The 123,280-nt window shown below is 36.2% G+C and overlaps 6 protein-coding genes across 11 annotated transcripts; 3 read left to right on the top strand and 3 right to left on the bottom strand.

Annotated features, from left to right (window-relative positions):
• Positions 1-2,019: 2,019 nt before the first annotated feature.
• Positions 2,020-2,460, top strand: LOC145610725 (uncharacterized). Its single transcript, XM_081666028.1, has one exon. The coding sequence runs from the start codon at positions 2,020-2,022 to the stop codon at positions 2,458-2,460; it is 441 nt and encodes a 146-aa protein (XP_081522154.1).
• Positions 2,461-4,069: 1,609 nt separating this feature from the next.
• LOC145611722 (nuclear intron maturase 1, mitochondrial-like) lies at positions 4,070-24,132 on the bottom strand. Of its 3 annotated transcripts, none has more exons than XM_081667077.1 (5): positions 21,918-24,132; positions 21,538-21,747; positions 18,985-19,094; positions 18,845-18,897; positions 4,070-4,425 (listed from the first exon to the last, which is right to left on the bottom strand). In XM_081667077.1, the coding sequence occupies exon 1, from the start codon at positions 23,993-23,995 to the stop codon at positions 22,079-22,081; it is 1,917 nt and encodes a 638-aa protein (XP_081523203.1). In that variant the 5' UTR covers positions 23,996-24,132; the 3' UTR covers positions 4,070-4,425; positions 18,845-18,897; positions 18,985-19,094; positions 21,538-21,747; positions 21,918-22,078. The 3 variants fall into 3 exon arrangements, with proteins under 3 accessions (XP_081523203.1, XP_081523204.1, XP_081523205.1); XM_081667078.1 differs by having other exon boundaries at positions 21,538-21,698; XM_081667079.1 differs by lacking the exons at positions 4,070-4,425; positions 18,845-18,897; positions 18,985-19,094 and adding an exon at positions 19,140-19,292.
• A 17,963-nt stretch (positions 24,133-42,095) lies between these two features.
• On the top strand, positions 42,096-51,536 carry LOC145610364 (mannosyl-oligosaccharide 1,2-alpha-mannosidase MNS3-like). 4 transcript variants are annotated; one of them, XM_081665705.1, is made up of 7 exons: positions 42,096-42,501; positions 46,961-47,892; positions 49,478-49,739; positions 50,198-50,395; positions 50,550-50,698; positions 50,780-50,916; positions 51,032-51,536. In XM_081665705.1, exons 1-7 carry the CDS (start codon positions 42,424-42,426, stop codon positions 51,043-51,045), a joined length of 1,770 nt encoding a protein of 589 aa, XP_081521831.1. In that variant the 5' UTR covers positions 42,096-42,423; the 3' UTR covers positions 51,046-51,536. The 4 variants fall into 4 exon arrangements, 3 of the variants coding, with proteins under 3 accessions (XP_081521831.1, XP_081521830.1, XP_081521829.1); XR_014106274.1 differs by having other exon boundaries at positions 42,097-42,501; positions 50,780-51,094; positions 51,201-51,536; XM_081665704.1 differs by adding an exon at positions 44,054-44,239 and having other exon boundaries at positions 42,097-42,501; positions 50,780-51,536.
• A 3,502-nt stretch (positions 51,537-55,038) lies between these two features.
• Positions 55,039-59,626, bottom strand: LOC145610032 (potassium channel KAT3-like). The gene is made up of 11 exons (XM_081665275.1): positions 58,755-59,626; positions 58,454-58,669; positions 58,214-58,369; positions 58,038-58,095; positions 57,608-57,925; positions 56,937-57,176; positions 56,724-56,822; positions 56,593-56,625; positions 56,326-56,511; positions 55,555-56,224; positions 55,039-55,401 (listed from the first exon to the last, which is right to left on the bottom strand). The coding sequence occupies exons 1-11, from the start codon at positions 58,931-58,933 to the stop codon at positions 55,295-55,297; spliced, it is 2,262 nt and encodes a 753-aa protein (XP_081521401.1). The 5' UTR covers positions 58,934-59,626; the 3' UTR covers positions 55,039-55,294.
• Positions 59,627-81,147: 21,521 nt separating this feature from the next.
• Positions 81,148-83,496, top strand: LOC145610724 (uncharacterized). Its single transcript, XM_081666026.1, has 3 exons — positions 81,148-81,435; positions 81,535-81,689; positions 83,295-83,496. The coding sequence occupies exons 1-3, from the start codon at positions 81,148-81,150 to the stop codon at positions 83,494-83,496; spliced, it is 645 nt and encodes a 214-aa protein (XP_081522152.1).
• A 28,911-nt stretch (positions 83,497-112,407) lies between these two features.
• LOC145610723 (uncharacterized) lies at positions 112,408-113,772 on the bottom strand. The gene has a single exon (XM_081666025.1). It carries the CDS (start codon positions 113,479-113,481, stop codon positions 112,408-112,410), a length of 1,074 nt encoding a protein of 357 aa, XP_081522151.1. The 5' UTR covers positions 113,482-113,772.
• Positions 113,773-123,280: the final 9,508 nt, after the last annotated feature.

Genomic DNA, 123,280 nt, shown 5'->3' with positions numbered 1-123,280 from the left:
GCATAATAATACTCCCTTCCCTCCAACTATACCACCACCAAAATAAATTCTTAGCCTATAAATACAATAACTTTCAAGAGTCAACAAACTGCTACCGACATTTAAACATGACATTTACACATTTATATCTATCTATCTATATATATTAAAATTCAATGGAAAAACAAGAACCTGCCATGTTTAAATAATACTAGGCAAATGATAGTGTCATGTTACATTACTCGTATTAAAGATTACTATTATTCATTAAATAAAAATTACCAATTGTTAGCATTAATGTTTGAACTCATGACCTCATGTTCATTATACTTTAATTTCAAACAATGCTAATGTCACGTCTTATGTCTACAATATTTAGTTAAAACAAGGTAATCATATTCATAGATAAAAAATTTAATGCTTAATATCATACGTGTATATTTAACAACAATCTATAATAATAAACGTTAATCTCAATTCTTTTATTTGCTCATATGTAAAACTTATAGTTTTTTTTTTGACAAGAAGAGAAAGGATTTCATTAATGAAAGATAGCCAAACGGCACTTACAAACAATTCCGAGGAAATCTAAAATTTCAATACAAATACAATTCACCTTAGAACTAGTTGCATCGCAGATTTGATCAACGATCGCCTTTATAAAAATCTTCATCTGAAGCAATACAATCTGTGAGTTAGCACTAATTCGGCTTGAGATCCACATATGAATAGTTGTTTGGGTGAAAAAACTCATATGGCCTTCTAGACACTTTTGGAGATTGTGAAACCCTAAATCTTCAAACTTTGACAGACGAACAAACAAATAAATTAAACCTAATAGTAGATCAAACTTCATCATAAAGATGTGATCTTTTATTGAAAGCAATTAGAAAGTTTTTTTGGGGCTTACCACCGGTAAAAATACCGATGGAAGCCCCCTACAAAAATTTACAATTGAGATCAGAAGAAAAGAGATGGAAGAGAAAGAGAGAGAAGGAGAAGATTGAAGGAAAACCTTCAAAAAAAGAAGAAAAATCTAGCAATGGAGCCTAGAAAAACCCTCCCAAGGGAAAAACCCTAGAGGGAACAAAAAAACCCTCCCAAGGAGAAAACCTAGAGGGAACTTGTTATATGTAAAACTTATAGTTGTTTTAAATGTGTAACCCAAAATATTTATTGTACTTTTAAAGCTAATATACTTTTTTTTTTTCCCTATAATAATTAAAGAACAAAGTAAACCAATAGTTTCGAATATTAGATATAGATAATATATTTGTTGGCAATGATGTTATTCAAAATTCTTTGAGTATTCTTAATAATGTAGAGATATAGGTCCTATTAATCATACTCATATTGGATATAGGTTAATGCTGTATTTATCTAATTAACTTTTTCTTTATCCAATCTGAATGTATCATTTATATTATCTTATTTTATCTATAAATTAACCTTTAATTTTATTTTTTAAATTGTACTTATCTTACCTTATCATAACTTATTCAATCAGAAATAAATTAAAGTATGGCGATAATTAAGGAGAAGTAGTAACCTTAGTACCTATAAATAAAACTCCACTATCTGTCAACACATCTTATAAAAAGCTCTAATTCATTTCTTTAATAAACAATTAAAACAAATCATATATTAATAAAAGAAAAAAAAAATTACCTAAATACCACGTTATATTCTCATACATAAATCAATAAATGTGAGGATATATATTTTTATTTTCTCTTTTAAATAGATATGTTCATGCATTGACATGTACATACTAGTGGGATTATACAATAGGAGTAAGGCCAAAATAATTCATTTCAGTAATAATGAAGAAATGTCGTAGAGAATCAGTAAAAATAATTGCAATTTAGCAAAATTAATTTCGGTTCATTAAAACAATTTTAATTTAGCAAGGTGAAGTAAACGGGGCATAACAATAATAATATCAAGTCACCTATATAAACCCAATAAACCCCATCTTCTTCCATCCTCCAAAACTTCCAACCCAGAAAACAAATCCCAGTTCAAAAAAATTCCTCAAAAATGTCATCCCAATTCATCGAAAAACACCGTGAAAACGCCGAAATATACACCGGTTCAGACCTCTGCAAGCAAAAATCAAAAGAGCTACTACTCGAAATCAACATGCCTAATGGTCTATTACCATTAGATGACATTGAAGAATTTGGCTTTAATCGATCAACCGGGTTCGTGTGGATGACCCAGAAAAAACCGATTCAACACCGGTTCACCAAGATTGGTAAGCAAGTATCGTATGATACTCATGTCTCTGCTTTTGTTGAGAATCGTAAGATGATGAAAGTTCATGGTGTTAAAGCTAAGGAGATCTTGATTTGGATTGCTCTTAATGAGATCGGTATTGATGATCCTAGTTCTGGTAATATTAACTTTGGTACTTATACTGGTATTTCTCGTACTTACCCGATTTCGGCTTTCGAGGTTGAAGAGGATGAGAAGAAATGAAGTGTATCATGTTCGTGTAGCTCATCTTGTAGCGAGATGGGATATGGTACGGTACTAACGGTATATGTCGTGAATGTTTTAACTTTGACGGAACTTGATTTATTTATGTTAATGTATTATTTGCGGCTTGTTTAACATATGAAAAATCGGGCCATTGCTTTGAAATCAATGTATTAGATGATTAGTAGATGTGTTTGTCTACTATTCCACGGAAATATAGGTGTAAGCTATAATGCATGCTTCCATGTCTATGAAATGGTTGAAATCTGTGATTGAATAATATGAATTATGTTCCATTATTATTTAATTAGTTATTATTGATGGAGTACCTCATCTTTTGTTCCTTGTTTTATAAGTCAAAAGAGATTCAATTTTCTTCCTCTAGGTGCAAAATTGGTAAAACTCTAACCTCGAAAGTCGAATCTTAGAGATTTGGGGTTTGAATCCTACCAAGTGAAGATACTTAGGGTACGGTTTTTCTCATTCATGCCGAATCACTAAATAGATAAACTACCCTTCAAAAAAAAAAAAAAATAAAATAAAAAATAAAGAGAAACTAACGCATATTCATATATATAGTACAAAATATTATTTAATTTTAAGGTCATTTATATATGATTAAAACCCTAAATTTTTAGCCCTAAAGTATTAAATTTTATGAATTTATGTAGTGTTTGATATGAAGAGATTCATACTTTTTATTTTTTTTTATTTACTATCTAATACTACCTCCGTTTCTTTTTAGTTGACACGTATTCCTTTTTAGGAAGTTCCTTTTTAGTTGACACGTTTCCTTTTTGGGTAAATTTTTTGTCTTGCATTTACAAGCTACCCCACTTGCTTTTTTTTATTCTCTATCACTCTCTCTCATCTCCTCAACATATGTGCCTAAATCAAACGCGTCAACTAAATAGAAACGGAGGAATTATGAATTTTCATATAATTTATGTATAAAATTTCTATAAATTAGCCCTATGCTATTGATTTAATAATTTTAGTCAAGGGTTTCCATGTAGCTATTCAATTAAAGGTGTGCTTGCCAGCTTCAGGCGCCGCCAACCCTGGTCAGAGCCTCGAACAAGGAGTATAGATCAAGTATTTGGGCTCACAGTAGAGTCGCCTACCCCAGTCTCCGGCGAGCCTCAAACAAGGAGCATAGAATGAGTATTTGGGCTCACAGTAGATAAGAAGACGAGTGGAAGATAGTTGCATAATAATTATGCTTTACATCAATAAAATTTTATGCTCTGCTAAGAATCACCAGTGGAAGATAATTGCGTAATGATTATGCTTTACATCAATACAAAACAGCCAAATTAACACAGACGGCAACTGACCACCCCATCTCAAAAAAACCTCACTCCCAAAGGCAGTAAAGACCTTGACACTCAAAATATTTGGTTTGTGCTGCATCTTTGGACCGCATCACTAGCCGGGGCAGCATTAGGGACTTTCACAATCGCTAGAGTTTTTTTGTTTTTTTTTTTGACAATGAGTACTAATAAAGAAAAACTGAAAACAAAGACAACCAACAAACTAGACTAAGCAAGAACACTTGCGAGCAAACTTTAAACCTGAGCATTTGATAGCTTAATTGGTGCAGACAATGCAGTTCAAACCAAAACCATAGCACTAATAGCCCATATATGCTGCAGTTTATGCTAAACACTGGAGCATTTGTGAGCAATGAAGCGCAGCATTTGAGATTATAATTTTTCTTTTAATAATATAGCTTTATAATGCTATAAACTGCAATATTTCTATTTTTTACGAGCCTAGTTATACATGGATACACAAATGTACCAACTAATGCAACAACAAACTTTAACGGTATAGCAAAAATACAACGACAAAACTACCAACTGCCACATCAGGAAAAAGCCAGCAATATACCATACTCTCATCCCTAGCTACCATAACTTTACAGTCGCTGCCCAGCAAAAACACTGATACAAGGCTGAAAACCTGAAAATACAAAATGTTGGACATACACTGATCGTTTCCGTCCAATAAATAAACTACAAGCTGATTTATATCTATTTAGGCAGGATTTTATCCGCAAATTCAAGGTAAAAGTAAAAGCAAAATTTAGGTTATTCATACTCATTGTTGATTCCTGATTATAGTCACAAGGACAAATACTTAACCATAAACTCTGTATGGATTAATTAGTTAGTTTTGTCAAACTTAAAAGAAAAATAGCTTACCGTTGCATAGAATGCACAATAACCTCTGCTATTCTTACATGTATTGTAGAGTAAGCAAAACAATCAAAAGAAAATTAAACTAGATCAATCAGGGATGAACAATCATCGCTATAGCTATGATGTTATCCCATCTAGTATGTATACGTACCACAGACCCACATACACTTAGAATAGCGGGAGCCAACATTTACAAGGCAAAAAATTGGCATTGATATGCATACTGAAATCAGAAGGAAAAAAAAAAAAAAAAGAGTGCCTTGCAAATTTTCTTAGCATTCTAAGTACTTGAGTTTGTGAGTGAAATGACTCTACACAGACCTTTGTTACAGAAGAGTGGATCCTTAAACAGGTCCCCTAATTTTGTTTACATACAGGTGCAAATCAATTATCCAAATAATCATATGTGAACGAAGCTTGTCTTCTTCTCATAAGTCGGATTAGAAAACAAAGGTAGAACAAAGCTTGTCTTCTTTCAGTGATTCTACTCTTTTTGTTCATGAGTATTCATAACTACCTTCTTGTTCTACTATGCGAACACAACTCCAATATTCTCCCCATTTATTATGAGGGGAAGGACAAATAATGCACGACACCATTGAACAATCAAATAAAATATAAGACATGGGCACTCCTAAATAGATTTTAAGAAAAGAATGCCAAAGTCGAAAACTTGTTCATCAGATAATCAAAAGTAGAAAGCATGATAATATGCATTGTTAAGATATAAAGATAATAATCCCATAGCTACAACAACAGTACTCCCTCCGTCCCTTAATACAAAACCTCATTTCCTTTTTGGGTAAACCAAATTACAATGCCTCTTTCTATTTAAAGGCTGTATTTTTTGACACTATTACCCTCTTTTTATGAGTTATCTTTTTTCATTTACTTTTTTGTACTTTTAACATCAATCTCCAACACTTTCTCTATCTCTTCAATTATTCCCTACTATTTCTTTCTCTCTATATCTCTCTAACCCCACATGCACATATGTACTTTTAATCACTAGCTGTAAAAAATTTATAACTTTCTTAGTTCTCGTGCAAAAACCAAAAGAGGCTTTGTATTAAGAGACGGAGAGAGTAATCTTTTTAAGAAGACTCGTATATATTAGTTGACTTTTCTGAAACTGGAGTCAATCAAATTATATAAAAATGTAATGACTTTAACTAAAATAATTAACTCAACAATGATCTAGCAAGAGAATTGGCTAAATATACTTGATACGGGACAACCAATCTTACCGCTAACTATACAATTGATTCACATTATGTCATGCAATTAGCACTGTATAGTAGTACAAACTGAATGAAATTTAAATCATAACTAAGGCCAAGAAACTCAAAAGAATCAAGTTTAAGTCCACACACGGTTCGATATCACAAGCACAGAAAGAAGACACATGAATGAAAGGAAAACAACTAAAACAAAACAATAAGGAAAGCAATACATTACTTTTTGTGGTACGTAAACTCCCGCTCCTAGTGAATGATAATAACCATACAACAATCATAGGAAAGCAACTAAAATTACACTATGAAAGCAACTAAAGATAGAAATCCCTTCCCCAACTTAAACTAAATGAAACACAATGTCCTCAGTGTGAAATTACATAATGACAAAAGGAGAGGGAAGAAAAATTTTCTCACTGATTAGGAGCTCAATCGGGAGCAGCATCGTGGTACATGAGGGTCCTCACGAGATGCGGTAGTCGGAGCGTGGCAGATTCATCTCCTCTAACTAAGTGGAGCAAGATCTTACTATAGGACCCTCGATGATTTTTTCGAATTTCAGGAATGTCTCCTTTCAAAAGGAGGTGATAGAAGACAAAATAGCTTATAATGCCTCTTCTATAGTCAAAGATAAGTAGTGGTTGGAGAAGTGGTTCTAGAGTCTCATCGACATTAGTAACATGTGGTGCTTAAGTGCGAGTGATATGTGGTAAAGGTTGAGATCCTAAATGACTTGCATCCATATAGTTTGGTGCAAATGTCCATGAATCATCACAATTTAAATGAGCCTCTGAACGAGAGAGGTAAAATTAGGGTGTTTTTCATTGATCTTTTGAATCCCCCTTTAGACAGCAAACATAACGAAACTCACTCCCTTTTTCTCCAGCATAATCCATTCAAAGCATCTTGTCGCATCTATATCCAACGACTTATGTTTCGAAACCATACTCTTATCATTAATCAATAGTCCAAAATACTTGGTAATGCAAGCGATAAACCCCGATTTCACTAGACTCATCACGAACAATAAGAAAGAAGCGAATCAAGAAAATTTCATAATTGATATGATCGTGCTTCTTTAAATCATCACTCAATAGGAACCATAAGTGTGGAAGATCTTTAGTGCACACTAGACTAATGTCTTTCTTAGGATAGAAAGCACCATTAATTATACGGTGAAGCATCCTCATAGTTGGATTAATAATCGACGATGACTTGCTATGACTAGGTTGCCAATCTTTCCTATTAGTAATTTCAAGCCCAAATTTAGCACCATCAAATAGATCCTCTTTCTTAATCAGTCCATCCGGAAAAGTGTCCGAGTAAATCACTCCATTTTGTTTCCAACAAAAACATCACTCAACCACCGACATTTGTCATGCCACTTCATCAAGTTTATATGTCGTGTACAATTTCGGATAAGATTTCAAATTCTCATGGACTTCAAGAGAAGCTAAAAATTCAAAAGGCTTTATATGTGTACTCGAAGCTTGAGAATTTCTCCCGTGAACAAGAAAATAAGGCCCGTACAATGTTCCCATGTAAACCCAACTTTACAGCATCTTACTTTGAATAGAACAATGTAGGCTTTACGGGATGGGTACGAATGTTGGCTAGTCGGTGTTCATGGGCGGGATTAGGGAAAGAGAGTTGGATTTCGAATTGTGCTAGCTCTAGGAATGGGAATCATATTTGGGAATTGTGACAGTTAAGGGGGTTTGGTGGGAGTATCTTCTTGGAGATTGGCTTATATTGTGGTATTGGTTTAGTGGCATTTCGCATAGGATTAGTTCTCCTACAGCAATTACGATTGAAAATAACAAAAAGAACAATTGCAAAACTTCACCGATTATGGTCGCAAACCAGAACATCATAAGAAAATTAATCAAACCGATTCTAACAATGCACAACAAAAATCATCCAAGATGCAATCAAGAACAAATGTTTTAGAAGAACAACCAAGCAAAGGCATAACAAGTCTTAGAAAAATCACAATTCACGAATAGGGTGAAAGGTGTTGAAGTAATTTGATCACAAAACCTCTATTCAAGGCAAATTTTTACAAAATACATCTGAGTCAACCAATCAAATCCATCTGACTACTAATCATCCCTAACAGTCGTTAACCAAAGCAAACCACAAGTGTATATGGAATTCATGACTAGTGCTTACACACTCTTCACTCATTCTTGTGGAGGATATAAAATAGACCCAATTTCTCTATATCCAACCCCTTATGTGAACAATGTCCTCCCAAACACACACTTGTGTGTTAAAAAAAACAAGTACTCAACCTAATAGTCAACTCGGAATATGCCTAATCATTCTTTGCATTGATAAACAACAAATTTCACATTCATATAACTCTATGCACAAAGGTCAAAAGGTCTTCAAAGTTTGTAATGTAAGGCTAGGGTTAAAGGTAGGATAAATTTCGGAAAATGTGAGGGTTAAGCTATGCTTTAGGAAGCCAAAATCCTAATAAATAATACCAAAGTCAAAAAAATAAATACTACCAAAACATCACCAACACAACTAAACTCTACCAAAAGTCACCAAAACAAAATGATTCCCACCAATTTTTTGTAGCTCACGTATTATCACTCAAAAAAATTTACATACAATGAACACTAGAGTGACATAAATTTTTAAATTTAATTCAAAACCAACTTGAATTTTTTATTGTAGATAAATAATTCTGAGCGATAATATGTGAGCTACAAAAAATTGGTGAAATTTTTTTTTTTTTTTTTGATGAATTTTGGTACAGTTTAGTTGTGTTGGATATGTTTTGGTCAGTACCTATTTTTTGACCTTGGTATTATTTATTAGGATTTTGGCTTCCTAAAGCATAGCTTAACCCTCACATTTTCCCAAATTTATCCTACCTTTAACCCTAGCCTTACATTACAAACTTTGAAGACTTTTCGACCTTTGTGCATAGAGTTATATGAATGTGAAATTAGTTGTTTATCAATGCAAATAATTATTTGACATATTCCAAGTCAACTAGTAGGTTGAGTGCTTGTTTTTTTAAACACACGAGTGTTGTGAGTTTGAGAGCGCATTGTTCACATGGGTTGGATAAAGAGAAATTGGGTCTATTTTATATCCTCCACAAGAATGAGTGAAGAGTGTGTGAGCAGTAGTCATGAATTCCATATACACTTGTGGTTTGCTTTGTTTAACGATTGTTAGGGATGATTAGTAGTCGATGGATTTGATTGGTTGACTCAGATGTATTTTGTAAAAATTTGCCTTGAATAGAGGTTTTGTGATCGAATAACTTCAATACCTTTCACCCTATTCGTGAATTGTGATTTTTCTAAGACTTGTTATGCCTTTGCTTGGTTGTTCTTTAAAAATATTTGTTCTTGATTACATCTTGGATGATTTTTGTTGTGCATTGTTGGAATCGGTTTGATTAATTTTCTTGTGATGTTCTGGTTTACAACCATAATCGGTAAAGTTTTGCAATTGCTCTTGTTGTTATTTTCAATCATGAATACTAGCAGAAAAACTAATCCTAAGCGAAATGCCACTAAACCAATACCACAATATAAGCCAATCTCCAAGAAGATACTCCCACCAAACCCCCTTAACTGTCACAATTCCCAAATATGATTCCCATTCCTATACTTAGCACAATTCGAAATCCAACTCTCTTTCCCTAATCCCGCCCATGAACGCCGACTAGCCAACATTCTTACCCATCCCGTAAAGCCAACATTGTTCTATTCAAAGAAAGATGCTAGAAAGTTGGGTTTACATGGGAGTATTGTATGGGCCTTATCTTCTTGTTCATGGGAAAAATTCCTAAGCTTCGAGTACACAAATGAAGACTTGTGAATTTTGGCTTCTTTTGAAGTCCATGGGAATTTGAAATCTTATTCGAAATTGTATATGACATATCAACTTGATAGAGTGGCACGACAAATGTCGGCGGTTGAGTGATGTTTTTAATCGAAAACAAAAAGGTGTGATTCAACCGCCGGACAATTTGGACACTTTTCTAGATGGACTGATTAAGAAAGAAGATCCATTTGATGTTGTTGAATTTTGGCTTGAAATTACTAATATGGAAGATTGGTAACCTAGTCATAGCAAGTCATCGTCCATTATTAATATAACCATAAGGATGTTTCGCCTTTTAATTAAGGGTGCTTTCTATTCTAAGAAAGACATGAGTCAAGTGTGCACTCAAGATCTCCGACACTAATGGTTCCTATCGAGTGATGATCTAGAGAAGCACAGGCATATCGATTATGGAAGTTTCTTGATACGCTCTATTCTTAATGTTCATGATGAGTCTAGTGAAATCCATTATAGGTAGTTTATCGCTTTCATTATCAAGTCCTTTATACTATTGACTAATGATAAGACTCTAGTTTCGAAACATAAGTCGTTGGATAATGGATTAAGTTGGAGAAAAAGGGGAGTGAGACTCGTTATGTTTGGTGTTTAAAGGTGGATTCGAAAGGACAAAGAAACACACGCTAATTTTACCTCTCTTGTGTCGAGGCTCATTTAAACTATATGTATGCTAATCATGGACATTTGCAATAAACTATATGTATGCTAATCATATAGGATCTCAACCTTTTACCACAGATCATCGACACCCAAGCACCACATGTTACTAATGTCGACGAGAGAGACTCTGGAACCACTTCTCCAACCACTACTACTGTTTCTTTGACTATAAAGGAGGCATTACAAGCTATTTTATCTTCTTTCACCTCCTTTCAAAAGGAGACATCCTAGAAATGTAGGGTCCTATAGTAAGAGCCTACGCCACTTAGTTAGAGGAAATGAATCCGACTACTGCATCTCGTGAGGGCCCTCATGTTACTACCGTGATGCTTCTCCTGCTTCAGCTCCTAATCAGTGAGCAAATTTTCTTCCCTTTTCTTTTGTCTTTATGTAATTTCACGGTGAGGACAGTATGTTTCATTCAGTTTAACTTGGGGGAGGGATGTCTATCTTTAACTGCTTTCATAGTGTAGTTTTAGTTGCTTTCCTACGATTGTTGTATGGTTAATATCATTCACTAGGAGCGGGAGTTTACGTACCACAAAAAATAATGTATTGCTTTCCTAGTTTAGTTATTTTGTTTTAGTCATTTTTCTTTCATTCATGTGTCATCTTTCTATGCTTGTGATATCGAAACGTGTGCGGACTTAAACTTTATTATTTTGAGTATCTTGACCTTATGATTTCAAAATTAATCGGTTTGTGCTATACAATGCTAACTGCTTGACATTATGTGAATCAATTGAATGGTTAGCTATAAGATTGGTTGTCTCGTATCAAGTATAGCTAGCCAATCCTCTTGCTAGATCACCCTACTTTGTATTTGTGTGACTAATATAATCAGTTATTTGAGTAACTATGGTTTGAGATCTATTAGTAATTAGATTATCACTTATGCATGTTGCTATGAAAAAAGTCATTTTCTCTAGGTAGCTTTCAAATGATATTTAGATACATTAGTTCTCTTCTTGCTGTTTGCCGACTAATTGATATCTAGCCACATTACAAGCCTCTGTAGCCCCATTGGTTACCATTCCCAAGTCTAGCTTGGGGGACTCATTGATAATGTGTCAGGTTTCAATATATGTGAACCATAGTCAACTGAGTTTGTTGGGGTTGTATCCAAAGTTACGAAGTGTTGCTATGAAAAAAAAAATTGAAAGTCGAAAAAAAAAAGAGAAAAAACAGCTTGTTTATAAATTCATTGAAAAAAAAAAGGAAAAAAAAAAGCTAATAAACTAAAAAAAGGGGAAAAAAAAAAGAAAAAAAAAAAGGAGAAGAAATTCATGAATAGTGTGTAGTTGTTTTTGATCTTTACTTCCATAGTATTTTTTAAGACCATTTGCAAGGTAAAGTGGAATAGCAAAGACCATTTCGATCTTTTGCATTTAGTTATGTTCGTATTTATGCTTCCCAAGTTAGCTTTTCGTTCACATCTTCCTAAATATTATCCTACCTTTTCACCTTAAGCCCATTACATCTTCGTATTTTGAAATAGTTTACAATAAGTGGCAAAAAACTAATAGAACATGTCCTAACAACAGACACTATGCACTTTTGGTATAACTATTGATTCATCAATAAAAACTGAACTCTGCATGTTAACCCATATAATCTTGAGCAAACAATGAAATTGGCAGGCAGATTGAAGAAAAAAATCGGGTTAGGGCGGAGTGGGAGGTTCAAGATTTGGGTTAGTACTAAATTCTCCTAACAAACTAAGTGGGAATAGTAAAGGAGTGGGTTTGGGCTTAATTTAGATTTATGGAGTGCCAAGCAAGGTTGGCCCATCAATTGTTGAGCCCATGGCGTTCTGTTAAAAACTCTAAATTCTGGACGATCTTGCTCTAGTACATTAAGTAGAAGAATGGAGAAACAAGACGCTTAACAGAATTGGAGCTTAGAGTACGAAGAGCAAAAGGATTATGTTCCCAATGTGATGAGCGCTGGGGAGTGTGCCATTGCCATTGGTGTACGCACAAGGAACTGGCAGCGGAAGATGATCAAAGCGGTGACGAGGACGGTGGATTTATGGCAGATGGGACAGCAGTGAGAAGTTTCTTATGTTCAATGGTGGATGGATCTACCACAAAAATGATGAAATATATCATCTCTATGACGGCAGTGGAAAAAGCGGCATTTCTTGTGTGACTTAAGGGAATGGAGCTATTGTCAAAGGAAGTGGAGTGTGTGTAGGGCTAAATGTAAATATTGATGGTGGTGTGATGATTGTGGAAGATTTCTTTCCTCTACAAACGCCGATCTAGTTTTGGGAATTCAATGGTAGGAGAAGTAGGGAATGGTAGCCACCAACTCGAAGACTCGAGAAATGAAATTCACCTTTGGCGGATAGACTTTGGAGGCGATATGGGTAGACAAACAGGGCGTGCCACAACGCTCCTCTAAGTTCCACCTTTAGGACAAGGTGAGTTTTCAGGGCGGGGTGATGTGATATACTCACATGGGGTACTCAAACCACCACTAAGAGGGTGCGTGAGGAGGATGAAAGGCAAACAGAAGTGTGTCCAAAGGGAAGGGAGCAGGCAGCAGTCACCAAATGCCACCAGTGCAAAAGCAGACAAAATGAATTTAATAACCCACCATGGCATTAAGCAACTGAACAAGGGGACAAGCTAATTCTCTAATGAAGAAGACAAATCTAATTAATTCTAGGTTATTGTATGCAACGAACTAGCGTGGTGTTGATAAATAAAATGGACGGAAGGTTGATTTGGATAAATAAAGCTCGAAGCTTTCGTACAATCGTTAATGGCTTTAGGCCATTACTCTCCAAGACTCTCTAAACTTAATACTTTCTGCCTGCCTTCTCTATCCTAAACTACTACTATTTATACTACTACTGCAAAGCATAAGATGGCAACAATGCCTTAATTATTACTAGTACTACTCTTGTCTTCTTCCTACTTTTGCACACTACAAACAAATGGCCTAAGGAGGCCTGTCTGCCCTGCTGCTCCTCTGCCCTCTGTCTCTCCCTGCTTGCTGTTGTTGCTTGTCTCTGTTGTTGTTGTTGGTCTGCCCCTGCTGCTTGCTGTAGGTAGGTGTCACGGGTGGTGGTGGGAGTGGGTTCATTGCAATACTCCCCCCCAAAACAGCCACCTTGTCCTCAAGGTGGAAAGCTGAATTTTGCGCTTGGAATGTGTTTGAACGAGCAAGTGTATGATCACCCGTAATCTCAATCAACTTCCCTTCCACAGTAAAACGCATTTCTTGTAGCTTCCAGTTGGTCGTCACCGGGCCTAATTTTTCCAGCCACTGTACACCTAGAATGATGTCGGAACTCCCCAAGGGAAGAGGCAAAAAATCCTCTTCTATCACCAACTCGTCATTGAGCTTCACTCGTACTCCACAACATTGTCCTCTCCCCTCTATGATTTCACCGTTCCCAAGTAAAACTCCAAAATTATCATCACCAGTAATTGCTATCCCAAGCCTTTCGACCAATTGAAGCGAAATCAAGTTGTTAGTGGCGCCGGAATCAAACATTATCACCACTGACTTCCCTTGAACCTCTCCTGTAACTTTCATTACATTCGGGTGGTTCAACCCTACCATCGAATTGAAGGAACCATTGACCGGAACGTACTCTGCCATACCCGCTGGAATCTCCATTGCTGTAAACTCTCCTTCGCCATCCTCGTAATCCTCTTCTACCAATAAAACACTCAGCCCTTTCGCGGTGCAAACGTGGGTAGGTCCGGTCCAACGACCGTCGCATTTGAAGCATAATCCCTTATCTTTCTTGTCTTGCAATTCCTTCTCCGTTAGCCGTCGTACCTCGCCATTGAATCGGGAGTGGCCGGAGTTGGTCCGTGCTTGGGCAGAGTAGGGTGGGTTGTTTGCGGAGGCGATGGATGACTGGGGTGTTTGATAGGGATTTGGATAGGTTCGGTGTGGGTTGTGAGATTGGGTTTGATAATTAATTGAGGGAGTAGAGCTGTAGGGGTTATAAGGTTGGCTATTTATGGGGTTATAAGGTTGGCTATTTTGGGTATTTGATTGGGCCGGCCCAGTTTCTAGGATAGTAGTAGAGGGATTTCTATTAAAATAGGAGTAGGGCTCAGGTCTAGAAGTTACCCCACCCGTCTTTCTTCCCCCTACGACCCGGTTGCGTTCTTCGACCCGAACCGCTAAGTTCATGGCATCTTCCAAGGTAAATGGATTTAGAACTCGGATCTCCGTCATAATCTCCTCCTTCAACCCCTTGATGAACTGACCTTTCATCACGCTCTCTGGAACGTCGGTAAGCGGCGATGCTCTCTCTATGAACGCCTTCCGGTACTCCACCACGGTGGTGGTTTGCTTCACCGAAAGCCACTGCTCGTGGAGGGTTCCAGCATCGACGGGTCTGAATTGAGTGAGAATACGCAGCTTCATATCCTCCCAATTAACCACCGGCCGGCGGCGGAATTCCCACTGGTGCCACCTCAGTGCGTCACCCTCCATCGCCACCACTGCCGCTTGTAGCTTCTCCTCCTCCGAAAGCCTATAAAATTGGAAATATTGTTCTCCTCGTAAGATCCACCCATCCGGGTCGGATCCGTCAAACGTGGGTAAGTCGAGTTTTCTAAATTTCCAGCGGTTGGCTTGGTGGTTGTTGTGGGGTTGGTAGTCGGTGTACCCATTGTGGTGTGGGTTGTGATGCGGCTGGAAACCTGCTCCGGGTTCCCAATTCCCGAAACGGAGCCCGTTGAAGTCCCCTGCTCCAACCGGCGGTTCGTTGAAGCTACCTGCACCCAGCGGCGGTGCATTAAAGCCACCAGCACTGAACGGCGGCGGCTGCGGCTGCTCACTGAAGATCGCCGTGTTCCACGGCTGCTCAACCTCTTCCTCCCCTGTCGCTGGTGGCCCCGGTTGCTTACTAAGAGCCTCGATGGCCCTTCGAATGTCTTCCATCATTCTGTCCTGTCTGCTTGTTGTCATGGAAATTTGTTGGGTTACCTCGTTTCGAAAACGATCCAGTCTTCCTTCTAAACCTTGTCTGACTTTATCAATGGTCTCTTCCTGCTTCTTTAACAGAGTTTGCTGGAGTGAGTTTTCTCCCTCTCCTAGCTTCTCGAAAATTTCTTCCACTCGTTCCTCTAACGCGGCTACTCGTTCAACGGAGACTGTCGGGGCTGTCGGAGCCATGGTTGCTCTGATACCAAGTGTAATGGACTGAGTTCGGTCACCCAGTGATTTCAGATTTTAAACAGCAAATTAATAAAGGTGAAAGCTTTAAATTGATTAATAATAGTAAAAGGGTTACAAACGATAATTTAATAGCTTAAGGCTATCAATCTTCAAAAGTGAGTTTAGCTCACAACTCTCCAAAATGGCTTTAGGCCATAACTCTCTAAAGGGTTCATACCAAATTTCTGCCTATCTATTTCCTTCCCTTCCCTCTTTATTTATATTAAGGACTATTAACCCTAATAAACTCATGAAACTAGAATACCTATACTACCCCTCCAAGTTAGTCTATTACAATACCGGCCCCCTAAAGTTCCACCTTGTCCTCAAGGTGGTTTATGATCGGCACTTGAATGCCGGCCTTGGCAAGTAAGATCACTATTCCAGCTCTTGAATAGGCCAAGGATAAGAGTGGACTGCATTGAGGATCGTTGTTCCTTGTTGGACAAGAGCCGTAACATAGCAGGAAAATGTAGCAACATGCCACGGGAAGAAATTGAATTTTGGGTAGAGTAAGTGGTGCATGCCTTGAAACAGTAATTGTGCAAGTAGGGGAGAATTAAAGTGTAGCTTGGTAGGAAATGAAAAATGATAGGCTTAAAATGTGGGAATAGTTCATAAAAGTGCTGATTGATAAAGGATTGCAAAGTAGAGATGGGCCATATTATCATGGGCTTAAGTAAAGGCCTTAATTCATATAGTGAGCTATTGTTAAACTCATTAGGGTATTTGAAGAACACTGCCACATAATTTGAATTGGCTGAGTAGATATCACGTGTTCTCCCTACACCAGCAGGGTCAGCACTTTCATCACCCCTTGCCATGTCATCAACACTCACATTTACGATTTTACCCTTACTAGAGTCTTCTACTGATGGCTTCCTCTCCAAGCTAGCACGTGAATCAACAAGGCCTCTTCCATTAATTTCTCTTTCTGGATATTTCTGAAACCCTCTAAGCAGCTGCCACCCTTCATAATCTCCACCATCAGTTCCACCGCCGACACAAGCACGTGGTACTATTCCGACCAAGACACCACTGCCGATAAAGCCATCACAAAAGTCACCGCCCCTTCTTGCCACCCTCCATGGTGGCGACTCGATTTTTCCGGCATTCTCGCCTCCACCCCCGCAGCTTCTGCCATCACTCCTGCACCTTCCATCACCCTTTTCTCCGGCGAACCAACAACCTGGACCACCACCAGATCCACACGCACCAGGCCCTCCTTTCACAAAGCCACCTCTATCCCTGTTGAGGCCACCGCTTGTGGTGGTCTTACAACCACGTTCACCTTTTCCGGCCATACGTCCTGGACCACCACCGGCCCAACTACCATCGGCTCCACCTTTCTCAAAAACTGATCCTAACCAGCCACCACAAAAGATACTAGCCTTGTCCCCTCGTATAGTATCGAGAACACCCCCAATGACACAAGTTTCGCCACCAATTTCGCTATCGGAGCCGCAGCTACCAGCACCACCACACCCGAAAAATCTGGTTGGTTTCCCTGCGACACTACCAAGACCACCTTTTAGTCCATAATCCTCAAATGGGTTGAGCGCACCCTCTACAAAACCTTCAGGCCCACCAACAACACCACCTCCGCCGGTATAACCACTACCGAAATCTCCCTGCCTTCCACTTTTCCTTGCAACAACTCCGACTCCGTTAACCGACTCGTCGTTCAGGTCTAAGACCTTATCTACGCAATTCAACTCACCGCCAAGGTTTTCCGAACTACCAACGGTTACACCCCCTACAAAAATTCCCTTATCATCCTCTAATCTAGAATGTACCTGCTCCTCCACTTCATTATCTGGGTTTTCAGTTTCACCTTCCAATTTTGCTTGAGAATCTCCTTCCTTCCTATTCATTAGAGAAGAAGCTTTGTTAGCGATTTTATCCAAATTTCTTTGAACATTTTCGATGATTCTCTTCGTGCTTTCCTCTATCTCCTTTGAGAATATCTGAAGTGACACCTTCGTTTCCACTTCGAGTAATTGTGGCAGAACTGGAGTTGGTTGCTTAAGCCAGGGCGTAGATGACGAGCCGAAACGACTCGCCAACACTTTCTTCAGAACCCACCATTCCCGTATTGGTAGCCACCTGTGCTCACATTCAAACCACTCCAACGCTTCGCCGCTAAGCCCTATAATGGCAGCCTTCAATTTCACCTCCTCGTCAAACTGGAAAATTTGGAAAGTGTCTTCTAGTTGAAGTACCCAATTATCCAGATTCCTACCATTAAACTCAGAAAGTTGAAGCTCACGTCGGACTCTTCGTTCGTCATTCAGATCTGAAATTCCACGCTCTCTCTTCCTGGAAATGTATGTGAATCCCTCCTGGATCCAATTTCGCATAAGTTCTGATGCCCCTCTTTCAGCAACAACAAACACCATTTTTTTTTTTTTTTTGTAGTGGTGGTTTCCGGCACCGGACAGCCAGGAACACCGCTCTGATACCAAGTGTAACGAACTAGCGTGGTGTTGATAAATAAAATGGACGGAAGGTTGATTTGGATAAATAAAGCTCGAAGCTTTCGTACAATCGTTAATGGCTTTAGGCCACTACTCTCCAAGACTCTCTAAACTTAATACTTTCTGCCTGCCTTCTCTATCCTAAACTACTACTATTTATACTACTACTGCAAAGCATAAGATGGCAACAATGCCTTAATTATTACTAGTACTACTCTTGTCTTCTTCCTACTTTTGCACACTACAAACAAATGGCCTAAGGAGGCCTGTCTGCCCTGCTGCTCCTCTGCCCTCTGTCTCTCCCTGCTTGCTGTTGTTGCTTGTCTCTGTTGTTGTTGTTGGTCTGCCCCTGCTGCTTGCTGTAGGTAGGTGTCACGGGTGGTGGTGGGAGTGGGTTCATTGCATTGTAATTGCTTGAGTATATATAGCCAATAGAGCAGTAGAAGCATGTTATGTGAATTTGAATGAAGTTTAGTTGAGACTGAAAACCTAAAGTTATCACTTTTGTATCCAAATTTCTGCCATTATTGATCAAAGACTTAAGGTTTTATCTTTAAAATTTCTTGTTCAATAAAACTTATAATCTGAAAATCCTAGTCTTTTACACACTATAAAACACATTAAAGTTCCTTTAATTAAAAGGAGACTGCCCTAAACAATGACAAAAATCTGAAATCATTAAGTAGATCTTGTTGTCTTACAACCAACTTTAAATAAAAGAGAAGGGTGACATGACAAATACCTCGATTATCTTCCCGAATTGAGAAAACTCTTCATTTAGCAACTTTTTCAACTCTGAAAAAACACAATACAGAAGAATTAAAAGCATAAGCAAGCTGAAGAGTAGAGAAAAGTGAAGAGATTAAGGTAAAACTGAAATACCATTGAGTTTGATTCTTTTCGTTGAGTTTGTTGATGTAGATAGTTTGTAGGAAGAACACCACTTCCAGTGTTTGTGACTTCTGTCGTGGCCATACCACTTTGAGCTTGTTCTGTTAATGTGATTACATTCATGAGACAATATTATAGCCTCTACGCAGACTAACATAGAAATGAATTTGGGAAGACAGAGAGTTAACATCCCTTATCTCTTGATTAGGAAAAGGTAGCTCAGGAAAGAAGGGATCGAATTTAAGAGAGCAGGAAGCCAAGAAGGTGAAAGAGGAGCAAAGGCGGTAACTAGGGTTTTCCTGAGAAAGAGAGGAAGCAAATTCTCTATTTCAGTTAATTCAAATGTTGCGGTCATAGGAAAATTGGAGCATTTTACTCAAATGCTAAGAATTTTTTCATTCAGAGCATTTGAGAAACTTTTTTTTTAGTCTGTATTATTAAAGGAAATTTTGTCAGAAACCACCCGTTAAAAACACTTTTTTGTCAAAAACCACCCGAAAAAAATTTTGTTGTCTGGAACCACCCAATTTTAAAAATTAGTTGTCAAACGCCACTAGAGTCTATTTTCCGGCATTGACTCAGACTTCCGGCGTTGACCCTTCCCCAATTCCCCCCTTCTAGGCTTCTATTTCCCCTGTCTTTCTTCTCTCCTCTTCTCCTTCGTATCTGCTGGTCTCCTTCTTTTCTCTTCTCCTTCCATTTCTCTTTCCTCTTCTTCATTATCTGCTGCTCTTCTCCTTCTTCTTTCTCTCTTTTCTTTCCTCTTCTCCTTCTCTTTTTCTCTTCTCTTTCCTCTTCTCCCTCCCTTTCTCTTTTCTCTATTCTATGTCGCTGGCAAAGGGGTTGGGTCACAACGCCAATTCGGTCCTCTTTTTCGCCGGCGTCGCGTGGAGGTACGGTGGTCGACACGAAATTGATGGTTATTCAGGTCAAATTCGACCATGAAAACTCTAGTTTTCATGGTCGAATTTGACCATATTAAACCAAATTCGAGGTGACATTCAAAGCCAAATTCGATTATAGTTATGTTTTCTTGTTTTTAATTTTTCTTTAAAAAAAATTTTTGTTAAGTTTTGGGTTGTGGTTGTGGTTTTGGGCGGTTGTGGTGGGTGGTTTTTGGTGGGTAGTTGGTCGGAATAGGTAGGGTTAGGGTGGTAGTTCTGGGTTTTGTTTGTGTGGGTTTAGGTGATACATCTGGGTTAGGGTGGATGGGTTCGGATTGGGTTAGGGTTAGGTTGGTTAAGGTGATGGTTCTGGTTAGGTGGGTTAAGGTGGTGGTTCTGGTGGGTGGGTTCGGGTTAGGTGGGTTAAGGTGGTGGGTTGGTTAGGGTTAGGAGGGTAAAGGTGGTGGGTAGGTTCGGGAGGGGTGGGTTAAGGTGGCGAGTTAGGGTTAGGTGAGTCTGGTGGGTGGTTTAAGGTGGTGCGATTGGTGGGTTAAGGCAAATGAATTGGTTAAGTGTAGTGGCGGTGGGAGAGCGGTGGTGCGGGGCTTTTTTTTATTTTCTTGGTTGGAGTCAACGCCGGAATTCTGAGTCAATGCCGGAAAATAGACTCTAGTGGCGTTTGACAACTAATTTTTAAAATTGGGTGGTTCCAGACAACAAAAAAAATTTTGGGTGGTTTTTGACAAAAAAGTGTTTTTAACGGGTGGTTTCTGACAAAATTTCCATTATTAAATGCTACATTCTTTTACCCAAATAAAATCGAAAAAAAAAAAATTAAATAAAAATCTGCAGCATTTTTCATGTAGCAAATGAGATTGCCTCTAACTCCCTACACTAATGGTATTCTTCTAAAATATAAATTGAAGGATATACAAAACGCCCTCCACCCTCTCATGCTGTACACTCTAAACTCTAAGGGCATCAAGAAAAGTTGAAAGGTGGTAAGGATAAGAACTTAATACAGAGAGAAGGGAGTGGTTGACTTATCAAAAAGGAATAGAACGAAGTACAAAATCAGATTAAAAAATGGAATGTTGTGGTTCATTTTAAAAAAAAAAAGCATGGAATGTTGTGGTTCATTTAAAAAATAAAAAATAAATAAATAAATAAAGTGCATTATGAATCTAGCAATAAATTGAAGAGATTGAGGGGTGAATTTGATATATTATCAAGCTCACCCTAAACCCAAACAGTTTATTCTATAATACCCAATCAAATACCACTAAAGAAGCTTCCCTTCAACCCTAATACTTCTTTGAAACCTAAATTCATTTTCAAACCCGACATTAAGATAGGTGAAATTTCTGGCATGTATACTTTATAAATTTGAATAAGAGGCTTAGATTGTTGCAATTGAGTCATAGTCATTATGCCATTGGAGTCCATATCCACCTCTATCCACACAATAGTTAATGGAAACTAACTCAAGGGAATTCCCAAACCCCTTCTCCACTAAAGAGACTATCTCATTCCTTTCCAATAGACAGGTGAGACTTGCTCAGTGCAAGATAGTGAATTTTGACAGGTCATGAAAGTAGAAAAAGACCACGTGACACAAGCGGCATTATAAGCTGAGATAGTAAAAATCAAGTATATTTACCATAAGTTCTGATAGAAGCTGCTGCACTGAATCTGATAGTTAAAGTTGTATTGAATTATGTCTTAGTCCCAACAGTGGAACACTAAGCATCCTTCACCAGCTCTAACAGTAATATCTCTCAGAAATCCAGGTTCTCATAGCTGTTTGATTGGTGAAAATAGCTATATTGAAAACAAACACCGTGTTATTAAGAACAGGTGTATAGCTTCACTGCACCATCACCAGCAAAATTAGATTAGACATTGATCTTTTAAGTTCAATACATAAATAAGGAACAGGTGAATCAAACCATGTTATTGACATGAAGCACAGAATCCTTGGTAAGTTGGTATATGTAATGACAAAGGATGAGATGAATCAAATCTTTTTTCTCATCTCACCTCAATCGTAACCCAAAACTGTTTCAGCAATCTTCTTATTTGCAGCCTCCCCTTCTTTAATTATACTAATATGCACGTGCTTCAAGTTTACAAGTGTGGTAGTACAATCATAAAGGGAACACAGAAATTGATTCCATATTGCCAATAGACCATTTTTACCCTTAAGGGTGCTTTTCTGATGCAATGTCAAACCGACGTGCACCAAGAGTCTTAAAGTCCCAAACAATTTCAGATATCTCATTTTGGGGTAGACTTAGACCTTGAGTCTTGATTGACTTAAGCAGTTCTGAAAAGAATTTAGGATCTTGTAATTTGATGTATTCAAGCAACATTTGTTCATGCTCAGGAACCCAAACACGAGGGAATGGAGTATAATCACAGCTGGGGATCAAAGACATGTGAGAAAACTGCACACCTTCAATGGCATCAACAAGACCCAACTTCAAAAGATCTGAGTAATCAGATGCCACATTGTTTCCTTTGCCTCTTAAAGGATGACTGAGGCTTCGGGAAGCTATCTTGTATACCTTGGCACGAGATTTGAGCTTATACCTGGCAGCATATAGCTTGGCTAAAGAGCTGCGGATCACATAAGCACAAAAGCCAACAACTTTTTTACGGTTGTCAGCATATCTATACCAATCAGCCATGGTTTCAAGGAACTTATTCATCTGAGAATTTGTATGAGCTTGGCTGGAATAAAGCATTGGAGTACAGGGCAATGGCTCTGGATCCTTATCACCCTTCAACAGTTCAAGGCGCCTGAATCGTCGAATACATTGTGGCAAGCTAGCAGTAACCGAAAGCAATGTTCCTACACACTTTCTACTAACAGTTTTACCACCTGTACCTGTGTAATGCAATGTTGGGTATACTACACGATGACAAATGACATGGTCAAGAAACAAAATTCCCCTACTTACATGCTCAATCTCCACCTTCGAATAGTCCAAATTTATCCCTAGTTTCCTGCTGCAGAATTCAATTAACTCCTCCCTTATCTTTACAGCATCCTCCCGGGATCCTCGAATGCCTATCAAAAAATGACCACCATATCTTATGTAATCCATTTTTCTTGTTTTTTCCTTCCCACCCGATGGAACAAACTCAGGCCAAGCAGGGTTATGACAACTATCAGTCTTTGAATCCTTCCATATCGAGTCAAGCATAGACGGCCTAAAAAACTCAACTATCTTCTCCTCCATCATATGATCAAGCTCATTTAAACAAACATTGGCAAGCAAAGGACTAAGAATTCCACAATGCCCATAATTCGGCACCTTAGAAGCCTCCTCTGGTGCAAAATTATAGAATGTTCTAAGCCAATAAGGATCCGGTTTTGGCTCATTCGGATTCAAAACCTTCCTACTTTTTTTATCACTCTTTTTCTTCCTCTTCCCCATCCCTCTCTTCCACTTCCGGCCATCATCAGACCCGAAACAACGTTTCGAAATCCCTCTAAAGGCAGAATTAATCAAACCCAACACTCTTTTATCCTTCACAACTTCATCCACACAACTCATCACTAAACCCTTATCAACATTCTCTAAAACCTCACTCAAATCACCTCTCAAATACCAAAGATACCCAGCAAAATTACTCCTAATAGTCCTAATCACAGTATGAGCATTACGCCCGAGGCGAAAACCGTGTGATTTTGACGAAAATCTAGACTCAAATACAGGTTCAAGAATCAACAACAAAGCCTCCTGAACAACACGGTCTTGAAACGGTGGGTTACTAGAACCCAACAGCTTCTTCAACGTTGATTTAGAGGTAAATTCAGTGATGGGTTTTTCAATTGGACTACGAATATACAATTCAGTCTTCATATTCCATTGAAACTGACCTTTAACAACAGCATTACGAAGCGATAGCAGATGATGCAATGTCTGCGAGTGAATGGCGCTGGAAGTAGGAAATGAGCCAGTGAAATGCGCAACAGAGCGCTGGTATGCTAAAACCCAGATATCAAATTTGGAAAGAAAGCCTGTAAGATTGGAGAAAGGCTTTGATTTTGGAGTTGAGAAGGATTTTACCCAGATTTCTGAGCAAATTTGAATTGGGTCTTCTTTCATTAGAGCATATGGGTCTTGCTGATTTTGTTGGGGTTGTGAAGGATGATGATTTTGATAGTGTGGGTTTGGAGAAAGAGAGGAGAGAGAGTGCAGGGATGAGAAGCGTACCAGTAGAGGATTGCTCGGAAGGTGTTTGATGAAAGTCCTCAACGACATGATCGTAGAGGACAAAAGTATAGGACGTTGGAGAAAATTCAAAAGTTTATAATCCCTTCGAGGCTGGCTCAACCCAGCAAGGTGCTGGACCAACACAGGGGTAAGGCGGTCATTTTAACATTAAATGAAAGTATTGTGGTTGTACTGACACCGTTCATACGTATATCTATACAACTGTAAGAGAATTATCTACCCGTTTCATTATGTATATTCTGTTGTTCATCTTCCCCAATTTTATTTGATTTCCCGCTTTATTCTCTCTCTCAATACTTCCTCTTCTAAGCCACCATTGATGGCCTTCCTCTACCACCAAATTCTTGCCCGTTCCCCCTCTCATCAACCTGCTACCCCTCTTTCTTCCCTTTTTCGTTTTTCTTCTTTCCAACCACTCCCCGTTTTCTGGGTTTTCGATCACGGGTGGGATTTTTGAAAATTTCATTATACACCCAGGTGTACCATGAACATTGTACACCCGGTCAAAATACATGAGTATAAAAACGCAGAAAAAACATTGTATACAATTACATAGTACACGAGCAAAAAAATAAAAAATCAAAAATCAAAACGATTCTCCTCTTGATTTTAAAGATTGATTTGTTATTTTTATTTCTTGATTCATTATTTACATTCCATATTATTTTTTATAAACAAAATTTCATTTTTTTCGTTAGGAGAAATAAATTGGGTTTATAGAGTGAAAGACTATGGTAAATTTTGAATTTCAAAGTGATTTGATGTTATTTCGGAGTTGATTTTATCGTTTTGATGAATCATTTAATTGAAAAATCGATGTAATTGACAAATTTGTTGTTGAGAGAAAAGGTATTTTTTAAATATTTTTTGTTATCAATTTTTATATTTTGGTGTTATTTTCTAAGGTTGAAGATGATGTTCTTCCTATTTTGATGAATGTTCTTTTATCATTTTTTTTAATTGCAATGAAGTATGCTTCTTAAGTCTGATCAATATGTTCTTTGAGTCTAAACAATATGTTCTTATCAATACAAACAATGTTTTTTAAGGTAATATATATTAATCATGTTCTTTGGTTATAATAATACAAATTATGTTTTTTGGGTACAATAATACAAATCATGTTCTTTTTACATACATGACATGTTCTTATATTTTGAATTTTGAATTTTGGAAATTTAAGAAAGAAAATTTGAACTATATTTGTGTAAAATAAATTTTAGATAGAGAAATTTATGATACCTGAATATTTTCTGATTCAAATGTAATACTTATTTTGAAATTATTTCACATTAAATTATTGGTAAAACTCAATTCATAATTATGTTTTACTTTTTTGATAAAAAGTATCTCATAATATACCATGTTCTTTATATTTCAGTGATATGTTCTTTTATAAATTCATCATGTACTTTATAATTATTTGTTATGTTCTTTCCACTTTAAACTGGGTGTACCATGCTCATGGTACACCTGGGTGTACAAACCACCTGGGTTTTAGGGTTGTGTGAATGGCCTAAGGTGGTTGGAAATCAAGGATGGGTGGGTTTTGAAGGTGGGTTTCGGAGGTTGTGTGGGTAGCCTGGGGCTGCCAGAAACCGAAGGTGGGTGGTTTTGTTTTGGGTTTTGAAAGTGGTTTTCCAGGGGGTTTTCTAGGTTATGTTGTTGGCTTGGGGTTGCCAAAAATCAATGGTGGGTAGTGGAAGTGGTTATGATCGGAGGGGTAGTGGCTAGCTAGCTACCTACAATATATGTAGAACAATAACACCAAGATGCCCGACAATATAAATGTTTACATGACAAATGACAATAGCTGATCTCTATTATCATAAGACAAATAGAAGTTAAATATGACAATAACGTATTGAAATATGACAATTTATATGTTTACATGACAATAAAATTTAATTATGCCTACCCTTTCCCTATGTCCTAAACCTTATACCCAATAGTCTGTGTCATCAATCCAAACCTCCCAAAATAGACAACGATCCAATAGTCCATGTCGTCAATCTAAACGTCCCGGAATACCCCAATCACAAACAACCAATTAATATGATAAAGGAACCACTATGTCATCAATCCAAACCTTCCAAAATGAACCAATCACAGTCATTCCGCGACATAAAGAACCAATTACCTTTATTTTTGATAAGCTAGATGGATTCAACTATTCAGCTGATAGAGCCCAAAATACTAAGTATTGGGACAACTCAGGAAATTAAGAGACATGGCAGGATTATGATACAACTAATTATTGAGAAAATGCATAATCAAATATTTTTAAAAAGTTTTCTAACAATAATAATTTACAACTAAATAAATGTAACGACAGTAAACTAATATGACAATGGCAGTAATTTACATTCAATTAACAACAATTATACTAGAATTTCTAACAACTTTTGAAGTGAATTGTTACATGGACTTTTCTTTTAATTAATATTCAAATAGGATTGTTAAATGGTTTGTTACTCAATTAGGATTGGTAATTGGATTTGACTTTGTTATCCTAATGGAATGCTTAGAATCAACTACATTTAACAAAGTCTAATAAGTTCAAGTCAACGCAATTCCTAACAAGTTCAGTTCAGTTCAGTTCAATTGAGTTCAACTCAAATTAAATCCTAATGAATTGTTTATGGAATTGTTTATGAGAGAAGGAAATTAGGAAACTATAACTAAACTAAAAGCTGATTGGACCTAAGCTGAATTAGACTTAAGCTGAAGAGAAGAGCCCCTTAATCCTAATTAAATCCTTTAAAGAAGCCTTTAATCCTAATTGAATCCTTTGAAGGCCCCTTTATCCAAATTGAATCCTTTGAAATTCAAATGTGGATTAACAATCCTTAACAATCCTGATTATAGTTTAACACTATTAACAATGTAATTGAAACTCAAATTGAATCCTTTGAAATTCAATTCAAAACTATAACATTCCTCATTATAGTCAAACAATGTATTTAAAAGTTAAATCTTATATACAATCCTTATTGGAATTGAACTCAATTACTAATTGAAGGCGTCGTTCGAAGTGCGCCTACGTAAAAGCATGTTGTGAATATGCTTGGCACTCATAGGAAGTGGAAATTGACATACGATTAGAGACAACGATTAGGGACAAAGCAAAGTAGGGAGCCGCCAACAAGTTTGTAAGGAACTTGTATACCGTTCACGGATCATTATAAGGCAACCACGAAAAGGGACAACGATAGGCAACAACGATTGACCCGTGAAGGTTACACCCCATTCATAATCAATGACATTACTAACTCCATATGGTTCGGAACCACGAAAGGAGGATCGGGGATGATGGTACGAAGTGAGTCATGGAGTCACATTCGCCCGTATTGGCCTCTACTCGATTCTTGTTGTGAAAAGTATTCATGTGATCTCAGGGGCATACAAAAAAATTATTCAATTTGCTCCAAACTATAATTAAGCTAAATTGGTTGAATATTAATGCACACATTATTCTAAATTTAGTGGTCACTTGATTAAATAACAAGATTAAAGGAACCTAAACCGGTTGTCCAAATTATCTTTTTAGTCGTGATTTTTAATTACTTATTCCCTTTAACATGCAATATGGTGATCATAATAACAATAGAATAAACATTAATATTGAAAGCAATTTAACAATAAATCCAACAATAAAAAATCGTTAGAAAAATAATAGAAATAAAAGAAGCATAATTCCTTACTTTGATTTTGTTTGCTTGCAACTATAAAAACAATAAACGCGTTAGTAACTTTAAGGAAAATTAATAAAACAATGATTAGAATGAAATTAAATAGAGTTGATTTGGGGCCAAACCCTCAAACAATTCTACCTTTCACGCCGTGGTTTAAGGATAGAAGCTCGGGTAAAGTACGGACTCCTAGAAGTACATAAGGAAGGTATTTTGAGAGAAAAGGGTAGGCTAGTGTTTAGGCTAGAGCATAGAAGAGAGAATGAGAGAGTTCATTGATGCCCCGTACATCAGAAATAAGGGGGTATTTATAGAAAAAATGTGCTGAGGGAACACACGGAATCCTAAAAATATAAAAACCCTAAAAAATTGCACCACGACATGGCAGAGGGCATCGTGTCATGGGGAATCCCACCGTCAGACGGGGTAAATTCCCGTGACACGGTGGACAGTTGTGTGACGCGGGAAGTATTTAGGGTACGGGGAATAAAACGCGTGAAGGGTTACGCGAAAAGGACTCAGAATTGCCCCATGTCACAGCAGAGGCATCGTGTCTCGGGGAAACCCACCGTGGCGCGGCATTGGTTCCCGTGACACGGTGGACAACTGCCGTGACGCGGGAGCCTGTAGTCCGTTTTTCCGTGTACATTCATTTTTACCCTAATTTCGTTCAGCATTTTTAAGTGCCGATTGATAATTTTGGGTCATTTCTTATTTATTATTATTAATTGGGCCAAAATAATAAAGGAAAATAAAATAAAAAGGTTTGGGCAAAAATAAAAAGAAGCTATGCTTTGACTAAACATCAAGATTGATCCATGGATTATTTTATGAACTGAATTTGATTGAACATGAATTTTAAGCACTCCCGAGATTAAAAACTGAACCCGGCCAATAATGGCGGTGAAAGGTTGTTTATCATCGGGTTTGGTTTTGGGGAGACATTTTTAGGTGTCTACACTAATCCTAATATAAAGTGAAATGCATTTAACAACCTTAAATGAGACTAAACTTATCCTAATTATAGTTAAAACTATTCTTTCATTAAAAATATGATAAATAAATGCCAACCACACTTTATGTTCTCAATGTCAATATCAGACATTAAGAAATAAAGGTACGACATTAACACCAAATTCAATGACAATACAATTCTACCCCGTTGCTAATACCCCAATACACAATACCCCCAAACCCTCTGTTAACCTTAAACCCTAAACCCTCTGTTAACCCTAAACCCCAAACCTCATTACATTATGACAGTGTGTATGTCAACATTACAAAATATATGTTAATATGACAATATAAAATAAATTAGATAACTATGTCTACAATATAACATATTGCAATATGACAGTGTATATGTCAACATGACAATACATGATAAATGTCATGTTATCATAAATGTTTTGTCATCATCAGACAAACCCTCTGTTAACCCTCTATCATGTTATCATAAATGTCATGTTATCAACCTCATTTGCATAATAACGGACCAATCGCTGTAACGGTCTTAGATTGCGCGTCAACGATGTATAAATATGGGGCATACAAATTCATACGTACAAAATACACACCAATACAAGATAGGGGCCCACCAATAGCATTTAATATTGATAAAATTGGTGTGCTAGTCTAGCACTTTGCTGGGCTAAGCGTCACCCTACTTGCTTAATAGTTTTTTTAAAAGTAGTTTTTTTTTTTTTTTTGAGAAAAACAGGAAGGGGGGAAGCTTTATTAAAACAAAACCAATTACAACAAATCAATCTCCGCGAAGGCCAACACACCTTGCGAGAAATTGTTCACAAAAGTCTCACTAACCCCACCATTAGGCACAATTCTAGTAACTATGTGAGCTACCCCATTTCCATTAGTTTTTAAAAGTAGTTAGTAAAACCCTAAGTTAGTAGTAGCTTAGAGCAAGATTAGCTCTAAGCCTCTAACTCTAAGTCTTAAAACTTGGCATGATATCAAGGAGAGATGCTGATAAAGTATATAAAATATTCTAACCAAGAATATTTTATATACTATATCAATAGCTTAAGCTTTTGGTTGAGTTGGTCCTTTAACAAATGCTACCCATAACCTAATTTATGTGGGGTAAACATAAACTCCCAATAAAAAAGGTGTCATGTCACTGCTAGCCAAAATAAAGAGGGGGAAAATTGGGGGCGGGGGAGGGGGGTGGGAAATATTTAGCTTTAGGCGCCTAAAGTCACTGTTGGGCAGGAGAAAAGGATTAGCGCCAAACTCCATTTAATGCTCATAATTCCAGCAACATCTATTTTATTGGAAAATTTGTCAAAAAAATCTTTTAAATGTTTCATTCAGCAAGAAAAAAACCTTTTAAAAGGATCTTTGTTAAAAAAAAAAAAAAAATCCACCATGATCACTTTTTTTTTGTTTAATGAAACCTCTCTTCTTTTTTCCGACATTGACTCGATTTTTCAGGCGTTGACCCTTTATTTTACCTATTTGCAGCCTATTGTTGGGTAATTAAACTTCGGGCAAGCCTCCCCAAATCACTCCAATGAAAAATTAGGATAAATCTCCCCCAAATCAAATCAATTAAAAAGTAAACTAGGGTTCTTAATCTATTTCTTCCACAATTGTAGTGCTTACTTCACCATTGTAGTACTCAATCTAGCGTTCTTCTCTCTTCTCTAATACTTCTCTTCTTGTGCGTTGTTTTCAGCTCTCCAATTGTTGTGTTGTTGTTGCTAATTTTGCAAGTACAATGGTGAAGAATTATTGCAGATGTGACTTTACATAGTGAAGAATTAAGTGAGTTCTTCGCCCCAATATTTTCACTACCTGTAGCAACATTAATGGCTTGCACCAAAGGACAGAGAGAGAGAAACCCAAATTGATGTGATTGCAGAGAAAAGCTATTTTAGGGTTTTTTGGAATCCCTTGGGATACTGGTCACGATCTGCCTAGCAACGAGACTCGGACACCTGCAAAAACATGAATCTCCGGTGATCGGAGATTCGCCTCCGACGATCAAGTTAGTGACCGGAAACAAAATAAATATAGAGAGAGAAAGTAGAGAGAAGTTAGAGCTTTAAGTGCTCTTTTTGAGGGTATGTCACAATCCACCCCTCCCATCATCAATGATTGGGGTATTTATAGGGGTCGGGATTTGTACCCCTAAGGGTAAGTGACCTAGAATTTAGGGCCCTTGATTGGCTGCGCAATTAGTGAAGGACATGTGTCCTTTAGGGGCGCCGTTTTGTGGCGTTCCTAGTATTTTGGGCCTCTTGATGTAAGGAAGCCTTTAAGACATATTTGATTTCAGGTGCTCTCTTGTTCATGGTACGTGTCATCTTCCTGTGGTGACATGTGTCGCCCTTTAATTGGGCCACGTGTCATCATGGGATTGGACCACGTACTTGAGGTATTTTTACCCTAAACATTTGCCCCTCAAAGGGGGTGGCTTGTCCCAACTGGGCCGCCTCTTCTGATTTTCACTCGTTTGAGTACCTTGGGTGCACTTGAAGTATTTCAGATTATTAGCAAGAGCCAGACAGGATCGTCTGTCTCCCTTATTGGGATGAGCGCCTCGTCCGAATGGCCTGATGCCTTTTAGGCTTTTAAAGAGTATCAGCCGGATCATCAGTTGGATAGGATTGGCCGAGTGGCCTCGAATTTGGGCTGGGTGCCTTAGTTGATTCGTCTGACATCTTCAGGGAATTTTAGCCTGATTGGTCGGACGAGATGGGCCGAATGGCCTTTGGTTGGCAACCAGCTGTTATCCATTTCTCTAGGAAATGATTCAATTTCCGAGATAACTTTTGAATTTGACGGGCACTTATGACGCCCATTAGAATTCCGTCATAAATGCTCGGTTGTCAACGCGAATTCCGTCTAAAAAGGAAAAACGGAGGAAAACCGTTCGATTTCTAGGTTTAATTCATTTCGAAAGATAACCGTTTCTCATTCCTTAGGCGGGAATGAATTTTTTTACCATTTTACCCCTCAAATTTTGCCTATAAATAGAAGACTTTAACTTCACTTCTTTTTTACTTTGCATTTTCTCTTTCTAGAGAGAAGTCAGAGCTTCTAGAGAGAGAAAACTACTTCTTCCCGGAACCTTCAAGAGCACTACCGCGTGTTCGAGTTTTCCGTTAAAGACTTTGAGTTTTTTGGCCATCCTTCATCCAAGATCTTCAAAATTTCTCCAACTTCCTACTCGTACAAAGGTAACTGAATACTCTCCTCTTCCTTCTTGATTTTTATTTTCTTTTTTCATTTCTTTTTTGAACACACTGGCTCAACACTCGACCTCATCCGTCTCTCCTCATGAGGACGTCTGTTTGCCTGGGACTGAGGAGTCTAGAGTGGATGGGGACGAGTCTTCGTCTTTGTGGAGTGGTTCCATTTCTAGTGCGTACCATCTCACCCCCACCTATCCTTTTTTGTCCTTACAGGCAAACATGGCGCGTACGAGGCAAACCTACGACAAATATGCTGCCCGTAATTTGGACGACATCTTGATTGAACCCTTAGCTTCTTATGATCCGAATAACACGGATCTGGAGAACACCAACACAAACACCACCATTAATACCTCGGCCACTGTGAGTAGTAGTGAATGCTCGGTGGTCGAGGTGACCACTTCTTTTGAGGAGCGCCAAAACCAGCGCGACACCTCTACTTCTAGGCGGAGTCCGAATACATTCCGTACTCTTTTCGCCAGCTCGGTCCTAGGACATGACGAGCTTCCAAATTCTTAACCTTCCCCTTCTTCTCGAGCAAGGGCGGCTCAATTTGTCTAAAATCAGCCACAGTCTTCTACTACAGCTGCTATTCAATTTGGCCTTAGTCGGCCATAGTCTTACACGGGCGCTGGCTCTTCTGTGGCCGCCGGACGTACTCTTGCTCACCCCTTTTCTCAAGCCCTAAGATCGGCAAGACCTAGGACCGGCATAATAATTTCCGAGCCTAGTGATTGCCCCCGCCCCGCTCCATTTGGAAATCGCAGTCCTAGGGTCAGTAAGGATGACAAGGGAAAGGCCCCTTAGTACTTGAAGAGCCAGTGATGGCCGAGCCAAGGCAGGGCTCGGTCAGAGGCAGCTCTGTCGAAGAAGATGAGCTTGACAGAGTTCTGTCCAGCGATTTTGGTGCAGTTAGGGAACCTGCACCTCAACCGGCCGAACAGGGAAATGAAAACCCTGACGCCGAGGCCAAGACTGAAGAAGAGAATGATTTCAGCAGCCCTTACAGCTTCATGATCGGGGACGTCGCGTTAGCATACCTCAACAATAGGTTCGGGGGATGGGAAGCATTCCTCATGCTGGGAAAAGGTTTTATAATAACTCCGCTTTGCTCTTCACCCATTCGTCAGGGAGCTGTTGGACGAATATCAGATAGCTTTGATCCAACTATCGCCGAACAGCTGGGTCAACATTTTCGGATACTTGGTGACCTGTCTTCGGATGGGCTTTTATTGCCCTTGATGTTTTGATGATAACACAAGTCAAATGAATGGGCTAATTCTTTGATAAGTCTTGTAGTTTGTTTATGTCAACTTGCAGGAATAATTCGAGGCAAAGGAACAAGAGCTAAAAGTTTAAGAGACTGGTGGCAATGTTCCTGTGTGGGAACTAAAGCTTCGGAGCGGAAGCTAAGGAAAGAAGACTCGGAGCAGAAACCTCTTAGAGAAAATAAAGTCTAAAATAATATTTTAGGTTTTATGTAAGTGTGAATAATTAGGAGTTGATGATAAGTGGAATGCGTTTTAAAAAGATAGAATTTCTTTGATTACTAAAAAATAGGGAATATGGTTATGAGAATTGTCTTTTTCTGATTTTATCCTTAACTAATATCTTTTGATTTCAGAAAAATATCTTTGAAAAACCGACTTTCTAAACTTGCGCAATTAAGTATTGAATCAGTCTTCACCACTTGCATACAAATTGCTTTAAGAGGTTCAACGTGCCCTGGTTTTTAGGACATGTTTGAAGCTCTGGAAGTGGTGGAAAGAAGTGGTGTTGATATGCAGCAGTAGTGGCGTAAGTGGTGGGAGTTGTGGCATTTTCATCAAGCAATGTTTTCCTATAAATATCGAAGTTATTCTTGGGATAACTTCACCTTGCTCAATCATATCTTTCTATCTTTCTTGTTTTCTAAAAAGAGTCAAGAGTCGCATTCTACTTATGTGTTAACTTTCTTAATTACTTTGGCTAGAGTTTTATTCATTTGAGTTGTAATTGGGAATTGGGAGTTTGAGTGAACTCTAAGAGAAGTCAGTAGAGAAAGAAAGAGAATAGAATAGAGAAGAGAAGAGTGGCAAGTAGTGGGACTTGCTGCTGGGAACTTCAAGTTCGTAGAGGAACTTGATGATTGATCCTTTAGCTTGTAATAGGTTGATTACCCTATTATAGTGAAGAATCTTTCCTAAAATCCCAAGTGGTCGTGGGTTTTCCTCTTGTTAGGGCCAAGAGGTACTGTTTTCCACGTAAAATCTCTCTATCTTACTTTAAAGTTCCTATAGCTCAGTTTCTTTAAATTCTGCAAAAAGTTAGCCTAATTTCCTTTAACTACAATTCACCCCCTCTTGTAGTATTCTTCTAAAGTAAGAATTGGTATTAGAGCCTAATCCTCTTGAAATCAGGATACCCTGAAGAGGAGAATCTTGGCACAAGATGAACACTCACGAGAAGCTTGAAGAAGGGTACTCTACTCAACGACCTCCTATGTTCAACGGGAAATTCTATACATACTGGAAGAACCAAATGGAGATCTTCATCAAAGCAGAAAATTATCAAATCGGGAGAGTCATCGAGGTAGGAGACTTCGAAGTAACCAAAACTAATGCTCAACACGAGGTAATTCCTAAACTAATGTCTGAATATGAGAAGGAAGACTTTGATAAAATGGAAGTCAATGCCATGGCTGTTAAACTGCTTCATTACGGACTTGGACCACATGAACACAATCGTGTTATGGGGTGCAAGAACGCTAAGGAAATTTGGGATCTACTTCAAGTTACCCATGAGGGAACTAACGAAGTGAAACGTTCTAAAATTGATCTGCTTATGTCTAAGTATGAACGTTTCAAGATGCAACCCAAAGTATCTACCCATGAAATGCTTACTAGATTCACTAACATTATTAATGAACTAGTTTCTCTTGGTAGAAAAATTCCTACTGATGAGCAGGTTAGAAAGGTGCTAAGAAGTCTACCTCAGGATGAGCGTTGGAGAGCTAAGGTAATTACTCTCCAGGAAACAAAGGACTTCACAACGTTCAACATTGAACATCTCGCTGGTTTCCTCACGATTTATGAGCTCCATCTAGGAACTAGTAACAGTGAAGGTAATAAGAACAGAGGGCTGGCATTAAAAGCTAACCAGGAGGAATCTGAAGTTGATGAAGAAGAGGCTGCAATGCTGGTCGGGCGATTCAAGCGGATGTTCAACAAGAACGATTGGAACTCCAGAAACTTTTAGAAGAAATCCTCCAACTCCAAACCAGACTATGGATGTCACAAATGTGGATCAACGGATCACTTCATCAGAGATTGTCCTCAATGGGACATTGAGAAAGGAAAAGGGTAGGTCAAGGAATAGGGAAAAGAAAAATACAAGACTCCTTTCTCAAAGACTGATGTTAAGAAAGCAATGATAGCTGCTTGGGGAGATTCTAAGAGTGAAGATGATGAAGATTAACCAGAAGAGGAAGTTATAAACCTCTGCTTGATGGTCAAATCAGATGACAGGTGTGTATACATCAAGGTTCTTGAAAAGGCGGTAAGTGAAAGTAACTTTGACAATACTCGACTTAGATCTTTATCCAAAGATGCTTTAATTGATTTAATTGTTGAAATGGAAGTCAATCTAAGTGATGAATGCATAGAATGAATGTCAAAAGGTTTTTCAAATCTGGAAGAATCATGATGAGTGTCATTTATGGCACTCATTTGATCTCTTTTAGGATGATTTATTCCATTTTGTAGCTCTTTTCCTTAGTTTTTCTTAGTTTTGTTCTTTATTTCATTAGTTTGTGCTTTTCATAGTTAGTTTCCTTGTTTTGTGCATTTCTTTATTTATTTGTTCTTTTTCCCTTTTATTTGTTTGTTTTCGTTTGTTTTCAGGTTATGATCGTGTTTCCAAAGATTCCAGAGCCTTCCTCTTACATTTCTCATCAAGTTGGATGCCTCGCGTTCGCTTTTGGAGCTTCAAGTTTGAAGGAACGCAAGGAGCAAGTCAAGAGATCGGTGCACGCATGCGGTGGGGACATCATCTTTGCTATAAACCCACCAAAATATCCATTTCAAGACTGCCTACCTTAGTGTCCATCATCATCACCAAGAAGAGCGCACAAGGTTGAGCTAGGACGAAGAAGGGGATGTGTGAGCTGCTGCCAGGTGCGGGCGCGCCCAAGGTAGGTGCGGCCGCGCACCTACCTGGGTTCCCTGTTTCGTACCCTTTTTCGTGTGCCCGCACCTCCCGGGGTCTCTTTTTGGACGATCTAACCAACTCTTCTTTTGTATCTTTCTTATATATAGTATTTCCTTCTATTTTTAGAGAGAGAATCATTTTGGATAATCATTAGAGAACTTTTGAGATCATATTTTACAGATAGAAACTCTAGGTTTTTAGAGAGAGAATTTCATGGTTGATTGTTGATGATTCAAGATTAATGGAAGGAAGTATAGTAATCGAGGATTGAGAAAAGAAAGCAGCAGAAGGTAATATCATAAACTGGAAAAAGCATTTAAAAATCATAAAGAAAAAGGAAATTATAGTTATATTTGTATTGGTGCCGTGCAAGTATACATAAGTCCTTTACAAGATTTTGGTAAAAAAGCTTTGTGTGTGATGTTAGACATAAAGAGTTTTATGAGCAGATTATTAGTGGCATCAGGTGTAGTTTAAGTCAAGGAACTGTAAGCTATATATGTGAGTCAAGATATTATTTGAGCTTAGAAGATTCATATGCTCCAAAGTTTCTAGCAATCACGTTATTAACTCTTGGGGTAAACATGCATAAAGGGACTCGACCTATACAACTAAGATGGAAGGTAGTCTATAAGTTAGTAAATACTATAGATTCATCTTTCAAGAAACAAATAGTAGACGCTCAGAAATATGAGCAAGGAGGAGGTCCTAAAAAGAAAATTAGCCCTATAAAGGTAGATCCTAATGAAATAGAAATTGAAAAGACATGGGAAGAATTCTTCATGAATCCAGTAGTAAAAAATAGGTCAAGTAAGATGTTAATAGATGAATCAGGATTACTCCATATTGGAATAACTACGAATCCAAAATGTAGTGAAGTATGAGTCTTAGAACAGCAAGTCTAAGTAGACGAAATTCAACTATAATAAGGATGAAAAAACAAATTAATGAGAAACTCGAAGAAGATGAAGAAAAAATATTAGCTTTAATTAAAAAGTTAAATGAAAAATACGAAGCTAAAAAAGCCTTAAAGCAACCAGCAAGACATAGTAAAGATATTGGTTCATGTTCTAATTTAGAAGTGCATGAAGATCCGAATAATTCTAATATTGAAAAAAGAAAGGTAATCGGATATAAAACCAAAACTGTGAGTGAACCAGTATATGAAGATGAAGTCAATATGCAAATGGAAGCCTATAATGAAATATCTAGTACTAATCCTAATAGCATTTATATCCCAATTGATATATACATTAAATATTATAATAAATATAAATTATGTGCATATGTTGATAGTGGTTGTTCTACATGTTTTGGAAAAAGGTCATTATTCCCAGAATTCTTGTGGAAAAAGCTAAAAATCCTATACAAGTTAGAATTGCTAATAATAGTGTCATGATGCATACGGAAATAATTGAAGAATTACCAATAGAAATTGGAGGAGTTCAATGTGTTATTCCTATTTTATGGGCTATTGATCAACCTAGTCATGATATGATAATAGGAAATAAATTTCAAAGGTTATACTCTCCATGCACTCAAACCATTGATCAAATAATCTTTACTATTAATGGTCATTCTGTTCCTATACAAAAAATAACAAAGGCCTATACTCATCAGACTATAGAATTTGCGCGCTGCCAGCGTGGTGATAGGTTACACCTACACAACAAGAGGTTGCACTTAGAATTTCTGAGTGTGATTTATCATTAATAGATCAGAAAATAAGCAGCAAGAAAAATTGTGTGAAAAACTATATTCAACAAACCCATTAGAACATTGGGAAAAGGATAAGGCATTTGCTAAGATAACTCTAACAAATCCTAATAAGATTATTAGAGTAAGACAAATGGTTTATACCTACCAAGATATATTGGAATTTGATGAACAAATATAATAATTGCTAAATCAGAAGTTAATTAGGAATAGCAAAAGTCCTCATAATAGTCCAGCGTTCATGGTTAGAAATCATGCAAAAGAAAAGAGAGGTAAAGCTAGAATGGTCATTAATTATAAACAACTAAATGACAATAATGTCTTTGATGGATATTACATTCCTAATAACACTGTGTTATTTAATAGAATACAAGGAGCCACATGGTTTTCTAAAATGGATTGTAAGAGTGGATATTGTCAAATTAAAATGGAAGAAAGTATTCCATTAACTGCATTTAGTGCCCCTCAAGGGCATTATGAATGGTAAGTAATGCCTTTTGGATTAAAAAATTCTCCACAGATATTTAAAAGAAGAATGGATAATATTTTTAGAGAACTTAATCACTGTTGTTTGATATACATAGATGATATTTTAATATTCTCAAAATATTTAGAACAACATATGAATGATCTTAAGGCGGTAACCCAAAAATGTGCTGAGCATGGTATAATCCTTGGAAAGGATAAATGCATTTATGCTAAACAAGAAATTGAGTTTCTAGGATTAGAGATTAAAGCAGGACAAATAATATTGCAAAAAATAATCTGGAAAAGATTGAAAAATTCCCCGATAAGATTGAAGATAGAAAACAACTAGGAAGATTTCTAGGGTGTTTAACTTATGCTTCTGATTTCATAGAAAATCTTACTCTATTAAGAAAACCATTACAACAAAAACTCAAGAAAGAAATAACTTGGAACTGGATGGAAAGTGATTCCAAAATTGTTCAAGATCTGAAAAATGTGTGTAAAAACCTTCCTGTATTAACACTACCTACTAATGGAGATAATTTAATCCTTGAAACAGATGCTAGTAATGAGCACTGGAGTCCTGTGTTAAAAATCAAAGAAGGAGAAAGACTTTGTAAATATAGCAGTGAAAGTTTTAATAAAGATGAGTTAAATTAACTTACCATGCAAAAGGAAATCTTTGCAGTTATTAGAGGGATCGAGAAGTTCTTAATCTTCTTAGCCCCTAAACAGTTCTTAATAAGAACAGATTGCAAAGACATACTTGGTTTTTTAAAAAAGAATATGTCAAATATGCAAGCACAAGGGAGACTCCTGCGTTGGCAATTATGGCTTAACCAATTCTCTTTTAATGTTGAACATGTACAGGGATCAAAGAATTCTTTGGCAGATAGCTTGACCAGAGAATTAGCCAATGGCGAAGAAGTACAAGACATCAGAAAAACCTCCTGCCCATCAACTAGAAAAGATGAAGGTAGAGAGAAAAACTCTTATTGAAGAAACAGATAAAGCAATGGAACGAGTTTCACCCTCCACTTGGGCCTTGATGGAGGCCATGATTGTTTCATCAAAAAAGAGATCTCGAGATGGTTTGATTAAGAGCTGTCATGTAGCAGTTCGAAGGTTCTTAATGTACGAAGTAATGGTCATCATCCTTCGATTCATTCCAGATATTCAGGATATAATATTAAACAAAATTAAAAGATAACGATTTCAAATTCTGGTACAATTTAGGTGTATCAAGGTCATACAAGTTGTATGATGTTTATGATCTATGGAGGAAGTAGAATAATGTTCAACACTAATTCCAGAGTGGGTACTGTGTCAATTCATCCACATTCTTTGGAATGGAGGGCACCATATGTGGCGGAGCACTACAAAGCTTGGGATTATGGAATGGTTCATAGCATTTTACCATTTCCTGATAATAATACTACTTTCTATGAGAAACTCACAAAATTCAAGAAGTATGTATTTAGGAGAGTTTATGATGCAACAAAATACAAAGGAAGAGTTGAACAAGTCCAAGTATAAAGTGTAAACATTGAAATGGTTGAAGGAAAAGTTAGCTCTCCACATTTCCTGATCATGTTTGAAGATGTCCATCGCAAAGTCAAAGATCCAATTTGTATCAAGCAGAGACGAGTAAAGGATCCTACGGAGGCCAAAGCCTATGGATTTTTCTATATTACTCAGTATCTTAACCAATTTATAGCAATAAAGGAAGAGCCACCAGTCATAATACATGTGGGAAATACTACAATAGTAGCACCAAAATCGTTAAGAAATTATTTAGAAGAAGGAGTGTTACATGGTGAATCAGTGTATGATTATCTTGAACAAGTTGAAGCTGGGAGATATTTATCCTTGGATGGAAAAAAGCACTAATTCGAAATCTTTGTCACATGGGATGAATCCTATGCCGCCAAATGTGTGATGGATCTCAGAATAAAAGAAGACAACCAAATGTATGTCCATTATGAAGAAAGTAAGGACAACAAAGGTGGTCTACAAATATGATGGAGTCCTGAGCCCACACCAGCAATAATGTATTCTACTTTTACTATTGAAGCACGTTTTATTTGTTCTAGAAAATCTTTAGGAAAGTAGTGAACGATATTCACTTGCTGAGTCGTAGTTTTTTGTAAGCCATAGAAAGTATCGGTGACCTTTGTGAGCCTTCCCCTATATAAAGGGCATCAGGCAAAGAAGTAAAGGCAGGCTTGAAGTGAGTTGGCTAGAGCATTTCTGAACAAGAAAATTCCCTAGAGAAATAAAATCCTCACCTTAAGAGACATATTGGTTTTCCATCTCTCTTAAAGTAGAGGAAAACTCTATTTCTTGTCATGTCTATTTAGACTTTTTATTTTTACTTCTGTAAGAAATGAGTGTTGTAATCTTTTCAAATTAAATAGAATTTTTCTTTCAAAAGGGGACGTTATCCTCTCAAAACTTATGTTACAGATGAGTTGGTTTTATGTACCATCACAAATACAATATAGATTGTTTGAGTAGAGAATATGATCTAAGGTAGGAAACGAATTAGACATGTGTTGTGCTTGATCTAAGGAAAACAGGGTTGGGGTTAGCTACCTTGGTAAAGCCGGAAGCTCAGAACACCGGAGGTTCCATTGTCGACTAAGTTCATTTATTGGTCAAAACTCTCTGAGTAAAACATTTTATATTGCGAAGCATGGTGGACTATTAAATATAAAAGCTAATCTATTTAACGTATAAGTAGTAAAGTAGTGATAACTAGTACCAATAAAAGTCATATAAGAAATTATCAAATCGAATTATAGTAATAATCTGTGTATTATTAAAAACTGTTATTTTAAATCAAGGTTATGTTATTAGTTTATCAAATATTGTTATTCATTTATTAAGTATTGTTATTTACCTTAAGTTAAAAAAAAAAGCTGACGTCACTTGGTATTGGGCGAGGTGACCTATACCGGGTAGCGGTCCATCATTCCTCGTTGGGTTATGGGGGTAACCATGGGTTAGAGGGATTTTTTTTAAAAAATGTTTAAATGCTTAACCAAGGGTTAATTGTGAGTTAAAGGTCTAAATTGACGTCATAATTGGCTTAAAGTGGAGCCTGATAGTAAAATAATTTTTTTACAAAATACTAATATTAGTAAGTCACAAGTTTTTTAATACACAATAGTAATTTTCAAAATAGTATTAGTACGCGTTAGTAATTGACAAACTTTTCTTATACTCCCTCCGTCCCCAAATGATAGTCCCTTATGGGCAAAAATCACGAGAATTAAGAAACTTAAATAAAAGTAGTAAAATTACATTGAAAAGATAAATTTACATTGGGTATGTAAAGTAGTAGAGAGAGAAAGTAATAAAAGTACATTGAAAATCAAAATTTACATGGGAAAGTTAAATTTGCACAAATATTGTTGTAATTGGAGGAAATTTTGATAAAAAATTGATATTAATGGTATTTGAAAAAAACAAATGGGACTATCAATTTGGGACTAAAAATAGGCCATAAGGGACTATAATTTGGGGACAGAGGGAGTATAAATTAACATTGATAATTTGTTAATTTATTTACAAAAATGCCACTAATTAAACGATTTTTGTTTATAACGAACATGTACTCGAAATGGAGTTTCTCAGCAGTCAGCACGAGGAAATTGAATCAATAGACGTGTTGACTCTATGTAATCACTCACCTCCCCCGTATAACTTCACATCAGCTCCGTACGACAACACTGATGACTCTCTTCACAATATTCTGAATTGAATCTAACCAACACCCAATTCAGACACCAATTTCGTCACCCAAAATTCAATCCAATTTCCTCAAGATCATTAGAACATTACACCCATAAATAAAATTAAATCTTTAGGATAAAAAATTGTCGTAAATTATGATCCAGAAAACAAATCTGTAACTTGAGTATTACCCATTTACACTACACCCAAATCAAAGCTGTTTTTCGATTTCAAACTTTGAAGGGGAAATTCAATTTCCCCTTGTTCTTGTTCAACGAGCATGTCGAAATCTTTGCCTTACTCCATGAAAGATGTTGAATATGATAATGCTAAGTTTCGGCAACGCTCTTTCACTAAGGTTTGATTTTTTTTAATCCCCTTGATTTTCTCATTGATTGATTTTTTGTTGTTTCAATTGCACTTAATTTTTCTCTGATGTGATCTTCGTCTTATATAGCAAATTTATCATATGGGTGTGTTTTAAATTGATTACATAGATAATTAGTATGCAATTACTCAAATTATTGTTGCTCAAGTCTGGATTTAATAGTCGGATTGATAGTGTAATTTGGACTAGCAATGTGATTTTGTATTCCGGATTTTGGGAATTTGAGTGGTTGATTGAGGAAAGAAGCCCATGAAACAGATAGGGGTAGACCAGTAGTGGAGAAATTGGTGTTGTGAGGGTAAACTCCGGTCTGGATTTAATAGTCGTGTTGATAGTGTAATTTGGACTCGCAATGTAATTAAGTAGTTCGGATTTTGGGAATTTGAGTGTTTGATTGAGGAATAAAGGCCCATGAAACATGAAACAAATAGGGATGGGATAGTGGTGCAATTGGCGTTTCCGAATCTGATTTAATAGTTGTGTTGATAGTGTTATTTAGACTACAAAAGTAATTACATAGTTCGGATTGTGGGAATTTGAGTATTTAATTGAGGAATAAAGGCCCCTGAAACAATTAGGGATGGTGGAGCAATTGGTGTTTGTGGTTTGGATTTAATAGTCGTGTTGATAGTGTAATTAGGACTAGCAATGTGATTACTTTATTTGATAGTCACATGATCTTGGGTGATTCCTGGTTTATTGTTGATGTCTAAGAATGTATAAGTTTCACTGTGTTTGGGTTTAGTTGTCATATTACTGGTTCAAATTATACTATCAACTCAAGTATTAGTTCTAGATAGAGGAATTATTATTGTATCCCCTAAATTTCGGCCTTTCGGGTTTAAAAGGTTTGTTTGAGAGAGTAGCAATTTGGTGCACTCTGTTTCTAGAATGTTTGATACAAATGGGTTTCCTAATAGTTTGATTATATTTGCCAGAGGATTGACAGTGAAGATGGTTAAATAAATTAAGATATAGGGATGTGACGTATCTTTGGAATACATGTTGCTTCTCCATATTTCTCTTCATGTATTCTTCAAGAAGACTTCCTACATCTCATTGATTCATGCACTCTTGGGATGTGAGGAAACACAGTTATGTTTTGGATAATTGGGAAAATATCTCTGTGAGGGTTAAATGTGTTTTTTCATGTATAAACTATGATGCAACTGACTAACTTTCTACAGTTCTAATGGATTTTAATTCACTTGAAGTTCAGTGCCAAAGATGGGGGTGTACTTTTTGTGTTGTGCTTGTGTGGGAAGTGCAATTATAAAAGCATAAGGGTCTTTGAGCTTAATATTTTATTTATGGATGAATTTGTTAAATGGGTATGGATGATGATATTTAATCAGCAAGCTTTATTTTTATTATTTATTTGATGGTTTAACAAGAGCTTGCCTAAAACATCCTTCGTTGCTGAGAAAGAAGTTGTGCCTGTAATATCTAACTTCAACTCTGACCAAGTGTACTGCACTTGCTGAGGTTGGCTTTATGACATAACCCTTACTCTATTATGAAGGTTTGATCAGTGACTCTGACCAAGGATATTGGAATGCATTCACCCCTGTAACAGACATTTAGGGTATGAATCGGATGTGAACTCTTCAGTAAAGATCAACTCATCTAATTGTAGCTGAGGGATCATCGATCAAGCTCTCAGCTTCTAAGTTCTAACTGATTATTTGGGTTAACAACATTTTCTAAGGTTAGCCTTTAACTGTTGTTATTGACTAATGATTTACTGCACCTCACCCTGCAAAATTACTGTTGATGTATCACAGAAAGTTTTCCCACTTCTGAATATACTATACCCTGCCTCTACGGTAAGAGAAATTCTCTCTAATGCCTCTAGCAAACTGGGGCATATTATAGGGTAAAATTTATGCCAGTTTACCTTTCTAAGAGGCTATTGTACGAGAAATTCTCTCTACTGTCTCTAGCAAAATTACTGTTGATATGATGTATCACCGAAAGTTTTCCCACTTCTGAATATACTATACCCTGCCTCTACGGTACGAGAAATTCTCTCTAATGCCTCTAGCAAACTGGAGCATATTATAGGGTAAAATTTATGCTACTTTACCTTTGTAAGAGGTTATTGCACTGATAATTGAGACATGATATAGCTCACTAGGATACATGTGAAATTTGTGAGAGAATGTCAGTTAGAGCTATGTGTAAAACTGTAAATGAATTGTACTTCAGTAATTATGATGAAATGAGTTTCCCAACCAAACAAATCGCTTTAACTTTGCAATTGAATTGGAATATATACTGAAATTACTGCTGGTAGTAAAATTTGCTACTGAGGATTCAACTTCATTCACGAATTTTTGTCAGGCTTAGGTACTCCGAATTCTTATCTATGATACGATAGTAAAAAGAATCAATCAATCAATCAATCAATCAATCAAAGCCTTAATCCCAAAAGTGGGGTCGGCTAACATAAACCAAATTTGATTATTCCGTGTAGTCATCAACATAAATCTTTCTCCTCCATCCCTTACGATCCAAAACTTCATCCTCACGTAAATCCATGCACTTCATATCCTTCCTCACTCCTTCCAACCAAGTCATCTTTGGTCTCCCTCTTCCTCGTTTAATCCCTCCATGGTCCCACTCTTCCACTCTTCGCACCGGTGCACCCTCGGGTCTCCGTCTTACATGTCCAAACCAACGCAGACGATTTTCCCTTAATTTATCTACAATGCCCGCCACACCTACTTTCTTGCGAATAACCTCATTTCTGATTCTATCTCTTAAAGTGTTTCCACACATCCACCTTAACATGCGCATTTCCGTAACCTCCATCTTTTTAATATGCTCTTTCTTAGAAGCCCAACATTCTGTACCATAGAGCAACACTGGTCTTATGGCAGTCCTGTAGAATTTTCCCTTCAACTTTAAGGGAATGCTGCGGTCGCATAGCACTCCCGTGGCCGCTCTCCATTTAAGCCACCCTGACTTAATCCTGTGGGTCACGTCTTGATCAATGTCACCATTCTTCTGGATGATCGACCCTAGGTACTTAAAACATTCACTCATGGTCAAATCCTTTCCATCCAAACTCACCACTTCATTGCTTGTCCCCCTCTGAGTGCCAAAACGACATACCAAATATTCAGTCTTACTCCGACTTAGCTTAAACCCTCTAGATTCCAACCTTTGCCTCCATTGCTCCAACTTGACATTAACCCCATCCTTAGTCTCATCCACCAAAACGATATCATCTGCGAACAGCATACACCATGGAACCTCATCTTGAATTGGTCTAGTTAATTCGTCTAGAACCGTTGCAAAAAGAAAAGGGCTTAATGCAGACCCTTGATGCAATCCGATTGTAATAGGGAAATCTTTTGTCAACCCTCCGCATGTCCTCACATTTGTTGACACATCCCGATACATATCCTTAACTAGGTCTACATACCTTCGTGGGATACCTTTCTTCAACATTGCCCACCAAAGTATCTCTCTTGGCACCTTGTCATATGCCTTCTCTAAATCAATAAAGACCATATGAAGATCTTTCTTCTTTACCCTATAAAACTCCATCATTTGTCTTATCAATACGATAGTAAAAAGAAAAATATATAAATCCTATCCTAGAAATACATATTTTCTTTTGAGGAAAATGAATCTTTGGGATTTGTTTATGATGGAGTAGATAGGACTCAAAACAATATACAAGTTTAGATATCAACTTTTCATCCTATATGAGACTCGCAATGGATTATCTCCTTGACTCTTGAGGTGTTTGGTATGTATGAATTTATCCCTTGCTAGTGAAAAGTAGTATAGAGACGTCATCTACTCATTTCTGCTTTAGAACCTGAATTCTTGGATATCTAGAATGGTCATTAAAGCCAAGAAGTGCCTCAGCCAACAATTTACTGTTTCAACTAGTCTTTCACAATTTCACTACAAATATTCCGTCAACTACTGTTTTACACGATGTAGCGCATGCTCCCTCTTTTGCATATCTTCAATACTGTCAGATAGTTAATAAGTAGCTCTTGCATTTCCAGTCTAATAGTTGTTGACTGAGCTGTTGTCCTTTGTATGTGATTTTAAAAAAGAGTGTACAGTGTAGAGTGGGAAAAAGGTCTCTAATAAATTGAAGAATGGATCATGCTGTTCCAATGGTTTTGGTTCTTTTGTAGTTGGTTTGTTGATTCAATACGTTGGCACATGCTTTTCTTTAAGGAAAAATATTGATAAATTTTGCAACCATCATATTTATTTGAAACTGATAAGCACATTCTGGCTAGTAGAAGTCATTAAGACTCTAATTTGTGTAATGCTTCTCTGCAACATATACTAATATACATTTGCTTGTTCACATACTGGTACATCAGAGAAAATGTGGTTACTAAAGCTATGATTCTGCTGTACATTTACTTTGACTAATGGAATTGTCATTTCATAGGTTTTTAACCAGACAATGCTGACCAAGGATGTTAAACGTAAATGTCTGGGATGCAGCACTGGGAAGTTTCTGGTGATAATTATGCTTTTTGGCCTAGCTTATCTCATTTTAAGACAACCAACACATGCTGTTTCTTCCCATGGGATAAAGGATAAAGCCAATGTCACAGTGAACACTAGTACCCGACTGAGGGAAATATTTAGAAAACCACCAAGGCTACCCCCTCGATTAACACCTGATGAGATGCATACTAATAATAAATCTATCCATCAGCTAGATGATAACACATCAAAATGGATGGGAAAACAGCAGCAAGTTAAAGGGGCTTTTATTCATGCATGGTCTGGTTACAAAAAGTATGCAATGGGTTTTGATGAACTTATGCCATTAAGTAAGAGGGGAATAGATGGTTTAGGAGGTCTCGGTGCAACAGTGGTGGATGCTCTGGATACAGCCATGATAATGGGTGTAGAGGATATTGTTAATGAAGCTGGATCTTGGATTGAAACTCACCTTGCAGAAAGGATCAGTCAGAAAGGCCAGGTTAATTTGTTTGAAACTACAATACGTGTTTTAGGTGGTCTTCTAAGTGCTTATCATTTAAGTGGTGGAGCTAATGTATCATCTCCATCTGTGGGGCCAAAACCAAGTGCATATCTCAAAACTGCAACAATCTTAGCTGATCGGTTGCTTACTGCTTTTACCTCTAGCCCAACTCCCATTCCCTTCAGTGATGTTATACTGCGTGACAACACGGCACATGCTGCCCCTGATGGATTAAGTAGTACATCAGAAGCTTCTACACTACAACTTGAATTCAATTATCTCAGTGATGTACTGGGTGACCAAAAGTATAGCTTGGAAGCAATGAAGGTATTGGAGCACATGAAGACTCTACCAAAGGTAGAAGGGCTAGTTCCTATTTATATAAGGTATTGAATTCAGATTGAATACAATCTTCATCAGTTAAAAGATGGTTTGAGTTTTTAGCTCTAATTGCATATGCCTTTGTTTCAATTCAATGTTTTATGGATCTTGTTTATGCATTTATGCCACTCACTATGTTTATGTGCTATTTAGTACTATCAGTCTATCATGCTAGCTAGACAATGCTTAATTTTGGCCCTGGGTAAACCTTTTTATCATGTTGAAGCCCAACGCCTCACAGTTCAGTTAAATCCCTAATGCATTCCCTCGTGGCTTGTGAAAATTACATATGAAACTAATAGAAAATTCTGTAAATATCTAATGGCTAGAGATAAAATTTTACAGACTTTTCTATTAATTTCATGTGTAATTTTCACAGATTGGTGGAAAGTAAATTGCGATCATTGACTGGTGAAAAGTGTATAGATTGAGAAGACATGCTTCTTCTCACTAGGAAAATTTATAATTCCGATGCTTACCTTTTCTTTGTACTTTGAAGTTGGATAATACCATTTTGTCCTTATAAAAAGCTACAGAACATTTGTGTTAGGTTTCAAAATTTTTAATGTGTGAAAAATAACACAATTGAAATAAGAGATAAGAAAACAACACTAATAAGATACATGGATTTCATCTTGCTTTAAATTGAGAAATGCTTATAAGACCATGTGAAGTTTAGGCGGGTAAGGAGTAAAGAAAAGTCAACAGATAGCAAATATGTCCCATCAACCTGATTTGTTGGTATGATCAATGGTTGATGTTACCATACATCTTTAGTGTGTCTAGAATGGTGTATTCAGAAGAGAGGTTATGGAACATGATTATGCTGCACACAGAAAAAAATTGACCCCCTTGTCTGGTTGCAGTAATAAGAAGTGGTAATAGTGATGAATTTGTTTGTAATTTTGTAAGAAATATCCATCCTTCATATATTTCCATTGCTACCCTATCCCACTTCTAGAAGTAGAAATTGGTGGTAATGAAAGTGTACGCCTGTACGGGGAAAAAAAAAAAAGGGAGTAGATAAACATCACCATAAACATTGGAATGAGGATCTCCTTACAAAATTACATTATACATCCATTACCAATGATACCATTAATTGCTGCTTGTGAAATTAATTGAGAGGCATTAGTCTCAATGGTTTGTGTTGCTTGACTTACTGGTCATTTTGATCTTCTTACAAACTCTGAATCATGTTGTAGTTTTTGGGTTTGTATATTGATGATTGTCTGCATGTTTGGTTTTGTCACTTTACTTCATCTTTATGTACAGCTTAATAATCATTGTTGTTTTGCACCTTATGTTTTTTCTGAAGCTCTCTAATTTTGCATTGGGTCATTCTATATCTGCGGCCATATTGTATTAACAAAATGCTGCTAATAGGCATTCTAATGCTTTTATTTACATAGAACTAAGAAGGCTCATGCATGTCTTTAGATAAGACTATTTTTAGTTACAATTTGGATTCTTTGTCTTCCTGTCTCGTTCCAGGAAGTAAAGATAGCTGTGTTGATTTGGCTCAGTCTTTTTTACTTTATTATGATTTATACAAACTCTTTTGTTTTGCTTAAACTTTTCTGTTTGCAGTCCTCAAACGGGTCAATTTTGTGGAGAAAATATTAGACTGGGATCACGTGGTGACAGCTACTATGAGTATCTATTGAAAGTTTGGCTGCAACAGGGAGCAAGTCAAAGCAGAAATTTAACATATTTACATGATATGTATGAAGAGGCTATGAAGGGTGTTAGACACCTCCTTGTCCGAAAATCAATCCCAAATGGGCTGGTTTTCGTTGGGGAGTTACCTTATGGAGCCAGTGGTTCTTTCAGTCCTAAGATGGATCATCTGGTATGCCTTAGATTTAATATTGTTTGTGAATAAAATGAGTGTGTATATTGCCTACTGAAGCTTTTTAATCTGCTAAAGCTTTTTTTTTTTTTTTTTTTTTTTTTCTTTTTTTGCTCACTCAAACTCAAGCTTGTATGATTTGTTAAATTAAATTATTTATTATTGAGGCAATAATTCTAAGTTATCCTATTTTTTGTAATTTTTTAAATATAATTTCACATCTTTTATTTATAATAAAACTTCATATATAGCCCATATTGACTCTTTCCTCTTTCCTATTTTGTTTTATTTAAATTTCCTCTTCTTTTTTTGCTGGCTCTTTGGAAAACCACGTATATAATACAAGTAGTCTTTTTTATTTTTTTTTTTTACTAATTTAGTGATAAGGTTTAGGTCTTCTATATTGGCTGCTAATTACTTGAATGTATTTAATTTTGTATCATTATTTCTGCCTTTAGGTGTGTTTTCTTCCTGGCACTCTTGCTCTTGGTGCCACCAAAGGCATGACTAAGTCAAAAGCTATGAAAGACAACTTGCTAAGCTCTGAGGACCTGGAAAATTTAAGGCTTGCTGAAGACCTTATTAAGACTTGTGTTGAAACGTATTTCGTAACTTCCACTGGTCTTGCTCCAGAAATTGCTTATTTTCATGTGGAGGTCAGTGCTTTCATGTTACTTTGTCGAAAGTATTAAACTTTTTTCTTTGCAGCAGTTTTGATTGCTTTACTTTGCACCTTTTTATCTACCTTGTTATACATATGTGGCTGCTGTCTGATGGAGATTTACGACCCATTTTTTTCAATTGAAGCAGGATTACTTTGAAGAAGGGTTTGATGGTGGAAACAAGAGCTCAAAATTTCTGAATGACATTATTATCAAGCCTGCTGACCGTCACAATCTGTTACGTCCTGAAACAGTGGAATCCTTGTTTGTCTTGTACCGCATAACAGAAGATCCAAAGTTCGTCAAATTTTGAATACCTTGTTTATTAGAGATTTATTGGTTTTTTTACTTTATTTTAAAGCACTTTCTACTCTGTAGGTACCGTGAATGGGGATGGCAGATATTTGAGGCGTTTGAGAAATATACAAAGGTTGATTCTGGCGGGTATACTTCTCTTGATGATGTGACTTCACTTCCTCCTCATAAAAGAGACAAGATGGAAACCTTTTTCTTGGGTGAGACACTGAAATATCTATACTTACTGTTCGGAGACAGCAATCTTGTTCCACTAGACAAATATGTTTTTAACACAGAGGCACATCCTATTCCTATTAATGCTTCTGTCAAAAGGCAGTGATGCATGAGGAGTTTATGTGGTGGATAAAGAAGCATTTGACCTTGCTGTGAAATACGGTATGCATGGATCTAGCGCTTACAATTGGCTTATTGTTCATTCTTGCAAATTCTCAAATACTTCTTTTTGCTTACTACTGAACAACCTATTGATGGTAATTTCAAGTGAAACCTTGTGAGCTTGTCTATCCCATGCAATGGAGGGCAGATTTGCACTGGTAGCTGCTGATTAAGGGCTCCATAGGGTAAATCGGTAAAGCTTCTTTGAATTGCGGGTTTTATGACTGTTCACCTTCCAACATTACTTTGCTGTAAATTACATGCACGGAAAAATTAGGTTATACGCATAGTGGGTCTTCCCCCTTAATTCACAAACAAATTGGACTCACATAATTTTGCTGTCCCAAGTGACATATTTGTATTAGACACCGTCCATTTTATACATGTGATCTATAGAGTTGCAATTTATCTGGAATTCTATGCTGTGGTTCAGCAATGAAATTTTTTTTTTTTTTTTTTCCCTCCCACTTTCACTTTCTCACTTTTCTTTGTTTAGTGTCTTCTATTTATCTCTTTACCTTATTCCATTTTTCGCGACAGTTTTTGTGACAATTCATGTAAGCTGACCCCTGAGCCTAAATCAGTTTGGGACTGAGCTCTATTGTTTTAGTAGTTCTGCAATTAATTTGCTTTCAACTGCTTGAATTATTGATAATTTGATGCACCATCTTTGAAAGAAATCTTTATTCGCATGCTGCTTTGATGCACCATTAAGCTGCAATTGCATCATCCAGTCAATTTAGAGTATTGCACGTAGAAAAAGAAGCCATAAGCCCTTAAAATGTTTTGCAGGATTATCAAATTAATTTGAAATTTGTTATATAGTTTCCGATTTTGAAGGAGATAGGTTGGATCAGCAAGGCTGCATGTTAAGAATTTTCTAATCTGTAGGCGGTTTTGATTCATGCACAGTACACTTATCGTTGGTTTTGTTTGTTGGAACATAACTAGCATTAGAGCAAGTCTTGAATAAAAATTAATTATGGAAATTAACATTACCTAAATGCTGCTTGGTATGTGCAATTATCTCAATTCTCAACTATTCGGGTTGCCCGTGTTCGGTGAAAAGTTAAAAGCTAAGACTGATTGTGTTAGTTGATTTTAACTAGCTGATTGTGTTAACTAATTTGACTAGCTGATTGTGTTAATTGATTTGACTAACTGAGTGTATTAGTTAATTGTATAAAAGTGTGATAAATGGATGTTTTCTTAAATCTATTTGAGTATGCAAAATGACCAATAAGGAATTGACATATCTTATTGTGGTAGGGTTTTAGGTTAAATGATATAATTAACATTTCACCTTAAAATACTTGAATAAGCTAATGAAAAAGCTCATCCAAGTAGCATTTTAAAAGTGAGCTTATTTGGTGAAATAAGCTCTTTAATCAGCTCACCACCAAGCACCACAATTAGATTATTGTGGTGGTCAGTCAATTAATATTGGTAAAAAAAAAAAAAAAAAAAAAAAAACTAATTTATCAAACAACTTCATTGCCATGTTTGGTAAAAAGTTGAAAGCTGAAGTTAATTGTGTTAGTTGATTTTGACAGAATAATCTGATTTAATAAATTGATTGTATTAACTGATTATATAAAAGTGTTGGGTAAATAGTTGATTGCTTAAAGTTATTTGAGTATGTGAAATGACTAATAAACTAATTTGCGAGGTAGGTAGCTAGAGATATTGTTTTAGATTAATGAGGGTATAAGTGTAGTTACATCTTAAGATATTGAATAAGCAAAAAGCTCCTAAAAGGGGTTATTTAAAAAAGAGCTTATTTAGTGTAATAAGCTTTTTGAATCAGCTCACCACCAAACACCTCAATTAGCTTATTGTAGTAATTAATCAACTAACATTGGATAAATAAGCTAATTTTTCCCTAATAAGTTTTTTTTTTTTTTTTTTTTTTTCCAAACGCCTTTAGACTATCTTTTGTATAGTGTGCAGTACTTATAATATCCGTAGTTTTCTTAGGTTCTCACCTATAACGACCCAACCCATAATCACCTCTATTCGAGTAGTCGTACGTAAAAAGAAACGAGAGTTGAACCACTAATTCAAAGCGAACGAGTATTCTATAGCAAGGACCACTCGTGTAAGCCGAAACAAAGGCAAAATGGTCCCGAAAAGGGCAGGGCAAGACACTAAGGCAGCCCCTCCCGCACATCCCACCGGTCCATATATAAACTGGCCGATACACAAAAACAGCTGATGACTAACGACTACACAAAAAGGGCGCTCCCTAAATTGATCATTTGTTTGTTGGGGACCCAATTGACACTACTCTCCCCCTCCTTTTCCTTCATGTTTGCTCACTTTTTGCAATTTGAGCGCAATTTCTCAACTACTAGCACGTTGTTTTGTATATCTCTCGCTTTCTTCTACATTTACTTATTTTGTATTTTTCTATAAACCAACAAAGTTTGTAAATATCTTTTCCCTTGTTTTTATTAAAGTGGTTTGTAACGCATTTGCATCTCATTTGATTGAAACAGTGACAATGCCATTTTTATTCCAGCATGTTTGAATTTTCGAAATTGTGTTTGCTTCCTTACATTTTTGTCAAATTTTGATACTTGATATTTCTGGTACTAAATATTGTGTTCTAATTATGCAAGGTACTTGGTCATGGTTCGTGACATCTAGGATTAAATCTCGTTTACATCATTTGTCTTCGTGTTTGTTTTTTTACTAAATTAATTATGTGGAAATAGGTACTCCATAATCGTTATGATGGCTAACCGTTTTAGAAAGGATGGACTATGAACTTATAATGTTATTTGGTTTTGAATTTTTGTAGCATGAGAATTGACATTTGAAGTTTTCAGTTTTCTTGTTACACTTTTAATTACTTTTGTTACAAGTTTGCTTACTATTTGAACTTAGGGTATGGCTTGGATCGCGGATATGTAGGAAAGAAAAAAATGAAAAAATAAATACAAATTATTAAATTGGACCATTTGATATCATAAGACCACTTTATCGGTGGGTTGGGGCGTTAAGCCAAGGAAGAGAGAATTCTAGGTAGAGTCACATGCTTGACTAAGAACAAAGGTGGTCTAGTACGACAATCATACGCAAGTGTTTCTCTAAATATAGAAGTGGATGAGGTGGTTGTCGAAGAAATGAAGTATTGATTGTGCTAGGAGGGAGTCCTTAGTTGGAGAAGTATATGCTTTATTTCTAATGATGTTAGTTCCATACATTGCTTACTTTTGTATGTAGAATTAATGGTTACTGAGGATTTGCTAATAATGGTAAATGGTTTGGAACACTGATTGATAACTTTTTCAATGTTGTTCAAAATGATTATAAATGGAAATATGTATGTAATGTATGCTGTATCTCTGTTATCCAGCAGTGACTTGGTAACTATTATGATTGATATGTCAGGACCTTGAGGAGGAGATATGTTTACTGATATAATTCGAAATGATAAATGCATATAATCATCTAGCCTGTTGATTGTTACAATCTTTTTTAATGCATCACAATCTTTGGCTATATTATGCTGTTAGGTTACTAGGTATAGGTTTATAATCTTAGATGTTTGAGATGTAAGCAATAGTTGAATGTCATAACTTAGCTTGTTTATCCCTCCTGGCAAGCAAAGGATGGAGTGTAAAAATTCGATATACTTATTGCAAGACCAGCTATCCGCCTTTCTTGTCTTTGTGTCTTTCATTTTGATAGAGCCTCAAAGGTGCATCCTGATCCCATTGTGATTTGGAGACTAATGCACAAGGGTACTCAGTGACTCTCGTGAGATTATATATATGTTTCAAATTTCTGTTGCATCGTTTTATCACAGTCATGGAATAAACCAAACTGAATTTCTTGCTTTGAATGACAAATTGCTGTGGAAAGTTTAAGTCTACTTCAGTTAGTCTCAATGTTATGTCAAACGAAAAATTGTTGTACAATACAGTTAGAGAGCTATGAGGAAGAAGAGGTTTTTGGACCTCGTATATAATCTACTGTTGAATTCAACACTCGAATGAGGGCTTCCCCTTTCAATTTCAGTAAGTTAAGGAACTTAATTGATTTACAAGTTTTCTATCCAATTATCCCATCTGTTCTATGATACACTTTTCATTCCTCAAAATTTATTTTGGGAGGTTAGAAGAGTTCCATTTATTTGCAACTTGCATTTTAATTATGGAGCTAAATTGCTTTGAACTCTTTGGAACCTCGATGTTATTGCAGAAAAAATAGATGATCTCCATCTCTAATGACACCAATATCTTCTACTTCTGCATTATCAGTGCTGGTAATTCTTGTATAGCATCCGCCGAACTTCTGGCCTGCAGTGCACAGGTGTTTGACATCAGAAAGATACACAATAGATGAAGCAGCTAAGAAACGATAGGTTTTGCTTTTGAGTATACAAGTGAAGTCTGATCCATCATATTCAACTGTATCTTTGTAAAGTAAAGGTTTTTAAAAAAGGAGTTTACCTGCAATACTGAACAGCTCTTCAATGGTATCAGGCAGAACAATCAATTTGCCGAACTGCTTCTCCACACGGTCACTTTGTGACTGCACGTGAATAATAACTCTAATATTATTGTTTAAGTTTGAAATTGCTACTCCAGAATAGCTTGATCTAGACATCTCTGCTACTGCTTGGCTACAATAGTTCTTGCTGCCTTCTCGGTTCTCATGGCTGTTCTGGAACCCTGGTGATTGTATTTCACCGGCCTCTACACTAATCCTGTCACTTGATTCTCTTTTTCTATGAAGTATTTGTTCATTATATAAGTTTTCACTTCCTTGTTGCACTGAGAAATTTGATGCTTCCCACTTTGTGTCAGCACCTTCATCGACCAGAATCTTAACTGCACCAAGTTCTTCATCCTGAACAGCTGAACAAAACTTTGGTGGATCGTTTTGGATTTCTGATTGAATGGCCATGCCACATGTGGTTGGACTGTGGTATTCTTTAGCGCCCTCCTTGTATGTGGCCTTCCATCCTTCATTAGTCAAGGAACTTTCATGGAATCGGGCTTCACATCCAATTGTAGAGCACGTCTTACATCTGTGTGGACCATGAAACCATCCACCACAAAGATATTCCTCAACTACTGGCTGCATTAAACAACCTAGGCTTTCTAGAGACTTGAGTTTCTGCAAATAGATTAAGAGAATGATATTAGCACTCTGTTACGAAAACCAAGCCCAACCTGTTACCCTTTAGCTTTGCACACTTTTTGTGATAGAAAAATTACCAGATATAGATTGCTCATAATGATGTGTCCGTCTTCCTTGTGTGTGTGAAAAGAATTTGTAATCGAAGTTCTATTTATCCTTAATATCTGAGACAACTCTGTGGTCCGAACTGTGAAGGGTTGTGGTCTGTCACACAGGACCCCTATATCTCCAAATATATCTCCTGCAAGTACCTTTTGAATAACCTGCATATTCTTTTCACTGTCAGACATCATGAAAATTGATTTTCCTTTATGCTGTCACTGTTAAATCGAAAGCACAAGTACCTGTTCATGCCCATTAATGTGAGCTACCATGTCCTGTGAAAAAAAAAAAAACCCCCAAAACAGTTCCTTAGTATAGCAGCTCATTTGCGAATGCCTGTCTGTTTAAAGTGTTCGAGACAAATAGACTTTACCAGTGCACCAGATACAAGGATATACATGTCTGTTGGCGCTTCATTTTGTAAAATGACCTCTTCTCTTGGTGGGAAATATTCAGCCTCTATGTCTGAAACCTGTATACAAGGACTTCATAAGAATATATCATCATTTGGAAGAAATACTGTAGCGACTTTTTTTTTAGCTCTTACTGCTAGTTTTGAAGTTCGACGAGCTAGAAGACGTCTTACCAATTGTAAAAAAAAGTTTTGTGATACTCCACGAAAAAGCTGGACTTTCTGAAGAATGGGAAAAAAAAGATGTTGTGCAATGTTCGATCGAAGAGCTTTGGGAAGATCATTCAGGATCTCATGCTGTTTTAAACTGTCTGTTTTGAACTTCAGACAAATATGTGACAGCATTTGGTCCTGAATTCGTGGAGGAAGCTGATTGCGTGTTGCGAATTCTGAACAAGCCCTGACTGTATCCCTCTGTAGATTCAGTTAAAACGAGCATTAAATTAATGTTTTCTCTCTTTCCCTTAATTTTTTTTTTGTATACTTTCTCCATCTCATTGTCGTTGTCTGAAACATCTATCTTTCTGGTCCCTTTTCATTATTTTATTTGGTTTTTCTAGACTAATTAGTGCGTTCTGTTATCCAAGATGTTTGGAGTCTAGAAAACTTAATATTAATATTTTCTTATCAATAAGACAGTTGGAGTATTTTTGTTTTCTTTTACTCAAGGAAGATATGCAGTTATTAAATTAGTTTTGATACGTTGCAGGCTTGAAGCTACAATTCAGTTATGACTTATGTGAATGGTATGAATTGTTTTTTCGGTTTTTATCTAGCAGTATTATTGGAGCTTATTCTGCAATATTATTAAAGCTGGCAGGAGATGCAAAATTTTAGCTACTTACAAAAGTTCGTGTGTGGCTGGTCCAGTGAACAACAAGGTTTGTCATGTTTCCGATAAGATAAGAAGTGAGTCCGAGGTTGAACAGCATGTAGAAGATGTCGAATATCATCTCAATTGTGTTTTCAGCATGTAGGTCACCGTAACCAGTTGTAGTTAGTGTCACAATAGACCAGTAAATCGAGGAAATATATCTTTTCCCTATGCTCTGTGATTTAAAATCGGGGTTTACTGCACCAATCCATGTTTTCTTCGGATCAGGATATCTGTCTGCTATCAGATAATAGAAGCATCCAGCACAGTGAACAGCAAACAGAGTTACCTGCAGGAATAAAATCATAGCCATGAGAATTTTTCGACTCAATGATTGAACTCGAATACTCAATTATTGTAGTTGACTACGAAAAAGGTAAGTGAAGTTCATGATTGCTTACCGAGACAAGTTTAGTGCAGCGGGTCCAAAAGTAGTTGAATCTAATATCTTTCTCAAGCCTGAGGTCCAATAATAGAAAAAAAGTTATAATTTTGGTGAGTATCTTTTGTCAACTCTGAAATGCGATGCAGAACACAGATAGATAAAAAATGGTTCATTCCGAGTTTTGTTTTGGACCTTGCAAACAGTGAGCTGACTCTTCGAAGCCTCCAGAGTCTGAGCATGTTAAGTGCTTCAAACCCCAGTCCACCATTGTGGTTCGTAAAGATGAGGCTAAATGTCTGAAGAGGCGCTGTTGAGCAGACATCGAATATAAACCAGGTTGATAGGTACCTGTACGAAGACTTAAGAAAAAATTTAGTACAAATTTCTGCTGCTAAAATGATAAAACTGACAGCAGGAGTTTCTGTTTCTGACCTGACTGCGATTTTCTTATGATCATCAATAAGTAGGTAAGACCTACGATCAAGGTATGCAACGAAGAAGGTAAGAACAATATCAATGGCAAAAAAGGCATTGACAATGTGGTCAATGATGAAGATTGTATCCCGTTTATATGTAAGGAACGCGAATTCAAAAGGGCAGATCCATGCCGAGTACACAACCAGGACAACTAGCAGCATCTCCCATGCCCTGAAAATATTAAAAAGTAAGCAATGAGAAACTGCATATATACCATGGAATATGTTCTCATTTTTGCAGGATGTGGCTATCTTACCTATAGCGAGGATCAAAAGGTGAAACGATATGTTTCTTAAGTTTTATGGCTTGGTTCATTCGAGCACCAAGAGATGGCAGGATATCACTAGAGAACACGTTACCATAGCTACTACCTTCGATCCTCAGCTCATCTGTGTAGAAGCGGTTGAAAAATGATTTTGTGCAGGAAAAGGACATGCTTAAGTGCTAAAAGATTTTTGTGGTGCTCAATAGCAGATAAGCTGTAGTAAAAGAGCATCCAAAAGTTATTATTGTGCAGGGTTCTAAGCTGTGTTTGGAAGGTTTTATATAGTGAGGTAAGAATCTATTATTCCTATTCCTTGAATCTTTTTGTATTTGTCAGACGACTGTATGATGGCAAGTAAGTAGCGCGTAGCTGCCATGTACTTGGACAGATGAAGAAATTTAGTGAACGCGAACTTTCTTTTCATGTCTCAACAGAAATAGCAAGCAAGTATACGTACATATGGACCAGGAAGAGATCTTGTGTATGTAGAAGAAAGATCATGGGTGGGGTTATAGAGAGATATAGAGCAATTAATGTGGCAGAGATAAGTCTCTTTTGTGTTTTAGTTTTTGCTGGTATAATTTGATTGGGTCCATGGGTACGAGAAATAGGAAAAGCACTTAGAAAAATACTAGCTTACAGGGTAAAAAACCAACAGGTTTCTGATGTACACTGGAAGCAATGTTACAGACTTACAGTTAACGTCGATGGTAATGGTAATGGTAATGTTAACGAGTACAACGAGTATTGGCGGTGCAGGATGGCAGTGCATCAGTAAATTCTGTAGTATATGAATATGATATGTAAAAATTCTTGAAAAGGGGAACTGTGAAAACTTGTAATAGGCAATTCTGAGTTGACAGATTCTGAGTTAATTGTATTTTGATGTTGTTTTGACTTCAAAATTCCAATTCATAGTTTAAAGATAGAGGGAAGCCAAATTCTTAAGATGACCCACATCCACCCCACCCCAATCCCCACCCCAAAACACACAAAAAACAAGTGAAGAAAGGAAGGGGACCATATTATCCCAGTGGATTCTTGATTATTTGCATAATGTGAAGTAGCCACATGGTCCAATAAACAAGCTTTTAATATATATGTTTTTTAGTCTTTTTGTTTTTGTTAATATGTTTTAGGTTAGTGATTAAATGGATAAGGGCATGTCCAAATTATTGTATTGATGATTGGATTGTATTAAAATTGAACGGAGTTAAATTCTGCTGATTGAACGATATTCTTGTCTTTGATAGTCTTGGTTTGGTTATAGCCGAGAATACAGAATAACAATGAACTTCATTTAGAACATGTATGTATTGTCTCTACTAGACTACTAGTTCAACTAATTTACATACTTTGAAACAAAATTATTTTAATAATTAAATAAGTCTCAGAAAAAGTCGAAGATTTTTTTCCTATGTCTTTATCTCTTTTTTATCTCAAATACCGAAAATGTAACCTATTTTTTACGTGAAAAAATTACATGATCTCATTTTGTTAAATGATCAATGTTGAGCTCATATAAAGAGAAATTGATTTTGAAGTGTCGATATGTAACTTGGATCTTCTTACACCCAATGCTAAAAATTTCATATTGAAAGGGGGATGGTGTGGATGAGATTTAAATTGTGTCATTCATGTGAAAGGACCAATTCAATATTTAATAATTATAATATTAATAATTATAATTACTATTTAATAATATTAAAAATAGTAATAGTAATAGTAATTATATAATGATAATAATAGTATTAATAATACTTATAATTAATTATTAATTATAATAATAAGAATAATTGATTTTTTAGAATAAAAATTAATATTAAAGATAATAACTAATATTAAAAGATAATACTAATTATTAATTTTTATTAATAATAATATAAATTATATTTATTAATTTTTAATAATAAAAATATTAATTAAATAATATTTAATAATAATTATAATTAATATAATAATAATAAAATTTAATGATTATAATAATAATGCAATAATATTAATAATAGTAACAATAGTAGTAGTAGTAGTAGTAGTAGTAGTAATAATAATAATAATAATTAATATTTAATAATAATAATAAATAATTACTATTACTATTATAGTAGTAGTAGTAGTAGTAGTAGTAGTAATAATAATAGTTATAATAATAATAATAATAGTAATAATAATAGTTATAATAATAAACATAGTTATAATAATAATGAAATCTGCTCTGCTCTGCTGAAATCTGCTCAGCCCACAAGCTCAAAAGAACAGGGCCTAAGTTGGTGACTAGAGTTCCACGATTGATTTTGTACTCTATTGCATACCCCTAAGAGCATCAACACTCGTGGTATAATTTTATACCACGGTGTAAATATATATTCATCCAAAAGTTGTAAATTTTTACTACCTTGGTGGCATAAAACTATACCATCAAATGGTACTCCTTCCGTTTTTAAATACTTGCTCCACTTTCCTTTTCCGACCGTTTTTAAATACTTGCTCCATTTCCTTTTTTGTAAAGCTTTTACAATATTTAGTTCCATTCTCACACTTAGTGGACCTAACATAATACTCTCTCTCCTCCTATTCTTTCACTACTTTTGCTTTTTATAATTGTTTATTTTCTCAACTACCCCACTACTTTCATATTTTATTACTTTCTCCAATTTCTCCAAAAACTCCGCGCATAGAGAAATAGAGCAAGTATTTAAAAACGAAGGGAGTATATATCATCCATGGTAAACTTTTGCTAACGTTCCACGTGAAACATGAACCAACCAGATCACGGCATGTGGCCTAGTTGTCATACATCTTTTTTTTTTTCAATTGAAAATTATTAAGTCAAAAATTATGAAAAATTACCATTGTTCATAATTTTTCAATACATACACATAGACCCCCATATTGATATAGTTTTATATATTTTTGAAATTCTCTTTTTTCTACCTAAATTGCTTATTTTTATTTAATTAACTTTATAAATAGTAATTAGTTATATTCAACATAAAACAAAATATAATTATAATTTAATTAAGTGTATAATCATACATATAGGAGAGGGAAAATGTGTTGATAAACTTTTTTAATACCATGAGAGGGGTGATTTTTGGAAAGTATATAGTATTGTGGTATAGATAATGTGGAGGAGTGAGAAAGTGGTAGAGAGAGGGGTGGTATAAATTTTTATACCACGAGTGATGATGGTCTAAATGAAGGGGTCTTAATCTTCTAGACTCCTACCATGTGCAATGTTAAATGAGAATTTAGTCCAATAGGTTTGGAAGCTCTCTCCATTATTAGATTTAGATATCTTAATAATGAAAGCGGTCTTATGTAATGTACAGGACAGCTCAACGTTAGGCGAGGATCCAGTCCAATAGAGGTGGAAGGTCTCCCATTATGGCCTTAATTGCCTCTAAATCCCACGAGGTTTAGTTTTGTGGTCCACTGTTGGAAAAGTTTGCACCAACTTGCTCCTAACTTCCTAAGTCCCATCTTACTAGGCTTTTAATATTACAGTAAATGAAATTAGACTTTTTTTTATGGATTCAAACTTGAACTAGACTGAACCGAACTAATTAAATTGAATTAAGCCTATATCTTAGGTATTTTGGTAAATTAGGGTATAGGGGATTAGGGTCCACCTAAATTGCCAATAAAACATTCTAGGAGGATGGATGTTTAATAATCGAGGACAAACGATGTATGCTCTAAAATAAATGTTGTATATTAATGTTTTAATTTTATATACTTTCTCCATTTTTCTAAGCTATACTCACTTTTTACTTTCATCAGTACTTTATACTTGTATTATTTTGTTTAAGTTTTTCATAGCAGTTTTTTAATTTATTATTTATATCATCTATAAGACCACAATCACACTGAGGCCCAATTCAATTTAATAAATCTTTTACCACCTCTATGTTTTTTAACAATCCCTTTTTTTTCTTTTTTTTTTTTTACATTTTTTGGTTTGCGTAGTTATAGTAACTAAATCAGCAACATTAAAATATTACAATATGGTCAATATCACAACTGTGGTATATATATATATATATATATATATATATATATATATATATATATATATATATATATATATATATATATAGGGGAGGGCTCTTGTGAGAACACCTCCCTTATGTGAGAACACTCTCTTATGTGAGAATAAATCTGGGTCGTTGATTAGATCTAATCCAACCGCAAAAAACATGCCATTAGTAATGGCAATTTCGTAATTTCGTTTGCTGAACCCTCCTCCTTCCTCTTTCATGTTGTTCTTTCTCTCTCTAAAAATTTCAGCAGCTTTTTCTCTCTCTCCCTCTACATACTCCTATTTCATATACCTCTTTGGTTGTCTCTCTCTCTCCTCCATTGAAGGAGCTTTTAAGCTTTCTTTCCTCCATTGAAGGAGCTTCGCTCTAAGCTATCTCTCCTCCATTGAAGCCACTTCTAATTAAGGTAATCATCATAAATCAATTTCACAATCTAGGGTTTAAATCAATATGTATAATTTCAAATTTGGGTCTACTTTTCAATTATTTAATTTTTTAACATTATCTTTTTAGTTTGATGTGTTCAATTCTTCATTCGATTTATGAGTTATAGATAATTTCCAGGCATTAATGGATGTTCAGGAAATTATTTAATTAATTTCACATTTTTATATTTTTGATGTTCTAAATATTTGGTTTCGTGTTCTGAAATTAGTGGATTTGTGTTTGTTTATGTAAATTAGGTTTTGATAAATTTGATTCTATCTTTATAATTAATTATACTCAAATGGAAACATTTTATTGTTTGATAAATCTCTTTTCGGTGAATATTCTCGATGTGCTTTGTGTGAATTTCCTGAGCAAGACTCTCGGCATGATTGACAACCGATATTTGGAATATAAAAATTCTTTTTGGCACAAATACAACAACAAACCAAAAAATTTGGTAATATCTATCTGTCTCATTTACTTGTGCTTAGAATCAGATATTCTAAACATTTATTTCAATGTTCTAATTCTTATATCACATGTACTAAAATTATACTCATATGTTCTAAATCAGTTGCTTTAAAAAAAATTCATGTTCCAAATAGTACTTATGCTCTTAACATGTTTACTTATACATTCTTAATATTTACCAGTTTTTTTGGAATTGTACTCCGTATGTCATTTTCTAATACTTTTTTTAATGTTTAATTTTTAGTTGAGGGCTTTTGCCGTGTTCTTGTCAACCAAGAGATCAAAATGCGATCAAGAGGTTTCTAGTTTCAAAACTAGGACATTAAAAAAATGAGTTAAAGAACCAATGGTAACAATGATAATTGCGGCGTGTTTTTTCTTAAACACATGGAAACATATCATGGTGAGAAAGATATACCAAGTGGGATAGTGGATCAAAATTGAATGATGTAATTTGTTTTATAGTATTACGCATGTTCATATGTTCTAAATTTTTATACATATGTTCTAAATTTAAACTCATAAGTTCCAAATTGTATAATGTAAGTAGCAGATTTAATTGAATCATGTAAGTTGTGTAAATCTATTTTTTTTTTTATAATGATGTAAATTAAAAAATGGGATAGCGGATACCAAAGTCTAATGATTTTATCTTATTATATTGCAGATCGATCAAATGAAGAAATTGAGGGTGGATTTTTGTGCTAAAATATTATCACACAAGGAAAATGAACTACATCATGAGATTACTTCAAGATCACGGAAATGGCGAAAGAAAATAATTTGTAATAAAATTTTAGAAATAGCATGTAGAATTTTATATAGTATAATTATACTAAAACTATTTTTCTAAAAGGTTGTGTTCGAATATATAAGCTTGTCTTGTCTTTTTTGTGATCTACTTCATTGTTATGCATGCAAGAATATAAAAATACAATTTATTATATATTAATACTCATATGTTCCAAATTTTTATCCATATGCTATAAATATTAATGTGAAAATATATAATGTTATATAAATTTTTATGTTCTAAATTGTTATTTAGAAATCCCCTTAGAACAAAAATATAGCATGTTATTGTAAAATATTAGTCATATGTTCTAATTTTTTACCCATAAGCCCATAAGTTCTAAATTTTTATAAATTTGTTCTAAATTATTACTCATATGTTCTAAAATTTTAGCCTTATGTTCTAAATTATATCTTTATATATGTTTTAAATTATAACTCATATTTTTTATATTAAAACTCATATATTCCATTTTTTTTACTCATATCCTCCCACCCAAATACATCTGAATGAAATTTAAAGTCATGCAGCACACCCTCCCACCAATTTAAATCATTATGGTCTAAATTTTAAATTTTGAAATCCCATCGAAAACATACAAAACACATATCATGAATTAAAAAATAGTACTTATGTATTCAAGAACTAAGAATTTAAGTGATAAATTTTAATCATATGGTCTAAATTAAAATTTTGAAATCGCATCGGAAACATACAACACACATGATTACTTATTATAACTCATATGTTCTAAATTTTTAGTCATATGTTCTAAATTTTTAGTCATATGTTCTAAACTTCAATACATACGAAGTATATGTATTAAATTCAAACTATAATCATTTTTATACTACAAAAAAAAGTGTTATTCAATACACAGATTCAAAAAAATGTTCTAAAATCATTAAGTATTATCTAACTTTCTTTGGATAATTTTGAATATCATGGTTGTTTCGGGGTTTTTTGAGTCCCTCGGGAGAGTTACAACACTAAGACTGGTCGCTCCACCTGGATGCCTGTACCTGCAAAACAACGAGCCACCAAATGGTCGGTGGTCCGCCTCCGAAGCTTAAGTTAGTCCAAGTCCAGAGTTTAAGGTGCGGAATGTAAAGGATATCTGCTCGGATTCCGAGCTCAAGTGTACTGTACCCTTGGGGGTGACAGTTCTAACAATGATTGGTAATCCCTGAGTGTAAAGTGTTAAACGTCAGTGTCAACGTCAATGGGTCAAAAGGTGGTTTAGTGTATCCGAAGTTCTGAATAATCGTGTCCCCCATAAATGAGGAGGTCAACTCCTACTTATAGGTTTCTCGAAAAATGTGCACTTACTAGGGTTTCGTGCAGCTTAGCAGACCTCGGGATTTGGGCCTAAAAGCCGCCAATCCGGGATCCTTTTATCTGTCTGCCACGTGTCATTCCCTGATTGGTCCATGGTGGCGCCCCTTTCAGTGACACGTGGCGGACTCTGAGTGGGCCAACTGGCCTTGGGTATTTTTACCCAAATCATTTGCCCCTCACAGGTAACACGGGCTTGCCACGTGCTGCCTGTGACAGGTGTCGGCATCCGGCTGGTCGGATTCAAAAAATTACCGAGGGGGAAAAATTTTAGGGTTTTTAACCTTTCTTTAAATAGAAAGTTTTCACCCCCCTGGAAATGTTACACCGTTGCGAATCTTTGGAGAATCTCTGACTTTTGACTTTAAGAATCTCAAAATTCCCCAAGTATTCATCTTCCAAGCATCCGACACTCGGCCTACTTGTCCGACCATTCTTCAGTCGACCAAGCGTCTCTTTTACCCTTCTTCTAAAGGTAACGCCTGTTTCTTCTTTTATCTTTCTTTTTTTCTTTGTTGTCGAAAAAAATGGTTTCCCAGTCGCATGCGGCACAGTATAGGATAGTGATCAGCCGGTCACCGGGGACGGCTGAATCTAGAACTTGCAGTGCCGACTGCTTGGCCAGCGATTGTGCTTTGCGAACTTCTCCGAATCCGACTGGTTTCGTGTCTGTGCAGGACACAATGGCCAGAACAAAAAGAACAGCAAGATTATCCGACTCTGACAGATCTTTTTTCCCGTCAGACGGATCAACTCTGTATTCTGACGGCTCCATGAGGGTGCCTCGAAGTGAGGTGTCAGAACACCCTAATAGTCCTTCTTATCTTCCTCCTACCCCCACCTATTACCATTCGTCCACTTCAAGCGGTACTCCTAGTGATAGGATACTGGAGGAGGCGGATGAAACTTATGCAGCCGGGCCTTCTGAACAGGCGCCGGAAGAGAGTCTAAGGGAGGACCCTGTCAGCCCTATCTGGCAGTCCCTTAGCTCTGATGATAATTCTGATGACGGGTCGGCCTCGTCATCTTCTTCAGATAATTCTCCTGCCTCTTCAGGGGAGGCAAGGTCAAAATTAAATGATGCCAGGGAATCCCTGGCAGCTGAGAAGGGGGAATCTTGGGCGGAGCCGAGCGCTTCCAGGCGCTTGGAGAAAGCCCCCTATTATCATCATGTTTCGCAGAGCAGGCGGAACTCCATGGCAAACAGCCTTGCAAATTTTAGACGCAAGGTTGTGCTGGGCCATGGCTTTACTTTGTGCGTCCCAAATAAGGACGACACTATTACTTGGCCGAGCATGGCCAGCTACCAAGACCGAGCATTCGGTTGTTATGAGGCGGCCTTTCAGGCTGGCTTGCGCTTCCCTCTCCATCCGGCTGTGGAGAGAATTTTGGATGGATACCAACTTGGTATCTGGCAACTTGTACCCAATTCCTGGATAAACATTCTGGGGTATGTTGCCGCCTGCGAGATGCTAGAGGTGGAGGCGAGCTTTGAAGCATTCGCCCATATGCATTATCTTAGCAGGGCGCCTGCTAGGGGTGGCGAGGGCTGGTACACCTTGACTACTTGCAAGGGGTACATGATGGCTGTCGGTAAAGAGAACAAGTGGAAAGATTGGAGAACTAAGTTCTTTATAGTCAAAGCTGCCGACTGCCGCCTGAACCAAAAGTATAACAGGTGGAACAAGGATCCACCTCTCCTAGCAGGCAGGGGTGCATTGTCAGCTCTTCCTAGACGAGCAAAGGAGGAGATCATGGATGCGGGTTTGTTTACCGTATCTGTGAAGACGAATGATGTGGGGGACAAAATAGTCACCCCCCAAAGCTATCTCCCTTTGTACAAATGGTTTGAGGAAGGGACATTCTTGGCCGCTTGTGGGCTAAGTACTGAGATGCCGAGAGGTAGTCGGCCGTCTGTTTTGTATACCATGTTTTTCTTGTCTTCACTTGTTACATGTTTCTAACACTTGATTCTTTTTTGCAGACAAAGCAATGGAGAAACTCTCGGCCTCCAGGAAGCCGGCTGTATCTGCTGCCAGATACAGATCAAATGCCCTTAACAGGGCGGATGCCACCACTGCAAGGGTGGAAGGGCAGCAACCAGCCGGTACCCCAGGGGTGAGATTTGCATACTCAGCACCCATCTGATTAATGCCGAGTTTGTACCGAATGTTTTCTGACCTTGTTTTGTCTTCAATGATACAGGGTACCTCCTCTAAATCCCCGTCCAAACCATCCGACCCTAAGCTCCAAAAGACTAGGGCGGGTGATGTGAGCGCATCCGGCCTGGGTGGCCGAAAGCACGTTGCTCATAAGCCCAAGAGGCCCTCAGATGCCCCTGCTGGTGAGGCGAGGTTTTTGGGGGAAAAACCCCCCTCCTCTTCTGGTAAGGAGAGGTTTCTGGGGAAAAGACCCGCCTCTTCTGCTGGTCAGAAGAGGTCTCTGGGGGAAGAGGAGTTGGACGAGGGCGACGGTAAGACCATTCGTCCTCCCTTTCTTTTCTGCAGGTTATGCATAGCATTTTTTCTAACTTTTTCACCTTGCAGTTCCTGTGCAGAGGCCGACTGTAGTTCAAATGGCCAAGTCCATGCTGAGGGCGATTGATCCGGATGATAAAGCATCCGTCAGAGGAGTCGGCACCCTAGACCTTGATGGCATTCTAGGGAACCTTTGTGAGGTATAGACTTAGCTTTGAATCTCTTTTTCATTCGGCTTTTTCTGTTATCCGCCTGGTTCTTAACCATCCGGCTTCATTTTTGCAGGCCATGCTGCGCGTCCAAGGACTCGGACGACCCCTCAAGGAGAAGTCCAAAGAGGTAAAAGCTGCTAAGGCTCAGGTCGAGTCCGCCTTGGATAGAGCTCAATTTGATATTGCCCAGAATGAATTACTGACGCTTGATATGATGTATTCGCAGTCGGAGGCCAACCTGCAGGTGAAGAAGGACCTGGACTCGGCCAAGCTTCAGATCTCCAACCTTAAGAAGGAGATTAAATCTCTTAAGGAGGAGTTCGAGCCTCTCAAGGAAGCCAAGGACGAGGCCGAGAGAGCCAAGCAGATGGTGACCCGCCTGAAACAGCGCCTCTCAAATCAGGAGCATCAGCTGAAGGCCAAGTATGAGTCCTTTGTCGAGCAAGAACGATCTGAACTGGTCAAGCAAATGATCAGGGATAATGAGGTCGTCATGCGGGACACTTGGGCGGCCGTTCAGCCAGACTTGGATTATCAGGTTTGGAAATCCAAGTTTGAGGAGCTTAGCAAAGCTTTCGACGATCGCCTCCTTGAGGAGATGGAAGAGGCTTCCAAGGCTGATGCTGAGGCCGAGGCTGCTGAAGGCTCTGGGTCCGAGTCTTCTGAGGAGTCGTCCTCTGGGGAGGAAGAGGAAGATCAGGCGGAGGAGCGAGAGAAAAATGCTGAAGAGCAGCCGAAGGGCAACAGTCCGGCTGCCAACAAAGAGGCTCTCCCCTGATCACTTAAGCTTTTTATTGTTGTTTCTGTGGCCGAATGGCCAAGTACTTGCTTTTCCGGCCTGTGTGCCGAGTATTTTTGTATTTTTACCGACCGAGGGGTCGGGTAATTTGACAATTTCCCTGGCTTTGCCAGATAACAATTTTTACCAATCGTCCGGTGGCGATTGGTCACTTTAATTTGAATCATTCGGCCATTTGGCTGATTTTCATATTCTGCCCTTTGTCAAATCTTGAAATTTTTGCATGTTTTTTGACCAAGTATTATAACCTGTATACCATGCGAATGTTCTTGCCCCTGGACGGATGTCGAGTGGTTTCGGTTTATGAGATTGATTGACTTGAAAATTATTGATACTTAGAAGAGTATTTATGGTTTCTAAGTCAATCAATCACTATGGTGATTGCCCCAAACCACGCGGCAGACGTCCATCCAGAGTTGAGCAAGAGTAAGTGTTCTTTCGGCCATTTGGCTGAACAGAACTCAAATTTCCAACTTAGCTGATTTGCTAAGGAAAAATCCCCGCCTGTTTTGCCCCATAGGCAAAAGCAGGCGCATCCGGCCATTGGCCTCATTGAGATTAAAGTGTAAGTCTTGGGACTTGACTTTTTATCGTTTAAAACAATTCATCCGCCTGTCTTGCCCCATAGGGTAGGATCAGGCGGCATCCGGCTAATAGCCTCAAATAATTGTCAAGTAATTAGCTTAACGGGTTTTATTAAATCGTTCCGCCTGTTTTACCCTTGAGCTAAAACAGGCGCATCCGGCTTGATGCCTCAGTTAGCCTCTACTTATGAAACAGTGACCATTTCTGAACTGTGTTTGAACAGATAGAAAATTTGGCCTTTTAGATTCCACTTTCGATTAAAACAAACGACTACGAGTGCTATCATAGCATTCGGTAGGGCCGCTTGATATATTCGTAGAGCAATGTACCACCCAAATGGGAGATGCTCTCCTCGACGAATGATTGTCGCCGGTTATCTGACTCATGTTGGAGCAGACGGCCATACTCATGTTGGAGCAGACTGTGACCTTTCGGTAGTAATATCCGGCCATGGGCCTCACGTCACTGGGACGTTAGTTTATCTACTAAGTTTCAAACTTAGTTCATTATCCGGCCATTGGCCTCAATAGCCTCTAATCACGAAACAGTAGCTGTTTTCCATTCGTACTAGAATAGTTGGAAAACTTATGCTTTTTAGATTTCATGTTTAGATTTAAACAAACGACTACGAGTGCTATCATAGCATTCGGTAGGGCCGCTTGATATATTCGTAGAGCAATGTACCACCAAAATGGGAGATGCTCTCCTCGACGAATGAATGTCGCCAGTTATCTGACTCATGTTGGAGCAGACGGCCATACTCATGTTGGAGCAGACTGTGACCTTTCGGTCTCTTTTTATCCGGCCTTAGGCCTCATTCTTTATCAAGTATAAACTTAACAAAGTTTCTCGTAGGAACGACTGTTAAGAACAATCGGATCCTTCAATTGGTTGGGACGTCTGCTGTTGAGACAGTCGCCTTACAAGTATATTGGCCGTCTGTAACCGGTACAGGCGGTCCTTAAAAAAAAAAAAAAAAAAAAAAAAAAAAAAAAAAAAAAAAAATTTGAAAAAGGGAAGCATGTTCTCATTAATAATTTGTGGATAACAAAATTTGGAGTATTTACACTTGTACTTAGAAGTAGTACTTTTTCAAGTTGTCTACATTCCAAGTTCTGGGCAGCCGCCTGCCGTCTGGATCTTCCAGGCGGTAGGTGCCGTCTCTTACTTCTTCATAGATTCGGTAGGGGCCTTCCCAATTTGGGGTTAGCTTTCCCTGTTCATTCGCCCTACCGACTGCTTCCATTTTTCGCAGCACAAAGTCTCCCACTTTGAGAGGACGCTTGTGTACTCTTTTGTTGTAAGCCCGAGTCATTCTCAGACGGTATATCTCATGACGCAGGGCAGCATTGCCCCTGCGCTCTGGTAGAGAGTCCAATGCTAGGCGCATGGCCTCACAGTTCACCTTCTCGTCATACAACATGATTCGAAGAGTCGGCTCATAGTGCTCAATGGGCAAAACAGCTTCTGCACCATAAACCATAAGAAATGGGGTTTCTCCAGTTGCCCCTTTAGCAGTCGTCCTAATGGACCAGAGGACGTGTGGTAATTCATCTGCCCAAAGGCCACCAGCTCGCTCAATTTTCTTTTTAATCCCTTCTGAGATTAACTTGTTAAAAGCATCAACCTGGCCGTTTGCTTGGGGCCGGCCGACTGATGCGAAGAAACTGGAGATCCCTTGGTCTCTCAGCCAAACCTTGAGCTGAGGTGTTTCGAATTGAGGACCATTGTCAAACACCATGGACATGGGCACCCCAAACCGAGTGATTATGTTTTTCCAAATGAAGGAAATGACATCTTTAGTCTTAATGTTTTTGACTGCCTCCGCCTCTACCCATTTAGTAAAGTAGTCAACAGTCACCAGTATGTAGCGCCTGCCGCCTGGTGCGGCTGTATAGGGCCCAAGAATGTCCATGCCCCATTTGGCAAAGGGTATTGGGCTGTGGATGGCCGACAGGTCTGTAGCCGGACGATGAATGAGCTTGCCAAATTTCTGACACTTGTCGCATTTTTTCACCAATTCCATTGCATCCGACTCCAGTGTAGGCCAGAAGTAAAGCCGCCTGGCTTTGGCTGCAAGGGATCTGCCTCCTATATGAGAGGCGCAGAATCCTGCATGCAACTCTTCGAGGACTTCCTTACCCTTCTCAGGGGTAACACACTTCAACAGAGGCTTCAGAAAACCAGCCTTGAAGAGTTCTCCTTGTCGTAACTCGAAGTTAGCCGCTCGTTTTTTCAAAACAGCCGCCTCCTGTGGTGAATCAGGAAGCGTACCGTCTGTAAGATAAGTCCGGATGCTGTCCATCCAGGTTGAACTTCGATCAAGAACTCCAATGGGGTCTTCTTCAGAGATACTCCTCTTTTCCATGACTTCCCAGAAGACTGACCGAGGTGTTTCACAAGAGGCGGATGATGCCAGTTTGGACAGAGCATCCGCCTGATTGTTGGAAGACCTGGGCACCTGACTTAGAGTAAACTCTTCAAGTGTCCCAACTTCAGTCTTGACCGCCTGCAGGTATTTTATCATGGCCGGATGTATGGCCTCGTACGTTCCATTGACTTGGAGTACGACCAGTTGAGAGTCTGAGCAGGCGTCAACCTTCTTTGCCCCTGCTGCCTTACAGTACCGAATGCCAGCAAGCAGGGCTTCATATTCGGCCTCATTATTAGAGACCTGGAACTTGAAGCGTAGTGCATATTCATATTTGTCCCCTTCAGGAGACTGACAGATAATCCCTGCACCACAGCCATTCACAGTGGAGCTCCCGTCCACATACACTTTCCAAACCTGACTAGTATCATCCGGAGCAACCGGCCTTGTCATTTCTACAATAAAATCGGCGAATGCTTGCCCCTTTATTGCTTTTCTGGGTTCGTAAGTGATTTCCAGTCCTTGCATTTCAATTGCCCATTTGAGCATTCGGCCAGAAGACTCCAAGGTTGTCAGAGGCCGCTTGATTGGTTGGTCAGTATAGACCACTACCGCATGTGCCAAGAAGTAAGGTTTCAACTTTTTGATGGCCATGTAAAGAGCAAGACCACACTTTTCAACCATGGGATACCGAAGCTCAGCGTTCCTGAGAACATGACTAATGAAATAGACCGGGAGCTGAGTGCCGTCTCTTTCAGCTAAGAGAACAGCGCTGAGGGCATGTTCGGAGACGGCCAGATACATGAAAAGCGTCTCTTTGGGCAAAGGGATGACCAGCCTTGGCAAAGAGTGTAGATGAGTTTTTAACTTTTGGAGGGCCGCCTCTGCATCATCACCCCATTCAAAGTTAGTCTTCTTCCTGATTGCTTGGAAAAAGTAGAGACACTTATCACCTGACCGACTGAGGAATCTCCCCAAGGCCGTCAGACAACCTGTAAGCTTTTGAACCTCTTTCACAGTACGGGGCGACTGCATGTCGATGACCGCCTGTATTTTCTCCGGGTTGGCCTCTATTCCCCTTTGATCAATCAGGAATCCGAGAGACTTCCCAGACTCAACACCAAAGACACACTTTTTTGGATTTAGCATGACCTTGTGCCGCCTGAGTGTGGCGAATGTTTCTCGGAGATCAGCAAGGTGATCCGCCTGAAGTTTGGATTTGACTATCATGTCGTCAATATATGCTTCCACATTTCTCCCAATCTGACGAATGAGAACTGTGTTAATCATTCGTTGGAAGGTAGCAGGCGCATTCTTCAAACCAAACGGCATTACTGTATAGCAAAACAACCCCTGATCAGTGACAAAAGCAGTCTTCTCTTGATCTTTTTTCCACAAGGGTATCTGGTGGAAGCCTGAATAGGCGTCCATAAAGCTCATCAGGGCATGGCCGGCTGTTGAATCGACCAGACTGTCGATTTTTGGCAATGGATAACTATCCTTCGGACATGCCTTGTTCAAGTCGGTGTAGTCAACACACATTCGCCAAGTACCATTCGGCTTTTTTACCAACACAACGTTGGCTACCCAATCAGGGAAATTGCATGGCCGAATGAACTTAGCATTCAGCAGCTTCTGAACTTCAGCGGCTGCCGCCTGACTTCTTTCTTCGCCGTGATTTCTTTTCTTTTGCCGGATGGGCTTCTTTTTGGGATCCACGGCGAGTTTGTGAACAGCAAGATCTGGGCTTATGCCAGGCATCTCTTCTACTTCAAAGGCAAAGATGTCTTTGAATTCTCTCAGGAGCTGGTGCAAACTGTTACCTAGCTTGGCAAAAGCAATCGTCCCTACTTTAACAGTCCGCTCTGGCCGAGCGTCGTCCAGGGGGATATCGATGTGTTCACCAGCCGGCTGGGGACGGAGATCATCCGGCCGTTCCCCAGTCAGTGACTGCTATTGCCTTTCTTTTTTGACCGCCACCAGCTGAGCCACTTTCCTCTTTTTCTCAGCTGGTGGGGCCGCCTTGTCCTCCCTGATATCATCAAGGTCGACTGTTTGTTTGCCCCGGAAGGTTGCTGCGACCGCGGGCTTAATGTCCGAGAGATAACATTCCCGGGCTGTTTTTTGGTCCCCATTAAGGGAGCCGACTGCGCCATCATCCCTCTCATACTTAACAAGCATGAGAGCAGGGATGATGACGGCCTTGCACTCGTTGAGAGTGGGTCGACCAAAGATGAGGTTGTAGGCAGAAAGCTCTTCAACCACGAGGAACCGGATGGTCATATGCCGACCGTTTCCTTTTTGCCCCAGCCGGATGGGCAGATCTATTCGGCCGACTGGGTGTACAAGTCCTCCCCCAAACCCTACAAGGGTGTGAGAAACCTCCATCATACTGTCCGGCTTATACTTGAGATTTGACAAGCACTTGAGGCTGATGAGGTCAGAGGAACTGCCTGTGTTGATCAATATTCGACCAACCAGTTGGTTGGCCACTTTACATTCAATGACCACAGGGTCATCATGCGGCCGACGGACTTTGCCTCTGTCCTTTTCGGTGATGATGACTTCAGGGAAGGCGGATGTTCCTGCCGCTTCTCCCCCTTCAACAGAATGGATCATCTTTTTCAGATGATCCTTTGTGCCCCGAATGGTCGGGCCACCCCCGGCGAATCCGCCTGCTATAGTGTATACCGGCTCTTCATCGGTGTCGGTACTATCAGTCGGCTGGGGAGCCATCTTTTTGGACTGCCCCTGCTTCGCCTTTGAAGTCACTTTGGACTTCACATAGGACTTTAGTTGTCCTTTGTCGGCCAAACGGTCAAGTTCTCGTTTGAGAGCGAAACAGTCGTTGGTGTCATGGCCGATGTCTTCATGAAAATGGCAGTGTTTATTTTTGTTCCGATGTTCAACGGAACCTCTCATGGGAGTCGGCTTCTCAAAAGTCAGCCGGTCCTTTATTTCCATGAAGACGGAACAACAGTCTTTGTGGAATTCGTACCTTGGAACATACTGTTTCCACTCTTTCTTTTTCTTCTAGGCCGGCTGATCAGAGTTATCAACGACCCAGACTTGTTTTTTCTTTCTGCTTTCTTCTGTTTTGGGAGCTGACTGAGCAGGCCGACTCTCATGCTGTCGGTCGAACTTCTTAGAGTCCGACTGCTTGGTGGAGGAGCAGAGTTCGGTTGCCTGTATATAGGCGTCTGCCTCTTGCAGTGCTCCCTGCAGAGTGAAAATTTGCTTTCGGACCAGTTCATACTTGAAAGTAGAACCGTCCTTCAGACCCTTGAAAAAGTCTGTGAAAGCGACCTCGTCAGATAGCCCATGGATCTGGATTCGTACCAGATTGAACCGCCTGACATAGGAACGCAAACCTTCCCTATCTCCCTGCTGTACATTGCCAAGATCAAGGCTTGTCTTCTTGGCAGGGATATTCATGGAGAAGTTGGAAGCAAACAAGAACGCAAGCGTCTTGAAGCTATTGACACAACCAGCCGGCAAGTTGCCGAACCACTGCTGGGCTATGCCCTTCAAGGTGGCTGGAAAGCAGCGACACCATGCGGCATCATCCAACCCTTGTAAATACATGAGGTGGGTGTATGCTAGCAGGTGGTCTTCAGGGTTGGTGGTCCCATCATAGGCTCCTACCAACACATTTTTAACCTTGGCCGGCTGTTCGGCGTCGGTAATTTCCTTGGAGAATGCAGTGGGTTGAACTCTAAGGTGTTGCAGCCTAAGCTGCCAGTCCATGGGCTGATAGCCGCATGCCGCCTGTCCTCCATAAAAGGCAGGCCGAATGTATGGTTGAGCTGGCGATTGGTACATTGGCTGAGCCATGTACTGGGCCGGCTGGATGACATGAGGTCCAACTTGAACCAAGGGGCTGCTTATTGGAGTCTCATGCACAGATTGTGAATACCTTAATGAGGTATGCTGAGTGCTTTCATGATAAGTCGATGTTGAGGCCGACTCTGAAAGCTCATTTCTTTTCTGCTCGATGTAATGCCGAGCATCAGAGAATGTTTTCTTGTTACCATCCGGCTGAACATGCCGAATGGCTTTTCTTGCAACTGTTTCTGGGAAACGGAGTCTTGAGAGGTCAAACTGAGGCCGAGCCGTGTCCTTGGGATGAGGAGTCGGCTGTCGGTCCCTGATCGACTTGTGCTTGCCCAATTGGGCTGACTTCTTGGCCGACTGCTCCTTGGAAGGAGTAGCCGACTTCTTGTTGGTGAGTTGTTTTATCTCACCACGGAGAGTGCTCACAAGCTTCATGAGCTCATCTCTAGTTACTGGGTCTGACCCTTCCGCATGGGTAGTGTCAGACGACTTGTTTGAATGTCCGACTGGTTTGTTCGGAGCATTCTGAGAGTGAGGGCGTTCCCGCTTTTCTTTGCTGCGGACGCGCCTGGAGATGAGAGACCCATCTCTAGCAGTATAAGTTTCGACGTCACCGTCGTCACCTGAATCATGGTCCGTCTGGACCAACACTTCGTCCAGGGACCGATTGGTCTCTGGTAGCTGTTTGGTCTCCGGAGGCCGATTGGTTTCCGGAGGCCGATTGGTTACATTAATTGGTACAGTTTCCGAAGTGACCATCTTAGAGGTACTCTCCCCACAGACGGCGCCAAATGTTTCGGGGTTTTTTGAGTCCCTCGGGAGAGTTACAACACTAAGACTGGTCGCTCCACCTGGATGCCTGTACCTGCAAAACAACGAGCCACCAAATGGTCGGTGGTCCGCCTCCGAAGCTTAAGTTAGTCCAAGTCCAGAGTTTAAGGTGCGGAATGTAAAGGATATCTGCTCGGATTCCGAGCTCAAGTGTACTGTACCCTTGGGGGTGACAGTTCTAACAATGATTGGTAATCACTGAGTGTAAAGTGTTAAACGTCAGTGTCAACGTCAATGGGTCAAAAGGTGGTTTAGTGTATCCGAAGTTCTGAATAATCGTGTCCCCCCATAAATGAGGAGGTCAACTCCTACTTATAGGTTTCTCGAAAAGCGTGCACTTACTAGGGTTTCGTGCAGCTTAGCAGACCTCGGGATTTGGGCCTAAAAGCCGCCAATCCGGGATCCTTTTATCTGTCTGCCACGTGTCATTCCCTGATTGGTCCATGGTGGCGCCCCTTTCAGTGACACGTGGCGGACTCTGAGTGGGCCAACTGGCCTTGGGTATTTTTACCCAAATCAATGGTGACTCAATTCCCCACAACATATGCTAGTAGCATTATTTTCAACATTACTTCTTGCATTCCTCTTAGCTTCCAAATTCAGCCTCAATCATTGAAGATTAATCACAAGGTCTTTGATATCTTCATCATCGCCCTCTGCCAAACTAACACAATCATGTTTTGAACAACCACTCAAATGATTCAATATCTTCCTTTGCTATGAAACCAGCCGCAAAAGTGATGCAACTCTTGTGATGATCAACCCTTGTAAATGGAGTAAATGCCATGTTGCACTTGTTTAGAACAAGAAGATCAAATTTCATTACACACGAAATATAGCAGTACCTATTTAGAACACGTGATTAAATATTTAGAACATATGAGTAAATATTTAGAACACGTGATTAAATATTTAGAACATATGATTTAATATTTAGAACACGTGATTAACTCAGAACAGAAGACATTATTTAGAGAATAGATTTAAGGCTGAAGTTTACTTAATTATTTAGAGCATAAAGGTAATGAGTTTATAAAACATAATTTGGACCATTAGACTAAAACTTTATAATATTAAAAATAAATTTTACAACATAAAAGCTTTGCACCCAGCACGAGTGACTAATCTTTTTCTTGTTATTGAAATCTTGCCTTCCTTGCTTTGTCCTTCTTTATCATTTAGAATACTCTCAACAATAGGCATTTTCTTCTCCTTGAAACCCTGTTTGTTGCATAAGACATATTGGAATGCCAATTTTTTCTCTGTATGCCTTTTACTGGTAGACTTCCTAGTGTTAAAACCAGCAGCAAGTGCATATGATTTATAAAATTCAACACCCTCATCAACACTATTAAATTTCATTCCTATTGCAGGTTTTAACTCATTGCGGCACATAGGAAACCATTCTTTTGTTCCTCCGGGAGTTAATATAGGTACTACTGTAGGAGTAGTTGGCACACTTGCATTGGCATTAGAAACATTATCAAGTTGTTCGTTGTTGTTAATTATTTCTGCACAAAAGTAATTTTAACAAGTTAAAAAAAATTTAGAACAAATGAATAAAATTTTAGAACATATGATTTAATATTTAGAACACATGATTAAATCAGAACAGAAGACATTATTTAGAGCATAGATTTAAGACTAAAGTTTAATTAATTATTTACAGCATAATTTGGAACATTAGACTAAAACTTTAGAACACATGATCAAATATTTAGAACACATGATTTTAGACATCCCATTAGAAAAATCAAAACATGTTCCAAAATTTTACTCATTTGTTCTAAAATCAAATGATCCAAATTATTTATCAAATTTCACTCATCAACATTCTCATTTATTACTTTCCGTTGTTTTCCTACCAACATGTTCTAATTTTATACACATATGTTCCAATTTTATACACACATGTTCTAAAATTTTCAACCATGTTCTACGATTTTGGAACATGTTATACATAAAAACATCCAAGTTTATAAAAAAAATTGCTTCATTATTTGCTTGTTCATCCATAATTGTCAACCTAATATAATGAACCTGCAAAAATAAATTCAATCCAAGCAATTAAGTTTAATAAATTCCACATCAAAGAAAAAAGCACTCCACATAATCAAACATAAAGCAAACAAATGCTTGATGAAAATGGAACATAATCAAACATAAAGCAAACATAATCGAAAATCGAACAAAATCGCAGCAAACAAAATCATAAGAATTAAAATTGCAGCAAACATAATCAAACAAAATCATATAGTAAATCGAACAAAATCGCAGCAAACATAATCAAACAAAATCGCAGCAAAAAATTGAAGCAAAAAATCGAAAAATCGCATAAGAACACTAAAATTTTCCAGAACACTAAAATCGAAAATTAGAACATCAAATCTGTAAATTTTAACGAAAATACTAAATTAAGATCACTCATTACTAAAATTATAACAAAAATCCAACATTCAAACCATGAAATTCGAAAACTACTGACAAAAATTAAGGAAAAATCTAACAGAACTTTTGTTGATTATTTACCCGAATAATCTATGAAGCTTGTTGATTCTTGCTATTGCTGAAATCTGACAAAAATCGAACGGAATTGTGTTCGAAATCCTTGAATCTCATTGAAATTGAAGCTCGTAGTTTCTTCACTCTGTTTTTCTGATTAACAAGTATATTGATGAAAAGTTTGGTTTTATTAGAGCCGTTGAGATCGTTTATCCTAAGGCTTAGATTTGTTCTCATATATTAGAAATGTTCTCACATAAGAACCTATTCTCACCGGATCCCTCCCCTATATATATATATATATATATATATATATATATATATATATATATAGAAATGGGATCATATGAGACCACATCCCTTATGTGAGGACAATATTATATGTGAGGACTCATTATAACCGTTGGATCAATTACATCCAACGGCCACAATTAATCCCAATGAAACATAATTTCAAAATCAATTTTTCAGCGTTTTCTCTCTCCTCCTTCATTCGATGCGCCATTTTCTCTCTCCTCCTTCAATTTCTCTACTCCCTTTCTTACTGGTATTTGCTTTAATTCTTCATCAATTCTTCTTCAAACTTCATTGATTCTTTGTCAAGGTGATTTTCGTTGATTTTAGTTTGATTACTTAAGGTTTTCGTCAATTGAAATCTTCATTATATTGATTAAGGTTTTCGTCAATTTTTTTGCCGATTTTCGGTTCAATTTCTGTTCGATTTTTTTCCTGGTGATTTCTATTCAATTTATATTTGAGTAATTATTAGTTGCTTTTAGTTTTAATTTTGCTTCATTTGAATAATCATCTTACATTTTCTTTGTTTTTTTTGGAAACCTAGAAGTAATTGCTATGGATTCTGCAAATGCAAATGTTCTTCAAGAAAATACAATGTATGTGTTTCTGCTCATTTTATTTTTATTTTTTCATTTTATATTTACTTGCTCATTGTCTGTTTGTTGCTTAGTAAAATACTTTGTGTTTAGCTTTATTTGAGTAATTTCACATACTTTTTGCTACTAGAAGTATGATATTCAGTTTTGTTGGTTGTGATAACTTGGCTAGACAGTAGGAATGAAATGAGTGTTTGGTTTTACTCACTGCTGTTATAAGGTTTGTATTTTTTAATATTCGGTTCCCATTAGTACATGATTCCGAGACCAAGCAATTAGATGAGGCTAATGAATTGCAGTTGATACTAATTAGATGAGGCTAAGATAATAAGCTAGAACCCGAGCATATCACTAAGTCTAGAGCAGGAGCAGTAATATGGATTCATGAGTAGCTTTTTGAGGGTAGGTAGTAAAAGAGTGTCTGCTAGCTTGTTACTGAAGCATGTTCTGTATCCCAAGATTTGAGCACCATGAGATGTTTTCATCCAATAAAGTTAAGTTTATTATCCACTTGGCTGTCAAAATTGATAAGAAAGCTTATTGGACCAATATAGCCCTTGTAACTGTTGTTATGCCCTTGGTAGTTTGTGCTTGGATATGAAGCTGTTTTGGTTGGAGTTGAAAAATGTTATGCGTAAGATTGTGAGGTCTAATGAACCACATTGAAAGTAAATTTGTACTCGTAACTTGTAAGGATGACATTGATGATAATAGAGAGAAATTGCTAGTCGATTGATAATCGATGAATATTTGTGATGTTTTATATAGGACTACAAACTTCGTCTTTATATATTGCTTTTCATTTTAGTATGGCAACTTATGTTCTTATGGATTTCAGAATGGAAGAAGGAAAATCCAATCTTGATGATGAAATTAGGGGGATCCTGGCAGAATTTATGGTGGGAGTTATCAAGTTTGAAGAGTTAGTGGAAGTTGGCCAAACGTTTCTTGTTAGATTTCAACAGCCAGTTGAGTTTCTTCGACGCCCTTCAATATTTGAATCATCAGAGCTGGTCAAGAGCATTGTTAAAGCAAATGAAACTAAGAGGGTTGGTGCATATGTAGAAGCTAGTTGCATTGATGCTTATGATAGCACAGTGAGTGTTAGTTAGCTGAACACAAGTTTGGGTAACCTTCGGGATTATTCACTTAAAGCCAAAGGCATAGTTGATGAACTTCAAAGTCTTATGGATAAGGCAGGCAATGCTTTGATCATGAACCTAGATGACCAATTAGATATGGATTCCCTGGGTTCAGAACAAGAAGTAATTGCTTCTCGAAAGCTTGATGCTGCTGGTTGTGCCTCCTCTATGGCAGTAATATACAGCATGGTGAAACAAGATTATACAATGTAGGAAAAGATTGTTTCTTCATTGAATCTAAAATCATCCACCAATGAATTGGATAGCTACTGCAAAATGTGGATGCTAAAGCCGTTTATAATTGATGATATTATACATCAAGCTTTAAGACAGGTTAGATGATTTACTAGCTATGGATATTCTTTTTTTTTTTCTTTTTTTTATTACCTATGATGTTTGCTGATCGAACACCTCATTAATTATATGTCATGCTTAAGAAAGCTTATTGGACCAATATAGCCCTTGTAACTGTTGTTATGCCCTTGTTCCGTTTTACTTCGTACATAATTAGAATATGGGTATAGAAGAGTGTATTGTTCATGTTCAGGTCATCTTCCATTTTAGGGTAGCTTGGAGTTGTTACAATGACTCTAGGAGGAATTGACAATCATCATTTTCTATCACCATTACTTAAGATTTGAAGTCATAGCCTTCTACGAGTTCTATCAATTTAATCGGATTAACGTTTTTGGATTTTTGTCTATGTCATCACTAACTTGTAACTCAGCTAAGCTTGGGCAAGATTGAATTGCACTTTGTGGCCAAACAGACTTATAGACAACAAATGATTAAAGAATTACTTGATCATTTCATAAATGAACAAAGAAATGTTTGCTCATTTCACAAATGAGCAAGTAATTCTTTGCTCAATTAAGAAATGAGCAATTAACTTTTTGATTATTTGCTAAATGAGCAAGAAATTACTTGCTCATTTGATAAATGAGATAGAAATTACTTGCTATCATCATTTTCCAATCCCCAGCAATTACATACTACACCTTACCTACTATGCTTGCATGGTAATTGGTCAATTAGGACTAAATTTTGGGGATGCTTGCATATAGTGCTAACCTGTTCTCTAGCATGATTTGGTAATGCTGCTCTATGCATATTTGTGTTTCATTAGTGATAGAAGTGGCTGAAATCATAATTGATCTTTCATCTGTATGAGTGTTGCAGACACAGAACATGTAACATCTTCATAAATGAGTAAAGAAATATTTGCTCATTTATCAAGTGAGCAAATAATTGATTGCTCATTTCACATATGAGCAAAGAAATACTTGTTGATTTAATGAATGATTAAAGAAATGTTTGCTCATTTGACAAATGAGCAACTAACTATTTGCTCATTTGACAAATGAGCAACTAAGTTTTTGCTCATTTGTTAAATTAGCAACTAATTTGCTCATTTGACAAATGAGCAACTAATTATTTGCTCACTTGTTAAATGAGTAAAATATTGATTGCTCATTTCCCAAATGATCAAAAAATTGATTGCTCATTTCCCAAATGATCAAAGAAACGTTTGCTTATTTTACAAATGAGTAACTAATTATTTGCTTATTTGACAAATGAGCAAACTAATGGTTACTCATTTCACAAATGAGCAAAGAAATGATTGTTGATTAAAGAAATGTTTGCTCATTTGACAAATGAGCAACTAATTATTTGCTCATTTTACAAATGAGAAACTAACTATTTGCTCATTTTTTGCTCATTTGTTAAATTAGCAATTAAGTATTGGCTCATTTGACAAATGAGCAACTAACTATTTGCTCATTCTTATTTTAATTTGATGTGTTAATTTTCAGAAAAGCGCATTTTCATGTGTTTATGGTTGGTGAAGGAAGTATTCAAAGTGTCATTTTGTCGAAAGAGATAAAGTATATGGAGTATGTTGTGCTTAATATTCCCTGGAAGTCTTCAGATGATGATCATTTGCATCGTGGAGTTGCAATGATGAGGCATGGGTTTGCAAAAGTGGGATTTAGGTTTGAAGAAAATATAATGTAAGTCTTTCACATTTCATTTTTAAATAATTTTTGTTGTTGTTGTTGGTGTTTTGAATACATTAGCCTACTAGCTCAACGGGTAGAGCATTGTGTAAATGCACAAAAGATGTGGGTTCGAATCCCACGTAGGTTCATTTATTTAATGTACTGTTGAGACACAAGTTTGTATGAGAGTTTAGTTGTAACAAAGTTTATATGATTATAAATCATTTCAAACCAATTTTTTGCTCGTATAATTTAGTGCGAATTTGATTTTTTTTTTTTTTTAATTAATTTTTTTTTTATAGAGATAACCTATGTAGGAATTGAACCTACATCCCCTATGCATTTGCATAGTGCTCTACCAATTGAGCTAATAGGTTTTATCACATGTTTTAAATTATTTTTCTATGTTATAAATTTTTAACCATATGTTGATCATTTGATAAATGAACAAGAATTGTTTGCTCATTTGAAAAAATGAACAAAGAATTGTTGCTCATTTGATAAATGAGCAAAGATTTGTTTGCTCATCTCATAAATGAGCAAAGAATTGTTTGCTCATTTGATAAATGAACAATTTTCGCTCATTTGACAAAATGAACAAAGAATTATTGCTCATTTGATAAATGAGCAAAGTATTTCCCGCTCTTCTAACATTAATGCAATCGAAAGAAATAAAAGCATTTGACATCCTTACAATATCATCAAACAGCAAAAAAATAGGAGCAGCACCAATGACCTTCTTCTTGACAGTACGCACTACATCAATAGCACCACATTCCAACACCACTCAATTGTAGCCCATCCGCACAGCCAACTCCACACCAAATCTAGCAGCAGCAACTTCTGCCTGATTCGGCTGCCAGCAATTGGTGGTCTTCTTTACAGCAACAAGCAGTAAAGCCCCCTCTGCATACCTTATAACCACCCCCAAACTCACCCCTACACCACTCATCATATGAGCATCAACATTCACCTTGACTACATTACTAGGCGGAGGTACCCATCTAGCTGCTGACCGAACATCAAGCTGAGGTTTTGCTCCAGAAACTCTTGCATTGTAAATACCATATTCCTCACACAACTTGACAAAGCCTGAGGCAATCAACACACCATTCACATCACCATTGTGATCGCTGAATGTTCAAATTGCTCATTTTAATTATGTTTGCTCATTATTTTTTTTCTATATTATAACACATATTTAGGTTTGCTCATTTTAAATTTATTTCCTCATTTTAAATGTGAGGCATAATTTTCTATCCCTAGTGGTGTTTTGCACTCAAGATATTTGTGCTTTGAATCATTATCATTCTGACCTTGAGTGTGTCTCTGGGCATCAATTACAGCTTCATATCTCAAGTAAAACTCAACAAGTGACACATGAGGATTGATAAAGGAGCAGAAAAAGTTGTTTTCACTTTCGGATCTTGATGTTGTACGCATTATTCCTCCAAGGAACACATCTCTGAAATAGGCCGGAATCCACTTGTCTCTTATCTTGTACATATAACCTAACCACTCATGTTGTTCCAAGTGGTATTCAATTATCACCTTGAAGGATTGATAGGTTTGTGTAGGGAAGTAGAAGAAGGGAGTGTGGTTGGTGTGCAGGAAACAGACCAAGAAGAAGGGGGTGGAGCTTGTGCGTAGAAGCAAATAACTCAATGCTCATTTGTGAAATAAGCATACAATTCTTTGCTCATTTGTCAAATGAGCAAATAATTCAATGCTCATTTGTCAAATGAACATGCAATTCAATGCCCACATACATAAACTCTTACACTCACTCACACTCACACTCACACTCACACACAAACACACTGTTACACTCACTCACACTCACACACACACACACACATACATACACAATAATTTTAGAATCTAAAATTAGAAGGGGGGATTGGTTTGTTCAGGAAAGTGGGAGAAAATTGTAGTGTGCAGGGGGGATAGGTTTGTTCAGGGAAGTGGAAGAAGGGTGTGTAGTGTGCAGGAAACAGACCAAGAAGAAAGGGGTGGGGCTTGTACGCAGGCAAGTAGACCAAGGAACTCATAATATGTTTGCTCATTTTGATTATATTTGCTCATTTTAATTATTTTTGCTCCTGTATTTGGAAAAGAAAAATGTATTGTTGTGCATATTCTGTATACTGAGTACTTATAGATCCTTGAATTACTTGTGAATGTCATTAATATTTGCTCATTTTAATTGTAGTTACCTCATTTTAAATGTTCTATTATACATATTTAGGTTTGCTCATTTTAATTTATTTGCTCATTTTAAATTTGATTGAAAATAAGAACATAATAACAGCATTCAATTGAAAATAAAAACCTACTAACAACATAATAAGAGCATTCAATTGGAAATTTCAGAACATTTTTTATCATAAGTTTAATCTGACATCATTACAATCACTAAAATCTCTATCAAATTAATCAAACCTAAATAATTCATTCAATTCAATCAAAGAATTGATGCAATTAAACATTCAATTCGATTAATGCAATTCGAAAATTAACATGTAATTCAATTCGAAAATTAACATGCAATTCCAAAATTTTCAGAGATGTAAAATCAAAATATTTTGAACATTCAGATTAACATGCAATTCAAAGTTAAAAGTACGAACAAACCTCAATTATTGATAATTTGATAATGAAAATCCTAAATTAAGAACTCTCAACTCAAAAAATCTAGCAATAATCATAATGTCAAACTCAAATAACCAAAATAAGAGCATTCAAATTCGAAATTTTCCAGAACACTAAAATTTGATAATTAGAACATCAAATTCGAAAATTTTGATGAAAATACTAAATTGAGATAATTCTATTCGAAAATTATAATGAAAAACCAGAACTAAGGGCAAGATATTCAAAAATTACTTACCAAAATTATGTATAAGTGAACAAGAGGAGAGAGAAAGTATTGATCCTTAAAGCTTCAAGCCATTGATGTTCCACCTTCAACTTAGGAGAGAGAGAAATAAGCTGGGTAATTTTTTCTGGAGAGAGAAAGAGGTTATGGTTGATGTTGGGTTTGGGTTTGGGTGGGTTTTGTATTTTAATCTCAGCTGTTGAATTTCATATAATCTAATGGTTGGTATTGGTTCTCACATTGGTGGTGGTTCTCACATAAAGGGTGGTTCTCACCGGATCCCGACCCTATATATATATATATATATATATATATATATATATATATATATATATATATATATATATATATATATATATATATATATATATATATATATATATATATATATATATATATATGAGGGGTCCGATAAGAATCCCTCCTTATATAAAAACCCTTTCTTATTTAAGAACACCTTATGTTCTAAACTTTTTCTTATGTTCTAAATTTTTTTTCATATATTCTAAAAGTTTTCTACTTGTGTTTCAAATTTTTTTCCAATGTTCAAAATTGTTTTTTAGATTATGTTCTAAATTATTTTTTTCAGCTTATGTTCAAAAAATTTTTTACTTATGTTCCAAATTATTTTCAATGTTCTAAATTTGTTCCTATGTTCTAAATTAATTTTTCAGCTTATGTTCTAAATTTTATCCTATGTTCCAAATAATTTTTCAGCTTATGTTATTAATTTTAACCTATGCTATAAATCATTTTTTCAATTTATGTTCTAAATTATTTTTCTTATGTTCTAACATTTTTTGTCGCTTATGTTCTAAATTTTGCTATCTTCAAAATTATTTTTCTTATGTTCTAAAATTTTCTGCTTATGTTCTAAATTTTTTCAGCTTATGTTCTAAAATTTTACCTATGTTCTAAATTTATCTTATGTTTAAACATTTTTGGTTGCTTATGTTCTAAATTTTGCTATCTTCGAAATATTTTTCTTATGTTCTAACATTTTTGGTTGCTTATGTTCTAAATTTTGCTATCTTCAAAATTAATTTTCTTATGTTCTAAAATTTCCTGCTTATGTTCTAAATTTTTTCAGCTTATGTAAATTTGTCACGCACTCACTTGCCCCTTTATTTCACATATGCTGCTATTTTGCGAATCCATTGCAACCACCGTCGCCATCATCGTAGAAACATGCAAATCAATTTTAGCATCCGACATTATCCTCTTCAAATACTTCATTAGATACTTCTGTCTTATATATATATATATATATATATATATATATATATATATATATATATATATATATATATATATATATAACAATATACTTAGGACACACCAGCAATGACACGTGTCATTTTCTGGTGTGTCCTAAGTATATTTTTTTTAAAAAAAAAAATTAAAACTTTGTAAAAATTGATTGGAAAATATACACAAAATATTTACATTCAAACTTTAGGAAGAAAAAATCGTAGAATAATAAATTTATAAACTTAAATATCTAACCATATCTTTGTTTAAATAAATTCCTATATTAGTAATTACTTTTTAATGTATAATGATTATTTATAGTAAAAAAAAAATCATGAATATATATATTTCAACTTAACATAGTTGGTGAATAAATAATTATCATATTTGAAATAAAAAAAATGTCATAATGGTTCAAAATAGAAGAAAGGAATATAATATGTATTCAAAAAAGAAAAAAAATATATTATTTTAAGTAGCTTGATTTGAGATAAAATTAAAAAATAATAGATTTTAAATTGATACTCTGTGACAAATATTGAAAAACCGTGCATGGCACGGGATCTAACCTAGTATGTATGTATGTATATATATATATATATATATATATATATATATAGGAGGGGTCCGGTAAGAACCCCTCCTTATATAAAAACCCTTTCTTATGTAAGAACACCTTATGTTCTAAACTTTTTCTTATGTTCTAAATTTTTTTCTGTTTATGTTCTAAATTTTTTTCATATATTCTAAAAGTTTTCTACTTATGTTTCAAATTTTTTTCCAATGTTCAAAATTGTTTTTTAGATTATGTTCTAAATTATTTTTTTCAGCTTATGTTCAAAAAAAATTTTACTTATGTTCCAAATTATTTTCAATGTTCTAAATTTGTTCCTATGTTCTAAATTAATTTTTCATCTTATGTTCTAAATTTTATCCTATGTTCCAAATAATTTTTCAGCTTATGTTATTAATTTTAACCTATGCTATAAATCATTTTTTCAATTTATGTTCCAAATTATTTTTCTTATGTTCTAACATTTTTTGTCGCTTATGTTCTAAATTTTGCTATCTTCAAAATTATTTTTCTTATGTTCTAAAATTTTCTGCTTATGTTCTAAATTTTTTCAGCTTATGTTCTAAAATTTTACCTATGTTCTAAATTTATCTTATGTTCTAACATTTTTGGTTGCTTATGTTCTAAATTTTGCTATCTTCGAAATATTTTTCTTATGTTCTAACATTTTTGGTTGCTTATGTTCTAAATTTTGCTATCTTCAAAATTAATTTTCTTATGTTCTAAAATTTCCTGCTTATGTTCTAAATTTTTTCAGCTTATGTTTTGAAATTTTACCTATGTTCAAAAAAAATTTCCATGTTCTAAGTTTTTTTTATATGTTCTAAATACGAAATTCTCAAAATTACAGAATTGTCATTACTAAAGGATCATCTTAGATGGTTAGATCATAATTAATAAAGGGCTGAGATTGGTTCTTAAAGATTGGGTTCTTATATAGAGGAGGGTTCTTACATGAGCCTTCTTCTATATATATATATATATATATATATATATATATATATATATATATATATATATAGGGGAGAGATCCGGTGAGAACACCTATATATATGAGAACACTATACTTATGTGAGAACACTTTAAAATTTAGAACATTAGAAGAACTTTTTAGAACATATGCAACATCTTTTAGAACATCATACTTAACTTTCTGTAGTATAGCTTTTAAAACAAAATTCCTAGAAATTTAAAACCTAGACTCAATTATTCTTAACACATATGTACTTCTTAGAAGAATAAACTTAGCTTTTTAGAATATAGTTTTAATTGGAACATGATACTTAAATTTTAAGACATTGAACTCAAAAAACAAATCTGAACATATGCAATATTTTTTAGAACATATGCAACATATTTTAGAACATATGTAACGTTATTTAGAACATACTTAAATATAATCCGAACATAATCCGTTAGTATAGAACACAAATTGAAAATTGATTTTTACAACGAATTGATTCGAAATAAGTTTATTCTTGATTTTCAATGTAGCATAAAACAATTGAATTTTTGTTTTCTTAAATTCAATTAAAATTCCTTGAAATTTCAAAGTCTATATAATTTGACCAATTTGATTGATTTGGATTGATTTCACATACAAAGTTGTCAATTAAGCTTGGTTTACCTTTGATTAAGCTTCACAACTTGAAGTCTTGATTATAATTGTTCAAAAGTTGATACAAAACACACGAAATTCTTGAGCATGTGGTGAAGGTGGTCATCGTGGGAGAGGAGAGAGAGTGGTGGACATGATGGCAGAGAGAAGAGAAAGAATGTTGGCTGGTGGTGGAGGTGGCGGCGTAAAAGTTATGAAACATGCGGTAGTAGTGATGGAGGAGCTATAGATTAGATAGTGTTGTGGGGAGAGGAGAGAGAATGTTGAGGTTGAAGATGATGAGTTTAGTTTATTTTCATAACATTTACCTTAGCATATTAGAACATAAATGTGTTCTCATATATAAAGTTTTCTCACATAAGAGAGGTGTTCTCACATGAGCCTCTCCCTATATATATATATATATATATATATATATATATATATAATGAAGTATTTGAAGAGGACAACGTCGATGGCTAAAATTGATTTGCAAGTTTCTACGATGATGGCGACGGTGGTTGCAATGGATTCGCAAAATAGCAGCATATGTGAAATAAAGGGGCAAGTGAGTGCGTGACTAATTTACATAGGAAAGCTCTATCTTGAGAACCTGATCGAGGTGACACATCCATTATCAATGGTAGAGTAACTACGGAAGAGTGAAGGCACATAGCATCCACTGACCATTGCTATTACATATTTTTATAATTCCATTTTTTAGATAACTTAGCTAGCAGTTGTTGATTACGTACATCAATATGGAAAAACATGTAAACAAATATTTAAATGGTATAATTATCCGCACACTATTCTAAATAGTTTAAAAAAAAAAGACAATTAATATTAATGAATGTAAAAAAAAAACACACACACACACAATTAACTTTCCTTTTATAAAATTAAAGTTATTAGAAAGGTAAACATGTAAGTGCACATTTTGATACAGAGTATAATTGATAGTTTGATACACAAATTAAAGTTATTAGAAAGGTAAACATGTAAGTGCACATTTTGATACAGAGTATAATTGATAGTTTGATACATAGTAGCACATTTTTCATAAGAGTAATCTCATACTTTTTAAAAGGTAGGAATGAGTTTATTTACAACTATTCAAAACACTGCAAACTCTTTTTGTCATCAAATAATCTTCTACTCGTATTAAATTAGGTTAATAGATTCACCTTATTTTTGCTTATCTGATATGATCTGAACATATTTTTCTAATTAAATTTGATCTGAACTTATTAATTTTTTTTAGCAAATTTAATTTGCTTGACTTACTTGACCAAACTTTAACAGAAGAAATATATCAAGTAGGCAGCTCTTGGATTCATAATAATGCGTATTTTATTAATATCTACTTTTTATACAAGGAAATTTTTGGTTAACGAAATTAAGATATTTTAACGATTAAAAATCGTACATAAAAAAGATACAATGTGTTTAAATTTTTTTTTTTTTCTGATATGATGTGATATGAGCTTATTTTTTGTGATCTAATTTGAAATAAATAATAAGATCCTGAAATAAGGTGAATTAAACAAGGTCTTAGTTTGTCGATAAATAGAGTCAAATGACATAAAATATCGAGTGAGAGTGTGAAAGAAAGAAAGTTCATACATCATATGGGTCGCAAACACATGGATTATTGAGTGAGAAATTTTCAAATTAGATTATATGAAGATGTTTTTTTTTTTTTGTACACATCCTAATAAAGAATATTAGATGAGTTATTTGTAGATTGAAGGAATTTTATTGTTTTTTTTTTTTTTATTTTTACAATGGTAATAGATAGAAGGAATATATATGTAAGATATATGCTACTTGTATACACTACACTCCGTAATCCGTATACTACTTCAATCCATCCTTCCATCCATCCTAAAAAATTCCAATTTATTTTGAATGCATAGAAGAATGTTCAATTAGGGTTATTTTCTTTGTTTGTTCGTGTGATAAGGTTTGAAGATTTAGGGTTTCATCGTCTCCGAAAGTATTTAGAAGGTCATATGAGTTTTTTCACCCAAACAACTACTCATCCGTGGATCTCAAGCCGAATTAGTGCTAACTCACAGATTGTATTGCTTCGGATGAAGTTTTTTATTAAGGCGATCGTTGATCGAATCTGCGATATAACTAGTTTTAAGATGAATTGTACTTGTGTTGGAATTTCAGACTTCCTAGGAATTGTTTGTAAGTGCTGTTTGGCTATTTTTCAATTATAAAATCCTTTTTTTTCTTGTAAAAAAAAAAATGCATAGAAGAATGTTAGCCGATATTTCTTTTATCTAATTTTTGCTGAATTGAAATTATTTTTATTAAGATAAAGTTATTGTTTTTTTCAAATTAAATTATTTTTACTGAATAGAAGTTAATTTTACATATTAAAACTTATTTTACTAATTCTCTACCGATTTTTTATGATTAAATATTATATTTAATGTGAACTAAATATTTTTTTGTTATTGAACTAAATATTTTTTTGTTATTGAACTGAAGGGTCTGTTCACTTCGGCTTAATTTCAGTTCAGTTCAGCTTTTAATTAATTTCCTTCAATCATAAAATATTCATTTCAGCTCTATTCAGTTCAGTTTAGCTCCAATCAGTTCAGTTCAGCTCTTTTCAGTAAATGTGAACATGCTATAAATGTTAATTTTTTTAATGTGAGGTGAGCAGGACTTTAGTTTTAGAGCTTTCTTAAACATAAGTAAATTAATTAAATAACTAGTTCTTAAAAAACAGAGAAAAGATGCAAATAAAAAATTATGGGGCAGGCAGTATGAGAGACAGGAAAAATATTTTTTTTTTTATTTTCTTTGAAAGAGGAAACATGTATTTTGAGACAGAAATAATACATACTCCCTCTGTTCCAGTTTACTTGCAACATTTTGACTGGACACACTTGTCGATATACATGTTTGACCATCGATATCTTTTATTATATACTTAGGGGTTGTTTGGTTGACAAAAAAATGGGAAGTTGGAAATCCTAGGAATTGCAATTCTTTACAGTTGTTTGGTTGACAAATTAATGGGAAGTAGAAATTCCCATGAATTTCCACTTCCCACAAAATGGGGGAAGTTAATTACCTAGGGGGACCTAAGTAAGTGGAACTTCCTATGGGAATTTCCACTTCCCTTAGTTAACCAAACACTTTTTAGAATTTCTTAGGAAGTTCAATTTCATGGGAAATCAATTTTCCAAGGAATTTGCAATTCCTACATTCAACCAAACGAGCCCTTATAAAAGCTGTGAAAAGTTTATATTAAGAAACTATACATTAAAATAGATCCAGCAACATCTTACATGACTACATTGACTTTCATATAATAGCTAAAAAAGATGGTCAAAGTGAGATGTATGAATAGTGCAAAAAGTCAAAACGTTGCGAGTAATTTGAGACGGAGAGAGTGTAATAAGATGCAAATAGTATTTCTTATCTAGTTTTTTTTTTTTTTTTTTTTTTTTTTTTTTTTTTTTTTTTTTTTTTTTGGAAGAGTGCTTATAGCAATTTCAATGATTGTAGCTAGGAACTTGCTTATAATATTAAATAAATCCTAGCTGATAGCTGACTATTGGAGCTTGAAAATGCAATTAGTCTGGCAAAGCTAAAATGATTGCAAAAAAAACTTGTCTATAAAAAAATAGAATAAATAAAATGAAATATAAAAAGTTTAATTAAGGAGGTGGAGTTCATTTAAGTAGTAAGATAATAGCTAGTCATTGAAGCTCAAAGTAGCTAAAATGATAATTAGCTTAAAAGCTTATGTAACATGGCAAGCTTATTTGAAAATTAGCTTGTCATTTGAGTTGCTCTTAACCAGCTGATCAGGAGTAGTTAGGAAAACATTATTTAAAATGTTGGACCATGTAGTCCATGTTAATACTTTGATTAGTTCATAAGCAAGGTACCCTCTTAACTACTAATGGATAGGTTAAATTTGTTTTTAAATCGGTACTAAAAAAAATATATAGAACTAAGAATTAGAAGAATTCTCTATAAGGTTATTAAGGCAAAAGTATACCTTGGTAGATTCATGATCTTTCTAAGGTAGTATAAAGTTGTATTAACAATTTAAATTTTATGTACAATAATTGCTATCGGATTGACGAAATGGGGTAATGGGGTATACATTGCTGTTGAGAAGGTCAACATGTTTATATTCAACTTGAGGTAGGAGAAAACGTAAGTGTGTGTAGAGTCTTCTTTTGGTCAAACAAATCTAACAAGATTATGCAAAGTTCAATTCTATTTGGAAATAGATTGTCTATTCATCCTTCAATTTATCCCATATGTCATTAACATCACAATCTTACGGTTCAGTTGCATATTCGATTTAAATTGGTATGTGACTAACTAAATAAAACAGTACATTTGAATCTATTAAACTCTGACTAATTTATCTAACTCTAAATTGTGTCAAGATCCAGAAACTTATACTATTTATGTTTGCTTTAAAGTACGCTCGTAGAAGATAATGATGTACACGAGATTTGATCCTTATACTAACAACACGTCGAAGACTTTAATATAAGTAAACTAGTTGACATCCATCCAATACACTGAACAATAAAAGGCTTTTTTCTATCAGCATTTCAACGTTATCATTAATCAATCTCGAAATATCCCACCACATTACAACAACTACCATACCAATTTGTCCCCATGTAAAACGGTTCTTGTCTATCACCTTCGATGAACTAAAGTTAAAGTAGAACTCTCAAGGAAGACTAGGTTAATTGATTACTATTAATTGTGAAAAAGCTTAAATGAGAACCATATGTGTGAAAATAGATTCTTGCACTGTTGTATCTTACTATCTTATCCCATTCAATTCATTGATAGCCGACGTTTTATAATATAATCTCACGTCCCAAATACGCTATATGTTTTGACCCACTTTCCTTTTCAGCTGCCTCCGTTTTGCCTTTTTCTTTCATTGAAATGGGTCCCCCCTCTTCTGCACAAATGATAGATTGTTAGAATCCAAATCATGCCCCTCTATTCTTATTTTATTTTAGTTTTGGAATATTCTTTTTCCTCTGAATTCGTGGATAATTTTCTTCCAGTGGTGTCAATTCGAATGTCTGGATCGGTCAATCAGGTTCGGCTAATTAGGTCAGTTTGGGACGAGCCTTTCAAAATTGAACTATTGTATGCTATATTATTATGTTTGTATAGTTCGAAATTTTATATTGGCTTTTTTTTGGTCCGGTAGGATTTTGAAAAAGAGGGAGACCTTTCACCGGGACCGTCTGTAATTATTGTAATCAATTATTTAATATACTTAAATAACCTACGTGAACTTATAAATTATTGGGGCATAATGATTAGTTTTGAGTGGAAGTAAAAGATTCAAATCTCGGGCTCTCTAATATGTTTGGTCAAGATCTGCCCATTGTTTTGAAACCTCTAGTTCCGTCCATCTGACTTTTTGTCTTTCTTACTACAGCGGTCATTTGAAAAATGACTACCATATTATTTTAATGATATATAATATGATCGGTTCATATTTTCACGTTATAAAATGACCACAATTACTCTTATAATATCTCTACAATGTAAGTATAAATTTTGAAAATTTTTATCGTACATAAAATAATTATTTTTTGAGAAACTATAAAATAAAAATAAAAATTACATAAAGAAACAAAATTTTTGATAACTAAAAAATAGTTGATAATGCTATTTAATACCATTAATAAAGTAAAAATAATTAATTACTTGGAAAAAATATGTCATTATGATTTTTTAATCATTAAAATATTATGGTAGTCATATTTCAAAAGGCTAACGTTTCATAAGAAGTTGGCCTTACAAAGTTTAATAATATCAACTTTATTTATTCTATTTTGTATACATTTAATTAAATTTATAACATAAAACTAGTTCTCGTTCCACAATAACTAAGATTTTTCACAAAGTTTAAGATACTCCCTCTATTTTTAGTTACCCGTGTTGGAATTTTTGCACTATTTAAATAATTCACTTGGGCCAACATTATTAGTGATTTATACATACAATCATGTGGTATTTGTTGAAATCACCTTAATGAATGTATATTTTTCGAATATCAGAAAAGAGTGAGAGATAACTTAAGTGGTTAGAATTTTCTCTCGATTTCAGATTCATGGGACCAATTCTCATCATACGCCCTTGGGCTCTTTAAAAAAAAATCAATTTTTTAAAATTTATACTTATTGATAATTAAAGAAATTATTAGTCATGCACTCATGCGGTGGCATACATACCCGATCTATTTGGGTCACTTAAAGAAAAAGAGGAAGTAAAGTTGAGTTAGGGTTTGTTCTCATTGACTGAGCTCAGCTAAACTGAACTGCTCAGCTAAACTGAACTGAACTGAGCTCAGCTGAACTGAATTGCACTGAATCGAACTGAACTGAATTGAATATTTTATAAGAGAAGGAAATTAGAAGCTGAATTGAGCTGAGCTGATCTGAACTGAACTGAATTTCAACGTATGAGAACAGGTCCTTAGTTTATAATGTGGATGAAAAAAGTGAGGATTTTAATGGTGAGGAGGGGGGAGGGGGGATGGGTGCATTTATTTAATATAAACCCAAAAGCCACAGGTGGTTTTGCAATAATATTAGTGGTCCCTTGCTATTTTTAAGAGTGTGCTAACTATAACTCCCTCCGTTTTTTTTTATGCATCACTTGGGAATGCACATAGTTTTAGGAGATAAATATAATATTGTGAGTGGGTGAATAAATTATTATAATAAAAGTATGATGGGGACCATGAAAGAGAAAGTATGTGAGAGAGAATAGATATTTTATTATTTAAGTGAGGACATAGAAGAGAGAGAAATGATAAAATAATTTGAGTGGGGTTTAAAGTAAGAGAGAGAAATAATAAAATATAGTATAACTTTACCAAATATAAAAGTGATGCATATAAAAAAAAAACACCCGTAAAAGGAAAGTGATGCATATAAAAAAAACGGAGGGAGTAAGAAGCATATCAAAATGCAAAAACTAAGAGAGTATTTTTCTTCAATCGCAACATTTAGAATAATACGAGTACATTATTTACAATTTGCAATTTACACTATTATCGTCTTTTGTAATTTATAAGTGAAGAATTATACAATCAGATCTTGTGATATTTGTTTCAATATTATAATATATTCATTATAAAAGATAAATAGATAAATATATCAATGATATAAGTTGCACATTGAAAAATTAGCGTGAAAAATAACAATATTTTATAAGGAGCTTAATGATGTCAGTCTAGAGATATATACCACGAATGTTATTTATTTGAAAATAACCTTTAGCAATTTTTTTTTACAACAAAAATGGTCACACACATATGTATGAAGTATAACAATTAGCACTGTCAAAACGGTTTGACAGTGCGGTTTCGGTTCGGTTTGAAATCGGTTCGGTATTCAATCGGGTTGGTTTGGAATCGGTTTAATTGTCTCACGGGTCAGTTTTGATTCGGTTTAAATAGTTATCGGTTTCGGTTTATTCTTAAGCGGTTTTAATTCGGTTCGGGTTGTAAACAGTCCGGGTAGTAAACGGTTCGGTGCAGACAGGTTGCGGTTTGTTAACGGTGCGGTGTAAACGGTTTTTATCCCGATTCAAACAGTTTCGGGTTGGAAACGGTTTCGGGTTAGAAACAGTTCGGTTCTTTTTTGGTTCATTTTATAACTGGTTCGGTTCTTTTTCGGTTCAGTTTTTAACTGGTTCGGTTCTTTTTCGATTCAGTTTATAACTGGTTCGGTTCTTCGATGGTGTAACCACTTTAACATTATTCATATCGGTTCCATTTCAAGTTTACTAAATTACGGTTCGGGTCGGTTTTCGGTTTCAAAAAATAAATTGTTTATCGAGTTGTTTGGATTCGGGCAGTTAAATGGTTTTGGTTTGAAATTTGATAGTACTTGCTAACCTTTTGCGTTCACAAGTTTTATATAAAGTCGCGAATCATTTCATATTTACTATTTAGGCATCATATTATAAACAAATTTTCATTGATTTTATAAATACATATTATGTTCTGTTTCAAGTTTAGTCATACTAATCTTACTAGTTTATTACGAAGTAGATTATAAGAGTTAGTGTATTAATGTATTATTGTGTTTACAATTAGGTTATTATATGCTTCTTATTTAACCATTTATATACATGACTAGAGGCAGTAGTGTTGCTAATAGTGGCAGGGCCTAAGCCTGCTTGTTTTGCTCTTGTTTGTGAACACTGATTATCCTTAATGAATGATTTGCCTTGCTATTTTTAAAAAAATATTCTAAGATTTCTAATATTTAATCCATTTAATTATATTCCCGTCAAAAAAAAAAATCCATTTAATTATATAAAAAAGTTTGTAAACGGTTCGATTTAAAAGCGGTTTGGTTCATAAACGGTTCGGTTTATAACCAGTTCGGTTTACAAACAGTTTGGTTTTTAAATGGTTCGGTGCAAACGGGTAGCAGTTTGCTAACGGTTCGGTGTAAGCGGTTTTTTGCCAGTTTAAACGGTTTCGGGTTAGATACGGTTCGGTTCTTTTTCGGTTCGGTTTTCTTTCAGTTCGGTTTATATTTGGTTCAGTTTGTTAACGGGTTCAGTTCTTATACGGTTTGACATTATTCGGGTCGATTCGGTTTCGGGTTTACTAAAATACGGATCGGGTCGGTTTTTGGTTTCAAAAAAATCGGTTTTTAATTGGTTCAGTTCTCATTTGGGTCGGTCGGTTTCGGGCAGTTAAACGGTTTCGGTTTGAAATTTGACAAGGTTATCACTTAATATAAGTATATAGCATTATAGCTCGGCTAACGAAGAGAAAAACCTAAACCTTAGGATTTTGGTAACATTGAGAAATTTCAAAAATAGTAACCTTGTGAGGTAATGCAAAAAGGTTTTATTAGAAACTAGTGAAACAACATTTATGATTTCAACTTATAATAGACTACGGATTTCTTATAAAGGTAATAAAGATCACTAAATTGTTATAGACAGGATCATCAATCAATAGGGATATGTTTAATGAAAATGAATCCCTACCTTATAAAAAGTAGAAAATAACTCTTAGGAATAGTGTGCTACCAATTATACCCTCAAAAATGTGTACCAAATTGTGTGCAAAATGTGTATTTACTTTTTTACCCTCATTAATATGTTTACAATCATTAATATATTTAATGCCTTTTTTCTTTATTCATATATCATCAATTAATTCAGTTTTTTTAAACAAAAAACATGTAATGTTTTTTTTTTTAATAAAAAAATTCTAATGTTTTACACTTCATATGATTTTATTATTATTTAAAAAGAAAAAAAAATTGTATATACAAAGAGACGGTTTATAACCAAGATACTGTTTATTTTTACTCTTTTGTAATTGCTCTTCTTATTTACTATCTTGTTGTCCTCACTATCGTTAAGGTTTATTAGCTTTTGAATTGTACATATAAAAAACATAATAGAATTTGAATGAGATTCATATTAAATAGTACAGTGATATTAGAGCATACGTATGTTATCAAGAGGTATAAAGAACTTAAAATTTCTAAAATCAAGGGAAATCAATCGATGACAGGAAAAAAAATAGCTGGTATTAATTATTGAGAGAATTTAAGATAGAGGATAAAATATATATGGAAATTTTGACTTTTACCACCAAAAAATTTGGACAAATTGTTTTTTAGCACCTACTCTTTTAAAAGTTGTATTTTACCACCAAATAAAGTTCTAAAAATTGTTTTCACCACTTACCGTTTAGAAAACCGTTAAATCTAACGGAATTTTTTTGAATTCTTTGATTTTCGTGCCTAAAATATGTTTTTCATAGGTTTAGGAGGGCATTTTTGCCCAATGGGTCCAATTTGAGGTCAAAATTGATAAAAATTGATCGAAAATACCTCATTTTGCGTGTTTAAAAATACATCGAATTGCGTGAACACGCAAAATGAGGTATTTCGGATCATTTTTTATCAATTTTGACCTCAAATTGGACCCAAAGGGCCAAAATGCCCCCCTAAACTTATAAAGAACATATTTTGGGCACGAAAATCGAAGAATTTTTTTTAACACCGTTAGATTTAACGGTTTTCTTAACTGTAGGTGGTGAAAACAATTTTTAGAACTTTATTTGGTGGTAAAATACAACTTTTAAAAGAGTAGGTGCTAAAAAACAATTTGTCCAAATTTTTTGGTGGTAAAAGTCAAAATTTCCAATATATATTATTAAGTTTTTAGCTGCAACATATTACATACTATTACTCCATAGTCCATATGACCACAGGTCACAGTTCACAAAAAAATCTTGAAGAAAAACACGCTAAAAATATTACACTAAAGGCATGTTCATATTTACTAAACTGAGCTGAACTGAACTGATTGGATCTGAATTGAACTGAACTGAATTGAGCTGAAATGAATTTTTTATGAGAGAAGGAAATTAGGAGCTGAACTGAACTAAACTTATTGGAGCTGAACTGAACTGAACTGAACTGAAATTAAGTAAATGTGAACAGACCCTAAGTATTATTGAAATATGCACATCAATTAAGCTAAGAGTTCTAAACTAACACTCGACGCTTAAAATATGAAGGGATGCAAATCAATTAAATATTACTCCCTCCGTCCCAAAAAGAACGACCCATTTGGCCAAAACTTTGTCCCAAAAAGAATGACCCATTTGCATTAAAACACCCACCAATTTGCTACAATATTTGTGGAAAATTAGCTTCCCCATATAAAAATATGATTTTTCATGTTATTTTATTACTTTCTCTCTCTATTTTTTTACAAACCCCATGTAAACTTCCTTAATACTCGCGTAATCAACCCAAATGGGTCGTTCTTTTTTGGGATGGAGGGAGTGAAGGAAACTATTTCCGTAGCTTTTCCATTCCATTAAGCTATCAATATATACAATATACAAGCCTTGACTCAAGGCACTAATTTAGCTACAAACTAGGAAACAGATATAAACAAAGCACAATACTAGGAAATAGAATATATACAAAGTCAATGATATATTATTCTAATATATCTTAACACACCCCCTTAGTCAAAGCGGGAGGAGGACGGACGTTTAGACTATCCCGAAAATCTTCAAATAATACCCGTGGTAGCCCTTTCGTGAAGATGTCCGCAATTTGGTGTCTAGAAGGAACATGATGGACTCGTACCTCACCTCTAGCCACTTTTTCCCGAACAAAAAGAATGTCCATCTCAATATGCTTGGTACGCTAATGATGTACCGGATTACCCGAAAGGTAAATAGCACTCACATTATCACAATATACCAAGGTTGCTTTCTTAATCGGACAATGTAACTCCAAAAGTAAATTTCTGAGCCAACATGACTCGTAAACGACATTAGCAACGCCCCTGTACTCTGCCTCGGCACTAGACTTAGATAGAGTAGCCTGTCGTTTGGAAGACCAAGAAATCAAATTATCACCCAAATACACACAATATCCGGATGTGGAGCGTCTCATATCCGGACACCCGGCCCAATCTGCATCTGTATATGAGACAAGAGATGAAATAGATGATGGATACAGATGCAAACCATGATCAATAGTGCCCTGTACATAACGAATAACCCGTTTGAGAGCAGCCATATGCTTCTCTTTCGGATCATGCATATGTAAGCAAACCTGTTGGACCGCATATGATATATCCGGTCTAGTAAATGTGAGGTATTGCAAGGCCCCTGCAAGACTACGATACAATGTAGGGTCGGCAGTAGGTGAACATGTAGAACTGTCCTTCGGTTTCACCTCCACAGGTGTAGTCGAAGGTTTACACGAAGCCATCCCTACACGGTCAATAATTTCCTCTGCATATTTTCGTTGTGACAAAAATAATCCACCCTTATGTCTTGTCACTGCTATGCCAAGAAAATAATTAAGATGACCCAAGTCCTTCATAGCAAATTCCGAGCTAAGAAGGGACATAATAGAACGCCGCAGAGTATCAGAAGAAGCAGTAAGAATAATGTCATCAACATATAAAAGCAAATAAGCCACATTGTTCCCTTGACGATAAATAAAAAGGGAACTGTCACTCTTACTATTAGTAAAACCAATAGTAGCAACAAAATCTGCAAACCTCTTATACCACGCCCGGGGTGCCTGCTTAAGACCATATAAAGAACCTCGCAATAAACACACATAATCAGGGTGAGTTTTATCACGGTATCCAAGGGGTTGATGCATATAAACTGTCTCCTGAAGTTCACCATGTAGAAAAGCGTTCTTAACATCAAGTTGATGTATCGACCAAGCTTTAGACAAAGCAAGGCTAAGAACAGTACGAATAGTAGCCGGCTTCACAACCGGGCTAAAAGTCTCTCCACAATCAATGCCAACCTGTTGTGTTTTGCCATCACTTACAAGACGGGCTTTATGCCTCTCAAAATAACCGTCAGATTTCACCTTATGAGTAAAAATCCACATAGAACGAATAACATTAACATCAGGCGGACGGGGCACCAACTCTCACGTCTTATTATTAATAAGAGCATTATATTCATCATCCATGACCAATTTCCAATTCGGGTCATTTAAAGCAGAAACGGGGTTACGGGGCAAAGGGGATTTCGTAACATTAGTCGTCATAGCACTGAAATTTTTATATTTTGGGTTGGGCTTGACTATACCATTTCGACTACGAGTGACAATAGTGGAAGGAGTAGGCTGTGGAATTGAATGAGAAAGGAGAGGAGCCGTGGAAGCATTTGGGTCAACTAGTTGGGTAGGACCCAACTGGGCCGTGGCTAATTGAACAGGCCCACGGTCCAGTGGGGCCCTATTCTGCCCACTAGTGACTTGCGTGCTAGGAGGAGATGAGGGAGGAGTTGGGCAGCGAACTGGGCTCATAGGAGAGGTAGGGGAGGGAGGCCCAGTCCGTGTATAAGTAGGAGAAGAGTGGGCCGTTTCTGACAGCCCAATTTGAGGAGATGGGGGAGAGGATTGGGCCGTTTGTGGCAGCCCAGCAGAGTGCAAATGATGTGCAACATATGGGGTTAGTCCATCATCCAAAAAATCATAATCATGGGAAGAGGGATTATGCAATTTTGCAAAAGGAAAAACACTCTCATCAAACATGACATGCCGACAAATAATTATCTTATTAGAAGACAAATCAAAGCATTTGTAACCTCTATGATTCGGTGGATATCCCAAAAAAACACACGATGTTGATCTAGGTTGAAGTTTGTTAATAGTGGTAGAGGGAAACAACGGATAACACAAACACCCGAAAACACGTAAGTGAGAGTATGAAGGGTCCTTTTGGTATAGGACTTGGATAGGAGACTTATATTCTAGCAATTTACTTGGTAGAATATTATGAAGATATGTTGCCATTTGCAAAGCATGATGCCAAAAAAACGGGGGTAAAGAAGCATGAGAAAGAAGAGTACGAATGATATTATTTAATGATCTAATTTTTCTCTCGGCCTTACCATTTTGTGACGAGGTATGGAGACAAGAAAGACGGAAAGACATGCCATTAGACTCACATAAAGCCCAAAAGGGACCATTATCATATTCCCGCCCATTGTCACATTGAAAAGTTTTAATAGGTCGTTCAAATTGGGTACGAATAAATGCTTGGAAAGCTAAAATTTTGTCAAACACATCCGACTTTTTAGCTAAGGGAAAAGTCCACAAAAATTTCGAATAATCATCCAAAACAAGCATATAATAATGATGACCCAAAGAACTTAAAACCGGAGATGTCCATAAATCACTATGAATAATATCAAAAGGCATAGAAGTACTAGAATTCGAAGAAATAAATGGCATTTTAATGTGTTTCCCTAGTACACAAGAATGACAAATACTAGCACTAGAATTACGAGTACATTCAATGCTTTTATTATTACGAAGAGCCTTTAAAATAGAAGAACCCGGGTGTCCCAATCGATCATGCCAAAGTGAGGAAGCTAAAGCGGTGAAGGTTGAAGGAGTTGAAATTTTGAAAGTGGTAGTAAGAGGATAAATATCTCCTTGGGTATCACATCTCATTATTGGCATCCCCGTCCGATAATCCTTCACAGAAAAACCATAAGGGTCAAACTGAAGGGTTTTATAGGTACTACGCAGCGGAAATAACATGAATCATATTCATATAGTACCTAATCCAAGGATCTAATGCATAACACATAAAGCACAAATAATCGTACCTTTGAAGCGTGATTCCACGTGCGATCGAGAAAGAACAAAAGGAGATAAAGAACCTCAAACGTGATTCCTCTACTTGGTCCACGGACACAGATTAAGACCTCCACTAATGCTAGTTAGTCGCGAAAGAACACTTCTATCGACCTTCTACGGAGATGAACGAACGATCAACTAGCCAAGAACCACCGCGCAACACCACGTGGCCACTAGGGGTGGCCGGCCGTGGGTGAGAGGGGAGTGAGAGGGGTGTGCGTGTGAGAGGGAAAGAGTGAGGGCTTTTGGATGATGGTTGCTTGATTCACAATTCACTGTATGTCAATTGTGACTTGTATCATCAACCCTAGGCAAGGCTATTATTTATAGATCGTATCTCTAAATAATAGTCCAAGTCCAAATCCAAGCCCAATTCCTAATCCCACTCAAACTATACTTAGCCCACTCATGCTTATGACTAATAAATTGCTCATGAGGCCCATTAATGGGCCTCTAACTTGCTTAACCCAATACCCTTGTGTGTGACCAATATAGGATCCATTCTAAAGGGCTTTGGGCTATTTGACTAGCCCAAAGATCATCTCTCATAGTCTAGCAACAGAGGATGACGCCCCAATAGAATGAACTTATTATCTCCATAATAGTGATCCTTGATATATCTAGTAATTGCACTTATCGAAGACATAACTCCTTCAATCTCCCACTTGTCCGAGACAAGTGCGCAATATTCAAATTCCTTAAGTCATTTTGTGTCGATTTGATAATATGATTGCATCTTATGCGATCAATATTAATCTACAAATCATTTCTTGAAATCCGAGTTAGAATAACAAAACAAATGGTTACTATGTAATCCATTTGAGCACGGCCATGCATTTTCTGAATTCTCCCTCTTCAAGGGGCCAAGACACATTCCTAATTAAATAGGTAGACTCAATCCAATCTTGTGGCAACCAAAGCTCCCACTCAACTTCTGAAATAACCAGGAAACATCCTTTATAATCTCCAGTTACGGGAAGACGTTTGAATGTACCACAGTTATATCATCCATTGAATGAAACCAATGTTCCACTCATGTCAAAGGAATCCACTAATATATCCGGAAGTTCTATACTTGAACTTCAAAGTAGGTCTATAGTTCGATCCTGCATCATTCATGCATATCCATGTGATTGACCGAGCATTATCACTATGCTCCTATAGCCCATGAAACCGAGCTATCCAATCAATCTTACATGCTAGTCCATTCATTGAAATCATTTATGTCCACTTTAATGATTTCGAACTAGGAACTTAAATAATATGTGGATTTTGTTCACCTGTGGGGTTTCATACACCAGGTCTCTATCTAATAGATAACCTGATGAGCCCATCAATCCATAATTATTTTGGACATTTTATTTAATCTTGAAACCACGATCAAATAAGATTGAAACTTTGTTTCAATTGATAAACATAATTCTACAAGCTAATGTATTTACTTTTGTAATATGCTTTCTCAAAACATACACAACTAAAATTACATAACTTGCTTCAATCCAAGAACCTTAGCATGACTTTCATACCTTGGTCATGGAAGGGGTTTTGTAAGTAGAGTTCATGAGACATTCTCATAAACATGAACTTTGCAATTTCTAAATCTTATAATCATTTTCATCTCCATACACTAAGAATTTTCCTTCACCCTTTTGCAAGGAATTTAGGAATTTCTAATTTGTATTCCAACGTTACATTGGAGTTCGATTGAAATCTATCATCACTAGTTATTTAAAACACGTGAATCAAATAGTCGAGTATAGTCCATGGCATGCATGATGAATCCTTTGCGAATAGCATAAGGATCATCACTCAAAGTCTTAATTTCATCAACCTTTCTCAAGGTATTGAATCATTGAGCAACGTGCCATGTCACATGGGATTGAAACTCCTTTCAATATAATGTTAAACCTAATAAGAATCTTATCAATATAAGCTTCTTAACCAAAACTCAAAAATCCTTCGAGACCTATCTCTACAGATCTTGAATCCCAAATGTGCTCATCATCCTCTTCAAGGTTTATCATACAAATGCATTACCCACCACTTGACTCTTCAAGCAATGAATAATTGCTCTTTATATTAGACCAAGAAGACTTCATAGCTCCCACTAAACATCTTGTACATACAAGACCTTTTCTTCATTTTACGAGAACATCAAACGATTTGAATAACTCATAAAATTAAGAACATTAACTCCCTGATGCTAACTTCAATCTAATATTGATCTTTTAGGCATCCCTAGGATTATTGGATCTTCAACTTTTGATTGTATCATATGCAAATCTTCTTTCATGAACAATTTCAAGAGAGTGTTTTGAAATCCATCCACCAAATCTTATAAGGTAGAAATCACTAAATATCTTTAATAGATCTTTGCAACATTTAAAGGTTTCATCGTAATCATAGTCATACTATGAATTAGTTGAATCCTTTAACAAGTTTTTGCTTTAGTTAGAAAACATTTTTCTTTCTTGTCTGCTTTGCTTACAATGGGTTTCACCCAATTTAGGCAAATTATTCAAGTGTCATACACTTGCTTACAGATTTAGAATCTATTTCAGATTTCCTGGTTTTAAACCACTTGGAGTTATAACTTGTCAAATCATCTTTATTACTTGCATAATCATAACGTTCCAAAATAAATATTTAAGAACTCTTAGTCAATATGAAATCATATTTCTTTGTCTAAGTTTTACATATGCTAGTCATCATTGTGGGTTTTTATGCAACAATTGAAACTCATACAACAACTTTGTTTAGTTTTCAATGAGAAACGACAATAGAGGATGTGCACTTGGAATGTACTACCTTCGACACATGGTTATTAATCCCATTACACATAATGAGACCACGCGTTGTCATTTGTAACATGAGGTGAATCATGCTCATATTGTTGCTTTTATTCGATAACTTCTCAAATTTCTTCGAGATTTTCGAAATCACTTTTCTTGAACTCTTTCAAGGCTCTCGAACTTTTCGAGGTTCTTATACTCCCACTTACCTTTTGAGGAGGCATATTTAGCATAGGGTGAACCAACCAAGGTTTTGAACCATGTTTGTTTGTTGCTTTTCTCGAACTCTTTTGAGATTTACACTACTCCCACTTGACCTTTTGGAACAATTTCCATAAGGGCACCTACTTGAGCAACAAACATTTTGTGCTAAGTATGGTTGTGTAGTAGTACCCCTTGCTGTATATAGGAATCGAGTGTGCATTAAACGTTTTAATACATGTTTTATTCCTTGCTTTGTAGAAAGACTTAATAAGAACTTTTCTTAACCATATCACATATGAAGCTTTTGCTACATTTTGATTTGACCTATGTAATTTTGTTTAGTGTTGTAGCTTATCTTAAAAGTGTATCCTTTGAACAATGGTTGGAAGATAGGTAATTTACATCCATTATCAAAATATATCTCATATAGATTGATAGCTTCCTTCATAAACACTTCACAAGGTCTTCTTTTGGACTTTGTTGTAAAACGATTTCACAACTCTTGGATGTTTATCAATGTCTTGGCTTAAATTCTCATTATTACGATCATATCGCAATACTTTGAATGTGTTGCCAATACATGTCTCGACTTAAATTTTCACAATTACAATCATATTGTAGTGTAATCATTATCTTGTCAAGTTGATACTGAACTTCATACTAAACATTTTGAACATTTCAAAATTTTCACTCTTATGTTTCAACTAAGCACAAGTAGTGATCATATCATAAATGAAGTTTCATTGTCGTCTCTAACCTTTGAACCTTTGGTTTTCTTACATCGATATGTATTCGACATTGAGTTCGCATCATCATTTCTCTAAATGGTGACTTAGTCAAAATTTCAAATTAGAATGATATTTACATATATCAATAGATTCACAATCTAATGATATTGAAAGTCCATCCCTTTGGATCTTCCGCATGCAATTTTCATTTTCATTTGAATTAATTGACATATTAGAGACAATTTATATATATAGAAATTGTTTAATTATTTCTATCATATAGAATTTTAAACCTATTTAGCAATTCAAAACACATTATGACTCAATGAAGCATAGAATAACATTTATTCCACGTTTTGAATCTTCGTTTTGATAATGGCAAGAATGAATAACATTTATTTAATTCTAGCCAATTATTAGTGGTGAAATACTGGTTCTACTTGTAAACTTGTAGATACTACTTGTGAAGTAGCAACATTTGCTTCTAAACTTGTAGATATATTTCTCCTTTAGCAATAACTTCTTCCTTTAGTTCAATCACATTGTGCAATGAGTGATCTAAACAAGACATCATATGTCCAAGAAGTAGCAATATGCCAAATCAATTTCTATAATATAATTCTTAAATTGGAACATTTCCATTCTTTTACCTTCCAACTATATGAGGTAGTTTCTAATCAATTGGAATTGGTCCATTTAATTTGAAACATTTGTTGTTCATAACAACTTTTAGCATATAAGTAGTTCTAGGTTTGAGAAGTAGCAACTTGTTTGCATTTCTTGGCCTATAACTTCTTAATGCAATCCTCATATATTCCTAAACCTTTCCCTTTGAGCCATTTAGAACATTTCTCTTAGCTTCAAAATGATGCTTCTTTAAGCACTTTTCATGATTTTGCTAAGTCTATTCTATCATTATTTATATTTGAGTTTAATCAAGTATTAAACTCTATATAAAGTAGATGAAGAATACTGTTATTTGATCAACTTTTGATCATAGAGATTTCCAATCATTTTCTTATATTCAATCATATTGAAGATAAGAGATTTTATTGGACTTGTACACTTGTCTTTTGAGGGATTGTACCTCTCATCTCATTGTATCCCTTGAAACATTTTTCAAAATGAAGATGTGTTGGCATTTTACTCAAACATTTTGAATAAAACCAACCTTAGACATGTGACATGAATTTCTAAAACTTGCCTTTTAGAACAATCTTAGCAAAATTGGGATATAGGTTTATGGATTATCTTTTAAACTCTTTTGAGAACGTTTCTCAACTTTATTTTCAATCGAGGAGATTATATATAATAATAAAATTAGAACGACATGTTACTAATAAGTAAACACAAAATTCAATTATGTTTAATAAATTTAAAGTACCATAAGCGAATTAAATTTGGTAACTTTAAAACACTCTATTCAATTTAAGTGATCCCAACTTGAATTAAGTGATTCCAAGATCCTTTATTCGTGCAATAATTAACCGGACTGAGGCCCTGCCATCAACCATTACATTTTCAAGGTGAGTAAACTCTTTACTGATTACAACTCTTGTAACTCTTGGTTGAATAATTAACCATCACATGTTTAATTATTACCCTTAGCTTCAAGGTTCTAAACTGATCTTTAGGTAACCTTGTTGAATATAACCAATTAAAAGTGTAGAACGTGATCTACCCCCACTTCCCCAAGATATATTATGATGCTCTGCTGAGGCCGACCCATCACAAACGATCAAGGTTTTCGTCGGGTTTTTAATTGGAAAAGCTGCATCAATATTACTGGGATCTAGATTTATTATGTTGTGATTAAATAGTGAACTCTAGCGCATCATCACAAAACATCAATAAAATCTAACATGCATAAAATACTGAATGCATAAATAAGACATAGCATGGCCCCTAATCCTAAGAAAACTAATGAAGTAAATGCTCCCACTTGAATCATCATGGATCGCACCCATCTTGCTCCTTTGGGCCTTTACTTCATGGGCTTCTTGGATTAACTGCAACCTGTAATTCTATTCTATTCTATCTACTACTTAAATAAAATAAAATAAAATTACAAAATACTTTATCGGTACGTAGACCGTACTAAGATTACAAAAATACATCACGATGCGCAGATCGTATTTAGCAATCTACTGGGCCATACTAGTCATTATATAGCAATAAACAACATCATATATTATAAAATTGCCACATAATAAATCACTCATCATGCTTTCCTAAACTATAACATCTGATGATCATAATGAAGGAAACATGGCATCTAAATATCTCATATTTTAATGAAAGCAATTAGATAATATCATATATTATTCATGATCATCAATAAAATATCATATATTCTAAATTAGTCATGAGATAGAATCAAATCTTATTTTAATCTTAAAAGATAAATCATATTTATCCTCAAGGATTATCCTAACAAAGTTAGGAAATTCTATCCTAATTACTAGCCAATCACAATATTTTAAATCAATTATATCCAAAAATAATTATGGGATAATCACATTATTTAAATCAATTATTATCCTTTTGGAATATGCTCAGAATATCCTAACAAATCTTATCCATAATTAACTACTTTAATTTAGGATAATTACCAATTTAACAACTTAAATATGGATAATATCAAATATAACAACTTTTGAATATTTGATTTTATCCTAAAATAAAAGATTTTATCCAAATAAAACCAATTTTATCTTTTAAAATAAAAGATCATATTTTCAAAATATTTTAACTTATCCAAAATAAAACTGATTTTATCTCAAAATAATTCGTAATTATCCTGAAATAATTTTCAAAAACTAATTTTTTTTTCTTGAAAAACCGTGCACCAGCCACCGTGGTGTGGCCAGCCTAAGCCGGCCACGGTGGCCGTACACCTTGCGGTGTACGCTGCCAAAGCAGCGGTGCAGCAGCAGCGGCAGCAGTGCCGCGCAGCCCTTGCACGGTGCTGCTGTCGTTGCCTTGCTGATTCGACGTCCTGCCCCACCCCACCTCCCTCCGAACCACCTGCAGCGGTAGCCGCCGTGGCTGCGCCACCCAGCCGCGGCTGCCACGCATAAAATTCCTTTTTTTTTTTATGATTTAAATTAAAACAAAACATTTTTGTTAAAATTAAATTAACTTAATGTGGTCCTTTTAATTTCAAAATTAAATCATATTCAATTTCAAAATTAGGGTTCTTCATGAATTTTAATCCCCAATTCAATTTAACTCTTAAATTGAATAATTTGATAATGAAAAATTCATAATTAATCATTAAAACAAATAGATTAAAATCATGAAGTATGAAACAATCGAAATTATTCAAAACCAAAACACAAAATCAAAATTTTAGGGTTTAGGGTTTCGAAATTTTCGAATTTAGGGTTAGGGTTTTCGAAATTTCGAGCATAATAGGGCAAAAAACGGATCTCTTCATGGCTATTTTGAGCATTATTAATTCACATTTAATCAATTCCAAGAGTTAAATCACATTTAATATAATAATTGAACCATAATTAATTATTCTCCCTCCTAATTGAATTAAAATTGTGGATTATCAAATAATTATTGGCAATATGCGTAAATGCAATAGGCTAACTGATACCACTGAAGGGTTTTATAGGTACTACGCAGCAGAAATAACATGAATCATATTCATATAGTACCTAATCCAAGGATCTAATGCATAACACATAAAGCACAAATAATCGTACCTTTGAAGCGTGATTCCACGTGCGATCGAGAAAGAACAAAAGGAGATAAAGAACCTCAAACGTGATTCCTCTACTTGGTCCACGGACACAGATTAAGACCTCCACTAATGCTAGTTAGTCGCGAAAGAACATTTCTATCGACCTTCTACGGAGATGAACGAACGATCAACTAGCCAAGAACCACCGCGCAACACCACGTGGCCACTAGGGGTGGCCGGCCGTGGGTGAGAGGGGAGTGAGAGGGGTGTGCGTGTGAGAGGGAGAGAGTGAGGGCTTTTGGATGATGGTTGCTTGATTCACAATTCACTGTATGTCAATTGTGACTTGTATCATCAACCCTAGGCAAGGCTATTATTTATAGATCGTATCTCTAAATAATAGTCCAAGTCCAAATCCAAGTCCAATTCCTAATCCCACTCAAACTATACTTAGCCCACTCATGCTTATGACTAATAAATTGCTCATGAGGCCCATTAATGGGCCTCTAACTTGCTTAACCCAATACCCTTGTGTGTGACCAATATAGGATCCATTCTAAAGGGCTTTGGGCTATTTGACTAGCCCAAAGATCATCTCTCATAGTCTAGCAACAGAGGATGACGCCCCAATAGAATGAACTTATTATCTCCATAATAGTGATCCTTGATATATCTAGTAATTGCACTTATCGAAGACATAACTCCTTCACAAACTCTACGGTTACACAGTTATCAGTGGTGAACTTCCTAACAGAAATTAAATTTTTAATTATTTTAGGAGCATGAAGCACATTATTAAGGGACAAAGGTGGGTTCGGGGAAGGCAAAGTAATATGATCACAACCATGAATTAGAATTGTATGACCACTACCAACAACAATCCATTATGATGATTGCTCAAATTAAAATAAGACGAGAGATTACGGTTGGAGGATGTCATGTGTGAGGTTGCACCGGTGTCCATGTACCACGAGGGATCGGGTTGGCTTAACATCATGGTGTGCATAGCCGATTCAATATCCGTCGGGACAAAAGGCATGGACTGCTGCTGTTGCGGACCACCCATGTAGGCTTGCTGTGGGCGTGGGCCCAAAACCCCCTGCTGCTGCCAAACACCTTGCTGCTGCTGCTTGTTTGGGCCTTGTTGCCTAGCCCAACCTTGGGTGGGAAATGGGCAAGGAGGTGCAGCCCAAGGAGCCCAACCCCAAGGTTGGTACGCTTGCTGCCAAGGTGGAGGGGCAGCCCAGGACTGTTGCTGCTGTTGCAGACCACCGCGGCTGGGCTGCTGTCCACCGGAGTTCTGGCCGCCGCCACTTCCGCCAGGCCCCCTGATTTTTTCTGATTTTTGGTTTTGCCCCGAGACATACCCGAATCACCCCCGAAACTAGCAGCATCACGAGGAGCACTTACTACCATAGCTGAAGCCGACGCCATAGCAGCCTTCTTTGCCAAGCCTGCCTCCTCCAACGTGAGCATTGAGCGGGCTTGGTGAAATTGAGGAAGAGGATTACTTTGCCTTATCAAAGTTGCAACCCCATTATACGGTTTGGATAAACCGGAGACCAATTGAAGGACAAGGCGGTTGTTATCCACCGGTGCTCCAACATTCTTCAATTGATCGGAGAGACTCTTGAGACGTTGACAATACGCCGAGATGTTAGGGAAATCCTCCATATCAGTGTTAGAGAATTCTTGTTCAAGAGTCACGGCACGGGAATTTTGATTGTCTTGGAATATGTTTTTGAGCCTATCCCAAGCCTCCATTGCCGTTGAATCAGGTTCCATGATTGTGTGCATAAGGTCCCTCGATATTGTGGAATAAATCCACCCAAGAACGAGTGCATCCAATGTCGACCATAGCTCTTTTTCCTCCAGGGTCGAAGGAGCAGCCACCTTCTCTTTCGGAGCAATAATATGGTCTAGAACCTTGTGAGAACGAGCATTAATTTTGAAAAGTTCTGCCCAAGCAGAGTATTCAACGTTCGCCATTTCAAGAGTAATAGGAATGTTGCTTTTGATATTCGACACTGTGAAGGCCGGATGAAAAGTGTGTTTGGATTCGGCCATGGCTGCAGTGTAGAAATGATAAGAGAAGAAGAAGGAGAAGAGAAGGGAGAAGAGAAAGAATGGCGGAACAGGACAGTAGGGTGCAGCGGAAGAAAAACCCTATACTGATGATACCATGAAGGAAACTATTTCCTTAGCTTTTCCATTCCATTAAGCTATCAATATATACAATATACAAGCCTTGACTCAAGGCACTAATTTAGCTACAAACTAGGAAACGGATATAAACAAAGCACAATACTAGGAACTAGAATATATACAAAGTCAATGATATATTATTCTAATATATCTTAACAGGGAGTACTTAATAATAATTTTGAAATAACACTATCAAACTTTTTAGGGTTTTAAAAAATAATTGTCTTAAAATATTTTGGTGGCTTTCTTATACTATTCTACAAATATACCACATAGACACATAAACTAGATAGTGTACGTATTAAAATTGCCAGGTCTACCACTTAAACCAACGATATAAATGCATGTCAATACAAATTCTCCGCAAGAGTAAGCCCCCGCGTAGGATACCCTAGTAAATAGAAACATACAAGAAATCACCCAACTTAATTAACGAAGCTAGAGGAAAAGTTGTTAAGGATGGGCTTTTCCCAAATAGTAAATGGATAGACGTACTATGGGATGACTTTACTACAAAGCAATAGAAGATTGGGAACGTGGCAAAGAGTTGGTCCTATACAAATTTAAGAATCAAGGATTTGTGGCTTTGTGCAATTTCGTGGTCCGTACACCAAAGGTTTTTTTTTTTTTTTTTTTTTTTTTTTTTTGACAAAGCATACACCATAGTTTAATTAATTGTACTTCCTCCGCTCCAATAATACTGCAACAATGGATTTTTAGTACTATTCATCACTCTTGTTTGACAATACAATATGATTTATACGTTAAACAAAATAAAATCGTGTGGGATCTTGTTAGATTTGTCTTTTAAAATAGTTTCATAATATCAACTTTTTATAATTTTTACTCTTATACAATTATAAATATTTAATGTATAAAATGTGTTTTAAGATGCGTAATTTCACCCTTGTTGCAATTTTAATAGAACGGAGGAAGCATAAATCAAAATATTTTCCCCATTGAGTCTTTACTCTTGAGATATCTTGAGCTACCCCCTTCGTGTTTATTTCTTCCAAATGCAACACTTTTGCTAAGTATTGGTACATACCTATGTGGTATGAATAGATACACACAATGTTAACCTTGTTTGGTTGACATTGTAAAATGGGGGAATTGAAAATTCATGGGAATTGAGAAAATAAGAAGTTGTTTGGTTGACATAAAAAAAGTAAAAATAGAAAAGTGGGAATTCATGGAAATTTCAGCTTCCCACAAAACATGGAAAGTTAATTACCTAGCCCCCCTAGGTAAATCAAAATTCATGAGAATTCTAATTTCTCTTATTGCCAACCAAACACATATAAGAAATTCCTAGAAATTTCATTAAGGAATTAACTTCCCATGAAGTATAAATTTCTGTGGGAATTAAATTCCCACATCAACCAAACAACACCTAAGTTTGCAAGCGGTCGAGCCCCTTGTTGAGGTCAGGTCTGACCTTTTCGATTTAAGTGTTAGGGACATTTTTAATTATTGAACTAGACATATGTGAATACAAATTCAAAGAATCAGGCTGGGTTTAATTTTGTCATAGAAAGTTTTTGGGTCATCGGGTCAACAGTGGTCGAGTTTAGCCGGGCCATGGGTAGTTAGGCCAGGTAGATAAAATGTCAAGTAAAATCAGGCAATGTTCAAGTTTAAACGGTTTCTGTTATGTAGATTTGTTTCGGATCAGATAAAATTTGGAGTTTGAATTACCAAATCTTATTGTTTTTCAGGTAGACTATAAGTAGATTTCAAGTCGGAGTTGGATCATAAATTATCAGGCAAAGTCGATTTCAAGTTAACTTCGAATTGATTCAAAGTCCAATTTGGATTCGAATTCGAGAGTTCTCGGTTCAACCAGTTTGAAAACATTTGTAAATATTTAGACTTCAAGTAAATCTTTTGGGTCAGGTAATTTTTGACATCCTTAACTAAAATGATATAAGTGATATGCTAACAACATAATATATAAAATAAAGTGAGTAGAACATTGGCCTAAATTGAAAAGTGAGTAGAATTAAATTAAAAAAACATATGAGGGTAATCTCAAATAAACATGTTGTCGGAATTTTACTTCTTACAAATTATCCCTTTTTCACAATTTAATAGTGTTTGTGGGCATAAAGTCTTATTTCAAAGGTATTTTTGATCGGGTCAGGTTAGGTCAGATCGGATATAATTGAGATTTTAGTCATGCTAAATCATTCCGCCCATTTAAATCGAATTCTGATTAGCTCACTTCCGGATTAGGTCGGATCTAATTGAATTAGGTCAGTTTTTGACACCTCCGACTATCATTCCCCTTTGTTAAATAGACAAATTCACCTCGAAATCATAATCCTTGCACAACATGCATCAGTATTAATGTCGTACGCTCACTTGCAATGGCTTGTGGTTGAACTTTTGACAATGAAACATGTAGCACAACCACATGTGTACAAACTTCCGGAAAGAAAAATTCCAAAAGTGGATGAAAGCATAGCGCAAATGCATGCATATGATTACTTGAATAAAACTAGTCCACTATTACTGATTAATTCTTTTTCTACTCTTACTTCAAAAGCATTTTGTACTTTTTTTTTTTTTTTTTTTTTTTTGAAAACAAAGCATTTTGTACTTTGAAAATAAACAGTTGTCTTTTTGGTTTGTAATACTTATCGCTTAAATTAAGTCCTCTTATCTATGGGATCTTGTGCTCCAGAATCCACTAAATCAAAGCCAATTTTTCCAATACGTGGATATCTCCATCATTAAAGGGCCATTTATGGCATATTTTGAGGATATTAGTGGGGTTGTTCTTCTTGGTTTAGGCAAAAATTTATAATTGACTTGATTTAAAAAATGAAAGGGATTGATCATTGATGGGCTCAGCTGTGCTTTGATTTCCCTCGCCCAAATAGAAATAAATAAGAACAAAATTGAAGAACTAGTTAGTGTTACACATGCAAATAATTGAATACTTTTTACTTTATTTTTAATTTTATAAATAATGCACCTACTTTTTTTTTGTACATGTATTTCATCTACACACTTCTAGTTTATTTTACGATAGGTTAACGACAGTTGTGTACATTTTTCATTCTTTGTTCTTTTATCCTACAAGAACTATACTTGTGTTATTGTTCATCTACAATGCTTATATAGAAATGTAATCACATTTTTAAAGAAAAAAACACGACTTTACAATCAAAATAATAACTTTTATGCATATTCAACAAACTCATAACACTTCATATTGAACGGAAACAGTGGTTTTTTTTTTTTTGCTTACATCTTTCTAAGTATAAAACTTCGCAATTCGTACAGATGACAACAAGTTGACAACAAGAATTGAAATCATTCCTTATCACCTTCTTACTCGATCACTAGAAACTTAAAAATACAATTATCATTTATGAATGAAAATCAAAACCCAAAAGGTTGGGAAGACGACTATCACAAATAGAGAGAATGAAAGAAACAAAAATTGAATTGAATCAATAAAAGATTTGGAAACAGCCTAATTAAGGGTTGTCAAAATTAGTCTTATAATTAAGATTCAGAAATATGGGAGATTGAGATAGGATGCTTCACAAACACCCATACAAAAAAAAAAAAAAAACCAGTACACTCACTCAAAACTTCTATAAGCGAGAGTTTATAATCTATGAGTAACGAAAAAAAATACAAAGTGATTATAACATTTTCGTGGAAAATAAGTGAATATAAAATAGCCATGATAATGGTATTTGGTCGTCATTAATAGTCAGAAAAATTTGTCAACCTTTCATCATAATTGCGAAAGAATAACGTATAATGGAGCCATGCAATAAGAACATTCTGCACAGATTTGCATTGATCTCGTCAAAACTTACTGTTAAGATTGATACTCAATTGCTTCCCCTTCTCATTGATTATGATCAAATATTTATACAAGAGGACTCCTTGGGCTACAAGGAGAAGATAATACCAAATAATATCAAATTAGGAAACTAACAATAATTTCCTAAGATAAGATAATACTACCATAAGATAATTAATTAGAGATTCTATCATATCTTTCCTAATACCCCCCTCAAGTTGGAGCACTTGGGTCAAAGATGCCCAACTTGCTAAGAAGATAATCAAATTGTTGTTTACCCAAGGCCTTTGTAAAAACATCCGCTAGTTGCTCATTAGTACGCACATGAATAGGAGTAATTAGACCTTCTTGAATTGCATCCCGAACAAAATGACAATCAACTTCAATGTGTTTTGTTCGTTCATGAAACACCGGATTTTGAGCTATATGAATCGCGGCTTGACTATCACAAAATATTGGAATAGCTTTAGGATGTTGAACCCCAAGGCTTAGAAGTAGACCCTTCAACCATTTCATTTCCATTGTTATAGCACACATTGAACGATACTCGGACTCACCAGACGAAGTGGCCACCGTGGGCTGCTTTTTACACTTCCAAGCAATCGGACTATGGCCAAGGTAAACCAGCCAGCCCGAGACTGACCTCCTCGTTAAAGGGCACGCGGCCCAGTCCGCATCACACCATCCTTCAAGAGTAAGATCTCCATCCGTCCTTAGCAATATACCATGACCCGGGGTACTCTTCAAATACCGTACTACACGTAAGGCTGCCTCCATATGAGCCTGTAGAGGGGCTTGCATGAATTGAGAAAGAACATGCACAGAGTAGGTTAGATCGGGCCGAGTCACAGCTAAGTACACAAGACGGCCCACCAGCCTGCGGTACGGCTCTGGGTCAGCAAGAATAGGCCCAGTTGCACGGCCTAGGTGATGGTTTTGTTCCATAGGAGTCATTGCCGGCTTTGACCCCAAAAGACCTGTTTCGGAGATAATGTCAAGTGCATATTTTCGTTGACACAAAAACAACCCCGTACTACTTCTTGCTACTTCAATGCCAAGAAAATATTTTAGAACGCCCAAGTCCTTCATATGAAAGCAAGTGTTCAAATAATTTTTGAACAATTTTAAAGCTGTAGAATTGTTCCCTGCAACAATCAAATCATCAACATACACAAGCACATTTAATTGAATTGATCCCTGTGTGTAAGTAAACAAGGAATAATCCGAATATGATTGTATAAAACCATATTTCTTCAAGGCCGTAGTCAACTTGGCAAACCAACATCTAGGAGCTTGATTGAGCCCATATAAAGATTTTCGAAGGCGACAAACAAGGCCCGGTTCATCAGTGGTAAAACCCGGAGGAAGTTTCATGTACACTTCTTCTTCTAAATCACCATGAAGAAACGCATTGTGAACATCCATTTGATGCAACTCCCAATTTTTAGAAGCGGCAATGGCAAGAAAAGCACGAACTGTAGTCATCTTCACAACCGGGGCAAAAGTCTCATCATAATCAATGCCTTCGGTTTGATGGTTACCATAGACAACTAACCTTGCCTTCAATCTTTCAATACTCCCATCAGAGTTGTATTTGATTTTATACAACCATTGACTCCCAAGGGCTTTCTTCCCGGGAGGAAGCTTCTCTAAAGTCCACGTGCCATTGGCTTCTAAGGCACGCATTTCTTCTTTCATGGCCATCTTCCAACCATGGTCTTGCATTGCCTCTTTGAAGGATCGTGGCTCCTTCCCACCTGTAATTGCTGCAACAAAATTTCGGTGTTTCGCAGAAAACTTATCACAACTAACATAATGTGCTATAGGATACGGCATACCTGAGGGAGGTGTAGCAATTGGATTAGGTGAAGCTTTAGATGGACTATTTCGAGCCACATGAGTGTGAGTAACATAATCATTGTTATATCTAGTAGAAGGAATTTTAGTACGATGACCACGCCCCATTAAGGTAGGTGGCGTGGCCTCGTCCGTTTCATCCTCCCTTCCTGCTGCCGTGACTGTAGCTTCGGGTGGAGCTGTACGGGCCGGACTATGGTGGTCAGCTGCCACCTGTGGTGTCGGCACTGCCACAGGTGGTGGCTGCCGGGGCTGCACCTCATCACTTTGATCAAGGGTGTGAAAGTAATCCGTACTTTCACCCAAATTAATAGTGGCATTCATACCATCGGCAGTAACATCAATGTTTGTACTTTCGGCATCCAAATAAGGGTAAACATCCTCAAAAAATCGTACATCACGAGACACAAAAAATTCCCTTTTATCAAGATCAAATAAATACCATCCCTTCTTCCCAAAAGGGTACCCAACAAATATACATTTACGACTACGACTTGCAAATTTATCACCTTTTGCCCTTTGATTATGAGCAAAACATAATGACCCAAACACACGTAGTTCACTAAAAAGAGGTGGGGAGCCAAATAACATCTCATAAGGTGTTTTATTGTTTAGAAGGACAGAAGGAGTACGATTGATAATGTGAGCCGCCGCTAAAGCACATTCTCCCCAAAAATAAATTGGTAACCCCCTCTGGAAACGAAGGGCACGGGCAACATTAAGTATGTGTTGGTGTTTTCTCTCTACCCTCCCATTTTGTTGTGGGGTTCCAACACAAGAGGTTTGAAATAAAATCCCTTGGGCAAGGAAATAATTTTTTAAACAAAAAAACTCGGTGCCATTGTCACTCCGTACAATTTTTATTTTCTGAGAAAACTGCCTATCAATCATTGCAATAAAAGACATAAATATCTTAAAAACTTCTGTTTTATCAATCAATAAATAAACCCAAATTGCACGAGAGTAATCATCTACTAAAGTCAAAAAATAATGAGCACCACAAGAAGAGGGTTCGGCATATGGCCCCCATAAATCACAATGTACTATCTCAAAAATACGGGAAGCTTTATTTTCACTTAAAGGAAATTTGTCTCTAGTGTGCTTAGAACGATGACACACTTCACAATTTTTATTTAAATGACCACTAGTACTACTAAGAAAAGGAAGTAATTTTACGACCTTCTCGGAAGGATGCCCCAACCTCCTATGCCATAGTTTCAAGGTGTCTTCAACGGAAATAGCCGCAATTGATGCCTCCTCCCGAAGAAAATATAGTCCATCCTTGAGATCACCCGTTCCAATCACCTCCCTCGTGCGTTGGTCCTGTATAGTACATATTGTAGAGTTAGTTATGACTTCACAATTATTAGTAGAGCACAATTGTGAAACCGAAATCAAGTTACAATTTAATTTAGGAACAAAAAGAACATTATGAAGAGTTATTTTGTCCGTTAAATTCACGACCCCTTCTTTCATAGCAATTACAGTTTGGCCATCCGGGAGGCCTACATTGCAAGATGCAACATCACGCACTTCCAACAAACAAGATAGATCGCCGGTTACATGATGGGAACAACCGGTATCGATAATCCACTTACCATTCACACGATGAGATGGTGGTGGTGGTGGGGTGTCCCCCATTGTTTAAGGTATGATTGTAAAAAAAATAAAAAATTTAGATAACCCGCTCCGATACCATGTTAAGATTGATACTCAATTGCTTCCCCTTCTCATTGATTATGATCAAATATTTATACAAGAGGACTCCTTGGGCTACAAGGAGAAGATAATACCAAATAATATCAAACTAGGAAACTAACAATAATTTCCTAAGATAAGATAATACTACCATAAGATAATTAATTAGAGATTCTATCATATCTTTCCTAATACTTACTTTAGGCAAACCTTTTACTGTATGTTCTAGCAAGATTAATGTCAGGTTTTGTTTAAATTTTTAAAAGTTAGGTTGAAAACTACGAATTACGCATAACAGAAAAGAATTTAGAATGGATTACTTATTTACTTGCATTCTTCTAGGATCAAGCAAGTTTTTAGAAAATGAATGGAAAAAGTGCATTTTGTTATGAAATATATAGAAATTAGAGGATTAAGAGAAGAAGGTAATAAGAGAAGTATTACTACTTTTATGTATTACTCTTGGTAATATTTGTGCATCATACAAGTGAAATTACATGGCTATTTATAGTAGTAAGAACCACTATTACATTGTGGGCTATAACCTTAGAGGGTGGCAATTAGGGTTGGCTACTACATTAAATGCAATGAAGAAATTGGAGTGTGGTCATTCACACCTTGACTAAATTAATTAACTCTTAACACTCCCCCTTGAATGTCCATACAGAATAGGGTATATGTTGCCTCGTTAAAACCTTGCTAGGTAAAACCCTTTAGGATAAAGGTCATAGCTAAGGGAAAAGAGTACAACAATATATTACTATATGCTTTAGTGTACTGCCTCATTAAAAACCTTGTCAGGAAAAACCCATTGGGATAAAAACCTGATCGAAGGGAAAAAGAGTGCAGTGCATATAATGCTCCCCCTGATTTTAACATAGTTTATGAAGACGACGCATCCCAATCTTGTGGACCAACCGCTCAACACTCTTCGAAGGTAGGGACTTTGTAAACAAGTCTGCAAGATTATCAGATGATTGGATCTGTTGGACATTTATCTTTCCTTCCTTCTGCAAATCGTGTGTAAAGAACAGTTTTGGGGATATATGTTTAGTCCTATCGCCTTTAATATATCCTTCAGTTACTTGTGCGATACATGCAGTATTATCTTCGTAAATGATGGTTGGACTTTCAGTTACTTCTTTCATCCCACATTCTTCTTGGATATTGCCGATCATTGACCTTAGCCATACACACTCACGTCCTGCTTCATAAAGGGCAATCAACTCAGCATGATTTGATGATGTCGCAGTTAAGGTTTGCTTTGTTGATTTCCAAGAAATTGCAGTTCCACCATAGGTGAACAAATATCCAGTTTGTGACTTGGCGTTTTGTGGGTCTGATAGATATCCAGCATCTGCATATCCGATGAGGGTGGCATCTTGCCTTGATTGATAAAACAAACCAAGATCTTTTGTTCCTCGTAGATATCGTAGTAAGTGTCTTACTCCTTTCCAGTGTCTCTTCGTTGGTGCGTTGCTAAACCTGGCTAACAAATTCACAGAAAAAGCTATGTCTGGTCTAGTATTGTTAGCTAGATACATTAGAGCCCCAATTGCACTTAGATATGGTACTTCAGGACCAAGGACATCCTCGTTTTCCTCTCGAGGTCTAAATGGATCATATTTCATAGTCAAAGACCGAACAATCATCGGGGTGTTTGTTGGGGTCGCTTTGTCCATGAAAAAACGTTTTAACACTCTTTCGGTGTAGTTAGACTGATGGACGAAAATACCATTATTTAAGTGCTCAATTTGCAATCCAAGGCAAAATTTAGTTTGTCCAAGGTCTTTCATCTCAAATTCTTTCATCAAGTATTTTGCAGTTCTTTCAAGTTCATTTGGGGTTCCAATGATATTCAAGTCATCAACATAAACTGCAACAATTGCAAACCCTGATTGTGATCTCTTAATGAAAACACAAGGACTGATTTGATTATTCTTGAACCCTTCTTTCATAAGGTATTCACTAAGACGATTATACCACATCCTCCCAGACTGTTTCAATCCATAAAGTGACCTTTTTAATTTTATGGAAAGTAAATGTCTAGGCTTGTGGTTTTCTGGTAATTTTAGTCCATCTGGGACTTTCATATAAATATCTGTATCGAGTGACCCATATAAATATGCGGTTACTACATCCATTAATCTCATCTTTAGTCCTTCTGAGACTGTCAAGCTTACCAGAAATCTTAACGTAGTTGCATCAACTACGGGAGAATATGTCTCCTCATAATCAATCCCTGGAATTTGAGAAAAACCTTGGGCTACAAGTCTTGCC

The sequence above is a fragment of the Chenopodium album genome, chromosome 24 (assembly GCF_948465745.1).
Source record: "Chenopodium album chromosome 24, dcCheAlbu1.1, whole genome shotgun sequence".
Taxonomy (NCBI): domain Eukaryota; kingdom Viridiplantae; phylum Streptophyta; class Magnoliopsida; order Caryophyllales; family Amaranthaceae; genus Chenopodium; species Chenopodium album.
The sequence above is the reverse complement of the archived record's forward strand: the minus strand, read 5'-3'. Positions and strand labels throughout refer to the sequence as shown.

Bases quoted from the DNA above. Each gene is read 5' to 3' on its own strand.
- LOC145610364 (XM_081665703.1), top strand. From the start codon at position 42,424: ATGTCGAAATCTTTGCCTTACTCCATGAAAGATGTTGAATATGATAAT. The intron at 42,502-46,960 runs GTTTGATTTTTT...GTCATTTCATAG, and splicing joins GGCAACGCTCTTTCACTAAG to GTTTTTAACCAGACAATGCT. The intron at 50,396-50,549 runs GTCAGTGCTTTC...CAATTGAAGCAG, and splicing joins TTGCTTATTTTCATGTGGAG to GATTACTTTGAAGAAGGGTT.
- LOC145611722 (XM_081667077.1), bottom strand. From the start codon at position 23,995: ATGAAAGAAGACCCAATTCAAATTTGCTCAGAAATCTGGGTAAAATCC.
- LOC145610723 (XM_081666025.1), bottom strand. From the start codon at position 113,481: ATGGCCGAATCCAAACACACTTTTCATCCGGCCTTCACAGTGTCGAAT.
- LOC145610032 (XM_081665275.1), bottom strand. From the start codon at position 58,933: ATGTCCTTTTCCTGCACAAAATCATTTTTCAACCGCTTCTACACAGAT. The intron at 58,370-58,453 runs GTCAGAAACAGA...GTCTTCGTACAG, and splicing joins CATAAGAAAATCGCAGTCAG to GTACCTATCAACCTGGTTTA. The intron at 56,626-56,723 runs GTAAAGTCTATT...TTTTTTTCACAG, and splicing joins TCCTTGTATCTGGTGCACTG to GACATGGTAGCTCACATTAA.
- LOC145610724 (XM_081666026.1), top strand. From the start codon at position 81,148: ATGGCAACTTATGTTCTTATGGATTTCAGAATGGAAGAAGGAAAATCC. The intron at 81,436-81,534 runs GTGAGTGTTAGT...CTTATGGATAAG, and splicing joins TTGATGCTTATGATAGCACA to GCAGGCAATGCTTTGATCAT. The intron at 81,690-83,294 runs GTAGGAAAAGAT...GTTAATTTTCAG, and splicing joins GTGAAACAAGATTATACAAT to AAAAGCGCATTTTCATGTGT.
- LOC145610725 (XM_081666028.1), top strand. From the start codon at position 2,020: ATGTCATCCCAATTCATCGAAAAACACCGTGAAAACGCCGAAATATAC.